The 144,179-nt window shown below is 44.6% G+C and overlaps 1 protein-coding gene across 2 annotated transcripts; it reads right to left on the reverse strand.

Annotated features, from left to right (window-relative positions):
* Positions 1 to 16,411: 16,411 nt before the first annotated feature.
* SYNGR1 (synaptogyrin 1) lies at positions 16,412 to 107,912 on the reverse strand. 2 transcript variants are annotated; one of them, XM_073549436.1, is made up of 4 exons: positions 107,454 to 107,908; positions 40,751 to 40,988; positions 30,982 to 31,127; positions 16,412 to 19,508 (listed from the first exon to the last, which is right to left on the reverse strand). In XM_073549436.1, the coding sequence occupies exons 1-4, from the start codon at positions 107,550 to 107,552 to the stop codon at positions 19,296 to 19,298; spliced, it is 696 nt and encodes a 231-aa protein (XP_073405537.1). In that variant the 5' UTR covers positions 107,553 to 107,908; the 3' UTR covers positions 16,412 to 19,295. The 2 variants fall into 2 exon arrangements, with proteins under 2 accessions (XP_073405537.1, XP_073405538.1); XM_073549437.1 differs by lacking the exon at positions 16,412 to 19,508 and adding an exon at positions 21,196 to 22,870 and having other exon boundaries at positions 107,454 to 107,912.
* Between the last annotated feature and the right edge of the window lie 36,267 nt (positions 107,913 to 144,179).

Genomic DNA, 144,179 nt, shown 5'->3' on the forward strand with positions numbered 1-144,179 from the left:
TGATGTACCTAAACAGTGGAAACCCCCCACAAGTGACCCCATTTTGGAAACTAAACCCCCTAAGGAACTTATCTAGATGTGTGGTGAGCACTTTGAACGTCCCAGTGCTTCACAGAAGTTTATAATGCCCGGGCATGAAAATGAAAAAATATTTTTTCCACAAACATGATCTTTTAGTCCCCAATTTTTTTATTTTCCCAAGGGTAACAGGAGAAATTGGACCCCAAAAGTTGTTGTCCAATTTGTTCTGAGTACGCTGACACCCCATATGTGGGAGAAAACCACTGTATGGGGACACGTCGGGGCTCGGAAGGGAAGTAGTGATGTTTTGGAATGCAGACTTTGATGGAATGGTCTGCGGGTGTCATGTCGCGTTTGGAGAGCCTCTGATGTGCCTAAACTGTTGAAACTCCCCACAAGTGACCCCATTTTGGAAACTAGACCCCCCACAGAACTTATCTAGATGTGTGATGAGCACTTTGAACCCCCAAGTGCTTCACAGAAGTTTATAACGCCCGGGCGTGAAAATAAAAAAATCATATTTTTTTCTACAAAAATGATATTTTTGCCCCCAATTTTTTATTTTCCTAAGTGCAACAGGACAAATTGGACCCCAAAAGTTGTTTTGCAATTTGTCCTGAGTAGGCTGATACCCCATATGTGGGGGTAAAACACTGTTTGGGCGCATGGCAGAGCTTGGAAGGGTTTGAAGCACCATTTGACTTTTTCAATGCAGAATTGGCTGGAATTGAGATCAGACGCCATGTTGCGTTTCGAGAGCACCTGATGTGCCCAAACAGTGGAAACCCCCCAATTCTAACTCCAACCCTAACCCCAACACACCCCTAACCCTAATCTCAGCCCTAACCCTAATGGGAAAATGGAAATAAATACATTTTTTTTTAAATTTTATTATTTTTCCCTAACTAAAGGGGTGATAACGGGGGGTTTGATTTACTATTTATAGCGGGTATTAATTTTTGGCAGCTGTCACACGCTAAAAGACGCTTTTTATTGTAAAAATAGTTTTTGCATCACCACATATTGAGAGCTATAATTTTTCCATATTTTGACCCACCGAGTCATGTGAGGTCTTATTTTTTGCGGGACAATCTGACGTTTTTATTGGTACCATTTTCGGGCACGTGACTTTTTTGATAGCTTTTTATTCCGATTTTTGGGACGCAGAAAGAACAATAACCAGCGTTTCAAGAATTTCTTTTGGGGGGGTGCGTTTACACCGTTCCGCGTGCAGTAAAATTGATAAGGCGGTTTCATTCTTCGGGTCACTGCGATTACAGAAATACCTCATTTATGTCGTTTTTTATGTTTTGGCGCTTTTGTGCAATGAAAAACAATTTTATATAAAAAATAATTACTTTTGCATCGCTTTATTCTGCGAGCTATAGCTTTTTTCTTTTTTTGCTGATGACGCTGTATGGTGGCTTGTTTTTTGCGGGACAAGATGACGTTTTCAGCAATACCATGGTTATTCATATCCGTCTTTTTGTTCGGTGGTATGATAATAAAGTATTATTTTTTGCTTTGTTTTTTATTTTTTAAGGGGTTCGCTAAAGGGGTTAACTAATGGGAAAGTTTTATAGGGCGGGTCGTTACGGCAATACCAAATATGTGTACTTTTATTGTTTTGTTTTTTTTATTTCCAAAACATGAATTTATTAGGGAATATTTTTATTTTATTTAGCGATTTTTTATAAATTATTTTTACACTTTTTTTAACTTTATAACACTGTCACAGGGGGGACATCACTGTCATGTGTGAGATCGCTGATCTGACACATCACAGATTGCTGTGACAGATCAGCGATCTGACACAGGCACTGCAGCAGGCTTCCTCATCCTCCGCTCTGCAGGCAGTGGGGAAGCCGGCTCCCTGCAGGCCCCAAAGGTCCCCACCGCCATATTAGATCCGGGGACCTGCAGGGAAGGAGGCCCCTGCAGCAGCGCTGCACATCGCGCTGCTGCGGGGGGCTCAGGGAAGCACGGAGAGAGCTTCCCTAAACCCCCGGTACACTGCGATCGTGTTTGATCGCAGTGTGCCAGGGCTTACTGTTCCGGGGGCGGTCCGTGACCGCCCCTGACACATAGCTCCGCGCGATCAGCGGTGCTCCCCCGTGAGCGCCGCTGATCACTATGACGTACTATCCCATCCATGGGCATAGGGGCCCGGGTCCCATGGACGGGATAGTACGTCAGATGTCAGGAAGGGGTTAAAGTTGATGTAACTTCAGACTTCTGAACCCTCATAGCGCACACTGTAAGGATTCTCCGGTGCCGGCATTGGGAGCGGCTGTTATGTGACCGCAAAAATGTGATTTTCAAACCTTTGGCCACATTCTGACTATTTGTGCTGTTTTGCTAATTTCACTTGTATTGAGCGAGGCCATCCACGTCTACTTAGCAGACTACATGCATGCAAATCTTATACTTGTGGTAACATGATCAGGGGTGTAACTACAATAGGTGAAAGACCAATGCTATTAAAGACTTTCAATAATAATAAATGTCAGCTCCAGTCTCTCTCCTCCTGGAGAGAGCGGCTGGACACAGTGCACATAACCTGGGCAGCCGCACTGTCTCTTTGCCTGTAGGTGGCGCCCTGCACCTGGCGTATAAGACGACCCCTGACTTCTGAGATTTTCAGGGGTTAAAAAGTAGTCATATATGCCGGAAAGGAAAATACGGTACTGTGATTGTGTGTGTTAATAAAACCGTTTATTATGAAACTAATTCGGCACCAGCCAGTGGAAATAAAAAAAGACAGACTGCAAAAAGAAGAAACTTGGAGGCTGAAAAAAGTTCGAAGAACTTAGCAGCATGGCTGGATGTTGAAAACACATTCGACAGGGAATGATATTGAAATCTCACAAAAATTAAATTCAGATACGTTGGAACAAGACAGCCTTAATAATGATAATGACTCAAAAAACCAAAAATGTATAGGCAAAGAAGATATAACAGACCCAACCAATGATACACCAAATTTTTTGGAAGATGAAGATTCTGCCTACTACAACGCCTTTCCTACTGTTATTGAAAATCAAGATAAGAAATGTAGGCTGATAGCGTCTGGTCCAATACAGCCTGACGGACCATTTCCCAAGGATATCAATCAACAAGGTCGATCTTTTCAAGTAACTATTATTTTATCAACACAAAGTCAGGGTTGAAGCTTAAAAGAAGTTGGTTATGTTACTCAACAAAATTAAATTGTGTTTACTGCTTACCATGTTGGCTATTCCCTCAGTCACAGTCGGAAGCACTTGAATACAGAAATCGTGTATTACCGTTTTCAACAACCGGAGTTCGAGACTGGAAGCATATTTCAGAACGTATTTCAGTTCATGAAGCATCCAAAAGCCATACACATGCTTGTGTAGTTTATGAGCAATGGCGGAAACGTGGTACTTTAGAAGACGTTTTTGACAAAAATGTGGAGAGTGAAAGAAGCTTTTGGCGTAAAGTTCTTGAAAGAATCCTGAATGTGACATTAACACTTGCAACATGTAATCTTGCGTTTCGTGGATCTATTGAAAAGTTAGAATATAGTAACAAAGGAAACTTTCAATAGTTGAGCTTTTGTCAAAATATGACCCAGTACGACAAGAATTGCTTCAGCGTCCGCAAGGGACTGTGAAATACCTCAGTCCTAAAATTCAGAATGAGCTTATTAATCTATTAGCCTTACAAATCAAAGATGAAATTGTAGTTATGCTTCAAAATTCCTTGTCTTTTTCATTGATCCTAGATACCATCCAGGACATAGCTAAAACTGATCAGATGAGTGAAGTTTACCGGTATGTCAAAATAGTTAATGATGAAGAGGGGAAACCTATTGAAATCAAAATATGTGAAACTTTTGTATCCTTTAGAGAGATAAAAGATCAGTCTGCGCAAGGTCTTGCAGAAGAAATAACTTCATTGAAAGAGAAAAACTTGGATTTGACCAAATGTTGGGGACAAGGCTATGATGGTGCTGCAGTCATGAGTGGGGCATACAATGGAGTGCAGCAGCGTATTAAAGAAAAAGCCCCACACGCATACTTTGTGCACTGCGCTGCTCATAACCTTAATTTAGTGTTGAAGGATGCAGTGGTAGAGAACCGAGTGGTGAGCCAGTTTTTTGAAACAATTCAAAGTGTATATTGCTTTTTTGGTAATAGTATTGTTCGCTGGCAAGATATGAAATCAGTGTACTGCATCGAAGCTCAGCCCGATTCACTGAACTCGAAATCGAAAGTAACACTGAAAACTCTTAATCCAACTCGTTGGTCTGGCAGACATCATGCAGTGTATGCACTGAAACACAGGTTTTGTGACGTGATGAAAAGTCTTACTCACATAACTTTGACTTCCAAAAAAGCAAGGAAAGAAATGAAGCACAGCAGCTAAAGAACAAACTTGAAAGTCTTGATTTTGTATTACTTTTGGTTGTGCAGTGTGAAGTCTTAGAGACTCTCAACATCGTATCGAAATCCTTACAATCTGAAACCATGGCCCTCTTGTCTGCATATGAGTTATTGGGTAATGCTTTGTTAAAGAAAACCGAAATATGTGAAAGGTTTGAAGCACTTGTTTCTGAAACGTCAGATGTGTGTAGTCGATGGGGATTAAAAAATGAATTTCACCAGAACAGAGTAAGGAAAGTGAAGAAACACTTTGATGAGTTGTGTGAAGACGAGAGATTAGCAGACCCAAAAACTTGTTTCCGAGTTACTGTGTTCTATCCAATGGTAGACACACTTTGTACTCAACTTCATCACTGCTTTGAAGGGATGAAAGCTGTTCTTGACTCTTATGAAGTAATACAGTGTAAGTGAAAGAGATATTCACAAAAAAGCTGTTGATTTTGTTAACAAGTTTGCAGATGATGTAACTCCAGCCTTTCCTTCAGTTATGTTCAGTAAAAAATTAGTTTCAAAAGCAACTGGAAAAAATGAAAAGTGTTAAGGAATTTGCTGATTTCCTAATAGTCGAGCATTCTTCACTTTTATCAAGCTATCCAGACATTTGCACAGCGTGCATCATGTATTTGACTGTTCCTGTGACTGTGTCTAAGGCTGAACGATCCTTCTCTAACCTTAAACTCATAAAAAACTACTTGAGAAGTACTATGGCTCAAGAAAGACTCCGCAGCTTAGCTTTACTTTCAATTGAGAATGATCGCGCTCAACAGATCAACTTTGACAAAGTAATTGATGAATTCGCTTCTCTGAAAGTTAGGAAACAAAAGTTTAAGTAGCTGTTTACAACTAAACAAATTGGTAATGTTTAAGTAATGTTATGTTTAAGTGAACAAAGTTTAAATATATGCTGTTTAAAACTACTTAATATTTAATAAACATATAGTTATTTGAAAATTGTGCAATATTTGGAATTATTATTCACCTTATTAATTTTCCAAACATATTCACTGAATATTTAACTTCTAAAACTTGCATCATAAACAAAATCTATTAAAGGTCTTGCGGAACGTGGTGAAGCCTGTGTGTTGTATACAACAATGCGTAGCAGGCTTCACCACGTTCCGCACAACCTCTAGTAATTGAAATGTTGAGGGGCCCCACTATGAAGTTTTGCCCCGGGGCCCCAAAGTTTATAGTTACGGCACTGTGTTTCACACTTTTTGTCCATGACTAACTTCTCTCTCAGTGACATCAAATTTTTACTTCTTTTGAAATTTCTTCTCACACAATTTTTTCTTATCTAAGGGTACCGTTACACTTAGCGATGCACCAGCGATCCCAACAACGATATGGATCGCTGGTGCATCGCTAAGTGGTCGCTAGTGAGCTGCCACACAGGCAGATCTCACCAGCGACATAGCAGCAGTTGGGGGTCGCTTACCTGTCAGACGCGGCGATACTGTCGTGCTCCCGCCCGCGTCCACGCGTCGCTCGTCGGCACCACAGGAAGTCCAGCAGGAAGCGCCCGACAAGAAATGGTCCAGGATGTTCTCGCGCGATCAGCGATAGCCAGCGGAGGAGCCGGTTGGAGGTATCACATGTAGCGATATCGCTAGCAATATCGCTGCTGCGTCACAAAACCAGTGATGTTACAGCGATATTGCTAGCGATATCGCTATGCGTAACGGGCCCTTAATGGATTATTTTACCTACAGCTCCAGGGAACAGCTACAGGTGTTGCATGCACACCTTTGTATGCTAATCTGTTCCTGGGGCTGTGGGAGAGATCTGGTCTCATCAGATCGGGGTTCGTTGATGGAGCGGGTCATGTTTTGGGCCCGCTACATCAACGACATCTTCCTGATCTGACGAGGTACACCCATTGATTTACAGTCTTTTTTTCAAAATTTGAATCAAAATGATCTTAATATACATCTTTCTTACAAGTTTAATTACAATCAAACTGATTTTCTTGATGTCATTGTTTGGAGAGGTGTTGATGGGATTTTGCTTTGTGATGTCTTCTGTAAGGATACAGCAGTGCTCCACCAATGAAGACTGAAATTCAAACTGAGGATATGAAAAATCGCTTTCTGGTTCAAGGGTATAGTAAGAGGTGCATCAAGAGAGCCTATAATAGGGACAAGAACACCGACAGGCAAGAGCTTCTTTAGTCTTCAATCAAAACCAGGTCTACCAACCAGGTAAGATTGGTGACCCAATACCACTTCCAATTGAGTAGGATGTATGATGTACTAGCCAAACACTGGCCTGTATTACTAGCTGATTCAACTCTCAAACAATATCTGCCCTCAAGACCCGCCATTACAGCCAGAAGGTCACAGAATTTGGGGGATCACCTAGTGAGTAGTTATTTTGCACCACTAAATCCCCCTCCTCTGTTTCCCACGGAGTCTGCCCCCCGTGTGTCCACGTTGAGGTTGCAGACCCTGTGGGAAATGCATAGCTTGTCCCAACATAGGAAATTCTAAGAAGTTTCTCTTCTCTGATGGTAGGGAATTTCTCATCACTCAATCTATCACATGCTCTACAACCATGGAGATATACCATGCGACCTGTCCATGTAAATTGATTTATATAGGCCTCACCACAAGTGCACTTAAAGATTGAGCACACGAGCATGTGTGGGACATTGTAGCTGCCATCAAAGATGATGTTGAGTCCTTAAAAACTATCCTCTGCCATTTTAAATTGTAACACTTTTGCAATCCCTCTGGCTTGAAGATTAAAGGGATAGATTATATCATCACAAATCTTCGCAGAGGCAATTCCAGTCGTCTTTTGGCTCAAAGGCAGTGATGCTGGACCTGGAAATTTTGTACCCTACAACCCCTTGGTCTCAATGAGACTTTGAGTTATGCTCCTTTCCTTTGATCACCTATCCCCATGTCTTTTCTATTGGGCATCTTTTCCTCCTAATTTTTTTAATACCTCTTCTGTATTCTAATTTTTATTTCTTATATTTTTAGATCACGCTTCAATTATTATACCATGTCTGTGACATCAGCGTATTTGTACCCAACCTCTTGTCTGTTATCAGCATTGGATCAACGTGTGCACAGAATTTCTCTATGTACTCTTCTTTTATTTCTATTGATGGGTTATCCATTAAGGTCTTCCTTTCACGATTGGAACATTTGTCTTGTTGTTCTTATGTTTTTATTCTAACATGTTCACAATTACTATAGTCTTGATGTATATTTTTTCACAATTGCATATTTTTATGTGTTGATTTGCATTTTACATCCCCTTAGTAGGCATTTATTTATTCTCTACATTTTCATTACTTCTTTCATTCCTCCTTTTTATTTCTCATCACTCTTACATATTTTTTTGTTTTCCTTTCTAACACACACTATCTGTTGTAGATAGAACATATGCTCTGTCTCTTTGTAGTGAATTATGTATATGTATGGATGTATGACCAGCAGTAATTAACATCTGTCCTTAGACTGCAGCTCTTCATAAAGGTCCCAATGTATGTTATCCTGAGAAAGGCAGTCTCCTGTCTCCAGTCTTTTCAGGGGGTCTTGCTGAGAACACACAAAATGGAAACATTTCACATCTTCTGCCTATTTTGAAGAGAGATGCCAATTGCAGCCTGACACTATCTATGAGAAAGATCACACAAATAGCGTTCAGAGGAAAATAATGTATTCATTGGTAAATAGATATGATCCAGTCACAAATCAAGAATTAGAAAATTAACATGAGAGGCTGGTCTAGAAATCTGATCTCCAGGGTAAATCTATAAATTAGACCTTTACACAAAGAAAGATGTTCACAGTGAGGGACAGCCAAGCTGATGTGTTCATTTAATATTTCCCCCTCCCTCAGGGACAGAATACCAGATATTTCTATAAGTTTTCTCCCTTTTATTTTATCATTGTTTTTGCACATTTGTATGTCACTTTTTATTTCCATATTTTGTATATCTTTATTGTAAGCACTGTACCTTTTCTATTAAGCTTAAAACTTTAATAAGTTTGAACCTTGTATGCTCTAAAGAATCCATATCCTTAAAGTGTGTGATCCTGGTGATTGGTAAACAGTAGTAGTAATATTTCCGGGACTCATCGCCCATGTATTCGGTGAGTGGTGGCACATGTATGAAACGGGGTGTGTGGTCTGTGTCGGGGTGTGATTTATGCTCCCACTGTAGCATAGGACAGAGGTTGAAAGCTGGACTGAGAGGAGATAGACTAACCCTTGCAGGTGCAACCCCAAGTCACGTGCTGAGAAGCGGGTACGTGACACCCTTTAACAATGCTTCATGGACTTTTTAGCATTCACTGATCCCCCTTTCTATGTGGTTCGTCATACTTACCTGCTTGTGTGCATGCATGCTGGTGGCCTGTTGCTTGGCACCGCCGATGTCGTCTTCCCTTGGCTCTGGGAAGATCTCGCGTCTGTGGCCCCGCTCATGTGACCACATGTGGGTGGCACAGCATGACGTCTATCTTCCCATCCAGTGACATCCTCGGCAATGCTGACCTCTGTGATTCGTCAGCTATGCCAATCCAAAGCAGCAGTACAGCCAATACTTACTGAAGTGTGGATAGGTGGCCAGTAACTATGTAGAAGCAATGCTCTTCCCCCAGAAGGCACTGCGCCGAAACTTGCGTTGGGGTACTAGCACCGCAACACTCAGATAACACCAGGCACATTGTCTTACTTTACCTTTGGCTCTGCTCTCTCACTCTATCTTATATGCAACCCTGCAGGACCTTATTATTGAGCTCTCTTTGAGTCCCTTAAACATAACCTTATGGTGTCCACAGGATTGCTTTTTACACTATGCACTTTTGAGCCATCTACAATTTGGTTACTTTGCCTGTTTGCTGCCCGTTTCAGTTGTGGTTCCATTTGGTTTACCACGGTCATCATCCTGTTATTTATTATGGCTTTACATGACTATTTCACTAACGCTTTTTTATTTTATTATTGGTTCTTTTGGGCTAATCCTCCGATATTATTTTCCCTGTTTGGGCACTGAACCTTTTGCACTAATCCTTTCATCCACATATATTGTCAAATGACAAATATATTCACTGTGGGTGTTCTGCCTCTATATAGGAGTGACTATATAATGGTGATAATCAGTTTTACACCAGTGCTCTGCTGACCATATGTCTATATTGTGCAGGTTCTCACCAGTGACATCTCGCCCTATGTTGCCATTCATTTTCTTTTTGCATCCAGTCCAGAGCACCATGACCTATACTTCCATCCATAACTCATCCTTATAAAATGTAACACACACACACACACACACACATCTTCACTACTGCTTTTCCAGGACCCTCCTCCCATTCTACCACCTCTACACAAACCACAACTTTTGCTGCCTTATAATAATTCCCCTGTGCCTCCTTAAATAATGCTCCCCATTGACCTCTTATAATAATGACCCTGTACCTGCTTATAATATATCACCTGTGTTTTTTATTAATAGTAATGACTCCTTGCTTCCCCAAAAATTATAAAAATCCCCCCTATTGTACCTCCTTATAATAATGGCCCTCTTCGTACATAGTTACATAGGTTGAAAAAAGACCTAGGTCCATCAAGGCCAACCTTTCTCCACCAATTGTACATTTATCACAATTTACCTATACCTCAGTGCCTGTTTACTGTTATAATGCTCCTGAGCAGGGGCGTACATAGAAATAACAGGTCCCATAATAAAAGTCCTATCACATCACAGTCAAAGAAGAGAATATCTCCCAACTTTTTTAGAAACGGAGAAGGAAATGTATTGCAGCACTTAGACAGTTATTTGGCCCCTAAGTGGCGTCACTCTCAAGGATATCCTTTCCGTGATCCAAGCAAAGTATTATTCCCCCCACAGTATGATTGCCTCACAAACCTTACACAAAGTATGATGCCCCACAGCCTCCCATACAGTATGGTATTCACCACAGCCCCCAATGTACAGTATGAGGCACTACAGACTCCCACACAGTATGATGTCCACGATAATCACACTACACAGTAAGATAGTCCCCCCACAGTATGATAGATCCCTCATACACTATGAATTTCCCTCATAGCCCAAATACTGTATGACAGTTCCCCCACAGCTACATATATAGAACTATGGTCCATATCACAGCCCCCCATATAGCATGATGGGCCCCCCCAACACCCTCACATAGTATCATGGTCCACCCCACAGCTCCTTATATATTATGATTGTACCTTCAACTGTACCCAATATAGTTCACCTCATAGCCCCCTATATAGTACTAACTGAAGTGCCCGATGCTGCCCAGGCATAGTAACTAACTATGGTTAGTTATAACAAATTATAATGATTATATCTATATATAAAGCTGAGTGTATAGCACCGCCCACTCCACATAACCACATTCACTATAATATCCCACATCATCCCATCAGCCAGAGCCACCAGAATACTACCCCTAATATCCTACATTGTCCTGTCAGCCAGAGCCACTGGACTACTACCCCTAATATCCCACATCATCCCCTCAGCCAGAGCCACCGGACTACTACCCCATATATCCTACATTGTCCTGTCAGCCAGAGCCACCGGACTACTACCCCTAATATCCCACATCATCCCATCAGCCAGAGCCACCGGACTACTACCACTAATATCCCACATCATCCCATCAGCCAGAGCCACCGGACTACTACCACTAATATCCCACATCATCCCATCAGCCAGAGCCACTGGACTACTACCTCTAATATCTCACATCATCCCGTCAGCCAGAGCTACCGGACTACTACCCATAATATCCCACATCATCCCATCAGTCAGAGCCACCAGAATACTTCCCCTAATATCCTACATTTCCTGTCAGCCAGAGCCACCGGACTACTACCACTAATATCCCACATCATCCCATCAGCCAGAGCCACTGGACTACTACCCCTAATATCCCACATCATCCCGTGAGCCAGAGCCACCGGACTACTACCCCTAATATCCCATCAGCCAGGGCCACCGGACTACTACCCCCAATATCCCACCACCCAGAGCCACCGGACTACTACCACTAATATGCCACATCATCCCGTCAAAGCCACCAGACTACTACCCCTCCTATCCCACATCATCCAGTCAGCCAGAGCCACCAGACTAGTACCACTAATATCCCACATCCCGTGAGCCAGAGCCACCGGACTACTACCCCTAATATCCCACATCATCCCGTCAGCCAGAGCCACCGGACTACTACCCCTAATATCCCACATCATCTGGTCAGCCAGAGCCACTGGACTACTATGCCTAACACATCATCCCGTCAGCCTGGGGTCAGAACCAGAGCGCTGCGTGGATTTGCCCTGACTTCCATACCGGGGATCCCTTTAAGAGAGGCCTGGGGTCAGAATCAGAGCGCTGAGGTATTTGCCTTATCTTACATACCGGAGATCCACTTCACAGTACACCATAGTATGATGGTCCCCCTAATAGCCCCCTATGTAGTATGATAGTCCCAACATTACACTATATAGTATGGTGGTCCACCCAACAGCCTTTTATACAGTGCCTTGCGAAAGTATTTGGCCCCCTGGAACTTTTCAACCTTTTCCCACATATCATGCTTCAAACATAAAGATACCAAATGTAAATTTTTGATGAAGAATCAACAAGTGGGACACAATTGTGAAGTTGACCAAAATGTATTGGTTATTTTACATTTTTGTGGAAATTCAAAAAATGAAAAGTGGGGCGTGCAATATTATTCGGCCCCTTTAACTTAATACTTTGTTGCACCAACTTTTGCTGTGATTACAGCTGCAAGTTACTTGGGGTATGTCTCTATCAGTTTTGTACATCGAGAGACTGAAATTCTTGCCCATTCTGCCTTGGCAAACAGCTCGAGCTCAGGGAGGTTTGATGGAGATCGTTTAACAGCAGTTTTCAGCTCTTTCCACAGATTCTCAATTGGATTCAGGTCTGGACTTTGACTTGACCATTCTAACAGCTGGATAGGTTTATTTGTGAACCATTCCATTGTAGATTTAGCTTTAGGATCATTGTCTTGTTGGAAGACAAATCTCCGTCCCAGTCTCAGATCTTTTGCAGACTCCAACAGGTTTTCTTCAAGAATGGTTCTGTATTTGGCTCTATCCATCTTACCATCAAATTTAACCATCTTCCCTGTCCCTGCTGAAGAAAAGCAGGCCCAAACCATGATGCTGCCACCACGTTTGACAGTGTGGATGGTGTGTTCAGGGTGATGAGCTGTGTTGTCTTTACGCAAAACATATCATTTGGCATTGTTGCCAAAAAGTTTGATTTTGGTTTCATCTGACCAGAGCACCTTCTTCCACGTGTTTGGTGTGTCTCCCAGGTGGCTTTTTGCAAACTCTAAATGACACTCTTTATGGCTATCTTTGAGAAATGGCTTTCTTCTTGCCACTCTTCCATAAAGGCCAGATTTGTGCAGTGTACGACTGATTGTTGTTCTATGGACAGACTGTCCCACCCCAGCTGTAGATCTCTGCAGTTCATCCAGTGATCAGGAGACTCTTGGCTGCATCTCTGATCAGTCTTCTCCTTGTTTAAGATGAAAGTTTAGAGGGACGGCCGGGTCTTGGTAGATATGCAGTGGTATGATACTCCTTTCATTCCAATATGATCGCTTGCACAGTGCTCCTTGGGATGTTTAAAGTTTTGGAAATCATTTTGTATCCAAATCCGGCTTTAAACTTCCCCACAACAGTATCACGGACCTGTCTGTTGTGTTCCTTGGTCTTCATGATGCTCTCTGTGCTTCAAACAGAACCCTGAGACTATCACAGAGCAGGTGCATTATTGAGACTTGATTACACACAAGTGGATTATATTTATCATCATTAGTCATTTAGGACAACATTGGATCATTCCGATATTCACAATGAACTTCTGGAGTTTGCTGCACTGAAAGTAAAGGGGCCGAATAATATTGCACGCCCCACTTTTCAGTTTTTGAATTTCCCAAAATATGTAAAATAACCAATACATTTCGATCAACTTCACAATTGTGTCCCACTTGTTGATTCTTCACCAAAAATTTACATTTGGTATCTTTATGTTTGAAGCATGATATGTGGGAAAAGGGTGAAAAGTTCCAGGGGGCCGAATACTTTCGCAAGGCATTGTGTACTATGATGGTCTAACTCACAGCATGGTATATAGTGTGATGGTACCTGACAACGCCCCCAAAAAATAAAAAAAATCCCTATACTCACCTAATCCAGTCTCCTCCTCCTCCACAGCGTGTCTCCTCTTCTATCCATTCTCGCAGTGGATGCTGGTGGCGCGATGCAGTGACATCATCGCACCTCTGATGTGCCGTGCTTGGTGGTGGCCTCAGCCAGAAAGTATGTCTGCAGCCTGCTGGGGTAAGTGATGGAGCCAGTGACTTTGTGCTTTGTCACAACTGTTAACAGTATGGGCGTCTTGAGGACACAGATTCTGTTAAAAAAGTAGCAGAAAGGGGGCTCACAGCCAGACAGGCCTTTCTGGCATTTTCCAGAATTACCAGACAGCCAATCCGGCCATGCATACTATCCACATTTTGTATCTAGGATGGGTGTGAATCAAGCTAAAGTTCCTGGGGAAAGTGAAAATAAGAAAAAGCTTAGGATACTTAGCCGGAGATATTCTTTTGGAAATACAAACACTGGGTAAAGCCCACTGGATAAAAGAAAATGGATTATTACCCGATTACCATATGAGAGGGAATGACACTGCTGTAGCCGCGCTGCTGTGTGCGACGCACTTCACTAGGGAGTGGCGATGAGCATGTCCCTCCATTTACCCTCTCTTTATACTAAGCCCGGCTGGAAATGTGATCCCATGTGTGGCGGCTGCGATGCCTGATGTCACCAAGGGGCATAAGGTGGAGGCATGTTCAAAGAGCGCTCCATGTGTGACTGCTGAGCCGCATCACGTCAGTGGTGGGTGTATTTTAAGGGCATATCTATGGGTGAACGGAGGTGTATTTGCCTGCCGTTAGGAGCCAATGGTCCTAATGCCCTGTAAAATAGTGCCCCTGTTAGGTGGCAGCAAACCCAGGAGTGTAAGTCAATGTGTGGTACCGATTTGCACTGTGGGTGCCATATGCATTGTTTTATGACAAAAAAATTGACAAGTGGCAGATTTGGAAAAAAAAGCACCGCAGGTCAGTTTACAAATCAATAAAACCTATAGACCAATAGATCAACTTAGAGCCCATACATCACTCAGCTCAATAATGATCATTTCTCACCTCTGGTTACAGCAATCGGTTTGGCTGTACACGCAACAAATCAAAATCGATTTAAAACGTTAATCATCCCCTTTAAGACATCATAGAACCCAAACCTCACAACTCAGGTATCATTTACATTGCTTATGATGGCAAAAGGAAATAATTACTACCCACAGATCTTCAGTGAGTGTAGGCCTGAGCAAATGCTCCTGTCTCATCAAGTAATCCCAGACAGACTATGTGAAATCAGGGCCATACCATCACTTCTAGGACTCCTCGTTCTTCCTTATGATGAAGATCGTTATTCATGACATGGACTGTATGATTGGGGTTGTTCACCTGCTGCAGAATTTGGAGCCAATCAGAACCTCTCTGACAGTATTACGTGATTGATAAGTATCTTGTATTTTTTTAGCATTGAGATAACTATTAATCCTGACAAAAAACCCAACTCTATTTGATGAAGTACAGCCTGAAACCTGCAAGAAGTCTCCATCACGCTTCATTGTTGCATGCAGACCTCATTATTGTAATATAACAAAGTTCAGCTCGCCGTATTTTTTTTTCACTATTTCATTGATCTGGTTCCTTCCTTTTACTGATTGCTGAAGGGTTGGAGAGAAGTACAATGAGTCTCGGCGTGAAGTAAATCAATCTGCCTTCTGTTACAGCCAAATATATCACACTTTGACTCAGTCAAAACAAACTCCTGCACCCATTTTTCTGCACATCAGTTTGAGTTGCTTGGCTTTGTTTCCATCTTGAAGGTATGGTTTTAGCCACAATTCTTCCATGAATTCTAAGCAGACTTCTCCAAACACTAGATGAATGTAGCTGGTTCCCACTTGTTGCAGATAGTTCTGAGCTGATGGCACTGCTGGACATCTTTTGACGTCAAATAGAGAAGCATGATCGGCCTTACATCTGCTGCACTAAGTTTCTTTGGCCAACCATTGCATCTACAATTCTCAATGTTTCCTAATTCTTAGTGTCCTTAAAGAACAGACGCACACAACAGATACTTATCCATCGTAGAATACCATCAGGAAGATGTCCGAGTCCAAATTTATTTTGCAGCAGGAAAATGAACATAAACATACAGCTGATGTCATAAAAGAACAATCTTTAGCATAAAGAATGAGTAGTCCTGTAAGTGATGATATGGCCCCACAGAGCCCTGATCTTAAGATCGAGTCTGTCTGGACTTACAACATATATGAACAGACATAAGCCTACAAAAGATCTGTTGTTAGCTCTCTAAGATGTTTGGAACAACCTTCCTGCAGAATTCCTTTAAAAACTGTGCAAGTACAAGTGTACCTAGAAGAATTGATCAATTAGAGCAGCTCTGAAGGCAAAAGGGTTGTCACACTAAATATTGATTTGATTTATCAACGCCTGCCTAATACTTTTGCTCCGTACTGTGTGTATATAGTTAATGGTATAGTAAAATTTTTAACATCAATTTTTTGATGTGTCAATAACTAGAACAAAACAACAAAAAGCATAATGTACCATGGGGGGCAGAGTTGCATTAATCCAATTCATTATTCCAGGTGACTGATGATCAGAGATGTTCTTGGCATTGGAAAAAAAAAAACTGGTCATTTTTTTTTTATTCAGCGATGTTGGTTGTAGAAGTCAGGAGCCGTGCATAGTATGACAAGATGTGGAGCACGTTCCACTACTAGATCAGTAGCAGAAGCCAATATACACAACTGGCCAAAAAAAAAAAGACACAAATTCATGTCTAATTCCATCCAGTCAGTTTATCATCAGTATAGAGACAACAGTAAGAAGACAATGAAGTGACTTTATTAAGATGATGGCTTCCCTTTCATACCACTATGGAACTTGGCCTTCCCATTTGGATGTTTTATCCAACACTTACAAGGATGTAGTGGTCTTTTCTCAAATGAAGCAAACATACATTTGGCAAATGACATATCCAAGCTGGCTCTGCCAACTTAAAAAACAGTTATTCTTCTCATGGATCTTGTGATCGCTCTTCGTTGCTTGCATGGGCAAATTTGGCTTTGGGTTCCTGTTCTTCTAAAAACTAGGGTTTTTTGCGGCACAACATATTTTTGCCAGATGAAAGCAAGTTCATCCCAAGAAACCTCTTCCAGTAATGAACAATGTTATGAAACATCATGGGGCAAGAACAAATCAAATAGAAAATTTACTTAGGCCTTTCTCTTTAATAAAAGGCATTCACATTTAGCTATGTAATGAATGACCCCTAAGCTAGCAACAACATTAGGATAACAGCACTTTCCACATTCTGAGGTATTGTAATTATTCCAGCCATATCAATAGGGCATTTATAGCATCATATATACACTTCTATTGCCAAATTAGAAACATTCTACATTTATCTTATGTACAAGGACGGAGACTTAAATGCTTGTTTTCACGATTCCAACATGCAAAAGGACCTGAACCTCATACTGGGCTTTTCTTTCTAGTTAATTGCATTGATTCATGGCTAAAACGCATGTAAGATTTTGCTAAAAATGTGTACTGTTCTGCTTCTACAGCCTCTATGTATAATAGTACATTCTGTATATATCAGAATCCTTGTTGCGACAACTTTTTTCCTTCACTTGAAGCTCCTAACTTACTACAATAACTCTTAGAAGACTTCAGGAGAAGAGAGAACAGTTACTGACATTACTTTCTGAACAAACTAGCTGGATGCACAGTTAATTCAAGCTGAAGTGTGCTATGTACAGTGATACATAAATATTGTAGAAGCCCAACAATCTAGAATATTTTACTGCACAAATGATTTTTTTTCTTTAGCCAAAAATACTTGCATTTAAGCGAAAACTAAGTCCCTAAGAAGTGTCCATAACTTTAAAAAAAGGTTGTACAGGATTAGAAAACATGGCTGCTTTTTCTCTAGGCCCAGTAGACCTGCCCATAACCTGTTCATGGTATTCCAGCTGAGTCTCAAAGTTAAAGTGAACCTATCAGCTGATACATTCTTGGTATGATCTCAGATGGGTATATACGACTCTGCGTTTTGGGGAAAAACATACTTTTAAAAGCCGCCAGGGAGTGAAACCGTGCTGTAGACTGGTCGAACAGGCAGGATCTCGGGAGCTTCTCCCTGCCTGTTTACTGTCAATCCAGGGTATAGGGAGGGGAAAAGCCACCTGGAGACCCCCCCCGTCCAACTAGTCTACAGTGCGACTCAGTCTCTGGCGCTTATAAAGTATGTTTTTCTACGGAACGCCGCAGCGTTTCGGAGTCAAACATTCTAGCTGAGGTCGTAAAGTCGGTGCCTGATACAGTCTACCAAACAACGGGCAGCATGCATCAGCTGACTGGTTTACATTAATGGTGTAAAGTGAAAACTACACCCAAGTTAAGGACCGGTGTAGCACTGTCTATAAAAGAAAGCAGCCTTCATTTTCTCATTGTCGAAGACCTTTCAAAAAGGAGTTTTCCTCCATCAAAACTGCGCTCATCTCACAAGTATCTTGCATCACGCGGTGCCCGATCGGTACTGGATACTTGATTATTTTTCTTTCCAAGAATAAATGGCAAATTCAGGATTACTGCTCAGTAAGAGGTTTTGAATAAATTCATTATGCATAAAAAAAAGTGTTTAATTTTAACTACCGTACTTCTACGCTCCAACTGCTTGATTTTAGAAGATTAACTGTGTTTATCTCATGTCGGTATGAGGGTTTTAGGCTTGCGGAGAAGAGGTAATTGGTTCCCTCATCATTGCCTAGATGAGCCAGATGATTTATTAGCACAGTCAAAACACAATGAGGAAAGTCTTCTGTGTGCATTTATGTGTAGAACACAACATCTAAATTTCAATACTTTAAAAAAAAAAAAAACAAAAAAAAAAAACCTTTACATTGAAAAAGTTCTTTAGAACTGCATATAATGAACAGATTTGTGTTACTGGAAGGGATTAGAACATTTTGGGAAATGGGTTTCCTTCATACAATTAGATATGTAAACTCAGGTCCTTTATGGCCCAAGACTACGTTATTTTTGTCATTCCTTTAATTATATCGTTGTCCATCACTGATGGACACAGCAGGCTAAGTCTATGAATTCCACAATACAGCATTTGCAGCCATCGGAAAATGCTGGATAATGGATGGGACAATCAGATAGTCCTTTTATAAAATAGCATAAATTTCTGAATTTTTTTAAATCCCGAAAAATCCCTTTGATATTTTCTATTTTGTAAACCTGGGAAACCTTTAGTTCCAGCTGGTGGACATCTTACTCCAGCACTGCCGAATATTACTTAAAGGAGAATTCAACAAGGATTGGAAATAAATCAATTATTCTCCATTTCAGAATAACAGACTCAAAAAAAAAAAAAAAAAAAAAAAAAGAAAAAAAAGAGGACTCAAGGAACAATATGGAGTAAACCTGGCAAACTGCAGAAAGCTTAAGATATACAGTAGAACACAAAGAAAAAGGCTAAATCTGTATTTATAAACAAACATAAAAATCAGAATCGATCCTTTCCTGGACCAGGTCATAAAAAATAACGACATACTTTTTTACATCTTTCACTAACAGAGAGGCAGCAACAAATTGCAAACTGAGGAGTTGCGCGCCTGTCGGACAATGAAAGTTCCTTGTAGGAGGTGCTTTAGTAATCCTGGGCCTGGTAGCCTTGTGTGCCTGCGTCATAGGCATCTGTGGGAGGCTGCTGGTAGCCAGCAGAAGGATCCAAGTCGTCATTGCTGGCATAGGGGGGATATGGAGGCCCCTGATCTTGGCTTGGGTCCATGTAGTCCTGAGAGAACAATGCGGAGTCAGAGCCCAGACGATAGCGTTGGTAGGCCAGCACAGCTTGTCCCGCCTTGAGTCAATGAGGAATGGAAATTAATGGGGCAAGGAGTGGTAAGGAAGCGTAAGGAAAGGGAGAAAGAGTGGAGAAGGTGGAAAGGACAAGAGAGAAACAGACACCCATCGCCAAAGTTAGTAACTGTTAAATCAGAATTACTGAACATAAAAGGAAAAATGTCCTGATTCTACAATCTGACGCGGTCCTCAAGCTACACTAGAGAACACCATACATAGAGAGAGGACAGAAGAATCCTCCTGATAAGCAGCCCCCATACACACTCAGCTTGCAGAGCATGCATGTGCTCTTAATAGGGAGAGGACAATCAGCAGAATCTCTCTCACAGGAGGCGGTGTTCCTACAATGAGCTTTTGGTGAGGTTTTTGATGCGGCAGAATTTCTGCACCTATTTAAATTAGGTCACTTGCATGAAAGCAGCATTTGTTATCCCGTGCTGTATTGTCTGTAGATACGCTGTTGCTTCCTCCCCTGCCAGGGAGCTGTGGTATGATCAGACCATGTTCCTGTATGGTCAGACACAGCCATTACACAGTACAGCACAGGCTCCACAGAAACCCACTGTACACTATGAAAGATAAAAGCTTGCTTTGCAAATGACTTGCATTTTCTATGTGCTGATATTCTCCTGCAAACATGCTCATTTCTATATTGTATAACTAAAGCAATTTAATAACTTGAGTACCCCTTTAAGAACAAGTTACCATGATGAGTATTTGGTGAGTTGTGATCTTGCATATTTTCTGCACCAATTAGCTAATTAAATTGAGTTTTTACATTGCGTTTTTGAGCGCATTTACAGAGTCAAAAACTCATCGTCTGAACTTGAGTCTGTCTACTTCAGTAACAATGATGACCTATCCTTTGACCTAGCCTATGTCTAATTGGTTGAGGTCTGACACTTGACATCCCCGCCGATCAGCTGTTATTGGTGTTGGCGGCCAGAAGTGTTCACTTGTGGAGATGGCAGTCTCCTCATAGCAGCAGCTACAAGGCACTGCACATCTGCCTCCAACTGATTTGAATAGGAGGCGGATGTGCAGTACCCTGCCTCAGCCAATACCAGAAGACGCCCCGCTCCGCAAGTCAATACGTCCAGCTGAAGGCCACTGCCGATAGCAGCTGATTGTCGGAGGTGCCGGCTGTCGGACCCTGACCAATCAGACATTGATATCTTATCCTAAGGATAGGTCATCAACGCTAAAGTAGTGGACAACCTCTTTACTCTAAGGGTGACGTTCACAAGCGGCAGAAAATCTGTTCCACGTTGGAATTTGCCCTAAGGCTTTTCACAGTGACCAATCTATACTCCACTTTTAGGTTTCGTTTAGATAAGCGGTTTATAAAGATGTGTGCGCCGTAGACCCTAAGCACCCATTATAGGTAACACGTCAGTGCACATGGCCCAACAGTCTGAGCGTGAAAAAAAAAATAAGAAATTTACAGCATGCACTATTCTGGTGTGCTTTACGGCCCAGACTAGAGCATGTACACAGCCGGCAGCTCATGCTTTTGTCTTCTATGTGGACAAGCACATGGAGATCGTCACATTCGCAGTTCACCATCGTGACTGGCCTGAATTTTAGTACAGTAATCTGACTCCAGGGTAACACAGGCTATGCATTCTACACAACATTCCTTACAGACTAAAAGTAGAAAAGGAAAACAATATAAAAATACAGAATGTGGATCTCTAACAGTAACATTTTATTAAGTTTTATCAGTGCTTGGACCAACATACTAAGTGTATCTCAAGTATCATTACAAGGTAACCAATATTCAGGTATTAGAACAACATACGATTCCAGGAAAAACTGGAGGTGGAAGGGTATGTGCACACGCTGTGGATTCCGCTGCGTTTACGCAGCGTTTTTGGCCGCTGCGGTGTACAGTACCATTCAAATGAATGGTAAAAAAAAAACGCTGTGTAGACGTTGTGGAAAAATGCGCGCGGATTTGCTGCGGTTTTGAAACCGCAGAAAGAAGTGACATGTCAATTCTTTCTGCGGAATCCGCAGCGGGTTCCTATCTCCACCATTGTGGAGATGGTGAATCCACAGGACCAAACCGCAGATAATCCGAAGGTCTTTTGACCTGCGGTTTATCTGCGGTTTTTGCAAAATCCGTGCGGATTAATCCGCAGTGGATTCCGCAGCGTCTGCACACACCCTAAGAATAGGAACAAGAAGTCTATTATGAGGGAACAGAAAACAAGGTTCATTAAGGCAATAACACATCTGACACTTCCTACGTCTTACAAAAATGGCTGATGTTTGTATGCATCTCCATTTATTAGCTGGCACAGCTACTTGGCAGCAGTATGGCATGTGAAGGTTATTCCCATCGTCACAGATGGAATCATCAGATTGTGCATGTAAATACAAACACTTTGCACTTTACTGCTAATTGAAATCTGCAGCCGTTCTTGACATATTAACACTTTCCTGTTTACTTTTTTTTGCCTAAGAGACCGACCCCTGCTGCCGTCTAGCTTGTAAGCGCTGCGCTTAAGCTGGCTGGGATTAGGATAAGCGGTAACCGTGCATCCCAGCAATTCTAGGCAGCTTCAATCAGTGCAGGCAAGTTAAGAAGGAGCTTGTTAGCACTGAGCATGTTCTGCTGGCCAGCAGTGGTGGTCGGTATCCAAGGAAACAAACTGTAAACAAAAGAAAAAATAAAAGTGCAAAGTAAACTGAATTTTGCTTGTGTATACAGGCACTATCCGACAATACCGACTCATGAAGTTGGGATGACCTTGTAAATTGTAGATAAAATGGTCTAATTCTGATGAATTTCTGTTGGTGCCATATTGGCACTTCTAAGCACTTCCCGCTAAACCACTATCGGTTACATCAATGACACGGACTGAGCGCCATTCACGCTTCCTCAGATTCATAGGAGGAAAAGGGTTTGCAGTCACAGTGCATTGTAGAGAATATAAAGCCCCCATACAATGCTACCTCCTCCATAACATGGCACTCCAGGAAAACAACAATAATGATGTATGAAAGATTGTCTATAAATGCTGTGGCTATACAAGTGACCCGACGTACGGATCTAATATCACAGGACAATGAAGATCAAAGAGCTGCATCCATCAAAGAACCCAAGGTGGTCTCCATCATGTGCTCAAGATCCGCCTATGTATAGGAAGCTCTAAAGCAGAGACACTCATAATGCCAGGCGTAAACATTTCTTATAATCGGTAGCATAGGACGGAGGGGTTAAGGCACTGAAGATTATATGGCGGTGTTAATAGGTTAAGGGAAGGGTTGGGGGTTCGGGGGGAAAAGCCGGCTGTACTCCTCTTGGAAAGTAATTTCCTTCAGATGCTGCAGCCTCAGCACTGCTAGGACGGCCTGCGGAAGGGATAAAATTACAAGATGAGATCCCCGACTACCACAACCAGCCAGCAGGACCCCCCACTAGATGCAACACAAGTTGCCCAGTGGTATAAAAGTACATGGGTTGTCCAGCAATTGTTTGGGTTTTTTTTTTTTTTTACATGAATGCAAAAATTATGGTGAGCCCCAATTACCGTACATGCAATAGGGTTTCATTAGAAATTATGCACCAGTTGCCTTCTATAGCCTGAATGAGTTAGCTGAGAATCTCTCAGTGAGCCCACTATGATGGTCTAACAGAGTATGTATCTCTTATCTGTCTTTTTTTCCCCTCGAGTGGCTCTCAGCTGAATCATCAACCTAGACAGGATCAAAGTTAAAAGAAATATTCTCATCTCCAAGATCATATCCCAATATGAAGTAGGTGTAATAATAATATTAGCAAATCACCCCCAATTAGAAATGTAGTATTGTTCTTCTGATTCGCTATGTTACATAGCCCATGTGCACGGCACTGTAGTGGCTTTCATGGTTATGACCACTCCTAGAGACCATTAGTTGTTAGTGGTCGTAACCATGGATACCTAAACTACTGCAATACCCTGCACATGGGGTAAGCGACATGACAAGTCAGAAGAACTACACTACATTTTACATTTGGGGTATTTGCCAACACGGCTGTGGAGTCGGTAAGCCAAACCTCCGACTCAGGACTCATGAATTTCCATGACACGGACTCCACCAAAATGGGCTCCGGCTCCACAGCCATGTTTGAGAATATTATTATTCCGATTGCAAATTGGGATATGATCTTGGAGATGGCAATACCCCTTTAAACGTGCAAAGAAACATAAGAACAGTAAAAATCAAATGTTGCTAAATTTTTAATGAAATCCAATAGTAAAAATACAACACGCATTTAAATATTTAGAAAGAGTCCCCAGAGATGGCCACATTTAGCATTGTACAACAATTCAAACCATTTCTGCAGAATTTGGCCAAATATGAAATTACACCATCTAGTAGTCACATCAATATGGTTTTTAAAAAGTACAAGAGAAAAAGGGATCATCATAGAATAAAGAAAAAAGGAAAAAAAAAAAAAGTTACTTACTGTTACGTGTTACAGAACCACTTAGCACCCAGAATATGTTGTGCAGTTATATGGATGTATAATAGGTTCTATGTGAGATGCATGTCCCTAATGTATCTGCATTCCCCTTTTGTCCGCCCTCCCCCCACCTTTGTAATTTCCACAGTAAACATGGCAGGCTCCGGCCACCTGCGGCTTTTGTAATGCATGTCTGGCCTGCCCTCTGTATCTGTGTGATATATTCTGTGTCCTGTGAGTAAAGTATTGTCAGACTGGAAATACATGGAGAAGCAGTGATCTTTTATATGCGTCCATGCACTCAGAGGAATTCCAGCCCGCGTCCTTCATTCAGACTCCAGCCAACGCAGAGTGGACCTCCGAAAACACGGCGTGGTACTGAAAGAGGTACCCCAGCTTGGATGACCCCGTTACACTGGTGGCAGCCAGTGGGATTTGATACCCCTTCTACAGGAGGAAAGGAATGAATGGAAAATAATTACCAGAAGTTAAAGAGGACTACATTAAAAGATCGGGTGGAAGCCCGAGGGTTGATCGCCAGCAACAAAACAAAAGCGGATTTGATAGCCATCATGGAACACGACAGTGCAGCGCCCCCCAATGTGAATGTGGAGGAGACCGAATTCCAGAGGGAGGTAAAGAACAGACTGGCGTTCTATGGCCCAAACCCTGCAGTAGAGATCATACGAGAGGTGATGGCTGATGTGTGTACTGATCTGAAGAAAAAGATGGCCGAGCGGACCAGGATAGAGCTAGCCAAGATGAAAATGGCAGAGCGGACCAAAGTGGAGCTGGCCAAGATGGAGATGGCAGAGCGGAGAGAGGAGAGTCAGCGAGCAGGGGTAGCTCTGGCCTTCGACCAGGTACCTTCAACAGTAAGCCACAAAAAGATCCAGTACAATGCCTTCTGACAGTTGGGGGGAGGCAGAGGAAGACATTGATGGCTTTCGGCAGGACTTTGAGCGGCAGTGTGCCCTTCATCAAGTAAAGCTGGAGGAACGGGTTCAGATTCTGGCCAGCAAGCTGACAGGCCGGGCAGCGGACGCCTATCGCACGGTACCTGATGAGGACTGTATGGACTATGAGCAGATCAAACAAGTAATCTTGGCCCGGTATGCGCTGACACCAGAGGCCTACCGCCAAAAGTTCCGCGGACTTATAAAACGCATAACCGATACCCACGCTGAATGGGCCTGTAAATTACGGCAGTCACTGCTACAGTGGGTACAAGGGAGCCAAGCAACCACTAAGGAGGACGTCCTCCAGCTCTTCCTGTTAGAACGATTCTTTAATGGACTAAACCCCGAGACACAGGAATGGCTTCGGGACAGGCGGCCAACGACTCTTGAGGAAGCCGCTCGTCTGGCGGATGAACATCATGATGCCAAGAGGCCGCAGTTATCCGGATCAAAGGTGGTCACTAGGGGCCCGCCCATGGACCTGGAGGGCCCCAAACCACCGAAGATTGTAGGGGGACCAGCTAGAAACCCGGCCTACCATAGTCCCCCTGGGGTGCGATGCCACACCTGTCGTCAGCTGGGCCACCTGCAAAGACAATGCCCCAATCGGACTCAGCATACCTAGTGGCCAAAGGCGGGAACAGCTACCTTCAGCCGGGCTGCTGTACACTGCTACCAAGGCAAAGCTGACCCGGCATTGGGGGCTACAATTAACCAAGGGGTAGAAGAGATGGAGGAAGTGCTGCATGAAGTAGACCCCGTGCAGGCAGCCCGGGCAGATAATCGACAACAGCATCGACAGGTCGTGTGGGTTAATGGGAAACGTATGCAGGGACTAAGAGATTCCGGAGCAACTTTGACCCTTGTGAAGCCTCATCTCGTCCGGGACCAAGAGAAGACGGACCGGACAGTGGCAGTCCGTGTAGCAGGGGGAGCTATACATCAACTACCCACTGCCAGGATTCACCTGAACTGGGGAGTCGGGGATGGCCTTGTTGAGGTCGGCTTGATGGAGGATTTGCCTGCAGACGTCTTGCTGGGAAATGACTTGGGGCCCATGTTGTCTGCATTCTCGGTCGCCCCTCTGGCTGAGACCTATCCTGTGACCACCCGGAGACAAGCTCGAGCTGCGGAGGCGGAATCACACTCAGAGGCTCAGGTAAGACATCCCAGCCCTGCACGTATTCCCATAGCCAGACACATTTCTTGGGCCACCCCAGATGAATTTAAGAGGGAGTTACTTGAGGATCCTTCATTAGAGGGATATCGTGGGAAGGCACAGGAGGGGAGAGGAGTACTGGAAGGGCAACAGTTTGTATGGAAGCAGGGACTCCTCTACCGGATCACAGAGCAGCACCACACAGGGACGAGCCCCACTATAAAACGACAGCTGGTAGTTCCCAAGAAGTATAGGCAGGAGTTACTGCGAATCTCTCATGACATACCCTTGGCCGGGCACTTCGGCGTCAGTCGCACCAGGCATCGTCTGACACAAAACTTCTTTTGGCCGGGGGTAACCTATGATGTTCGTCAGTACTGCCAGACCTGTGACAGTTGCCAGCGCATTGGTAAGAGGGGGGATCGATGCAAGGCCAAATTACGCCCCCTCCCCATTGTGGAGGAACCATTTAGCAGAGTAGCGGTCAATCTGATAGGGCCGTTAGCCAAACCCAGTCCGTCAGGGAAAAGGTATATATTGACAGTGGTAGATTATGCCACACGGTATCCAGAGGCGGTTGCGTTACCTAACATACTGGCAGAGACGGTGGCGGCCGCCCTGCTCCAGGTTTTCTCACGGGTTGGATTTCCCCTGGAGATTATCTCGGACCAGGGTACCCAGTTTACAGCAGAGGTGACCAACCAACTGTGGAAGCTGTGTGGCGTAAAGTCCATTAAAAGCGCCCCGTACCACCCGCAAACCAATGGGTTGTGTGAACGCTTTAACAGGACATTAAAACAGCTCATTGGGACTTTTACCAGGACCTACAGGGATTGGGAGAAATTCTTGCCACACCTCCTGTTTGCCTATCGGGAGGTGCCCCAAGAATCCACAGGGTTCTCCCCGTTCGAGCTGGTATACGGGAGACGGGTAAGGGGACCCCTAGACTTAGTGCTGGAACACTGGGAAGGGGAAGGCCTCATAGAAGGGGTACCTATTGTACCCTATGTGCTGGAATTCCGGGACCGCCTACAGGAGCTGACCCAGGTTGTACGCGAGAACCTGCAGGCGACCCAGCGACGCCAGCGCGTATGGTACGATCGGAGGGCCAGAGAGCGCACCTTGGAAATAGGACAGAAGGTCCTGGTGTTAGAGCCCACTAAGCAGAACAAGTTCCAAGCTGCATGGCAGGGGCCCTACCAGGTAGTGCGGAAAGTAGCCGACACAACCTATAATGTCGCCGATTGTGACGACCCCAGGGTTATCCGCATGTTCCACGTGAATATGCTGAAGCCCTACCGGGAACGCCCTGAAGAGGTAGTGGCCATCTGTGCACCTGAAGCAGAGGATTTAGCAGGACTTCCCTTGCCGGATGTCTTAGGCCTCTTTCACACTTCCGTTTTTTACAATCAGTCACAATCCGCCAGGTTTTGAAAAAAACGGATCCTCAATTTTCTTTTGAGGATCCGTTTTTTTCCCCATTGACTTGCATTAATGGCGGATTGTGACGGATTGCTGTCCGTTGCATCCGTTTTTTGTGAGGATTCGCCAAAAGTTTCTGTCCGTCACCATCCTCAAAGATTTCAAAACGGAGCTTGCAACGTTTTTTTCTGTGGCGGATCCTCCAGACACTGATTTAACCCGAAATTCTTTCTGGGTGCCGGACAAAATTCTCATTCTCTCTCTCTCTCTTTTCTCTGACTTTTTGGCGGATTTGAACTGATGCTAAAAAACTGAAGTGTGAAAGAGGCCTTAGGGGAAAGGACTCAGTCTAAAACATGGGACCAGGTACACTTGGGTGAAGACCTAGGCCCCCGGGAGAGACAGCAGGCGGAGGCGTTGTTGAGGCTGTGAGAGAGGATGTTTTCAGAGAGACAGGGGTACACTCGCCTGGCACAACACAAGGTTGAGACCCAGGATCAGACCCCCCTGCGACAAAACCCCTTCTGCGTCCCAGAGTCTGTACGAGAGGGGATGCGACAAGAGATACAAGAGATGTTGCGTTTAGGGGTCATTGAAGAGTCAGATAGTATTGGACAGGATCCACCAGGCCGGAATCACCCTGAACCCAAACAAGTGTCACGTGGGCAAAGCAGAGGTTCAGTATTTAGGGCATTGGGTGGGAAGTGGGAAACAGCGACCAGAACCAGCCAAGATTGAGGCCATAGCCAAATGGCCCATCCCACGCACTAAAACCCAGGTCATGGCGTTTTTAGGGACAGCGGGGTATTACAGGAAATTCGTTCCCAATTACAGCAGCGTAGCCAAGCCCCTCACTGATTTGACCCATACGAACCTACCCCGCCAGGTAACCTGGACCCCAGAGTGTGAGGAAGCCTTCCGCCAACTAAAGGACTCCCTCACCAATACCCCTGTATTGGCTGCACCCGATCCAACTAAACGTTTCCTGGTTCACACAGACGCTTCTATGTTTGGATTGGGGGCACTACTGAGACAAGTCGGGCCGGACGGCCAAGAACACCCGGTAGCTTACCTGAGTTGGAAACTACTGCCCCGTGAAGTAAGCTATGCGGCCATCGAGAAGGAGTGCCTGGCCGTAGTATGGGCACTCAAGAAGTTGCAACCATATTTGTATGGACGACAGTTTTCCCTTCTAACGGACCATAATCCCCTAGTCTGGCTTAATCGGGTCTCCGGAGACAACGCCAGATTGCTGCGGTGGAGTTTAGCCCTACAACCTCTGGACTTCACCATCCACTACAGACCCGGCAAACAAAACGGTAACGCCGATGGACTAAGTCGACAAACGGAACTTGTACCAACCCCATAAACATCGGTCATCCCCAAACCGATCCGTTGAGGATCAGACTGTGTATGCCGATCGCATCGCTGAAAAGGGGGAGCCATGTTACGTGTTACAGAACCACTTAGCACCCAGAATATGTTGTTCAGTTATATGGATGTATAATAGGTTCTATGTGAGATGCATGTCCCTAATGTATCAGCATTCCCCTTTTGTCCGCCCTCCCCCCACCTTTGTAATTTCCACAGTAAACATGGCAGGCTCCGGCCACCTGCGGCTTTTGTAATGCATGTCTGGCCTGCCCTCTTTATCTGTGTGATATATTCTGTGTCCTGTGAGTAAAGTGTTGTCAGACTGGAAATACATGGATAAACAGTGATCTTTTATATGCGCCCATGCACTCAGAGGAATTCCAGCCCGCGTCCTTCATTCAGACTCCAGCCAACGCAGAGTGGACCTCCGAAAACACGGGGTGGTACTGAAAGAGGTACCCCAGCTTGGATGACCCCGTTACACTTGCCTCTCCAAATCCTGCTGCTCCAGAGATGTTCATCAGGACTAAAGTGATGACATCCCGTTTGTACAGCCACCTGACTGCTGAGAACAATGAATTCCTGTAGGCTCAGGAGACTGATGGATGGATGACTTTCCACCAGAAATTATAACTGATGGACTACTAATCCCGTTTTCTGTTGGTGTCCTTCAAAGCTCTGTCCTGGGACCCCTATTGTTCTCCATCTATACCTTTTGTCTGGGACAACTCAAAGTCCCATGTCTTCCAGTACCACCTATATGTTGACGTTCTCTGCTGCCCAGAATCCTAAATCCTACCCTTGCTTCCTAAAAATTAATGTGGACAGAACCAAACTAATCTTTCCTCAATGTCACTTAACTCCCTTAACCAAAATATCCCTCACTATAAATGACATTAAGCTTTCCCCCTTAACGCAAGTTCGCTGCCTTTGAGTAATCCTTGACTTTCCCTGTCCTTCAAACCACACATCCAAGTTCTTACCACCTCTGGCTGCCTCCAACTAAAAGATATGTCCAAAATGTTTCACTTTCTCAACCCTTAATCTACTAAAATATTGGTGCCTGCCCTCATCATCTCCCATAATATCCTTCTCTGTGACCACCCAGCTAACACTTTTACACCTCTCCAGTTCCTGATTAACACTGCTGCCTGATTAATCCACCACTCCCTGTGTTACTCCTCAGCTTCTCCTCTCTACAAGTACCTCCACTGGCTCCCAATTTTCCAATGGATAAACCACTAACATTGATCTACAAGGCAGTCCATAATCTGTCTCATCCATATCTCTCCAAACTCATCTCCTGATATCTTCCCGGACAAGCTCCAGTCTTCCAAAGACTTTTTTCTCTCCTACACACTTATTCACTCCCCATCCAAATCTATTCCCAAGACTTCTCCCGAATATCATCCATCCTCTGGAATTCTGTGCCCCAACATGTCCAATTATCTACCACATTCAGAACATTCTTGACGGAACTTCAAAACCCATCTTTTTAAGAAAGCTTCCTGCCTACAATGACCCAGCTGACACCTCACCACCACCGGAGCTGCAGCAGGCCCCTGATCTACTGTCTCCTTCCCCACCATCCTGTACACTGTAAGCCCTCAAGGGCAGGGTCCTCTCCCCTTTGTACCAGTCTGTGACTGTTCGTATGACGGTATGGACGGGAAGCCATTTCACATCATGTTGAAGACCACCGAATCAGTGGAGGTTTAGAGAAGTGTGTAACACGGTATGTATTTTACAATTATCCTTCACTCTTGAAACCGTTGAAAGAGGGACTGAAACCACATGGACTTTAATAACTCTTTGTGCTACTGCACTGAATGCAAAAATCTGAGTGGTAGTATGGTAACTTAAGTGGAAAATGCCCATCGCCACTGGAATAGGCATCTGGTGCTGCTCTAAACGTATAGGAAATACAACTTTTACTGGAGAACACTCAACCTTAGTCTGAACGAGCGCCTTATGAGAGTATCAGATACTACTTGGCTAGGCTTGCACATGTGCAATGCCTTAACCAACCAGACAGGTCTTCATCTATCCCACCCCCAGAACATACAAGCAGCCAACCTCATTGTTTAATAGTACAACTCACCCAAGTAAAGATGGAGAAGAATGAGAATGCTATGGCAGCACGGGCAGCATCTGCTCCTTCATTCATCGGATTGTCCTTCGGGTTAGACACTTGCCATTGGTTAGCCAAAAAGCAGAACCCAACAAACCAAAAAAATGACCAAACACCTATAGCAAAAATGAAAAAGGAAATGCAGCAGATGAGTGATCGCAGTTCGTAACATTTGCCAATATATTTAGAAAAATGAACTTCACTACAAACATTTTATATATTATAAAATATAAATATTACAAAAAATATATATATATTCTTTGTGAATGGGGATGTGATAATACGCATCCCTCAGGTCCAGGACTGTCATAAAGCAATCTGGAAACTATATTTTGACAGCTCAGCTGATTTTATTGACTCCATCTTGAAAGTCAGAGTCCTTAGATACTTGTTCAGTTTAAGTTTATTATTGTCCGGAAGGATCAATCTGATTTCTTCACCAGAAACAACGGGGAGTAGAAACCTTCTGACTTTTCCAGAGGGGAACCTCTTGGATCTAACGGACAAACCTGTCCAACACTTTGTGTCCCAAGGCCCATTGTTCCTCTGGAGAGGACCATAGAGGAGTTACCACAAAGTTTGGGACTGGAAATGAGAGGAATTCTATACGAAGGCCTGACTTTATGAGGCTTAGTATCCAGGAACTGCTGTAAATCTTTTCCCAGGCCAGAAGGAAGAGGGATAATCTTCCCCCAACTGGGTAAGACCATCACTGGAGGGGCTTCCTATCTTGCCATCTTGAGAGGAACCCCCAAAGAGAAAACCTACCTTTTTTTCCCCCTCTTCCCATCTATCTTGCTCTCTCGGGGGCCTCCTACAGAAAAATATTTACGCCAAAAGGACTTCTTGTATTTGGGAATAGACAGGTTAGGGGATCCCTTTTTCTTATCCCTAGTTTTTTCAAGGATGTTATCTAATGGTGACCCAAAAAGAAAACTACCTGCACAGGGGATAGAGAATAATTTTGATTTTGTTTGTATGTATGTCTCCAGGCCAGCACTTAAGCCAGAGAGCTCTACGGGCAGCGTTAGAGAAAGCTGCGGATTTGGCCGCTAGTCGAACTGAGTCGGCTGCAGAATCATACAAGAAAGCTAGTTTCCCGCATTAAGGAAATGGACTCTAATATCTTATCCCTAGATACCCTGTCTCGAAGTTGTTCCTCTAATTGGTCTATCCATATAATTAAGGTCCTAGCTGTGCAGGTTGTTGCCATATAACAGGTCTAAAACTGCCCCCTGATGCTTCCCATGCGCCCTTAAGGAAGGATTCTGCCTTTTTATCTAGTGGGTCTTTCAAAACTCCCATGTCCTAGAAGGGAAAGGAGCATTTTTTGGAAGACTTCACGACCGCTACATCCAATTTCGGGGCTTTATCCCAGGATGTAGATGCCAAATCATCAAAAGGATATTTCCTTTTGAGGGACGGTACAGAGTAGTTTTTTCGATCATGTCTATTCAATTCCTTTTTAATTAGGGACTTTATATTCTCATTTAGAAGGTATGACCTACGTTTCTTTTGCCCAAGTCCAGCAAACATTACGTCATGTACAGTATTTTCTGGGCGAGGGTCCATCACACCCATCGAGCCTCTTACTGCCTTGACCAGACCCTCTATCTCCTCTAATGGGAAACAATGGCGCCCTCCCATCTCTTCCTCTGAGGATGAAGAAAAGTCTGAGGAACCAGAGTCTCTCTGTGCTTTCTTGGAACTATTGGTCTCAGATTTAGGGCACCTCCTGCTAGTTTTTTGCTTATTGACACTACACCCCGGGGAGAGGGATTTAAAGGTGTTTTCAACCTCTGTCCTGATTACAGATCTCAATCTGGAGGCGAAATTTGGAGTCTCCTCACATTGCCACTCATTCATAGAGCAGGTGCTGAATCTTTTTTTTCCAGGTGACATGTAAATCCTCTTCACACATTGGACATCTCCTGCGCTTGGCCTTAGCCAAGCATTTTCCTCCATGAATAAATTAAGAGAAAGGGGGACCCCAATTACAAAGTGAACTTTCGCAAAGATCACTCACCAACCAGACCCAGGCGCGGGTACCTGTCTAGAACGAGGAATGGGGTCCGCTGATGGGCCTTTGGAGGCTGGAGACTTGCTCTGTTGGGTAGAATAGCTGCTGTAACGTCCACTCCGCCTGGCTGAAAAATCATGCAGTCGCATCTCCTTCCTCTGTTTTCTAGGCTGCTGCTGCGGTGGCTCACTGTCCTGCGCCTCCATTCCTACAGGGGACTGCCTATGCTGCAGGAAGCATATTCATCACCCTCCTTTTTGAATGTAAGACACCCGGCATGCCCCCTGTGCTTCTTCCACTTTCTTCACAGGAATTTCCCCCGATCATGTGACCCACCGGCTGCGTCATCAGGGAACGACTGGCGCATCCCCCTCATGCGCAGACAGGACGCCCAGAAGCCAGCACCGGAGCATGGTGCGGTCTCTGCACCCCCTGCGTGTGCACCGTGAAAGACCCTTCAGCCCCAGCAGTGGTGGCTTCATGACACCGCACTAGCCATGGCATGGGAATCACCGCTGCCTGTACTGGTCTGCCCAGGCCTGGACACATCTCTTATCTTCAGGTATACCATACTGAAGGTTCCCCGTCAAGGACAGGAAACTACTTGATGCGAGGGAGAGGTACCGCCCTTTTATCCGTAGGTTTCCAGTCCTTGAAGGGCGTTAGTTCCCTCTCTCCGTGGTGCTGCCATAGGGGAAGGAGAAAAGTGATAACAACAACATTATTATGGAACAAGAGCCTATACAGCCATACCACGACTTCATTGTCAACAGTGTTGACAAGTTATCTTTAAACAAAAAAAACACAACAACAGAAACTTGGAGATGATAGTCTAGTTACTTACCGGTTAACGGTATTTTTCGGAGTCCATGACAGCACCACCTGAGAGAGGGGATCCGCCCTTCAGGAACAGGAAACATACAGAAACAAAATGGCGGCACCTTCTCCCACACATCAGTTGAATTACAGAGCATAAGAGGACCTCCAAGGTTAATGGCATGATTTATGTACAATACTATTACTACCAACTATTTACCACATGTGAACCAAATAGGAGGAAGAAGTGCACACCCAGAACTAAAGAAAGGGATGGAATCTAAGGGTGCTGTCATGGACTCCGAAAAATACAGTTAACCGGTAAGTAACTAGACTTTATTCAATCGTCCATGAGAGCACCACCTGAGAGAATTAGAGTGAGTAATAACAACTTAGGGAGAACTACAGCCTGCAGCACCATTACACCAAAGGAGAGGTCTGAGGAAGCACCCAGGTCTAACCTATAATGGTTATAAAACGTGCTCGGAGAGGACCAAGTAGCAGCCTTACATATCTGGTCAATGGGGACTTCTGATCTTTCGGCCCACGAAGTCACCATGGCTCTAGTGGAATGTGCCCTCAGTTTTCCAAGTGCCAATCTGCCTCTCGATGTGTACGCTAGTGAAATAGCCTCTCTTACCCACCTATTGTGTTTTTTGAAGCCCTAAGGCCTTTCCTGGTGCCTTGAAAGGAGACAAACAAGGCATTATCTTTTTTCCAGGAGTCAGTAAATGCTAGGTATTCCAGGAGACATCTAACATCTAGGGTGTGTAGCTTCTCTTCTTTTTGATTAACCAGGTTAGGTAGGAAGGATGAAAGGACTATTTCTTGTGTCCTATGAAAACTGGAAGATACCTTAGGTAAGTATGCCGGATCAGCCCTATGCATTACCCTGTCATCCTGGAATTGAGTGTATGGAGGGAGCCTAGATAACGCCTGGATATCGCTTACTCGATGAGCTGAAGTCAGTGCCACTAGGAAGGCTACCTTAAGGGAAAGGTTTTTAATCGAGGCACTAGGTTCAAATCCCATGGCATGAACCTATTTTTGACTACTGGTCTGGACCTACTTGCTGCTTTGATAAACGTATTGATCCAGTAATTACTGGCGATGTTGCAGCTAAAAAGGGCCCCTAAGGCTGACACTTCCACTTTAAGGATTCTGGTGGAAAGCCCCATGTCTAGACCTTTTTGCAGGAATTCTAGGATCTGGGATATGGGCACTGATTCCCCAGTTACAACTCCTGAATTCTGTAGGAATCTTTTCCAGGTCCTAATGTAAATTTTAGTTATTTCTTTCCTGCTTTTGAGCAGGATATTTATTAGGCCTGGTGAAAACCCTTTGTCTTTTAGCAGTGCCCATTCAAAGCCTACGCTGCCAGATATAGGCCAGACACCTGCGGATGGTAAACTGGACCCTGGGAAAGGAGATCCGGGACATCTGGTAGGACCCAACGGTCGGACATCAACATAGTCCTGAGGCATGAGAACCATGCTCTCCTGGGCCAGAACGGAGTGATCACTATAACCCTCACCCTGTCTTTCCTGATTTTCCTCACCACTAGGGGTAGGAGAGACAGGGGAGGGACGGTGTTTGCTAGTCTGAAGTCCCATTTTATTAGAAGAGAGTCTACAGCCAGCAGATCTTCCCTGGGATTTAGTGAGCAGAATTGTCTCACTTTTCTGTTCTCCCTGGTCGCGAAGAGATCCACGTCCGGTTGACCCCATCTCTGTACAATCAAGTTGAAGATGGAGGTTTTTAGGGACTCTTCGCCTTGTCTCAGAAGATTGCGGCTTAAGAAATCTGTGGCGGTGTTTTCTTTTCCTCTTATGTGCAAGGCCGTTAAAGAGAGAAAATGCCGCTCTGCCAACTGGAACAGGCGTTCTGCTGCCATCATCAGGGGTCTGGAACGAGCTCCACCTTGGTGGTTGATATAAGCCACTGAGACCTGATTGTCGGAAAACACTCGCACATGATGACCCTGCAGATACACGAGAAGTCTTTCAACCACCTGCTCCACCGCTGTTAATTCTTTCAGGTTAGAAAACATGTCTACCTGATGATCCCATAGGCCCTGAACTAAAATTTCACCCATATAAGCCCCCCCAGCCGGAAGGGCTTGCGTCTGTGGTGACAATACGGGTCATGTTATACTCCCAGGGCATCCCTCTGGATAGATTATCTCTGTCTAGCCACCACCTCAGGGACTCTCTAGTGTTACGGGATAGAGACAGCTGGCCTTCCAGGGAACCCCCGAGAATTTTCTGATGAAGTAGGACCTCGCCCTGTAGACTTCTTGTATGGAACTGGGCCCACCGGACTGCGGGGATACAGGAATAGAGGGTGCTCAATAGGGAAATAGCTTTCCTGAGGGACATAGTGGGATTGTTGAAGGCGTTTAGGACCTGACAACGCAGGCGTATTAATTTCTCGGACGGTAAGCGGCATTCTTGGATCTGAGAATCTAAGATCAAACCTAAAAATTGTTGTACTTTCATGGGCTGTATCCGAGATTTTTTGACATTAAGTAGCCACCGTTTCAGGGCCGACATAGCCTTTTGCAACTGCTGCTGACTATGGTCTGCTGTTTTGCCTATGATGAGAAAGTCGTCAAGGTAGGGGACCACCATAATGTCTGATTCCCGTAGATGGGCCATAACCTCAGCTATGACCTTCGTGAATACCCGAGGGGCGACTGCCAGGCCAAACCGAAGTGCGACATTGAAAACGCTGCACTGACCCTTCTAAGTGAACCGCCACTCTAAGAAAGCGTTGATAGGCCGCACAGATAGATACATGGTAATAGGCATCTTTTAAGTCTAACACCACCATGAAACAGTTTTGATATAGCAACTTTATTGCGGAATTTACAGTTTCCATTTTGAACGGGCATATGACCAGAAACCTGTTAAGAGCCCTTAAATTATAGTCCTAAAAGGCACCATCTGGCTTACGGACTAGGAACAGAGGAGTAGAAGCCTCTGCATTTTTCCGACTCTGGTACCTCTTATCGCACAGGTCGCGAACTTCAGCCTCCAGGGCAGCCTGCTCTGATGGGGAAAATCTGAGGCGGGTAACCCTGAAACAGTCCCGGGGGATACAGGAAAATTCCAACCGTAGTCCAGAAGCTATTATGCCCCGGATCCAGTTGCTATTAGAAATCAGGGACCAGACCAGGTAGAAGGCAGCCAGCCTACCTGCTACCGGAGCCACCAGTCATTGGGATGGCTTCTTCGATTCTCGAGATGAGCCTTCCTGACGTTCCCCTCCTCCAAACATAAAACCTGTACCTCTCCTCCTTCCTCCTTCTTTCATCCCATTTGCCTTGATCTCCAGACGACCTTCTACGAAATGACTATTTCCTGGAGAAAGGACGTCTGTAAGAAGGGGTTGGTAAGCTGGGAAATTTATTTTTGTCATCCCCGACTTTTTCCAAGAGATCGTCCAGGACTGGGCCGAACAAGTATACTCCCTCACACTGGATGGAGCAGAGACGAGATCTGTCCTGAATGTCCCCCGGCCAACATTTTAGCCATAGGGCTCTTCGTGCTGCATTAGATAGCCCCGCGGCTCTGGCGGCCATCCATGTCGAATCTGCTGAAGCATCGGCAAGAAAGGCTGCGGCATTCTGAATCATAGGCAGGACTCTTAAGATGGATTCCCTTGAGGCACCGCTTTCTGGCTGGAATTCGGGGTGGTCGAGCCAGACCATCATTGTGGTCGGCGCTGAAAGCACACGATCAAGTTGTGCATGCTTCAAGCCTCCTATGAAGGCTATTGAAGCATGCTAAATGTAAAAAAAAAAAAAAAAGTTTAAAAATAAAAAAAAAAATTAAAAAGAACCTAAAAGTTCAAATCACCCCCTTTCGCCCCAATCAAAATAAAACAATAAAAAAAATTCCCACATACACGTTAGGTATCGCCGCATTCAGAATCAGCAGATCTATCAATTAACAAAAAAAGCATTAACTAGATCGCTAAACGGCGTAGTGGGAAAAAAATCAAAATGCTAGAATTACGTTTTTTTGGTCGCCGCGACATTGCATTAAAATGCAATAACGGGCGATCAAAAGAACGTATCTGCACAAAAGTGGTATCATTAAAATCATCAGCCCGGCACGCAAAAAATAAGCCCCGTGTACTTTCAGCGCCGATCACCGGGTGGCGCTGAAAGCCATCTGCCTGGAACAACCATAGAGGTCTCTATAAGACCTCTGGTTGTCCAGGTAACATGACGCCGACCCCCGATCACGTGACGGGGGTCGGCGATGAGCTCATTTCCGGGCCCGGCATCCAGAAATGCTACGTAAGTGCCCGCTGTCAGCTTTGACAGCGAGATTTAACTAGTTAATAGGGGCGGGCGGACGGCGATTCCGCTCGTGCCTATTGCGGGCACGTCAGCTGTTAACAGCTGACATGTTGCGGCTTTGAGGTGGGCCTACCTCAAAGCGGGGGACCTTACCGATGACGTACTATTCCGTCATCGGTAAGGAAGGGTTTAAGACTAATCTCCTACCCGGAAGAGTGCTGAATGATGACATAACACGTTGATTGGAGACAGGCCCTTTTAAATGGTCCAGTGTAAATTGCATGGGGACAATCACTAATATGACCAATCAGTCCCTGTGAAGTATTCACAGTCAGTGGCAAATCCACTGTTCACGCTGCCAACAATCAGATCAAAGACTGATCAACATTTAAAAGAGTAGTCTGGAACTTGACTGATGACCTAAGCCTAGGATAGGTAATCAATATGAAATTGCTGCGGTTCCTGCACCCAGCACCCCATGATGAGCTGAAATTTGCAATAGTAGTGGCTGGATATACAGTGGCATGAAAAAATGTGGGCACCCCTGGTTAAAATTACTGTTATTGTGAACAGTGAAGGAAGCTGAACATGGAACGATTTCTAATTCAGAGTCAGACGTATGCAAAATACCATCTTAACAAGCCTGAAGCATTTTGGAAACAAGTCCTGTGGACCTATGAAGATAAAATAGACCTCTGTGGCCACAATAAACAAAAGATATGTGTGAAGAAAAAAGGGCACAGAATTTCAGGAAAAGAACATCTCGCCAACCATTAAGCATGGGGGTGGATCAATTATGATTTGGGGTTGTGTTGCTGCTAATGGCATGGGGAACATTTCACGGGTAAAGGAAAGAATGGATTCAAAGAAATTTCAACAAATTTTTGATGCAAACATAATACCATCTGTAAAAAAGCTGAATTTGAAAATAGGATGGCTTCTACAAATGGATAATGATCCTAAACACACATCAAAATCCACAATAGACGACCTCAAAAGGTGCAAGCTGAAGGTTCTACAACGGCCCTCATAGTCCGCTGATCTGACCATCATTGAAAATCTGTGGCTAGACGCCAAAATAGCAGTGCATGCAAGACGACCCAGGAATCTCACAGAACTGGAAGAATGCTCCAAGGAAGAATGGATGAAAATCATTCAAACAAGAAATGAAAGACTCTTGGCTGGCCACATAAAGAGTTTATAAGCTGCGATACTAGGTACTAACCATGCAGGGTGCCCAAACTTTTGCATTAGCCCCTTTCCTTCTTACAATTTTTAAAATGTAAAAGATGAAAATGTAAAAATATACACACACACTAATTTTTACCGGGGGTGCCCAAACTTTTACATGCTGCTGTAAGTGGTGCACTGGCAGAACCATACACTGCTTAGTGGCCACTGCCGATTACTCAAAAGTTATGATTGAATCGTAAAAATCAGCTGTGTGTCCACGAAGAGTTAAAATGCTCATTTTAATATCAGGTGGGAACATTTTAAATCAAACAAGTACTGAACGCAGCAATGGAAATACGTCTAACCATAGAAGGTGGCATAATAAGTCTCTCAAGGAGTTAGTGATATGTATCTGCTTAAAAGGATGAATGGCAGACCATTCGGAAAATAGTGAAAACCAAAGAAATCGCACCGAACATATGGTCAGGAAAGGAAAATTGGGACACCAGGCATCAGGATAAAATACCTTTTGTAATGAGAGTGGTAAGAGGTAGCACCACGTACAAAGAGGTGCCCGCACGAATAAAAAAAAACAAACAAAAAAAAAAACAACTTATACACAATATTAAAAGTCGAACAACAAGGTAATAGATGGACAAATGTATAAAGTCATAAATATATAGCATGGAATAGCAGTTTACAGATTCAGTGTATCCATAGCCAGCAGGGGGAGCACTGTGTCTCACAATGATACTGTGGCTGAGATAATGACTCAGTCATCAGAGCGACCATATGGGTACACCAGTATAGAGAGATAAAAGTAAGTATGTTCCATAAGTAGAAAAATAGTAATAAACACATAATGGGTACAAGTTCATATAGGAGCATAATCACTGGAGAGAGATATATAATGTGTCCAGAGGTATGGAAGGCAGGTAAGTGAGAGCAGGTAGGTACAGGACCTATTGGGATACAGCTATTCCAAAGTGGGGGTGGAAGGTTGTAAACAAGGGCTAAGTGGCTAAAAGGATTAGCTGTGTGGTTCACAGACCTGGTGCTGCGCTCACCCCGACGCGCGTTTTGGAATGAAGGACACTCTTTGTATGTGGTGCTACCTGTTACCACTCTCGTTAATAAAGGTATTCTATCCTTATGCCTTTCTTTGGTCTTCTGGGAAAATCTTAAAGAAAAATTGTACAGACATTCTCACGCAGATTTTGAAAGTAAATATAAGCCTCATTAAGTCAAGGAAATCTATATCCAATGAATGCATTTTGTACTATAAAAGTCTTGACAGGTCACCTTGAATGTTGCTATTAAGCAAAAATCAGTGACCTCTGTGATTTACACAACACTGGGATAATTTGTAGTACAATAAAAAACTGAGTGATGATAAAAATGAAGCAGCAGCAGCAGCTTACCAGACACTGCGACGTCAGAGATCACAGTCTTTTTGCGGTCTTTGACACTGCTAATCTGTGGAAAGTGGACATCTACAGCCAGGTACAGGAGACAGGTGAGAAAGGCCAGCACCCCCACTGTCACACCATAGGTGCAGGCACTTCGGTTTTGGTTGAAAATGCAGTGTTCCTCCTCCTCACTTGCCTTATTAATGTATCCTTCATTAATTATCCCCCCAAAGACCACAATAGAGAACACCTGCAAAAGACCAAAAATAGAGTGTCAGAAAAAAAGATAAAAGTATAACATATATTACAAATGAACACACACAAGCCTCATTCTCTACAAGCAGAAGAGCCACAACATCACTTTTCTCTATGTACAATGGAAATATCAACATGGTGACAGCAAAAGAAAATGCACACATTCAGGCTGGGAAACCCCACATCCACCACATTTAAAGGAATCGGTCACCAGCTTTTTGCTACCCTATCGGAGAAGAGCATAAGGCAGGGGTTCAGAGACCCTCATTCCAGCTACAGCTCTGGCAAAAGTTAAGAGACCACCACATCAAATCCCTGTCATGGGCAGCCCATTCTCCAGACCTGAACCCCATTGAAAACCTCTGGAATGTAATCAAGAGGACGATGGATAGTCACAAGCCATCAAACAAAGAACGGATTAAAGTTTTGTACCAGGAGAGGCATAAGGTCACCCAAAAGCAGTGTGAGAGACTGGTGGAAAGCATGCCAAGACGCATGAAAGCTGGGATTAACAATCAGGGATATTCCACAAAATATTGATTTCTGAACTCTTCCTGAGTTAAAACATTAGTATTGTTATTTTGAAATGATTATGAACTTGTTTTCTTACCATTATTTGAGGTCTGAAAGCACTGCTTTTTAATTTTGACCATTTCTACATTTCAGAAAAAAAAAAAAAAAATAATGTTATTGCTTGGAAATTCGGAGAAATGTTGTCGGAAATTTGTAGACTAAAAGAACAATTTACATTTTACTCAAAAATATACCGAATAAAGAGAAAAATCAGACAGAATGAACATTTGGAAGTGGTCTCTTAATTTTTTCCAGAGCTGTATGTGTCCTAGTGATGCAGTTGATAAAATCAGTTCTCTCTGCCGCAGGTCTACCAGTTCTCTGAATGCAGTGTTCTGTATAACCCTCCCCCACCACTGATTGGCAGCTTTCTGTTTACACTTTGGAGAAAGCAACCAATCAGTGGTAGCTCACGAATACGGAGGACTACCTGGCAGCTAGAGTACTAGTCCTTCAGTGATAGTATCCCCCTTACAAAAGTGATTTTACAAAAACTAAACGCAAACAGCCTAATAAGTGATATATCATTGGAATCAGGGTCTCTGCCGCTACATTATGCTGCTCTCAGAAGGGGTAACAAAAACCTGGTGAAAGATTCCCTCTAAGAGCTATTCCTATTTCAGACATTCATGTCATGTCCACAGGATATGCTATAAAAGTCCCACCAGAAGTCCACCTCTCCATCCCTGCTTTATGAGATGGGGTCCTGAGTCCCAATGATGAGACCTGCACCTGTCAGACAGTTATGGCTTATCCTCAGAGTCTAAATGTCTAAGATGGAGTAACTGACCTTTCTGGATCAAAAGATTTAGCCCCTATAAAATAATAAAAGCCTATACTCCCCTCCCCCGGTGTTGGCAGTCGCTCTCCCCAGGGCTCTCGTGCAGTCTTGTGGCACATGACGCCTGAGCCTAATCAGCGCTTGTGTCACTGTCTCCGCCTTCAGGCAAAATCGAACATGAAGACGAAGTCCGGCCTGCAGCTGATCTCTGTCTTCTTCATGTTCAGTTTGTCCGAAGGTGGAGACAGTGACGCCTGCGCTGATTGGACGCCAGAGTCACATGTCACCGAATCACAGCCTGATGAGAGCGAGTTCCGACACCGTGGGAACAGAGGCGGCATGGGAAGGGATGAACAGGCTTTATTTCATTGGGCCAAACGAGGGATAGGAGAAGTTGTCTTAGTAATGGACATCTTTAACTTGAAGTCTGATGACTGTGCATGTCCATCAGAGAAGATTAAAAGTCTGATTTTAGTTGAATTGGTCTATGAACCCAAGAAATGGGGCAACAACTGGCAGTGCGTGTATGGCACTAAGGTGTCAGGGCGTGGGAGACTGGCATTAGTGGGATGTGTATGTACAACTGTCCCCAGGACCCCTTTACAAGCGAGTATTGCTGCACGATTATAACAAGCAAACCAAGAAGCTGCGCGCTGCTTACTGCCGGCAGGATGGGGGATACTGGGGCCATCAGCAAGAATCTAGGAGAGGCAAAGGGGGAAAAAAGGTTTGATCCTGAAATAACTATGGTACAATACCTGTGACTCCTTTAGTCCCTCGTGAATCAGGACAAATCACTGATTACATTGTCATTATCTACATGGAGCCAACGTGCCAAGTTTAACAAAAGTTATCTTTCAAGAAGTAGGCATTAAATAAAGAAGATTGTAGTTGGTGACCATGTACATCACGGACCATATTCTGGGGGGCAAAATCATTTAAACTATGCAGGATTAAAACAAGTGTGTGAAAGAGAAGAATATTCAGATTGAGAGTCCTCAGTGGTTGATACCTTTTAATGGCTAACTGAAAAGATGGTAACACATTGCAAGCTTTCCAGACTACGCAGGTCTCTTCATCAGGCTAGACCAATACAACATCTCAATTGAGTCTTGCATGTAGCGGTCGGTATTCAGGGAAATAGGGTTGTTAACGGGAAGCATAAAACTGGTGACCGAGACCCTGAGCAAACATTGTAAGGCTATATTCACATGCAGCTTTTTCCTGCTGCCAAAACCTGCTCACTCGGCAGTACAATGCAAGCTTTGCTAATTTTTTGCACCTTTTTTTGGTGCGGATTACAAGTGAGATTTACCTTCAGAATAGGTTTAATAACGTTACAATAGTTTTATTCACCAAAAACGCTGCAAAAATTCAGCAAAATCTTCTTGCTGCATTTTCCCCACTCATTACGGATGTGCTGCAGATTTTTCCGCGCGGTTTTCTTGTGGTTCAAAATATGCAGCATGTCACTTCTTTTGTGCGGTTTTCCACCTGCTCCATTCTCCAAATCCGCAGAGGGAAAACCGAACAAAAACCGCAAGAAATCCGCAGGAAAAATCCAGGTCATTTGACCTGCGGATTTCTTAAATTCTGCGCGGAAAAATCCGCAGGGCTAAAAAGTAGGTGTGCACTTAGCCTAAAACTGCTGTTTTTCTCCTGTTAGTGCTCACGATCTGAGGAGTCCTCCCCACATCAAGGAGTCCTTGCTATTCATGTGCAGCTGCTTCCTCAAACCCACAGTGACAACTTTCTCCCTATACAACTGGGAAGATGGAAGGAGGCACCGGCCATAAATACAAGGATATTGCAGGAGAAAAATTGAGATTTTATTGGAAATACTTTATTTATATTTTGGCTGTGGATATAGCACCTGTGAAAAATATGGGAGATATACGGTAATTTCATGCCAATCGACTATCATATCGGGTCAGAGATTATAGTCCTCCTTCAAAATGTTATGCTGAGACAGGACACCTGTTAGCAATGTTCTCGTAAGTCCTAGCAGTATACCGGTTACATTTACGAGATCTCGGGAATGGGAAAAACACCTACTGGGGTCTTGACTCATTCCAGCACTCTAGGATGGGGAGTATTTAAAACAGCTAGTAGAATCATAGAATCGTAAAGTTGGAAGTGACCTCCTTGGCCATCTGGTCCAACCCCCTGCTCAAAGCAGGATTCGCTAAGTCATCCCAGACAGATGTCTGTCCCACCTCTGTTTGAAGACTTCCATTGAAGGAGAACTCACCACTTCTCGTGGCAGCCTGTTCCACTCATTGATCACTCTGTCAAAATGTTTTTTCTAATATCTAATCTGTGTCTCCTCCCATTCAGTTTCATCCCATTGCTTCTAGTCTTTCCTTGTGCAAATTAGAATAAAGTTGATCCTTCTACAATGTGACAGCCCTTGAGATATTTGTAGACAGCTATTAAGTCTCCTCTCAGTCTTCTCTTCTGCAAGCTAAACATTCCCAAATCCTGCAACCTTTCCTCATAAGACAAGGTTTGCAGACTGGTCACCATTCTGGTCGCTCTTTTCTGAACTTGCTCCAGTTTGTTGATGTCTTTTTTAAAATGTGGCGCCCAAACCTGGACACAGTATTCCAGATGAGGTCTGACCAAAGAGTAGAGGGAAATAATGACTTCACGTGATCTAGACTGTATGCTTCTGTTAATACATCCTAGAATTGCATTTGCCTTTTTTGCTGCTGCATCACACTGTTGACTCATATTCAGTCTGTGATCTATTAGTATACCCAAGTCTTTCACATGTGCATGTTAGAAGCCAGGTAGTGAAGCAGCGTTTAGTACCCAAGCATAACGGGGGTTCGGGCAGATCTGATGACACCAAAACCGCCTTTCTTTGACCTTCTGTTGAGACTTTATGAGCCATCATAGGTTTTGGAGTTTCAGTTACCAGACCCAAGGGGAGGAAACTAGAACTATCCTGAGGTGGAAAGGGAAAGTGACTGACCAAGGGGTTAATTGCTCACGTGGCCCACAATTCTCTTCTATGGGAAGTCATGTTGGCATGTCATTTTGGAAAAAAAATGAAATCGTTGGCACCTCTCACCTCCCATGTGGCTGCATAGTACCATGGCCTAACATGCAACTGGTAACTGACTTTTTTATCATCTTATATTTATTGTACTACCACCTGTATTTGAATATCTGACCATCGTATATGTATATCCATGATGTATTTAGCGTATTGTGTATATAGCGTTTTGTCTAGTGTGCCCATAAGGCAATAAAATATCCAACTTAACCTTGGCCTGCTCTTTTATCTCGATCCACACAATAGTGTTATCAGTTTAATGTCACATGCTACCAGGGCTGGTTTCTGGCACAATATAATCCCGTTAACAGACCAGACTTCTATCTAACAAGGAACTGGTGGCAAACCTTCCAGGCTGGCAAAGCTGTTTCACTGGTGCTAGCGAAAGGGGTCTCAGCTGGTCAGGGTTGTGAGCGAGTCCTGTGCCACGCCAGCATTGGCGTGGGCCACCCTCTTTCACTCCCTGTGCCCATGTGGAGAGGGGGTGTATATGTAAAACTGTGCAAAACCAAGGTAAACGTAAACATGGGTCTTTGAAGAAAAAGACAACCATATGAGCAGAAAAAAAACCCTTAAAGAAATAAAATAGCTTTTATTGGTGGTATACGTTAAAAATACCAGAAGGGCCCTAATAAAATATGAGCACGCGTTAGAGGGTCAGAAGTATACTATAGCTAGATTATAGTAAAGACTGAGTCGAAAATTCCAGAGCCAAGTGTTATTTGTTGAATACAATTAATTTAGAATATCAAAAAGTTCATTTCTTTCAGTTCTTCAATACAAAAAGTGAAACTCATATATATATATTCCAAGAGAATGAAATCAGCACTCCAAAATAGGAAAAAAATAGTAGTGGTTTATTAGCCCATGTGCAACGTTTTGGCTCCAATGAGCGGATGTGATGGCTTAAGTGGCATAACATTTTTCTGACATGCGTGAATTTTCACATGGGGTGAGTCATGCCTCGCCTCCAATATATCACGATTCACAGCTGTTATTGTCAATTGTCTGTTCTGTGAGTTACACTGTAACTAATGCCAGATATGGTTATGTACGAAGCCGCACACTTCATCTGATTGATTCATATTGTTGTGAATCCATTATAACTATCTTAGATTGTACAATTTACTGATTGCCCGGGGCTCTGCCGACATTGTTCGACAGACCAGAGCCCCAGCATTTCCTTGGTTCCCTGTATATGTGCGCTGAAGTGCCGGTAAAAAAAAAATGGCCGCCGGCGCGTGCGCAGATGGGATCTCGGGACCAGTTCTCGAGAGATGAGATCTGAAATCTCATCTCTCGAGAGCTGGGTCCCGAGATCCCATCTACGCACGCGCGGCGGCCATTTTTTTGCAGGCACCACCGCGCGCACACAGGGAACCCAGGGAAAATGGCCGCCGGCGCGTGCGCAGATGGGATCTCGGGACCCACTTCTCAAGAGATGAGATTTCAAATCTCATCTCTCGAGAACTGGGTCCCGAGATCCCATCTGCGCACGCGCCAGCGGCCATCTTTTTACCGGCACACAGGGAACTGAGGAAATGCCGGGGCTCTGGCCTGTCGCACAATGTTGGCAGAGCCCCGGGCATCGACGGGCACACAACGCGGCACCGGACACACCCGCAGCAGCGGCCAGCAACCGCCAGACGCCCCCGATCACAGTCTAGGTAAGGCATGTCCGCTTTGTAAGACGCACCCCTGTTTTCCCCCAAAATTTTGGGGAAAAAAAGTGCGTCTTACAAAGCGGAAAATACGGTATCTACAGTGCCTACAAGTAGTATTCAACCCCCTGCAGATTTAGCAGGTTTGATAAGATGCAAATAAGTTAGAGCCTTCAAACTTCACACAAGAGCAGGATTTATTAACAGATGCATAAATCTTACAAACCAAAAAGTTATGTTGCTCAGTTAAATTTTAATAAATTTTAAACATAAAAGTGTGGGTCAATTATTATTCAACCCCTAGGTTTAATATTTTGTGGAATAACCCTTGTTTGCAATTACAGCTAATAATCGTCTTTTATAAGACCTGATCAGGCCGGCACAGGTCTCTGGAGTTATCTTGGCCCACTCCTCCATGCAGATCTTCTCCAAGTTATCTAGGTTCTTTGGGTGTCTCATGTGGACTTTAATCTTGAGCTCCTTCCACAAGTTTTCAATTGGGTTAAGGTCAGGAGACTGACTAGGCCACTCCAACACCTTCATTTTTTCCCTCTTGAACCAGGCCTTGGTTTTCTTGGCTGTGTGCTTTGGGTCGTTGTCTTGTTGGAAGATGAAATGATGACCCATCTTAAGATACTTGATGGAGGAGCGGAGGTTCTTGGCCAAAATCTCCAGGTAGGCCGTGCTATCCATCTTCCCATGGATGCGGACCAGATGGCCAGGCCCCTTGGCTGAGAAACAGCCCCACAGCATGATGCTGCCACCACCATGCTTGACTGTAGGGATGGTATTCTTGGGGTCGTATGCAGTGCCATCCAGTCTCCAAACGTCACGTGTGTGGTTGGCATGAAAGATCTCGATCTTGGTCTCATCAGACCAGAGAACCTTGAACCAGTCTGTCTCAGAGTCCTCCAAGTGATCATGAGCAAACTGTAGATGAGCCTTGACATGACGCTTTGAAAGTAAAGGTACCTTACGGGCTCGTCTGGAACGGAGACCATTGCGGTGGAGTACGTTACTTATGGTATTGACTGAAACCAATGTCCCCACTGCCATGAGATCTTCCCGGAGCTCCTTGTTGTCCTTGGGTTAGCCTTGACTCTTCGGACAAGCCTGGCCTCGGCACGGGAGGAAACTTTCAAAGACTGTCCAGGCCGTGGAAGGCTAACAGTAGTTCCATAAGCCTTCCACTTCCGGATGATGCTCCCAACAGTGGAGACAGGTAGGCCCAACTCCTTGGAAAGGGTTTTGTACCCCTTGCCAGCCTTGTGACCCTCCACGATCTTGTCTCTGATGGCCTTGGAATGCTCCTTTGTCTTTCCCATGTTGACCATGTATGAGTGCTGTTCACAAGTTTGGGGAGGGTCTTAAATAGTCAGAAAAGGCTGGAAAAAGAGATAATTAATCCAAACATGTGAAGCTCATTGTTCTTTGTGCCTGAAATACTTCTTAATACTTTAGGGGAACCAAACAGAATTCTGGTGGTTTGAGGGGTTGAATAATAAATGACCCTCTGAATAAACTTTTCACAATTTAAAAAAAAATTAAACAAAGAAATAACATTCTTTTTTGCTGCAGTGCATTTCACACTTCAAGGCTGATCTACAGTCCAAATGTCACAATGCCAAGTTAATTCCGAATGTGTAAACCTGCTAAATCTGCAGGGGGTTGAATACTACTTGTAGGCACTGTATCTATCTATCTCTCTATCTCTCTCTCTCTCTATCTCTCTATATATATATATATATATATGCACTTTATAACTGCTTGAGAAAGGTCCACACTTGGGACGGAAACGTCGCACATGGGCTAATAAACCGCATCTATTTTTTCCTATTTTGGAGGGCTGCCTTCATTCTCTTGCATCCTAGTATGAGGTTTGGTATATAACTGGAAGAATTTTTTGCACCCCTTGTATTCTTTTGGTGCTTTTTGATTATTATATTATATATTCATTACAGAGTGATCTATTTTAAGTGTTTATTTTGGTTACTCTTGATGACTATGGATTACAACCAATGAAAACTCCAAAGTCATTAGCTCAGTAAGTTTAGAATAAACAAAAACACCTGCAAAGGCATCCTAAGCATTTAAAGGAAATCTGTCACCTATTTTTTCGACTATCAGCTGCCGGCACCGCCATCAAGGGCTTATCTACAGCATTCTGTAATGCTGTAGATAAGCCCCCAATGTAACCTGAAAGAGAAGAAAAACGAGTTATATTATACTCACCCAGGGGCAGTCTGGGTTGTTTTGGTCCGATGTGTGTCGCTGTCCGGCGCCTCCCTACTTCTAGCAATGATGTCCTCTTCTTTGCTTACCGTCGCGGCTCCTACGCAGGCGCACTGCTCTGCCCTGTTGAGGGCAGAGTACTGCAGTGCGCAGGCGCCAGAAAAGCTCAGAGAGGTCTGGCGCCTGCGCACCGTGACACCCATTGGACCAAAACCGAACCCGGACCGCCCCTGGGTGAGTAGAATATAACTCGTTTTTCTTCTCTTTCAGGTTATATCGGGGGCTTATCTACAGCATTACAGAATGCTGTAGATAAGCCCCTGCCCCTGATGGCAGTGCCGGCAGCTGATAGTCAAAAAATAGGTGACAGATTCCCTTTAAAAAGGTCCCTTAGTCTGTTTCAGTAGGCTCCACAATCATGGGGAAGACTGCTGACTTGACAGATGTCCAGAAGGCAGTCATTGACACACTCCGCAAGGAAGGTAAGCCACAAAAGGTCATTGCTAAAGAAGCTGGCTGTTCACAGAGTGCTGTATCCAAATATATTAATAGAAAGTTGAGTGGAAGGAAAAAGTGTGGTAGAAAGAGATGCACACGCAACCGGTATAAAAGCAGCCTTGAAAGGATGGTTAAGAAAAGGCCATTCAAAAATTTGGGGAGATTCCCAGGGAGTGGACTGCTGCTGGAGTCATTGCTTCAAGAGCAATCACACACAGACGTATCCAGGACATGGACTACCACCAGTATCACATTCCTTGTGTCAAGCCACTCATGACCAATAGACAACACTAGATGCGTATTACCTGGGCCAAGGAGAAAAAGAACTGGACTGATGCTCCGTGGTCCAAGGTGTTGTTTTCAGATGAAAGTAAATTTTGCATTTCATTTGGAAATCGAGGTCCCAGAGTCTGGAGGAAGAGTGGAGAGGCCACAATCCAAGCTGATTGAGGTCTAGTGTGCTTTCCACAGTCAGTGATGGTTTGGGGAGCCATGTCAGCTGCTGGTGTAGGACCACTGTGTTTTATCAAGACCAAAGTCAGCGCAGTTGTCTCCCAGGAAATTTTAGAGCACTTCATGCTTCCCTCTGCTAACAAGCTTTTTGGAGATTGAAATTTCATTCTCCAGCAGGACTTGGCACCTGTCCACACTGCCAAAAGTACCAGTACCTGGTATAAAAACAATAGTATCACTGTGCTTGATTGGCCAGCAAACTCGCCTGACCTTAACCCCATAGAGAATCTATGGGGCATTGTCAACAGGGCTGTGGAGTCGGAGTCATGGAGTTGGTATAAAATGGACTGACTCCGACAATATATAATAAATTGGGTACAGTAATTCAATGCAGAATGTGCTGAATATTTTTTCATAGGAATTTGGGAAAGTTATGAAATGTCCTATAAATGGCTGTTCTATTCCTGATCTAAGGCTACATTCACACACAGCGTTTTTGCTGCGTTTTTTGAGGATACGTTTTTCCAGCTGCAAAAGCAGATCAGCTTTTTAAAAAAACCACATCACCTGAAAGGTTTTTGAGCTCATAGATAATGTTTTCAATAGCAAAAGCAGATTAGAAATCTGCTCTATCCATTTATCCATATCTTTCTATCCATATCGTATCTGTACCAAAAAGAATGAAAGCCGGGTAGCACACAGACTAACACTACTTTTTTTTTTAAGCACCAGTCAGGTACACCTCATAGCTGCCCCAAAGGACGCCCAGGACAGGCATTGCTCGTCTTCAGTAACACATCAACATGAATTGATAGTTGGAATAAATAGACTGCATTCATCACATCTTCTTAAAGTGCAGACTTTATTTTCAAGTGTAGGGGTGTGCAGTATGAGGTTCTGCAGCAGCTGTTCTGCAGTATGAGGTTCTGTCCCCCCTAGGTTTATGCCTGGCTATGCCCATGGCGTGAATGTAGCCTGAGGATCTAGGCTTTGTCTTAGCTGAGGTGTGTGTGTGTATATATATATATATATATACACACACACACACACACACACACACACACACACACACATACATAGTACAGACCAAAAGTTTGGACACACCTTCTCATTCAAAGAATTTTCCTTATTTTCATGACTATGAAAATTGTAGATTCACTCTGAAGGCATCAAAACTAGGAATTAACACATGTGGAATTATATAATTAACAAAAAAGGGTGAAACAACTGAAAGTATGTCTTATATTCTAGGTTCTTCAAAGTAGCCACCTTTTGCTTTGATTACTGCTTGGCACACTCTTGGCATTCTCTTGATGAGCTTCAAGAGGTAGTCATATCTACATATCTAGTATTGTTGGTAAATTAACAGTATTCAACAATTTACGCTTGGCTCTGGAATTTTTCCTTTCTACCCCGGATTTACAAAACTCTGGGTATAGTCCATTTCTGACCCTCTAATGCCCGTTCATATTTTATTAGAGCTCGTGTGGTATTATTAACGCAGACCAGTGTGACAGTGGGGAGACCGTACCGTGCGACTCCCGACGAATTAATGACGTCAGTTTGGGCTGATAAGTGCGGTTCTTCACATCTCTTTTACAAATTGTCATCACTCGTTGTTCTATTTGGGTCACAACCAAACCCCTATGAATTAGGGATAACAATACTAACTTCCTTGTTCACATTTGAGTCCAGGATTGCAGTGCTGACCACTGATCCACCACAGCAGATGATTTCTATATACCTACTGTAGCTCACAGTAATGAAGAGGGGGTCGCTGTATACGGCTCACGTGCACATCTGATAATCCTCTTAGCCTTTTAGCCGCCCTCCAAGATTCTATTTTCTGCAGTCAGTGTAACATGATCTGCATTCACTGCTGCATGCCCTGCTCAATGCAGTGTTCCTGTCTACTGGTGACTTGCTTTTCCCTCATCTATGCAGAAAACAATTACCATATATGATGATTGGACAGGTCCCTGCTTTGCAAAAAAAAAAAAAGAAAAAAAAAAAAAAGAGCAACAACTTATCTGATCATTGAGAAGTCATATAATGACCCTCAACTCTGGATCAGCAGCCGTCTCATTTAGACAGACAGGACCTGCTCGGTGCTGATGAAGAGCAACAACTACGAAACAGATGTCCTGTGGATGGGAGCCTGGCTTGGCCAATATTCCTGGTGATGCTGAAGACTTACAGGGTCAGCTACTGCTTTAAAGGGAAGAAACAATTTGCTAATGCCACCTACTGAAGTTAGTTTCTCTATGAAAACGAATCATTAGCAATGACATTTCTTTTCAGTGGAAGAACAAGCAGGAATCACCTTGGATGAGGCATCGCAAGCAGCTTTATGCAGTCAGTGGGGGTTGAGCATGCAGGCAGCATTTTTAGGCAGCATCAGTCGTGTGCTGTAGCTAGCGGTTCATCAGGCCCGACGTGATCACAGGGTGCAAGATGTGTCACCAAGGTAGCCAGAAGCACGATAAAGATCCCTATGGCTGCCAACTAAGCACCCCTGGTGAAGCACTGGTCACTACTGAGCATGTACATAAAGTGCAGCACAGATTCATCTCATCTACGACTTCACAGCACTGGTCACTACTGAGCATGTGCATAAAGTGCAGCACAGATTCATCTCATCTACGACTTCACAGCACTGGTCACTACTGAGCATGTACATAAAGTGCAGCTCAGATTCATCTCCACTACAACTCCACAGCACTGGTCACTACTGAGCATGTACATAAAGGGCAGCACAGATTCATCTAAACTACGACCCCACAGCCCTGGTCACTACTGAGCATGTGCATAAAGTGCAGCACAGATTCATCTCATCTACGACTCCACAGCACTGGTCACTACTGAGCATGTGTATAAAGTGCAGCACAGATTCATCTCCACTACGACCCCACAGCCCTGGTCACTACTGAGCATGTGCATAAAGTGCAGCACAGATTCATCTCATCTACGACTCCACAGCACTGGTCACTACTGAGCATGTGCATAAAGTGCAGCACAGATTCATCTCATCTACGACTCCACAGCAATGGTCACTACTGAGCATGTGCATAAAGTGCAGCACAGATTCATCACCACTACGACTCCACAGCACTGGTCACTAGGGAGCATGTACATAAAGTGCAGCACAGATTCATCTCCACTACGACTCCACAGCACTGGTCACTACTGAGCATGTGCATAAAGTGCAGCACAGATTCATCTCCACTACGACCCCACAGCAATGGTTACTACTGAGCATGTACATAAAATGCAGCACAGATTCTTCTCATCTACGACTCCACAGCACTGGTCACTACTGAGCATGTGCATAAAGTGCAGCACAGATTCATCTCCACTACGACCCCACAGCAATGGTTACTACTGAGCATGTGCATAAAGTGCAGCACAGATTCACCTCAAATAAAGTCCCAGATCCTTAGATCATGAACAGATATTTATACAACATTTCATAACTATCCCAAATTCTTATGAAAATCTTTACAGCACATCCTGCAATGTATTACTCTACCTAATGTATTATTTAGGAGTCAGACGATTTTATACAGACTCTGTAGCCCTGAAAAAGGGTGCAATTTACTGTATATAACACTTATGTATAAGCAGAGTTTTTCAGCACATTTTTTGTGCTGAAAACGTCCCCCTTGGCTTATACACGAGTCAATTGTCCCAGAAAGCTAGTGGGGGAGGGGGAGCGACGGAGCAGCGGGAGACAGGAGGCAGCGGCTGTGGCTAAAGCCTATGCTGCTGCTAAAGAAAAATGAATATTCATTTCTCTGTAATAGCGCAGTGTTACAGCCACAGCCGCCAGCTTCCAGCACACATCCTACGTACCTTCCCGTGTGCCCTCGCTGCATCTCGTTCTTTCCGGTGTCAGTAGCATTTCCGGCTGAGCGTTCACATGACCCCACTCATTAAGGTAATGAATATGCACGCCTCTCCACTCCCATAGGCGTGGAGTGAATATTCATTACCTTAATGAGCAGGACCACATGATCGCTCTGCTGGAAGAGCTGCTGACGCCGGAATGAGATGCAACGTCTGCAAGGGCACGCAGAAGGTATGTAGGATGTTTGTTTTATGTTTTAATAGGAGCCGTGCACACAAGGGCAGCAAGGGGGGAGCCGTGCACACAAGGGCGGCAAGGGGGGAGCCGTGCACACAAGGGCAGCAAGGGGGGAGCCGTGCACACAAGGACAGCAAGGGGGGAGCCGTGCACACAAGGACAGCAAGGGGGGAGCCGTGCACACAAGGACAGCAAGGGGGGAGCCGTGCACACAAGGACAGCAAGGGGGGAGCCGTGCACACAAGGACAGCAAGGGGGGAGCCGTGCACACAAGGACAGCAATGGGGGGCCATGTCTACAAGGACAGCAATGGGAGAGCATGCATACCAGGATAGTGATAATGGGACAATGCATAACCTGCTTATACTCGAGTCAAAGTAAGTGTTCGGTTGTCGATAAGTAGTCAACAAGTGACTCACCAGCCATTACTAAACTACTACTTGCAGCATGCCAGGACAACTCTATGGACCCAAATAATTTACACTGGTGTTGTGCACACTAGTATTCATTAAAAGGTGCACATTTTACAACTAACATGCGCCTCTAACAAACAAATGTTACCCCAGCCAGTAATAGTAATTTACCAAAGTTGAGCAAATTTTGATGAAATCGTAGGTCGGACTTCACTACAACCCCTTACCAGCTTCATCCACTTTAGTGGACCTCTCCAGAACTGGCATAAAAATGGTCAAGTCTAAAAATGTTGAAGCCACTTCAAGTCGTGACATTTTAAGGTGTATTATTCCAGAATTCTGGAGAAAAGACCTTGATGAATCAAACACAATGGCTCAAAGTCAAAATGTTTATACTGTAAGATGCTATGAAACGTAGACAAATTTGGTGCAACGCGAAGTTGAAGATGAATTTGGTCACTTGGCATTGTCTAGTCAGTTTCGGGCAACTCCGCCAAATTGGGCGGATCTCGGTATGTCCTCATTTCAAATTCTTCAAAAATAGAATTAGACTTACCGGTAATTCGGTTTCTAGAAACTTTCCACGACAGCATAGGAGGTTGTCTCCACGCCCTAATGGGGGACAGGCAGCACAAAAAGGTTAAAAGATCCCTCCCACCTCCCTCTCACCAGTGACTTATAACTGATCCTCGTATCACCGGTTACCTTAAGATTCTCAGAACTTATCCAAGAATACAGGGAGGGAAAAAGTGCTGTCGTGGAAGGTTTCTAGAAACCGAGTTACCGGTAAGTCTAATTCTATTTTCTCTAGCAACCTTCCACAACAGCATAGGAGGCATAACAACCTATACTGCACTGAAGAAGGGGGGGGGGGGGGGGGGACTGTGGCCTGAAGAATTTCTCGGCTTAAGACTAAATCCCTGTTGGACACAAGGTCCAACCTATAGTGTTTATTAAATTGTATGTTACGAGGACCAAGTTGCCACCTTGCAGATCTGCTCTGAGGATGCGCCTGCCCTCTCAGCCCGAGAAGCAGAGGTGGATCGTGTTGAATGAGCCTTGATTCCCGCAGGGGGTGTGATGTTTTGCGCTAGCTATGCCTCAGAGATGGCTTTCTTGATCCACTTGGCAATGGTGTTCTTTGCCACCTTCTTTCATTTGTTTGCACTCGACGAATGGATGAACAGGTTGTGGTCGATTCTGTAGGGTTAGTATAATCCAAGTAGTGGAGGATTGTGCGCCTTACGTCCAGCGTATGAAACACCTCCTATTGAGGGTTTGCTGGGTTTTGGCAAAACGAGGGAAGTATTATATTCTGTGACCTATGAAAGTCAGACACGACCTTCGGTAGAAAGGATGGATCAAGGGAAAGCACTATGGAATCGTCTCTAATGGTGAGGTAGGGCTCTCTAATTGAAAGAGCCTGGAGTTCTCCTATACGTCTTGCTGAGGTTATTGCTACAAGGAAGGCCGCTTTACGGGAGTGGAGCTGAGAAGTGCACGATGACAGAGGCTCAAAGGGTGGTTGAGTGAGTCCCCTAAGCACCACATTCAAGTCCCATGGTGGAATGACGATTTGTTTTTTTGGATGTAGCCTTGTGGCTGATGTCATGAACCTTCTTATCAACCGGTGGCTGGCTAAGTCACAGTCAAACATGGAGCTTAAGGCCGAGACTTGTACCTTCAGGGTGCCAGGTTTTAGGCCTAACTCGAGCCCCCTCTGTAAGAAGTCTAAGATACAGGAGATGTTAGGATTTTCTGGGTCAGGCAGATTCGGCAGACACCATGATGAAAATTTTTTCTATACTTTGTTGTATATGGCATTGGTGCCCAGCATCCGCAACTTCTGAAGGGTTTCGACTACTGCCTCTGATAGACCCTTGGCCCTCAAGATCTGGGTCTCAGTAACCAGGCCGCTAACTTCATTCCCCGAAGGTTTGGATGATGTAGGGGGCCCTGCAGGAGGAGGTAGTCTTCCAGGGGTAGGAGGAGCGGCCCGTCTACCTGGAGTTCTGTAATTAAAGAATACCAGCTCCTCTTCGTCCCGGGGGTTCAGGGAAGAGTAGTTTCCTACGTGAGCATTTCTGCTTGATGCTAGTAGATCCACCTCCGGAAGGCCCCACCAGTTCACTAGGCCCTGAAAGATTCTTCCATTCAGACTCCACTCGCCAGGCTGGATACATCTTCTGCTCAGGAAGTCTGCCTGAAGATTGGAGGTCCCCTTTAGGTGGACCGCTGTTAGTGAAAGGAGGTGCCTTTCGGCCCAGGAAAATATTCGACTTGAGAGGCACTCTAGGCTGTTGGACCTTGTGCCACCCTGGTGCCTGAGGTGAGCCACTGTCACATTGTCGGAGTAGACCTTGATATGATGGCCCTGGACCAGGTGTCTTGCAGCCAGGAGAGCTTCTTCCACTGCTTTCAGCTCTCTGAAGTTTGAAGATCTCACACTCAGTTCCCGATTCCATAACCCCTGGAATGGCCGTTGGGACACTACGGCTCCCCAGCCTTTTTTGCTGGCATCTGATGTTACCGTGACCAAGGGGATCTGGGACCAGCTGACTCCTTTGCACAGATTTTTGTGGTCCATCCACCAGGCTAGTGAAGCTTTCACTTTCCCTGGGGTCTGGACTCTTCTGTTCAGGCAATTGTGGTCTCTGTTCCAATTTCCCAAGATATGTGCCTGGAGAATTCTGGAATGGGCCTGCACCCAAGGCATCAACTGGATGCAGGAAGTCATCGACCCTAGTACGGACATAGCTGACCTGAGGGTCGTGGACCTCTGTTTTCTGAAACTCGAGATCTTTGATATTATAGACCTCTGATGTTCCTCTGGAAGAAAGGACATCTGTTTTCATGAGTCTAAGAGGACTCCCAAAAATTTTATTTGTTGAGAGGGTTGGATCTGTGATTTTTTTTATATTTGGGATCCACCCCAGAGATTGGAGAATGTCCAGAGTTTGAGTTACCTGGTTTTTTAGGGTCTGGTAGGAGGTTCCTATCATCAATAGGTCGTCCAGGTAGTGTACAATGCATATACCCTGGCTTCTGATGTGGGAGACAGCTTCCGCCATGATTTTTGAAAATACTCGAGGGGCAGAGGATATCCCAAAGTGAAGTGCTTGATCTCCGGACCCTGACGGATCGCAAACCTCAGATATTTCCTGTGAGAGGGATGTATAGGAACGTGAAAATAGGCATCCTTCAGGTCTATGGTTGCCATGAAGGAAGCGGGCCCTATCAAGGGAATGGCGGTCTTTACTGACTCCATTTTGAATCTGCGGTATGCGATGTGTCAGTTGAGGTTTTTCAAGTTTATTATCCTTGCCTCTCCTGTGTGATTCTTTACTAGAAACAGCCTGGAATAATGACCTCTTCCCTGATCTCCCACAGGGACCTGAGAAATAGCGCATGATTGCAGAAGGAGCTGAATGCCGGACTTTAGTGTTGCCGAAGCCTCCCGAGATGGTAGGGAGGTGACTTTTAGATCCCGCGAAGGGGGGGGGGGGGAGGATTCGAATTCTAGGAGAAGGCCCTCCTTGATCACACTGAGGACCCAGAGGCTGTTGGAGATCAACTGCAAAAAGTTGAAAAAATTCGAAAGCCTTCCCCCCACCGGGGCCGAGTCATTGTTTTTCCTGCTGCTGCTGGGGGTCCAGGCTATTTCTGCCCCTCCCCTTAGCATAGCTCCATCTTCCTGTCTTTCCCTTCCCCCTCGGCTGGGATGACTGGTTCTGGTGGGGCCCGAAAAAAACGCTTCTTTGGGGCCCTCTGCTGAGGGAGCGCTTTCTTTTTATCTGTGGCTTTTTCAAGAATTTAATCAAGGGCTGGGCCAAAGACGTGCTCACCCCTGAAGGGGATGGAACAGAGCTTAACCTTGGACGTAACATCCCCACTCCATGTTTTCAGCCAGAGGGCTCACCTGGCAGAATTAGATTGTACTAGAGATCTAGCAGAGGTGCGGATTATCTTCATAGATGCATCCGCCAAGAAGCCCGTAGCCCTCTGTAGCATGGGAAGGGAGTCCAGGAGCTCACCCCTTGAGGTCCCCTGGGAAATATGATTTTCCAGCTCCTCAATCCACTGGAAGAGGGATCTAGAGACGCATGTGGAAGCAATTCCTGATTTTAAGGCAGAGGTTTCCCAGGCCTTTCTAGGAGGCTCTCTATTTTGCAGTCCATTGGATCACTAAGCTGGGATGCATCATCAAATGGAAGGACTGTCTTTAACTACCCTCGCTACCTGGACATCAACTTTCGTGATGTCCCATTTAAATGCATCCCCCTCCAGGGGGTATCTATGTCTGAGCTCCGATGGAGCTGAATAGCGTTTTTCTGGGTACTCCCATTCTTGGGAGATCATATCCGTTATCCTGCTATGCACCGGGAAACCTGCCTGTTTGGGTCCTTCTAAACCTCCATTCTATCTTGCGCTGACTGGGGGACTGGCTTATCCTCCAGTCCCATGGTGGCATGCACCGCACTGATTAGCTCCTCCACATATTCTGAGGAAAAGAGGTATCTTCTGGCCTCAGCAGATTTAGAGGCTCTTGGTTCCTCTCACTTTTCAGAACCTGAATCATAGGAATGTTCCAACTCAGAGTCCTCATCTTCTAATTGAAGCCTTCGCTTTTTTGAGGGTGGTGAGCCCGCCAATGGAGGAGGAGGAGGTGGAGAAAGGGCAGCTAGGGAGGTCTGAACCTGTTACGTGACCAGGCTATGGATTTCGTCAATCAATCAATGAGGGGTGCTCGGCCCTGACCACTCCATCCGTGCATGCCTGACAAAGTTTCTTCCTCCATGCTGAGGGAAGCTTTGTACTACATATGGCACATTTAGCTGGTTTGCTAGAGGTGCTGGTTTGCTAGAGGTATTGGTGCTTTTATGGGCAGACTTTTCTACCTACAAGAGAGGAGAGAAGTATTTTGAGGACCCTGTACCCAGGATAGCACCGCTAGGACACACACCAATAACGCTCACTGTGGCTGGAGCAGCGCTGGGCTCTGCAGATGCAGGGCAGGAAGAACAGTCCATGCTGACAGGGGATTTGCCTTACCCGTCTGCTTCTTCCTGCAGGTTAATAAGGGGTTAACCCCGTCCTCAGCGCCATTCATTCTTTTTCCCCTCCTCCCCCTCCTGGGGTCCGGAGCAGGCACAGCCCCACTGGCGTGCTCCACGTGCTGTCGGCTGAGCGGGGGCCGCCATGGCCGGAAGCGTGGCTCCATCAGAGAACCTATACCCGGAAGTGACCGCGCGCGTGACGTCACTTCCGCGACGCCGACAGCCGTGCATGCAGGAGGAGGAGAGACCGGAGAGCTGCGGGAGGCCTCCGGTTGGGGATCACTGGCCCACTTTACCGCCTAGGGAGCGCAGGAGGGCCAGGAAGGTCCCGAATTCTTAAGACGACAGGAGCAGCACAGAGGAAGGAAGGCAGAGCCACCGACCACCCCTGCCCAGCTATTCCATCCATGAGGTACAATGCAGCAGCCGGCCACGCAGCATACCCGTAACCTCTCCATGCCCCATGGGGGACAGGAAAGACACTGGTGAGAGGGAGGTGGGAGGGACTTTTTAACCTCTTTGTGCTTCCTGTCCCCCATTAGGGCATGGAGACAACCTCCTATGCTGCCGTGGAAGGTTGCTAGAGAAAAAGGCATAGTTTCTTACACCAGAAGTGTTACTTTCAGTCCCTGACCTTGTTTCTCTGATGATTTATAAAGGACACTGCAGTTTTGTTGTCCAAGAACTGTCACATTGTAATCTCTTAACCAGCCAAGCCTCTACTAAAGCCAATCTGATAGCTGCTAATCCTAGTAGATTAAAATATGCTTTTGACATGTATGTATACCACTGCCCCCAGATGGGCCCAGAAAAAAAGGCTGGCTTCTGTGGTAACAAGTGAAGATGTCAAAATCTCCCTGGGAACACCCAGAATTAAATCTCCTCATGAAGCCACTGATTTTCAGACAATCCTTGAAAATCAGCATTCTCCTGTTCACGTGTCCCAAATTCTTATGCCATGATCCCAGGACTTTCCACTCAAAATCTCTAGAATGACTGTCACTAAAGGTACTGTCACACTTAGCGATGTACCAGCGATCCCGACCAGCGATATGACGCGGTCAGGATCGCTGGTACATCGCTAAGTGGTCGCTAGTGAGCTGCCACACAGGCAGATCTCACCAGCAACATCGCTGGGGACGGGGATCGCTACTTACCTGTCACACTAAGATCCTGCGTCCTCCCGCCCGGCTCCACGCGTCACTCGTCTCTCCACAGGAAGCGCCGCAGGAAGCTGACGACGAGAAACAGTCCAGGACGTTCTCGCGCGATCAGCGATAACCAGCGGGGGAGCCGGTCGTAGGTAAGTATCAGACACAGCGATATCGCTAGCAATATCGCTATAACGTCACTAGTTATAGCGATATTGCTAGCGATATCTCTTAGTGTGACATGCCCTTTAGGAACATGTAAATTGGTCTAGGTCATTTCAGTGGAGTGATGGGGATGTCTGAGTGAGTGGTATGAGAGGTGGGAGGAGTGTTTTATGTGGACATGATGTTCAAAGAGTTTTGAGACAAAGGAGAGTAGAGATATGGGACACAGTGGGACATAAAGGTTGGATCTAGGGATGGCTTCTTTAGGATAATTGTAATGATTGCATGTTTGTAAGAGGTAGAGAAGACACCAGAAACTAGTGATAATAAAGTGAAGAAATTTTTTAGGACTAAAGGCCCCGTTACACATAACGATGTCCCAGCGACCCCACCAACGATCCGACATGGATGGGATCTCTGGGACATGTTAGACAGCCCCTCCTCCAGCGATCAGGACCAGCGAGCAAGCTGGTATCCAACGTAAACATCGGGTTTCTAAGAGCCGTGCGGCTCTTAGAAACCCGATGTTTACGTTGGATACTAGCGTCGCTGATCGCTGGCTCCCGCTGCCACATGCAGCGATGCACGCTGGCCAGCGGGAGACCAGCAATGAAAAAACGGCCCGGGACGATCCAGCACGATCAGAGATATCCGGCGGGGGGGTCGGTCACTGATGTCACACAGCGATATTGCTGGAGAGATCGCTGATGTGTCACAAAATCAGCAATCTCGCCAGCGATATCGTTGTGTGTAACGGGGCCTTAAGATATGCACAGTAGTAACATTGGTAAGTCGGTGAAATGAGATATGATGCAAAATTGAATTTGATAATTGTTTGAGTGTTATATTTTTCTTGTAAATAGGTGTTCTTCCACTACCACTCTGAAACCCTGGATGCCTGCCACTTGAGTACCCTTCTAGACTCTTCCATGCAAAGATATTTTCTTCTTGCAGAAAAATTAGGGAAGATTCTCAGCATTATATACTGTCATCACAAATCGAAGAATCGGCCTAAAGACGACCTTGGCATCCATAACATCCTGCATCCCAGCCATATAGAGGTCTTGGTATTCTGCCAACTCTAGATGTCTTATCCTATGAACTCAATGGCCAGGACCATATCACCAAGACTAGAACCAAGATTGTGAGCAAAGCTCCAAAACAGAGCTTTCCCCATGAATTTCCTACAAAGAAGCACCAATCAAGGAAAAACTCCCGGGTTGGTTGGAAAACTCCCAATTTAATCTGCCTAAAAGTTGGCTCCCGATTCATCAAGGCAGGTATGAAAAACACCAGTCTTGATGAGGTGGTGTGTTGGGAGTCAAACACTCCCATGCTTCTTCATGAATGTGATACATCTTAAAAGTGATGTGTGAATCTGCACAAATCTTACTCAACTCAGGGACTGGAGTAAGATTTCTGGCATAAGAAACAGCACATTTGTCATGAATAAGACGAGCTGTAGGTCATGCTCCTGTTCACCAATTTTGGCATAGTGAGGTGAAATAGTCGTAAAAAATAAAAAGTGAAACTTTTCAAAATCAATTACACTAAAATCAAGAGCAAAGAACTAATCCTAGCACTGTCGGACTGTAGGTTTTCATTCAAGGACAGGAAACTACTGAAATGTACGGAGAGGCTCCTGTAATTGAGGGTGGATCCTCTCTCTCTGGTGCTTTCATGGGAAAAGAGAAAATTATATTTAATCTATAGACAGCCATTGTAAATATATCATCTGATGCTTCTACTGTTACATTACAGACAACCAACCCGCTAGTATCAGATGTTGTGCAGAAAAAAGAATAGGCATAGAATGTCTCCATACAAGACTTGTAAAATATTCATTCACTAGTGGTAGCTGTAACTACTTATTAGGAGATGTGCTCTGTAGCTTGGGTTCTTCTCCAGGATCAGAAACTATCGTCAATTTTCTAATATCTAACCTGATTTTTTAAAGTTAAATATATATACAAAAAAATATATATACAGTTGCGTGAAAAAAAGTGTTGGTCCCCTTACTGATTTCATATTCCTTTGCAGGTTTGTCACACAAATGTTTCAGATCAAAAAAACAAATGTAAATATAAGACAAAGATAACAAGTCACAAGAGACCTAGTTACTTAGCGATAACGGGATTTCTCAGAGCCCATGACAGCACCACGGAGAGAGGGGATCCGCCCTTCAAGGATGGGAAACCTACAAATAAAAAGGGCGGTAGCTCTCTCTCGCATCAGTTGTTTACAGAGCACGAGAGGACCTCCAGGTTAACACAATAGTCAACATTACTATGACGCTTAACAGGAACACCATGTGACTACATATAAATAATGAAAAAAAAAAGGGAGCACATCCACACATGAAGGGAATGTACGGGTGCCGTCATGAGTGCTGAGAAATCCCGTTACCGGTAAGTAACTACGTCTTTCTCCTTCCCAAATGAAGGCACCACAGAGAGAATTGCAGAGAAATATCATTAGGGAGAGACCATCGCTTCCAGAACCCTTCTACCAAAAGTAAGGTCTGAAGAAGAGTGTTATGAATGGGTCACTGAGGAGGATGGCAGGACCTGGCTAAGCCACAAGAAAACCAGAGACATTGGTAACTAAACGGATTGCAGACCCCTGATCCTATCCACACAACTAGCAGTAGCCATGGAGCGTACCTACGATGCCCTAGACGCCTCGGCACAGCCGGAGAGCTAACTAAGCCTAAAGCAAGAAATCTAAACTGCCCCGGAGCAGACCCCAAAGGAATAGATAGACCCCCAACATTGTCGGTGAGACAAGATGAAACAAACGCAGGCAGAAAAATAGACTGAGCAAATGATGGGGCCCAAACTGACTAGACAGGATAGGAAAGGAAAAACACTGTCTGCAATCACGCAAAATACCCTGAAAAATCCAACACATCTGATGTACAAAAAAAACACTGAAGTCACGCGACTTCTCCCCCACTATATCAGCACTCCGGTATTAACTGGAAGCAAAGCAAAAGAGACCAATATAACAAGGGTCTGAACAAACTGACACAAGCAGTAATATATGGAGCGGTGGTCCAGCACAGCCCCCAGCAGGTGCAAGCTGAACCCACAACCAAGGAAAACCCAGAACAACAGTATCATGCAAATTGTGCAACATCAAAAATTTACAATTCTCTTGGTGGTCCGGGGCGACCCGCATTATCACCTGGGTCCAAAACTGGGGTTTATTCTCCGCTAAGGGAGTAGCATCAATACCCCCCTCAAAGGGATAGGAGTCCACAGGGGTATCATGAGAAAACCACAACATTTAGCAAAGTCCAAATCAATCAGATTCAAAGCTGCTCCTGAATCAACAAAAGCCTTAGAGGAAAATGTAGACAAGGAGCAGATCAAGGTCAGGGCATTACTGCCCTGACTGGCGTATGGGGCCCGGTGGGCAGAGGGGGCCCGCATCGGGCCCGGTCTCCTCTGCTCACCGGGCCCCTACCGGCAGGTAAACCGGGCCCTTAGCGAGGCGATGCGGGCGGCAGCTAAATGCTACTGACATGCGGGCCCGCACGTCAATAGTTAACAGCCGCCAGCCAATTGGAGGCTGCCAGCTGACGTCAGCCGCAGCGCACCTCGCCAGCGTCTGACGTCAGTGTCAGTCGCCGGCTAGAGCGCGCTGGAACGCGGACAGGTAAGAACTTTTTTTTTTTTTTTTGACAGCGGCGATCCGGGGGGCCTGGGGCAGTGGTGCTGGAGACAGATGGGCCAGGGTTGGAGACAGATGGGCCAGGGTTGGAGACAGATGGGCCAGGGTTGGAGACAGATGGGCCAGGGTTGGAGACAGATGGGCCAGGGTTGGAGACAGATGGGCCAGGGTTGGAGACAGATGGGCCAGGGTTGGAGACAGATGGGCCAGGGTTGGAGACAGATGGGCCAGGGTTGGAGACAGATGGGCCAGGGTTGGAGACAGATCGCACAGGATCATGGGGCAGGATGGATACGATGGAGATCATATGGGGAAGAATGGATACTCATGAGGGCGGGATGGGACAACATATGGCTAAAGTCAGGTATGAGACACACGGGGGCCAGGATGGGGAATATTATTACCATAGGGGCTAATTAAGGGATATTATTACTGCAGTGATGTACTTAATTTTTTGAGGATACTGTTTTAAATGGGGGGGTGGCGGTCCTGTTACTGTGCAGAGTGACACTGTCGCCTTTTTTTCTTCATGTGGTGTAATGTAGAAGTTGGGAAAAATAAGTAATGTGTTCTGCAAGTGGAGCTCTAGATAACTGTGGTATTTCCTGCAGAGACGAGCCCTGGCTGGAAGATGTGATGGCGATCTGTGCTGGGTGAAAGAAAAGCAAGGATGAAGGACTTCACTTAGAGACATCACTGGTGAGTTAGTGTGTTAACTGTACACTGATAAATATATAACACTGTACACTATATACAGAAGTCCTGTGTATAATGTCACCAGTGATCACCGTGTTACCTGTACATTATATACAGAGCTCCTGTGTATAATGTCATTGATCACTATATTACCTGTACACAGACACTGCATACTAAATACAGCTCTAAAGTGTAAAATGCCACTTATGGTGATAGTATTGTTTTTTTTTATTAATGATCAGTATTGTAGTATTCGGTCACCATGTGGTGGTAATATGTGGTCTGGGCATGGTGCGGTGGTATTTGTCCCTTGTATGTGCTATTTGGTCACTTTGTGGTGGTAATATGTGTTCTGGTCATGGTGCGGTGGTATTTGTTCCTTGTATGTGATATTATTCGGTCACTATGGTAGTAATATGTGGTCTGATCATGGTGTGGAGGTATTTGTTCCTTGTATGTGGTGGTAATATGTGGTCTGGACATGGTGTAGCAGTATTTGTTCCTTGTATGTAATATTAGTGGTCATTTTAAAAATTGAAAAATAAGAATATACCTAATGTGTATTGCATATTTTAACAAATATTTAATAGGTTACAGTAGAGTAGAGCCCGGCCAAAAAGTGTCTACCCTGTTATGGTGGCGACTTAAAAAAAAAAAAAAAAATCTTTTGTCCACATATATAGCTGGCAGCTTTTGCTTTGATCTGCTGATGGGAACTGGAAGGCTGTGTGCACACGCTGCGGATTAGGTGCGGATTTTGTAAGATCCGCAGGTCAAAATACCTGCGGTTTTACCTGCGGATTGCTCTGCGGTTTTGCCCTGCGGTTTTTCATCTCCTCAATGGAGGAGATGGCAAACCGCAGCAGAATCCGCAGAAAGAATTGACATGTCAATTCTTTCTGCGAATTGAAAACCGCGGAAGATTCCGCACCGTCTGCATTGCGGTTTTTGATTCCCATAGGGAATCATGGTACTGTACAGCGTGTGCACACAGCCTTAATGTGTGATAGGTGAGAAGTGGAGTTTTTCCAAGAGAGCGGTGGGACTGTGGACAGTTTGAGGGGTGGAGGCGGGGCTGGGTGGAGCCTGGGCGGAGTCCCCGAAAATTTTGCCAGTATGGGGCCCCGAAATTCCTAGTGGCAGCCCTGATCAAGGTAATCGCCAAAAGGAACTTAGGCTGTACACTGCCCCCGGAAAATGCGTGAGCAAAACGCTTTTCTCGTTTAGGGCAGACAGAAATAGTATGAGAGGCGTCCCCACAGAAAAAAAACACAACTTATTACGCCTTCTAAACTCCTGACGTTGCGCCCTAGACAAAACCCTATCGCATTGCATGGGTTCAGAAGTTCGTTCGAAAGGCGGCAACACCTCTCGTGTAGTTTTACGTTCAATTTGAATGGCCAATGACAGAGTCGTCAAGACCAGAGGGGACAGGAAATCCCACCATAACATCTTTTGCAGTTTCTACCAGACCCTTCCGAAAGAGTTGCTAGGGCATCATCATTCCATTTAGTAAGGACCGCCCACTTTCGGAACTTGACAATATAACTCTGCAGAATCCTGACGCATCCACATTAGCCAGAATAGGATCTCCGGGTGTCAAAGAAAAAGCCCAATCCTGGGGATCGCCGCGCAGAAGGGAAATTACAATTTTAACCTGCTGCACAGAACTCCCCCGATGAGTTAGGTTTCAAAGCAAAAAATAGTCTACAATTATTCTTTAAATTCTAAAATTTAGACCGATCCCCAGAAAACACATTAGGAGTAGGGATCTTTGGTTCAACAGCAGATGATTGAGCGAGATAGGCAGAAATTCCCCGCACTTCAGCAGCGAGCTGCTCAACACGATCGGACAATTGCTTTGTCTCCATTTAGACAAAAAAAATCCTCCTATGGCCCCAGAGAAAAAAAAAAATATACAAAAAAAAAAAAAAAAATTCTGTCACTTTTTTTAACAATTCTTTCCTTCTTTCGAGTACCCTATAGTCTACAGTAAGGCTGGTGATTCTGTTATCAATGGGTCACCGAGGAGGATGGAAGGAACAGCCTGAGCCACCAGAAAACCAGAGACGTTGGTAACTAAGCGGATTGCAGACCCCTGATCCTATTCACACAACTAGCAGTAGCCGTGGAGCGTACCTACAATGCCCTAGACGTCTCGGCACAGCTGGAGAGCTAACTAAGCCTAAAGCAAGAAAGGTGAAATCTAAACTGCCCCGGAGCAGACCCCAAAGGAATAGATAGCCCCCAAACATATATTGTCGGTGAGACAAGATGAAACACAAGCGCAGGCAGAAAAATAGACTGAGCAAATGATGGGGCCCAAACTGACTAGACAGGATAAGAAAGAAAAGACACTGTCTGCAATCACGCAAAAAACCCTGAAAAATCCAACACATCTGATGTACAAAAAAACAAAAAAAAAACCAAAAACACTGAAGTCACGTGACTTCGCCCCCACTATATCAGCACTCCGGTATTAACTGGAAGCAAAGCAAAAGAGACCAATATAACAGGGGTTTGAACAAAGTGACACAAGCAGTAATATATGGAGCGGTGGTCCAGCACAGCCCCCAGTAGGAGCAAGCTGAACCCGCACAACAAGCAGAGATAGACAAAACCAGATCAGATGCAAAGGATTAAGCAAATGAATCACTTAGCTGAACAATGCAGGAACAGGGCAGGAGACATCAGACCTCTGAATGCACAGGAAAGCAAACACCAGCAGGGATTGCAGGAAGTCTGCAGACTTAAATACTCCAATCTGTAACCTCAGATCTCCAATCGTCGTCATCATCATCAGATGGCAGATCTGTCAATCTGGTCAGCTCCACTACCTCCAGTAACCACCGGAGGGAGCAAGGGGAGCTTCGGCTCATAAGTCTGAGCCAGGGAATTCACAACAGAAGAGGCTGGGTTCAGCTGATAGTGATTGAAGAATGTAGAGGGGGGGGGGGATACCACATAGCAGCTCTACATATCTAATCTATTGAGTCACTGTCTCTTTCCATCCAGGGTGTTGCCACTGCCCTGGTCGAATGAGCTTTCAGTCTCTCTGGGGCGGCCTCTCCAGAAAAAAAAATAATAATAATGAAGGAAACCGCAGATTTCCAAAACGCGTAGGCTAAGTTTGGCCCTCGTACCTGCGACACTCATGTGGGCTACGTGTGACCACTGACGTCATGCAGGTCCTGCAATCTCCGGTCACCATCCTACCATAGGACTCGACCACAGCACCTGAACATCCACCCCTGACCGGTAGAGGCGCACAGAGCGCCAGTCACCGGCTGGGCCAGCGCTCCGCTCCTTGACTCATCTACTCCCCAGCAATACCTACAAACGGCATCTCCTCACCGCTACCACACTGGTATGCAGCCTCAAATCGGGTGAAAGATAAGGTAAACACTGCTGTCTACCCTACCATTGTGACAACACTGACCGATATGGGTGAGGATCAATTTTGAACTACTATACTGTTTGCCTCTTAAAGGCCCATGCACACTTAATTATGGTTTCGTTTTTTTCAAGAACTTGGTCCTACCGGTCATATACTTTCATTATAGTGTTGTCTTCCACACCTTTTTTGCCCGGGTTCCTTCTTAAAAAATTCTACCTATATAATACTTATGCACCTAGTATTTTAGTGAATTTATTGCCATCTACACTTTATGTCTATGTATAAATAAACTAATTTTGATATACCTTGAAGACAGATTTCATGACTCCAATTGTTCTAATTTTTTATATATTTACTAGTTGAAGAGCCCGGCGTTGCCTGGGCATAGTAACCAACTGTGGTTAGTTATAACAAATTATAATGATTATATTGCACATAAAAACCATGCATCTAATCCTATCCTGTGTGATACTGTCTGCTGAGCCGTGTATCTAATACTATTCTGTGTGATACTGTGTGCTGAGCTGTGTATCTAATCCTATCCTGTGTGATACTGACTGCTGAGCCGTGTATCTATTCCTATCCTGTGTGATACTGGACTCCCCCCTGCAGTCTGTGTCAGAGGGTGGTCTGTATTGGCACAGTAATAAATTGTGTTATTTCCAGCTTTACAGAAGGACGATAACACCATAGAAATGATAAGAATAATAGTCCTTAGTTACCACAACTGTCTACAAAGAAAACTGTTGCTGATAGCAACCAATCACAGCTCATTTTTCATCTTTTAAACAGCTTTGGGACAGCGTGGCGAGTTTTGAGTGGCGACTTTTATGTGGCGAGGTTGGTGTATGTGTGGTGAAATGTGTGCCGAGGGTGGTATATGTGTTGAAGCACGTGGTAGTTTGTGGCGCATTTTGTGTGTGTGTTCATATCCCCGTGTGTGGTGAGTATCCCATGTCAGGACCTCACCTTAGCAACTGTACGGTATATACTGTTTGTCGCCATCGCTCTCATTTTTTTAAGTCCCCCTTGTTCACATCTGGCAGCTGTCAATTTGCCTCCAACACTTTTCCTTTCACTTTTTCCCTCATTATGTAGATAGGGGCATAATTGTTTGGTGAATTGGAACGCACGGGGTTAAAATTTTGCCTCACAACATAGCCTATGACGCTCTCGGGGTCCAGACGAGTGACTGTGCAAAATTTTGTGGCTGTAGCTGCAACGGTGCGGATGCCAATCCTGGACATACATACATACATACACACACCCACATTGAGCTTTATATATTAGATGGGACGTTTCCTGTCGTGCTGGCACACTAGAGAAAGCCATTTCTGACTTAGACATTGTATAATTTGAATATTGCTCAGATTTCAATTATTCAAAACAAAACATCTCTGCAGCTCCCCCATATAACTGTATGAAAAATATGAAGATACAGTGGGGAAAAAGTATTTAGTCAGCCATCAATTGTGCAAGATCTTCCACTTAAAAAGATGAGAGAGGCCTGTAATTGACATCATAGGTAGACCACAACTATGAGAGTGAAAATGAGAAAACAAATCCAGAAAATCACCTTGTCTGATTTGGCAAGATTTATTTTCCAAGTTATGGTGGAAAATAAGTATTTGGTCACCTAAAAACATGCAAGATTTCTGGCTCTCACAGACCTATAACTTCTTTAAGAGGCTCCTCTGTCCTCCACTCATTACCTATAGTAAGGGCACCTGTTTGAGGTTGTGGACAGGTATCTTTTATACTGAGAAGTTCAAACAGTCACACTCCAAACTCCACTATGGTGAAGACCAAAGAGCTGTAGAAGGACACCAGAAACAAAATGGTAGCACTGCACCAAGCTGGGAAGACTGAATCTGCAATAGGCAAGCAGCTTTGTGTGATGAAATCAAATGTGGGAGCAATAATAAGGAAATGGAAGACATACAAGACCACTGATAATCTCCCTCAATTTGGGGCTCCACGCAAGATCTCACCCCATGGGCTCAAAATGATCACAAGAACGGTGAGCAAAAATCCCAGAACCACACAGGTGGACCTAGTGAATGACCTGCACAGAGCTGCAACCACTGCAAGGAAAGCAACCATCAGTAACACACCACGCTGCCAGGGACTCAGATCCTGCAGTGCCAGAAGAGTCCCCCTGCTTAAGCCAGTACATGTCCGGGCCCGTCTGAAGTTTTCTGGATAATCCAAATGCTCTCTAGCAGAGTATTGGGAGAATGTCATATGGTCTGATGAAACCAAAGTAGAACTGTTTGGTAGAAACAAAACTCGTCGTGTTTGGAGGATACAGAATGCTGAGTTGCATCCAAAGAACACCATACCCACTGTGAAGCATGGGGGTGGCAACATCATGTTTTGGGGCTGTTTCTCTGCAAAGGGACGAGGATGACTGATCTGTGTACGTGAAAGAATGAATGGGGCCATGTATCGTGAGATTTTGAGTGCAAACCTCCTTCCTTCAGCAAGGGTATTGAAGATTAAACGTGGATAGTTCTTTCAGCATGATAACGATCCCAAGCACACTGCCAGGGCAACGAAGGAGTGGCTTCATAAGAAGCATATGAAGCTCCTGGAGTGGCCTAGACAGTCACCAGATCTCAACCCCAGGATTTGAAAGTCTGTGTTGCTTAGTGACAGGCCCAAACATCACTGCTCTAGATTAGATCTGCATGTAGGAATGGGCCAACATACCACCAACAGTGTGCCACAACTTACAGAAAACATTTGACCTCTGTCATTGTCAAAAAGGCTATATAACAAAATATTGAGATGAACTTTTGTTAATGACCAAATACTTATTTTCCACTGTAATTTGAAAAATAAATCTTGCCTAATCAGACCAGGTGATTTTCTGGATTTGTTTTCTCTTTTTGACTCTCATAGTTGTGGTCTATGATGTCAATTACAGGCCTCATCTTTTTAAGTGGGAGAACTTGCACAATTGGTGGCTGACTAAATATTTTATTTCCCCACTGTATAAACGTGTGCCAACATTATCTGTACAGGTCCATATATTAGCCACTTATGTGAAATATATAATAAAATACACTATAGAATATTAGTGGACTGTTCCTTTAAATCGGCACATACTCTTGTCACCATGGTAACGGGATTACTAAATAACAATAGGATTGCTCGGTTTGCATTTGAAAAGAAAAGTCCTATGTCGTCAGTTTGTTACATCTCATCTGAGTGTCAAGACATACATGTTGTGAACTCATTTTCTGGTCTGCCTGATTTCTGGTGAGGGAACTGTTTGTGCTAACAGAGGAGTCGTGAGTTCACTTTCCGGGCTCTCTCTAGTGGTGGCAGGAGGCAATGAAGCTGATCTAATTAACAGAGACCTGCCACCTGATAATGAGGACGACTATTGGACATCTGGAGTCTCAGACTGGATTTAAGACAGCCGACTCCCTATTCCCATACTGGTGATTTTTTCCTGCCTCCTGAGGTCTTGGTTTCCAGCTCAGTTCCTGTCCTCTCAAGCTAAGTTTTCTCTGCTAATGTTCCCATTTGATTTGGTTTTGTCTATTCAGTTTTTGTGTGGTCAGCCAGCCCCAGTTGGGGCTGTGCTGAATTTCCACTCTTATGTCACTGTATGTGCCAGTTTGCTTTTTGTCCCTTATTAGAGTGGCCTCTTTTTGCTCTGTTCTCAGAATATGCCAGAGTGCTGATATAGTGGGTGAAGTCTAGTGACTTCAGGGGTTTTTTTGCTATCAGAAGTGTTGGACATTTTTGCAGGGTTTTTTGGCGTGATTGCAGACAGTATCATTCCTTTCCTGTCCTTTCTAGTTAGTGTGGGCCCCATCGTTTGCTCAGCCTATTTTCCTACCTGTGTTTGTGCTTTCATCTTGTTTCACTGTCAATACTTGTGTGGGGGCTCTCTATTCCTTTGGGGTCTGCTCTGGGGCAGCTTAGATTTCCCCTTTTCTCGCTTTAGGCTTATTTAGTCCTCCGCCTGTGACGAGGAGTCTTGAATCATCGTAGGTACGCTCCACGGCTGCTGTTAGTTGTGTGGATAAGATCAGGGGTCTGCAATCCACGTAGTTACCAACCTCTCTGGTTTTCTGTGACTTAGCTTGGTTTTGTTTTCCTCCTCGGTGACCCAATCATAACATATACACCTGCAATCAGCGCAATATTACAGATATAACACGTGATATCTTAACGGACGGACCCCACATCCATCACACGCACTCAACGACCACAACTGACAGGAATGGTCACATTTATCAGAAAATAAGTTATTATTTCTCCAACACATGATATGCTGAGACACCAGTGGGAGAGGCCGGCACTTGCTACATCTCCTGTTATGAATGGGTCACCGGAGGAGGAGAAAACAAAAATACAAGCTAAGTCCAGAAAACCGGAGAGGTTGGTAGCTATCGGAATGCAGACCCCTGATCCTATACACCACAACTAACAGTAGCCGTGGGGGGTTCCTACGGTGCCCTAGACCCCTCGTCACAGCCGGAGAACTACATAAGCCTAAATAAGGAAAGGGGAAATCTAAACTGTCCCAGAGCAGACCCCAAAGCAACAGACAGCCCCCAACATGTATTGTCGGTGAAAAACAGATGAAAACACAAACACAGACAGAAAGACAGGCTGAGCAAACGATGGGGCCCAACTAACTAGATAGGAAAGGACAGAAAAGATGCTGGCTGCAATCCTCAAAAAACCCTAACAAAAATGTCCCTACCGTCTGATAGGGAAAAAGGCCCTGAAGTCGCTAGACTTCAAAATCACTATATCAGCACTCAGGTATATTCTGAAAACAGAGCAAAGAGATCATCTGATCAGAGACAAAAATGGAATTCAGCCAGTCTGAACCAGGACTGGCTGAATACAAACACTAAGGAAACCAGACAAAATCTCATGGAATAATAGCAGGGCAAAACTTAGCTTTTAGTAGACAGGAACTAAGCTGGATGCAAGAGCTCAGAGCAGAAAGGAACACCAGCAGCCCTGCAGGGCGTCAGCTGCCTTATATCCACTCAGAAATTCCAGATGTCCAATCACACTCCGCCTGTTCAGATGACAGGTTCTTCCCATCCCAATCAATTTCACTACCTCTCTTCACCAGCAGAGGGAGTTCATCAGACATCAAAGGTGAAGGGGAGAATGAACTCACAACAATCTCCCATCTGGATGGGTCCAGCAACAAGATCCCGATATTTACTCCCAGCTCCACTCCTCTATGGGGAATGGCCCGGGTACACACAAAATGGCCCCTTAGTGTTGTATTGCTAGAACTCTGCACGATATCCCATCCTCCATATATACCACATAAAAAAAGGGCTACTCCCTTTGGGACATGTCATCACCTATATATGGGCTACGATAGTCCATCCATTGGGAATCGCAAAAATCTCCAGAACAAAGGCACTGATATCCTGTCAGCATGGAGCGGCAGTACCCCTCGCCCGACCACCCCTCCATTCATTATCTATGGGGCTGCTGGTGAAACCCGAGGACAGCAGTCCCCATAGAGAAAGAATGGAGTTACGGTCAAATGTGTGCACCTTGCTCACTTCTAATGGGGGTAAAAGTGCCCTGTCCTGGTGATTGCAGGAGACCCTAGAGGACAGACCCCCCCACTGATCTATGGGGGGGGTCTGGTCTGACCTGATCATGGATAAGGCAATATCTGATAATACCCCTTTAATGAAGCTCATATATAGAAGAGTAAATATCCTACACCTCCCAATTTTGCCCTTCCCCAGCAATATCCCCTAATTTATAGCCAATATTTCTAAGACCAGAGAAATATGAACCAATTACCAAACCCTCTGCTGACAGGTCCTGATGTTATATAGGATTTGAATACGTTTCGACAAGTGAAGATATCAGAGAACTCCATGGGAATCGGGTATTCTGCCAGCGTTGGACCAGGTAGTATCCATCAGTCTGATATCTGACCGTTCTCTATACTGGTGTTACATGGGTTTCTGGGGATTTTAAACAGACTGTCCATCTTTGGGGACATTTCTTTTTTACTTTAACGCATATACTTGGTGGTAAAAGTTATTTCCGTAATGGAGTTTGATTGAAAATTTTGCTCGGTTTGCCTCCATAGTCACTGTGCTGTACTGTCCATTGCTGGCTGTAGAACTAGTTAACTGAGAATCCATCAGTGAGCTCCTTCTAACAGTCTTAAAGTCTTAAGAACTCATGCAGACATCTGAGCACGCACGGCTAATGCACAGACTGATCGCGCGTAAGAGGTTTGCATGAGCCGTAAAGGGAAAGTTTTTAGATCTTTTATCGTTTTGTTTTCCTGAGATCTCATCTCCCGAGATCTTGGTGCCAAGATCTCCATCTGCGCTGGCCCCGGCGGCCATTTTCCCGGAGTCCACTACATAGGAAACCATGGAACTGTGGGGGATCTGGCCTTTCACAAAATGTCGGCAGAGCCCCCACAGCACAGGAGTCCCCCGCAGCAGTACCGCAACATCCCCTCATCCCAGCCTGCAGCATAACCCCACTCCTGCCTCCTCCAGCAGCAACCCTGGGACCCTGCTTCACCGCAGCCACCACCCCCGGTAAGCAATAAGACGCAAGGATAAGAAGCGCCACCATTTTATTAAAGAAATTAAATCCTATTTTTCACCTCAAAATTTGGGGTGCATCTTATAATCCAAAAAAATAAGGTATATAAAAGAAATTACTGCAACTTGATATATCCTATTAAGTCTCCGGTAATTTTCTGACTAACTAAAAGCTTGAATACTCAGTGGAATCTGATAGCATCTGTCACAACTCGTCAGGTGTCGCGGGACCAGAGGCTCCTTCCCAGTCCCTAACGCTAGGGGCGCCCTAGCTCGCCCTGCTCCCACAGATTACTTCTGATGGTGAAGACACAGGGGCCACGTATTTTATCTTTGTTCCTGAATCCGCCCCTCAGTCTGTACCCTTCCCCCAGCCAGGTAAGAGAGGAGTAGTAGTGTACCGTAATACAGCAACCAGACTAACAAGGTAATACGAACATAGATAACGAAAAATACCAAACATACAACAGAGGAATGCATCGGGGAGTGGAGGATGGGGTTAAACCAAAGTAGGAGAAGAAAGGGAATTATCACACTCAAAACCTAGCAACTGTCACAGGCAAACCCACTAAACACCTTCTCCAATAATAACCACCAACAATCTCCAGCCATGCAGCATAAGTATGCTCTGACAATGAGTGCCGGCCAGGGCCCAGATTATATAGGAGATGGGAATGACTAACAGTACACAGCTGAGAGTCTTAAAGCAGGAAAGCTTCCAGGAGCTGTCAGAGAAGATTAACCCCTGCACTGCTAAAAGACATTTACACCATTTAATAAGGTGACGTGCTTCTAATCAGAGCAGGAGAAATCTGACAATGAGGTCTTCTTTCTCCTCTCTGTCGTGGTAAACCCGTGACAGCACCAATGAGAACACATCCTAATAGCAGAATATTAATAGTATAAAATCTATAAAAATAACAATCTTATATAGAAATAACTACAATAGCAGTACAACTAGTAGTGTAATATTAATAAGATAATGTTATTACTAGTTTTGATCTAGGGTTCTAGGACTGATAGCTTTTTCTCGGGGTAAGGAAGGAATTTTTTCCCTGTGAAACAAATTGGCTGAAGGTGTCCAGGAGTTTTTGCCTTCTTCTAGATAAAAAAAAATAAAATGTTTTGTAAGGAGGCTATAATGGCCGTATAATCGATGGGAGGTATGTGTCGCAGAGATAGCTGCTCCCTGTGATGCAACCTGGAATATTTTGCTTTAGTGCACGTGAGTACTAAGATGTAGTTTAGTGCACCTGGGTCCGGGTTGCGGGTAGCTACGAGAGATGGGAGGGTCTGGCTACCCACATACCTCACTACTGGGTGTGGTTACAGCCTACATAATGGAGGCTGTTTGACACATGGTCTGTGGCTGGAGATGTTAAGATCTCCTTTGTCTGTGTGCAGAAAGGGAGATGTCTTCCTGTGTCTGAGGCTCCAGAGCGAGCCTGAGTGCTGGACATTACCCAGCCTGTGTGTCCACAGGCCTGAGGGAGCAGAATCCTGCTGGGACCTGTGTGAGGTCAGAGTCATGTGATCTGGCCATGTGAGTTAGTGGCTGCTGGGTGTCCTGGGAGAGCAGGAACTCTCACATAGCTCTCGGAGAAGCTAGAGGATTGTGCTATGGACACTGATGCTTTGTTTTGCCTACTCTAAAGGCAGTTTTCCTTTTTGTTGGTGCTTCCGGGTTTTATGAAGAAAATAAACCCGTATGGACTTTAAAAGAAACGTGCTTCCTGTCGCACCTGAGTACAATCCCTACAGTGCATCAGGATTTTATTAGTACCACAATTAGTATAAGTAGTAATGAAAAAGTGTCTCCAAAAGGTGCACATTTCTAAATATAATAGAGCAGTATTAATAAAAATGTTGAATATTATAACCGATTTGTGAGGCGCAGTCCCAGTTAGTAAGTTAGTGTTAAGTTAGTGTAGGGACCCATCTGAAGAGTTCACCTTGATGTTGGCAGATGGGCTCACACAAATTGGTCTCTGTGCACCAAGGACCTCAGGCCGATACCCCATATGTGGGGGTAAACCACTGTTTGGGCACATGGCAGAGTTTGGAAGGGAAGGAGCACAGTTTGACTTTTTCAACGTAGAATTGGCTGGAATTGAGATCAGACGCCATGTTGCATTTGGAGAGCACCTGATGTGCCCAAACAGTTGAATTCTCACAATTCTAACTCCAACCCTAACCCCAACACACCCCTAACCCTAGTTCTAACGCAAAAATGGAAATAAATACATTTTGTTAATTTTATTATTTTTCCCCCAACTAAGGGGGTAATAAAGTGGGGTTTAATTTACTATTTGAGGTGGGTTTTTATGTTTGGCAGCGGTTATACGTTAAAAGATTATTGTAAAAATAGTTTTAGCATCACCACATTTTGAGAGCTGCAATTTTTCCATATTTTGACCCACAGAGTCATGTGAGGTCTTATTTTTTGGTGGATGAGCTGACGTTTTTAATGGTACCATTTTCGGGAACGTGACTTTTTTGATCGCTTTTTATTCCGATTTTTGTGACACAGAATGAACAAAAACCAGCGTTTCATGAATTTCTTGGGGGGGGGGGGGGGGGGGCGTTTACACCGTTCCGCGTGTGGTAAAATTGATGAAGCATTTTTTTTATTCTTCGGGTCAGTACGACTACAGCAATACCTCATTTATGTCATTTTTTGTGTTTTGGCGCTTTTATACAATAAAAACAATTTTATATAAAAAAATATTTTTGCGTCATTTTATTCTGCAAGCTATAACTTATTTTTTCACTGATGACACTGTATGGCAGCTCGTTTTTTGCGGGACAAGATGTTTACAGCGGTACCATGATTTATTATATTCGCCTTTCTGATCGCGTTATAGCTCTTTTTGTTCGGCGGTATGATAAAGCATTGTTTTTTGGCTTGATTTTTTTTTTTAAGGGGTTCACTAAAGGGGTTAACTGGTGGGACAGTTTTATAGAGCGGGTCATTATGGACGAGGCAATACTAAATATGTGGGACATTACAATAAAGTGTCAGATCGCACAGCGATCTGACTGGCACTGCAGAGGCTCAGTGCCTGCTCTCAGCAGGCACTGAGGAAGCCGCCTCCTTGCAGGACCCCGAAGGCCCCCGTGGCCATATTGGATCCGGGGGTCTGCAGGGAGGAGACCCTATGAGCAACGCGAGCACATCGCGCTGCTCCGAGGGTCTTCGGGAAGCGCGCAGGGAGTCCCCTCCATGTGCAATTCTTCGCTGTGTCCCCGGTACACTGCGATCATGTTTAATCGCAGTGTGCAGACACATAGTGCCGGGTGTCAGCTGTGATAATCAGCTGACACCTGGTCGCTATCAGCGGCGCTCCCGGATCACGCGTGACGTACTATTCCGTTTGTGGGACTTAGGTCCCAGGTCACATGGATGGAATAGTACGTCAAATGTAGGGAAGGGGTTAAAAGAGAATCTGTCCACCCCCCCCCTTAATATTGGCATACAGGTAAGAGAAATGTTACACTAGTCCTACATGTATACCTCATATTAATGTTCTTGTTGTTGAGCTCCAGGCTCTGGGGTGTGAGGTGCCTGGAAGGAATCCCTGCCTCTTGTCTTCATTATACTACCTCCCTCCCATTCATGTTAGTTGTGGTGCCGGAATCCCGCGACAGAGGCGCTGGCTAGCAGCTACCTGGAATCTGGGGGAATTTCATTGGAACACAGCACGCTGAGCTGCCAATCCCAAGATGGCGGCTCCCATAAATTGATTCTCTCATAACATAGTTCAGGTAATGTCATTATTCTTGCATAAGTAATTTATTGTTTATTTCTACAGTCTCCTTACTGTAAGATACCATAGTATGTGTAAGGTCGGGGTCACACTTGCAAGAAACTTGCACGAGTCTCGCATCTCAATACCCGGCACTGCCGCCGGCACTCGGGACCAGAGTGCTCAGCTGCATAGAAAAACATGCAGCCGCACACTCCGGTCCTGAGATTTGGGGGCAGTGCCGGGTATTGAGATGCGAGACTCGTGCAAGTTTCTCGTAAGTGTGACCCCGGCCTAAAGGCGATAGGTCCCCTTTAAGCTCCAGAATGCAGTCTGGCAAGGCTCCAAACATCAAAGACATCCGCATCAGAACTCCTGAGCGTCACATGTCAGTGGTCACATTGGCCATGTTAATTGAATCGGAGAACACTGCATTAGTTTGGCATGTGACCTGCACAAAATGATGTTACAGCGGCCTCATATGGCTCGTGACCAACGTGGGAAATAGAAAGCTCTGTGCCTTCCCAAAACAAAAATACTGCAATGCAAGAGAAAACGTCCCAAAAATGGCATGAACAGACTGCAAAAAGGCCAGAGCCACTCACTATGGGAGGATAAAGTATAAAGAATAAAGGCTGTCTGAGCCATCGAGCTGCAGGGCTACACTACAGGATCGCTGCTGTCATGACTGGAACTGTCTGGCCTTAAAACACAATTTGCTTTTCAATTCTGACGGGACAAAGAAAATACATTTTTACCAAGAGATGGTCCTTAACAATCACTGCGGAGACACAGGGGGTCGCCGAGCACCGATTGGCTAGCCGATCGCTCGCTCTCCTTTTAACGTGGGCATAACGCTACTCAAACAGAGTGAGGGTAAAACAGTGTGACAATGCTTTATTGAACCACAAAACAGGCAAACACCACACGGAATAGTCCCAGCAGAATACCGAAGATGGTGCACATTACAGTTTCATCCTTCCGCTGACTCGCCAAGATAGTGGCAGCTGTTACTTCAGAGCTCCAAAAGGTAGTCTACCCCACCTGTGATACACACTGAGTGGAGATAACAACAAGCGTAGGAAGAGGACAGTCTATTCAGATACAAGGCCAGTTGACCGGAGGGTCACAATCTGGCTTCTGCGAACATCCCCCATGGAGCCAGGTGATCGGCGGATCCTGGCTTTCTCGAAACATATCCATGGTTCAGCGATGGTCAATGGAGCAGATCTGTATTCTTCCAACCACGGCCGAGGACCCCTTAGTTGTTTCCTGTAAAATATTAGATCCGTGTCCCTGTGATGGAGCTATGATGCATTGGCAGCAGTCCTGTTGGGTCCCCGGATGTTTGGATGTCTTGGCTGAATCTGTCAGGATCCTGTCAGCGCCGGCGTGCAGCCTCCGCTGAGCAGGGACTCACCCGCACTGGAGGGGGGCCCGGGGACAGGTACAGCCGGAAAGTACAGATACACAGGACCTGTGGACGGTCATGTGACTGCAAGGGGGCGGGGCTTAGCGTCCTGCTTTCAGAGATGGCAGGACACTATACAGAAATACTCAGTCAGGCAAAATGGAGGTCATACACAGAGATATCAGTAAAGTACCAGGGATGATACAGAACAGATAGTCAGGGCCAAGCAGAAGTCAAAACCAAACAGACATAGAAGGTACCAAACAGAATCCAAAGCGATATCCAGAGAACAGACCGAGTCGTACACAGAGAATCAAGCAACCAGAGCACAGCACAAACACACTCAGGGGACACCACACAATGCCAAGGGCGAAAGTATAACTGACAGGGATTGGAGTATCTCAGGGCAATAAAAAGCTCTGCCTGAACCAAAGAGAGGCCACAATAATTAACCCCAGGTGTGCAGGTCAAAGCCTGCACTGAGCTCAAAACATTAACCCCTGACGTGCAGGTCAAAACCTGCACTGGGATCATGACAGAATCTCTGTCTCTCCTTGCACAGAGGCATGTAACCTATTTTTATACAAGTGTCCTTCATTCAGTATTTACACAAAGGGTAAGAATGGAGAGGAGATCAAGTAGCATTACTTGATTTAATCTATTTTCATAGTATTTCTTCCTCTGTCAACAAACTATCTGGTCTAGACAATCCTTAATTAGCAAATCAGTAAACATCACTAATCAAGGATAAGAGCAGAGTATATCAAATATCAGCTTACAAGTCAATATTACAGGCTTAAGGCCCCTTTACACTTAGCGATGCACCAGAGATCCCGACCACGAAGGCGACCCGGTCAGGTGCATCGCTAAATGGTCGCTAGTGAGCTGCCAAACAGGCAGATCTCACCAGCGATGCAGCAGCGGTCGGCGGTCGCTCTTACCTGTCAGACGCGGCGAGGGTGTCAGTCTTCCGCCTGCGTCCATGGCTCACTCGTTGGCGCCAGCAGGAAGCAGACAACGAGAAATGGACCAGGCCGATCTCGCGCGATCAGCAATAGCCAACGGGGGGCCGGTTGGAGGCGAGTGTCACATGTAGCGATATCGCTAGCAATATCGCTGTTGTATCACAAAATCGGTGACGCTTTAGCGATATTGCGATCTGTAAAGCCCCCTTTACACAAGCAAAAGTATAGATATGAGTTTATCCTTTCTGGCTTGCTAAAAATAGTTGTCTGGTTAATTAAGGTACAATGCTGTGTCTTCACAATCACAAATGGATTTCCCGCTTTTCTGGGCAGGGTGATGACCCCATTACAGTAAACCCCAAGCATTGAGTTTTGGATAGGCATTGCCTCAGGCTCTGTATTTGGCATACAAGTAGAGTCCATTTTTCCCTTAAATCTGTCACCAGGTTTAAGCTTTAATCCGAGAGCAACCTAATGTAGGGGCAGAGACCTTGATTCCAGCAATGTGTCACCTACTAGGCTTCTTGCTGTCATTTTAATATCTTCACTGTTTTCTCTGCTGCCGATCTAGCAGTCATCTGAAAGCTGAGCTCTGTAAACCCTACCCACAACACTGATTGGCAGCCTTCTGCCTATGTATCCCCAATATCCTATGCCTGGGGATATTGACCGGGGTCAGGACGGGACTTTTGAAGCACATATGGGTAATTATCTTTTTTCCCCTACTATGTTTATCATGATGCACATGAGGTGGTATGGTGTTTATTGATTATGTGGCAATCATGACACTTGATATGTTAATTCACTAAATTTCACCTTATTGTCTGGCACGTTTTGGAAGGATACGAGATTTGCATAAGCGACATCTATTGTTTGTGCATGTGTCATTATTTTATCCTGTGATGCATCTTGTGGTCTTTTTGTTTGACCCATGGATTTAGTCACATGATCTGTAATGAAAATATACCCATGTAATTTATGTGACATGTAAATCATGTATTTTTTGTATAACATTTGGTAATTAATAAAAAATACTTTTTTATGGAATACTTATGGGCAACATATACTCTTTTCTCCTTGTTTGTAATGCTATATCTGAGTCGCCAATCATATGGGTAATGATTTAAGATAGTTTCCTGGCATAATTATTTGTATCTGCAAGAGTTTGTATGTTCACCCCGTGTTTGTGTGGGTTTCCTTCGGGTTCTCTGGTTTCCTCCCACACTCCAAAGACATACTGATAGGGATTCTAGATTGTGAGCCCCAACGGGGACAGTGACAATAATTTCTGTAAAGTGCTGCGGAATTAATGGCGCTATATAAATGAGTAAAATAAATACCGTATTTTTCGGATTATAAGACGCACTTTTGTTCCCCCAATATTTGGGGGAAAGTGGGGGGTGCGTCTTATAATGCGAATCTGTGTGCTACTGTGCTATAGAGTGGGAGGGCGGCTCTGGCGTGGTGTCAGGGGGCTGGGGTGGGCTGGCTGAGGGCTGGAGAGACAGTGGGAGGTCCTGTGCTCCCGATCATTAGGCTCATGTAATATTCACTGCACCTGCTGTCCATCACCTCAGTGCCGCGCCGAGTTGGTAGACAGGGGAGAGGTGCATATTTCATGTGCCTGCACTCTTCCCCCCCCCGCGCCCCTATAGTCACCTACTGATGATCGCTCCTGCTCCCAGCTCCCCCTGTGGCTTTCCAGTGTCTGCCGACATCCTCCTCCTGCAGGGCACGCAGCAGCGACTGCTCATTCAGGCAGTTCATCGCTTCAGGACCTTCCATGATGTGACCAATAGGACCTGCGGTCACATGACTCCCAGTATGCACTGCGAGTCACGTGACCACAGGTCCTATTGGTCACATCATGGAAGGTCCTGTAGCTACGCCCTCGCAGGAGGAGGATCTTAGCAGACACAGGAAAGCCATGGGAGGAGCTGGGAGCAGGAGCCATCATCAGAAGGTGAGTTAACTGTTTATTATTTTATCATGTGCTTGCCAGCAGGGGGGAAATACAGGGACGCGAGCCATGTGATAGCAGGGGGGAATATAGGGATGGGGGGGACAATGTGTGCCAGCAGGGGGGGAATATATGAACAAGGAGCCATGTGTGCCAGCAGGGGGGAATATAGGGACGGGGGGGACAATGTGTGCCAGCAAGGGGGAATATATGGACGGGGGGGGGGGGCGTGTGAATGCCAGCAGGGGGGACTATAGGGACGGGGGGCCGTGTGAATGCCAGCAGGGGGGAATATAGGGATGCGGGTGCCATGTGCGTACTAGCAGGGAGGCATAGAGGGGGGCCATGTGCGTGCCAGCAGGGGGGCCATAGCCCCCAAATTCCCATCCTGGATATGTGCCAGCACAAAGGGGCAATGTGCCAGGATGGGGGTTATATAGATACCAGGATGAGGGACATATACGGTATATGATTTGAACGTCAGACACTGACATTATAAGACACACCTCCATTTAACCTAAAAAAAATTTTTTTTCTCTTTTTCTTCACCAAATTTGGGGGTGCGTCTTATAAAGTGAAAAATACGGTAAATCACACAAAAACCAAAACACCTTATAGAGACACAGGGCAATCGACTTACCAAAAAGAAGTACAATGCATGGATTTACACACCAAGACATACGGTAACTCCAGATCAGAATCTTTCTTTCTACGTAGGTTAGTAAACTGCTTGTAACTATGGGACAGGTAAGTGGATAGAATCTGGTCATTGCAGGTTCTCTAAAGCAAAGGAGATTGAGAACAGCAGCATTTTATGATCCTATAACCAGAATAAACTGCTCCCACCCTAAACACATATATGGAAATAGGGTCCTGATAAGGGCATAGCATAATATCAGAAGAAATTATAGGGAAAATTGATGTGCAAGTGGAGAAAGACATGGCATTTACAGTATCCCAGCCCACAGAAGGACAGATGGGCTCGGCCATCCTCTGCTCCGTTAATCCAGCCTTCTCATTACCCTTTTGTCCTAATCTTTATCAGCTCCTCTGATCTTCCAGTTTTATAAGATCAGCAGTAAAGTGCTGAAGCAGACGAGTACCTGGAGAGGTAGCAGCGCTGTGCAGGCTGCCAGCAAAGTATTTCCATCACATTCCCACTTTAGATTGATGCATTCTATTTTCCGTCGTGCGATTATTCTTTCCGCTCATTTAGGCCTAGAAGAGTCACAGATTGTGCTAAGAACTTCCAAATACAAAACAGCGAGTCAGTCAGTAAGCACACATGTACGGTAGATCATTAAATGGACGGTCCAAAACTACGGTAATATTGATTTCATCTTAAATGTCTATTTTAGTATAATAGCTTTACTAAAATGGTTCAAAGTAAAAGTCCCTTCCCGCTCTGCTTTTTTTTTTTTTTTAAAAAGTAAAAAATTATCCTTTCCATTTTGATGGCGATTGGTTTGAGAACCCCCAGTGTATGCGGGGATACTCACATGGGACGTCATCAGATGGCAAAGGCTGAGGTCACTGCCCCAGCCTCTGTCCCCACCCTGAAGCGAAGAATCAGCAGGGACATCCGTTTTAGGGGATGGGCTAGTACCTGCTCCACATGCTCAATACGAGCTCACTTCTCAATGTATGATATTTTTCTCAGTGCACAGTGACAGTGCGCTTTCTTGACTATTCTAATTAGAAGTGACGAGCTGACAACAGAGCACACCGTCAGTGCACACCGCAAGGAAAAAACATGGTGGGCAGATCTTACCGCATATTTCTGACTTCCCTAACCTGGTAGCGCAACAAGCTCGCAACCTGAAAGACTGGCTATGTCATAGCCACTATATTCGTCCTACTGCAAGATTAAAACAGAGGCTTTAGGGTATTTGGCACCTATCCTTGCGGGAATTGCAAAATCTGTCAACATATGATCCCTCAAGACAGTTTTTCACTCTATCTTCCCCTTCCAGATTAAACCTAGAAGAACTTTCATCAAATGTAAGACGCGGAATCTGGTCTATGCCCTTATTTGCAATTGCCCAAAGGTTTATGTAGGACAGACGACACAAGAACTTTGAAGGAGGTTACAGCAACATCTTTCTAACATTTCAATGGCAAGGAAGGATCGCGAGAAAGGTAAAAACATCTCCTCAGTGGCAGCACATTTCTTGGATGTGCATCAGGGACGAATAATAGGTTTGAAGGTGATGGGTCTAGACGAAGTGTCAACTAACATCCGAGGGGGTAACATTGTCCAAAAACTTCTTACATGCGAATCCAAATGGATTCACAATCTTGGTAGCCTTACACCTAATGGGTTTAACGAAGAATTATTCTTTACCGGATTTTATAAACAACTTTGATTCCTTCTACACACCCAAATAAATTTGCCCCCCCTGACCTTTGCTTGCTACGGACTCTGGGGCCTCAAAATATTGTAACACATTTTTCCTGTTTTCTTAATTCTTTTGATGATATTTTTGATGACTTGTTTTTTCTCTCAGATTCTGGTTATTGAGGACCTTATGCCTTGTTCCTGGCTCCTGGCATACGAAGAGAGTTGACTTAACGGTTTTGGACAATATGTACCCATGTGCTTTGGAAGCTCGTTCTATTTGGCCAAATCATCCGGAATATTCTATACCTTGGTCATGGAACCTCCCTTTCCAATTATTCCTCTTGGAAGCCCTCCATCTGAGATTTTCTATATTGCAACCATGTCCTTGGGTTTTTCATGGATCTGCTACCATATCTGGAAACGTCCCTGCTGGCTGTTTGTCATTGGACAACATTGACCCAAGATGTATTAGGTGTTTTTCACATCAGACCAGCCGGGACACCCTTTACCCTGGCATGTGCATTTTCTTCATACAACATTCTTGGTAGCTCTCATTTTATGTCACAATACATTGAGAGCGCCCGCTTGGCCATTGGGACCATATGGACTTGCACCGTTTCCGGAAACCCTCATATATAATACATTGTTCTTTGTATTGTGATTTTCTATTGCTACTTTATTGTATTGTATCTTGTATTATTAAGTCGAGTATTGGTTCTTTACAGCTTGTCGGACGTTCCCTATTTGAATCACGGTCCCTCACTGATAATTTTCCCTGTCCCCCCCCCCCCTCCTTTTTATAGTTTGTACATTTATTACTTTCCCACATTTGGTCTTCGCTTTATTTTTTCCCCTCCCCTTTTTTTGTATACACTTTTCCTTACATATTTTTATTATCTTTCATCATTTTTATTTTTGTTTTCTAACTTGGCATCCCGTTTTTGGCCTCTCCTTTGGCAACTCAGCCAGTGGGCTCCATTAGTGGCTATATTAGTTCTGGGTTTCCTCCATTTCAGAACTGAAACAAGATTTATTCTAAAATGATTTCTTTCAAAATGATCCATTTCTGTTGATATGCAGATGAACTTGGTTCTATCTGCTTAAAAAAACATAGTTTTTTAACTAATAATATACTCTTCCTTGTCTTATTTTGTTGTGGCGAAATTATTACTGTGCAGACTTTGTTTCCAACTTTGCTAAACGCCGGTCATAGTCTTTCTTCCCTTACATGCCGATGGCTCCCAGCTGTTCCCCGTCCCTCATAATTGAACCCAGGTATTAATATTACACCCACTCACACTCTGTCTATTGCTCCTGATGAAGCCAGCTTGACTGGCGTAACGCGTCGGGCATTCCTCCTGAGCCTCTGCCTTCTCTCCCCATGCCTCTCCACTCACACTGCATGAGCGTCCTTGGTCTTTATTCATCCATGCAGGCATTTGCCTCTGACACAGGTTGTATGCGGTGTTTTGCCCCCTCCATTCTAGGGTAATCTCTCATTTCATTTCAACAGCAGAATAGCACCTGCTGCATCCATTATTTAGTCTCTGCAGTGTTTGGTTTTATGGGAATTAGGCTGCATACTTTAAGTACACTTAGATTGTGGTATATTGTGCACCACTTTAATCCTGTTATTTGTTGATCTGTACAAAATATTGTGTAGGTGGGGGTCATTGCAGGGGCTTAACCCTCATGGGTTATGGTATAAACCTGATTGCATTTTTGAAGTTTTAATTGTTTTTAATGTTTCTTGTGTGTTTGGGTGTTCCAATAAAGAATTATCTGTTATTTCTTCGGTGATCATGCCTCTTTTTCTCTACAAGGTTTAAGATCTTAGTTCGCTGCGTTTTCTTCTTAAAATGCGCACTGACAGTGCATTCTAATGCCAGCTCATCACTTTTAACTAGAGCCAGAGAAGGAGTGCACTGTCACTGTGCACGGAGAATACTCCACAGAGCTCATACTGAGCAGATGTCAGAATTGACAACCGACAAATGAGCAAGAACTAGCCCAGCCCATGAAACAGACATCAATGATGACGTTTCATTTCAGTGTAGGGACAGAGGCTGTGGTAATGACCGCAGCCTGTGCCCCTGATGACATCTTGTTCGAGTATCTTAACATGAACTCGGGATTCTCAGACGAAGAGTCATGAAAACGGAAATAGGTAAAAGAATAAAACAAAGCATCTTGAATAGTAAGGAAAAGAAAAATTGCAAATGCAAGTTGTCAAAAAAAAGTGTGCGATATCTGCAGCTGAACACAACTTGACATCTGAACAGCTACAGTACAAAAACTTTGTGGTGTCGCCCCAAAGCCAAGCGCAAACGTTACAACAGATTTTTGTTTAACAGGTTCTGCCAACAAGTATCAGGAATGTAACAGCGGCAGTCAATCCCTTGGGGCAACACTGCAAAATGTAATCAAGAGCATACAAGTCTAAGCAAAAGAAAGTGTCTTCACGACACCACTTCCCATCCAATAGTTCGGGTGAAAGTTTCTCAGGGGACTCGAAAACAGCTACAATGTTTAGAACATGAATACAGCTCTAGGTGCTACAGTCATCGGTTTCCCCAAATCGAGTGCAGGGAAATCCGTCGGAGCGTGAACAAGATGGAAGGAGAAGAGAACGTGGGAAGCTCAGCCAGCTTTGGTGGGAGGAAGAAAGGATAGGGGAATTTTATATTATTGCAGAATGGAGACCAATGCTTTATAGGCTGCCTGCAAAGAAACAGTAAATTAGGAAAAAAGACAAGCACTGTTCATAGAGCCGCCAAGAAGCAAACAAAGGGGGATACATGAAAAAAATAAATGGATGGATTGTAATTCATATAGGCCGAGTTGTGCAAACATTTTGCTACTTTTGTAGGCAGCACATATACCACTTGTGGAGCCATAGGATAAACTGAAGAAACGGGCAGGCACACCTGTTGGTATAAGTGCACATTGACCCTATGGCCACTAACAGACAAAACCTAAGATGAAAACAAATGAACTAACACCCTGCAGTAAGCAAGTCGTAACAGAAAACGTAGATAACATTAGGTACTTGTTGACTACTAAAGAGTGTAATAGCCATCCCACCATGACAAGGTGTACCCAACAAGGATGGACCCCAACTCTTGTAGTTCACCTCATTGTGTCATCAGGTCTCAAAAAAGAGGGGGCAAAGGAGGACCCATACCCGATTGTGTCACACCTGCCCCTATAAAGCTATAGGTTGTCTGTTAATGGCCACAGTGCCACTACAGATTGCAGCTATACCAACATGTGTGCTGGCCTATTTATTGGGTTTTGCTTTAGTTCCTTGTACTTTGGCCATACAGGGCTATGCATCTTTTCTGTATAGCTTTACACTTGCAGGTGTGAAACGGTCAGGTCTGGGTCCTGCTATGCCCCAGTCTAATTTGAGGTCTACTGGCATGTAGCAAGGTAGACTATAATAATGAAGGACCATCCTGACTGAGGAACGTCTTGTGGGATTGCTTTTATGCTCTCTTCAGTGGCATACGCCACTGCTATGGGGCCCATAAGCCCGGGAGGGGGGGTGGGGGGAAATGTCAGCGCCTACACCGGACCCTCCCCTCCAACTGTCAGCGCCTGTTTGCAAACGATGATGGGGGTGCAAGCATTTGCTGACGCTCCCTCCTCCATCTTCATTGTTCACACCGACAGCCGGAGGGGGGCTCCTGCCATTAGCGCAAGCAATGATGATGGAGGAGGGAACATCAGCTGAAGCTTCCTCCACCATCATTCTGCCTCGGCATCTGACGTGCCCACTGTTCTGAAATGTCAGCTGCGTCACATCACACGCTCAAGAGACCGGAGCATCGGGTGAATGAGGAGAGGTGAGCTTTGTATTTTTTTTTTAAATCAGTGACTGGTGGCCATAATGGTGTATGGCGGACCATGGGGGTCGCATTTTGTTGTATGGAGGACCGGGGGGGGGGGCTGCATTAAACTGTATGAAGGGTGCGTTATATTCTATGGAGGACCATGGGGAGTGCATTATACTATATGGAGGGTTATGGGGGGTGCTTTATACTAAGTGGAAGGTTCTGTGGGGACATATTTGGAGGGATATGTGGGGGGAATTATACAGTGTGAAGGTGTGTGTAGTCCATCATACTGTGTGGAGGTCATTATACTATTTGGAGGGCTATTGTGGGCCACTATACAGTGTGGAGGTGTGGGCCCATTATACTGCATGAAGGGCTTTGTGGTGGGGGGGGAGGGGGCTACATACTGTGTTGGGGTCACCATACTTTGCCCTGGGAGGAGGTGGGGTACAGTAGGGTCAGTATACTGTGCATGTGAAGGAATTCATTATGGGGGTATCATACTGTGGTTGGGGGAACTTTTGTTGGCATCATACATTATAGGGGCAATGATGGATAAATCTAAGACGTCAGCAGGAGGAAAACTATGTAAAGGCTGGAAATTTGTGAGACGTGTTCTTTTGTGGCCCTGACTTTTTTTTTTTTTTTTTTTGGGGGGGTTTGACTCCAATTAGAACTTCTGCTATGGGGCCCCGTGATGCCTATGTACGCCCCTGGCTCCTTTGATCAAAGTGTCAACCAAGTAGCCCATGCTATTTATATATTTGCTTTTTTATCTTCTGTTTTATTCATAGGATTAATTAGGAATTGTTTTATAATCAGGGGTCTCCAACCCTGTGGCTCATAGCCCCTCGTGTGGCTCACGGATATCTGCTTTGGCGAGTGCCACGCTAAACCCTATTGTCCTATACCGAGGGCATTATTACTTTTTAAAGGGACCACTCTGGCAAAGTTACTATTCAAGAAAGCAGTGTATGAAGGGGTATTCTTACTTTATAAGAGGGCATTATTAATTTTAAAGAAGGCACATCAGGAATTTACTTTTTAAGCAGGTATTCGTTTTTAACCTTGCACTCATTATGTTATATAGGTATGCTTGGGGCATAATTGTTTTATAAAATGGCACAAGCTCTTTTTAAAAGGGATTGGGCAATTAGTACTACATGAGGGCACTATGGGTTATTTTGACTTTATAAGGGGGCATTTGAGGTACTATTACATTAAAAGGAGGCAAACGGGGCTTCTATGATTTCTCTGAATACACTGTGCAGGTTCAATGTGACTAAAAAAGGTAAGAGGTTGGGTACCCTTGTTTTACCTAAATGCTCCTTTTTTCTACATACGCTAATATTGTAGGTGAGACATTCTACTTATCGGGGCATATGGAAGACAGCTTGATATCATTCATTGTTTTACGGTTATATACTGAATACTAAAACGGACAATTACAATCTATAGTTCTTGCGGTGGCTTTTTTTTTTTTTTTTTAACCACAAGCTGGACTAGCCAAAAATAGAGAAAGCTGGGTACAGTCCATCTGGTAGAAGTACAGCGAGTACCGCAAACATGTTCCTCGTAGCAGGGAAAGGAATCCTTATTACAAGCTTTTATTATCACTTGACAGAAAAAAAAGCAAAACGGGCACTCAACCAGAAGTTATACGTACAGAGCAAAGTAAATTTGAATATTAACACATTACGTGTAAAGAATATATACATTATACACGTCTCCTTTTGGGTACGCCATCACGGGGCGCAATGGCACCTGGTTTCCCTAATAACTTCTCAACCACCTGGTACCTTTCCACTAGGCCAACCAGGTCCTCCCCATTCCGAGGATCTCCCTGGGAAACCCAAGTCTGCATCGGTCTAGGAAGGGCATGAATAAATCTGTCCATAACCACGCGCTCAACCATCTGGACTGGGGTGGAGGACTCTGGCTGCAACCACTTCTGGAAAAGATGTAGCAAGTCAAACATTTGAAAGCAGGGTGGGGGTTGTTGCAGAAAAATGCCCAGTGGTGGACCCGTTGTGCCCTGACAAACTAACTCCCAAGCGTGCCAATATTTCTGTCTTTACTTTGGCATATTCCTCTGCGAGGTCATAAGCAGCCTTTTGGGGCTCGCTAGTTAGATAGGGCACCTCCGCCCACTATTCTGGCGGCCGTTTCTCCTGCCCTTAGCCCCTTTTGAATACACCCAAAGATGCCTCCACATCATCCCCCTAGGTCATCTTTTGCATGTCTTATCACCTTGACTTGCTGTGCTGGCAGCTCCTGTGTAGTCACCAACCAAGGACGTCCTCGTAATACCCGATGTGAGGCAAGTCCGGAGACACTGGAAGGCCTTTTTTTTAACTGACATGTCTGTATGGGGCTTTGTTTTATGCAAAATATTTTTTTAGCTTTTTTTGGAGGATGCATATAATTTACGATGTGCTTTAGATAAAAAAAAAAAAAAAAAAAAAAAAAAAAGGTATGCAAAGATCGAGAAAAAAAACAAAAGAAAGAAATAGATACCGTTCATGTTTCACACCAAAATAGCTTGCTGAATGAAGTCTCCTGATTGTTATTGTTATTAGTGTTGTGCATGTTTTTTAATAATGTTTGCAATTAAAAAGAATTTTATATAGGGAAAAAAATCGTATTTGTGTTTTTTTTTTGTGGTAGACAGTTTATTATTTGAAGTTTATATTTACTTTACATAATTTGCCCCCAAAATATCATAAAATAGCACAAAGATACCTTTTTTTCTCCTTATTCTTCATTTTTTCCTATGGAACTGGACATCCACTGAAGCCCAAGTTACAGGGAAATACTTTTTCTACAGACCGTTGGTAGAGGTTCTGGGTCTGCTAAGGACCCAGCAGCTGTAATGCTGGCAGACACATGGCAATCATGTAATCACCAGGTCCTTTAAAAAAAATAAAAAAAATTGATGTTGGATGTATATCAGTTTTGATCAAAAGCTCAATGTACGTATGATGGTTAGATAAGGAAGCCGGCGTATCTTTGGATTGTATGTGTCATCATCTGAGAGCAAAAACCACCATGAGCTGAATTATGGTCCTGGTAATCTTCCCTTCACTAGTATAGAGACTACGGGGACCGGTGATTGGACAAGCACCCAGCTACCGTACTAAGCCCAGAACATATATAGCTGGCAAAGAAATAAAAAAAAGAAAGATACCAAACGTTTAAACAAATACACAGTAAAAATTTGCCAGAAAACTTGTGTCATGTCTTTAAAGAGTTCCCCAACCTAATGGTTAACATTTTGTAATATACATGTTGTTAAAAGGTAACCACCAGAAGTTGCTATGGAATGTAGGTAAGAGGGGCTTGTGAAGTTTTGTAGCAAACAGGTCTGCAGCATCTTCCCATGATCAAAGCTGCCGATTACTGAAAAGTTCTGTAGCCGAGAACGATGATCTGCCGATTAGATTTACTTCCAAATACCTCAATAAATACAGGACATGTGCATTTTAATTTATTTATTTTATCTTTTTTTTAATTTGGCACAGATGAATTTCGTTTCCACTTTGCACCAATTTTTTTCTCGTTTCATTGAATTTGTAAAAAAAAAAAAAAATTAGATAGAGATATTATATATATATATCTCTCTCTCTCTCTATCAGTTATCTCCTGAAGAAAAAAAAAAGTCCTTGAGACTTTCAAACGCGTACAGAAAGAAACCATCACTTTCATCTTTACTGCTGGATCGTGATTTGCTCAGCAGCGCGGGTTTTTGACCACGAATCTGTGCAGTTTGAAGACCATTTTTCTTTGTCAAAAAGCAACAATTTATTGTTTAAAATTTGGAGACATATTGTCAGTAGTTTATAGACTAAAAGAACAATTTACGTTTTACTCAAAAATATACCTATAAAGATCAGACAAACTGAACATTTGGAAGTGATCTCTTAATTTTTGCCAGAGCTGCATATGCAAAAGAAAACAATGAAATGTGTGCCTTTCCCCAGTTTACAGTGAGCCCCTCACATCACTGCTCGCTTTACATATACTTCACATGCACTCCGCATGACTTATGGAGGGTTGACTAGTCAATGTATTTTTAAAGTGTAAAAATCTAACTTTTTACCATTAACATGTTTGTCTATAATTTTCTTTCTAATCTCCAGAGACAACTCTTTCCTTCCTTCCTCTGGTCCATGTTGAGTGTGATACACACCATGTCACCAAACAGCACAGTGAGTATCTGTAGCCCTCTACACAGGCCCACTCACTGATTCCAAGATTGTAGACACATGTGATGCTGATTAGTGGACTCACCGCGGTTTAACGTGTCCCTTTTGTCACATTATTTTCAGGGGTACCATCATTTCTCTCCTGGCCTATTTCATGAGATTTTTTTTTTTTTTTTTTTTTTTTTTTTTTAATTCTGTGGAAGCATGGTTGAAAAACAATGTCCGACTTTCATTTGTTCATTTTCATAGATTTATGATTTATTACTACTTTGGTCAGATCAAAGCTATTTCTGTGACCATTGCGGGTTTTTCTGTCACTAAGCCAGGGGTACCAACAATTTTGACAATGTGTGTGAGAATATACACACACAGAGCTCAAAAAAAATAAAGGGAACACTAAAATACCACATCATATCTCTGAATTAAATATTCCAGTTGCAAATATTTATTCATTGCATAGTGGAATGTGTTGAGAACAAAACAATTATCAATGTAAATCAAAATTAATATCCCATGGAGGTCTGGATTTTGAATGATACTGAAAATCAAAGTGGAAAATCAAATTACAGGCTGATCCAACTTCAGTGGAAATGCCTCACGACAAGGAAAAGATGCTCAGTATTGTGTGTGGCCTCCACATGCCTGTATGACCTCCCTACAATGCCTGGGCATGCTCCAGATGAGGTGGCGGATAGTCTCCTGAGGGATCTCCTCCCAGACCTGGACTAAAGCATCCGCCAACTCCTGGACAGTCTGTGGTTCAACATGACATTGGTGGATGAAGTGAGACATGATGTCCCAGATGTGCTCAATCAGATTCAGGTCTGGGGAACGGGCGGGCCAGTCCATAGTTTCAATACCTTCATCTTGCAGAACTGCTGACATACTGGCATTGTCCTGCATTAGGAGGAACCCAGGGCCAACCGCACCAGCATATGGTCTCACAAGAGGTCTGAGGATCTCATCTCAGTACCTAATGGCAGTCAGGCTAGCTCTGACGAGCACATGGAGGTCTGTGAGGCCCTCCAAAGAAATGCCACCCTACACCATTACTGACCCACTGCCAAACCGGTCATGCTGAAGGATGTTGCAGGCAGCAGATTGTTCTCCAAGGAGTCTCCAGAGTCTGTCACGTGCTCAGTGTGAACCTGCTTTCATCTGTGAAGAGCAAAGGGTGCCAGTGGCGAATTTGCCAATCCTTGTGTTCTGTGGCAAATGCCAAGTGTCCTGCACGGTGTTGGGCTATGAGCACAACCCCCATCTGTGGACGTCAGGCCCTCAGACCATCCTCATGGAGTCGGTTTCTAACCAATTGTGCAGACACATGCACATTTGTGGCCTGCTGGAGGTCATTTTGTAGGGCTCTGGCAGTGCTCCTCCTGTTCCTCCTTGCACCAAGGCTGAGGTAGCAGTCATGCTGCTGGGTTGTTGCCCTCTTACGGCCCCTCCACTTCTCTTGGTGTACTAGCTTGTCTCCTGGTAGCGCCTCCAGCCTCTGGAAACTACGCTGACAGACACAGGATTGGCATCCGCACCGTCGCAGCTACAGCCACAAAATTTGGCACAGTCACACGTCTGGACCCCGAGAGTGTCCTAGGCTATGTTGTGAGGCGAAATTTTAACCCCGCGCGTTCCAATTGACCAAACAATTTTGCCCCCATCTACATAATGGGGAAAAAGTGTGTGTATCAAGCCCCACCCCTCATTATGATGTCATAATGGCTGCCATGGCAACGCTGATGTCATCATAGGTTGCAAGCCTCGCCGCTCATTATGATGTCATAATGGTTGACTATGGGATGGAGGATGTATGACGGGTATATGGGAACGGGACTATGGGATGGAGGATATGTATGATGGGTATATGGGCACGGGCCTATGGGATCGTGAATATGTATGATGGGTATATGGGCACGGGCCTATGGGATGGAGGATATGTATGATGGGTATATGGGCATGGGACTATGAGATGAAGGATGTGTGATGGGTATATGGGCACTCGACTATGGGATGGCGAATATGTATGATGGGTATATGGGCATGGGACTATGGGATGGAGAATATGTATGATGGGTACTTTACTGATCCTCAGGTGGCAACGTTTCAACGGTGACCCATCTTTGTCAAAGACGAGTCACCGTTGAAACGTTGCCACCTGAGGATCAGTAAAGTATCCACTGTTTTCACATTCAATTTGAGTGCTGCCTATTTTTTTCCTTCTGTAAATTTGGCTGTTTGGACACTGCTGAATAGGTTTTGCACCTATTATTTTGGTAGTGCTGCCCTTTTTTCTTGAAAATATATATATATTTATTTATTACACATATACACTCACACAAAATGAAGCAATGGAAGTGAGAAAATACCACGAAAACTGTTCCCAACTCTCTTGACTACCAGCAAATATCTGGCCACAGTGTTTTCGTCATAAAATACATAGCAAAAAAAAAAATTCTGAAGGAAAAAAAAAAAAAAGCTAGTTATGAATCTGCCCCACCCTGTTGTGTCCAGTCACACATTTTACTTGTCACATGTCGGCTTCATTACTAATGATCACGTGGTTACAATGAAGAGTCACATGAAAATCTCATGTACCTTCCAGCCTCCATAATCTGATGGATTGTGCATTTGTATCCTCCGTATAACAGTCAGAGCTTTCGCCCAACAATACGCCTGTGTGTACAGAGACTATGGAGGAACTCTGTACTCTGGAGCCAGTCACGGACTGCGGCAAAATGGTAGCGTCAAAAGGCAGTGAGAATTTTGCAGTTTTCAAAATTAATTTTTATGCCCTTAAACCAGGGATATATGACAAGTGATTTAATAAACATTTCTCACTTGTCAACTTTACATCGGCATCATTTTTGAAACTTCAGGTGCGTTCCAGGAATTAATGCAATGTCTAAGGAAAGAAATTTTCATTTTTTTTTTTTTTCATAAAAATGTTCTTTTAGCCCTTTTTAGTTTCACAAGGGTAACAGGAGAAAATGGACCCCAAAGTTGGTTGTGCAATTTCTCCCGAGTATGCCCATATGTGGGGAAAAACCACTGGGCACACAGCAGGACTTGGAAGGGAAGGAGCGCCGCTTGACTGCCAAAATGGCTGGAATTAAGCGCCAACACCATGTCTTGCTTGGAGTGTTCCTGATGTGCCTAAACAGTGGAAAGCCCCCACAAGTGACCCCATTTTGGAAACTAGACCTCTGAATAAGTTTATCTAGATATGTGATGAATACTTTGAACTTATTACAGTGTTTTATGGGGCAGGTTGTTCTGGAAGCGTCGACGACCAACTTGTACTTTATTTTTTTAACATAATATAAAAAATATATATTATACCCATAAATTTTTGCATTTTTCAAAGTTTTTTTTAACTTTATTTTTACTTTCTTTTTCTTACTTAGTCCCTCTATGGGACCTTCACCTTTAGGGTTTGCGGACACTTGTGATGTAATCGGACAAGTGCAATCAGATTTAAAAAAAAAAAAAAAAAATCAGATTGCACTTGGACCAAAATTAAACTATGGGGCAGTTTAAATCTGCCATTATTTTCTCATGCCGATTAGGTGGTTAAACTGCTGGGAGTGGTGTGGGCACTGAGACTAGGATGTTGGCTGAAAACCTGGCAGCGATCGCACGCACACAGCTATGATCTACCCATACGCCATAGGTCGGTAAGTCATTCCCTTCCATGATGTATGGGATATGTCCAAGGTCAGGAAAGGGTTAAAGGGAACCCATCATCACGATTTAGTATGATAAAATAAAAAGGTATGGTTATAGTGGCGCTTTTATACTGATTTAATAGCACCTTCCCACCGGCTTGTTTTCCATCCATCGTCGCCCTTCTCTGGTTCTCTAGGCTTCGTTCACACGTTCAGTATTTTACTTCAGTATTTATAAGCCAAAACCATGAGTGGAAAAATCAGAGGAAAAGTATAACAGAAACCCGTCACCACTTCTGGATTTATCACCCACTCCTGGTTTTGATTTACAAATACTGAGGTAAAAAACTGACCAAATACTGACCGTGTGACCATGGCTGTAGTGAGATATGTATATGCATGGATGTATGACCAGCAGTAACTTAGCATCTGTTCTAGTCTGCAGCTCTTCACAAAGGTCATGACCCATGTTATCCTGAGAAGAAAAAAACCTAGTTTACCTGGTCTTGACCCCAGGGGGCCTTCCTGAGAACACACAAAAAACGTAAACATTTCACACCTTCTGGTGACTCTGCAGTGAGACGCCAAATCGCAGCATGACACCATTTACTATGAGAAAGAAAAGTTATACAAACAGTGTTCAGTGAAAAATGTATTCATTGGTAGAATCAACATGATCCAGTCACAAACCAGCAATTAGAATATTAACATGAGAGGCTGGTCTAGAAATCAGATCTCCAGGTTAAATCTATAAATTAGGCTTTTACCCAAGGGAAGATGTTCAGACTGAGGGACAGCCAAGCTGGTGTGAGCCATTCCATATTCATCCACCCCCCCCAGGGAGCAGAATGTCAGACTGCAAGGTTTGGATATTTCTGTAAGTTTCTCACTTTATTTTTATAACTGTTTTGCATATTTGTAGGTCACTTTATTTCCATATTTTGTATATCTTTGTATTGTAAGCACTGTACCTTTTCTATTAAACCTTGAGACTGTGCCCACGTAAGCATTTTTTCCAGCAAAAACACTTAGAAAAAATGGCTGAAGAGCATCCCATTCATTTTAATGCATTCTGCACTTTGTGCATATTGATGCGTTTTTTTTTCCACGAAAAAAACGCATCGCGGTAAAAAATGCAGCATGCTCATTAATTTTGCGGAAAAGTCTGTGTTTTTAGCTATTTTCTATGAGACTTGGGATGCGCGGAAAAAAACGCGCGTTTTCTGGGAAGGAGTCCGGTTTTCAGGCAGAAATTTTCTGCATACGTGGGCACATAGCCAAAAACTTTAAGTGTGAACCTTGTTGCTCTAAAGAATCCATAGCCTTAGAGTGTGTGCTCCTGGTGATTGGCACATAGTAGTATTTCCGGGACTCATTGTCCGTGTGTATGGGTGGGTGGTCTGTGTCAGGGTGTGATTTCTGCTCCCATTGCAGCATAGGACAGAGGTTGAATGCTGGACTGAGTGAGAGGAGATGGATTAATCCTTGCAGGTGCAACTCCAAGTCACGGGCTGAGAAGCAGATACGTGACAGTGGCCTTAATGAAATAAGAAGGGTGGTGGAGATAGAGGTTATAGTAAGGGTGTGTGCACACGCTGCGGATCCACAACGGATTTGGCCCTGCTGCAGTGTCCAGTACCATTATTCCCTATGGGAAAAGGAATCTGCAGAGCAGATGCTGCGGAACTGTCCGCACGGATTTTGCTGCGGTTTCTAAACTGCAGAAAGAATTGCATGTCAATTCTGCGGATTCCGCAGCGGTTTACCATCTCCTCCATTGTGGAGATGGTAAAACCGCAGGATAATCCGCAGATAAACCACAGGTCTTTTGACCTGCGGATTTATCTGCGGATTTTGAAAATCCGCACGGATCAATCCGCACCAGAATCCGCAGCGTGTGCACACAGCCTGAAGGTGTAGTTAAATGTTTGGCCAGACATAGAGCACCTGTGCTTGGTTTGAAAAGTCATTCTGTGCTGACAATAGGCTATGTTCCCACAATGAATATTTGAGTTTTTGATGTTGCAGATTCTGCACCTATTAGCTAAATAGGTTTTATTACATGCGTTTTTTATCGCTGCATTTTTTTTTCTCTCTTTTTGGTGTGCAACATATAAATAAAGCTGCTTTGTATTTAATACTTGTTGATATTTTGCTTTAACAAAACTATTGATACAGTTATGTTCAGATTATGTGTTTTTAGTGCATTGCTACAGTGGAAAAACTAAACAAAAAAATAAACTCATGCATGCTTTTTTTTTTTTTTTTTTTTTTTTACACTTGTGGATTTTTCGCATGCAATTCTAGGGAGAAAATCTGCACATAAAACTTTGCGAATCTGCACGAGAAACTGACGTCTCAAACATCATACATGCACACGGACCGTCAAGGGTCTCCTGAATTCGAATTTATTAATTTCAGTTAATGAAACCATCATGCTCCGGGGCGGCCTGTGGGGGTCTGACAGGGATCAGTGACCTGTCAGAAGCCATACTGATGAATAGTCAGAACACCACATGAAGACCCCCACAGTCCACCCCAGAGTATGAGAGTTCCATTAACTGAAAATACAGATTACACAACAACCACAAGACAGATTTCATCACCAGGTATCATTGTAATCAGTATAACGATGCTGATCTGACACTGTCTGTAGGTTACTGTGCACAATCCTGCTGATAGGTTCCGTTTAAACATGTTCAATGCCGAACACTGGAGGTACAGGCAGGTGCTGACTGTATAACACTGCCGCCACCTGCTCAGCTTCTGAAAATGACGACAACTTAACACCACCCCCAGGTTAGCCCCCCTTAGTGAGAATTTGGGAAAAAAATGATTACATTCGTTAGATCCGGTTTGATCAACCAAAACCAATGTTAGATCACCCTACAAAATGAGATATTTACGATCTTTTCCAGGGGGGGCCAACCTGTAGATAGCCCCCCCAACTTTGAAATTTGTCGTTTTTTGGATGGATTCTGATAGATATTCGTTAGATCCGGATTGATCAGCAAAAATTAACGTTAGATCTCCTTTCGTTCCCGAGATATTGGGGGTGTCAGGTGGGGGGGGGGTTAGCCCCCCCTAATTTGAAATTTGCCGTTTTTTGGATGGATTCTGATAGATATTCGATAGATCCGGTTTGATCAGCAAAAAATACCCCCGAGATATTGGGGTATCTATTAGAATCCATCCAAAAAACGGCAAATTTCAAGTTAGGGGAGCTAACCCGTACCTAACCCCCCCACCTGACACCCCCAATATCTCGGTAACGAAAGGCGATCTAACGTTAATTTTTGCTGATCAAACCGGATCTAACGAATATCTATCAGAATCCATCCAAAAAAACGGCAAATTTCAAAGTTTTTTTTTTTGGGGGGGGGGGGCCCTAGCTACGGGTTAGCCCCCCCTGGAAAAGATTGTAAATATCTCATTTTGTAGAGGTGATCTAACGTTAGTTTTGGTTGATCAAACCGGATCTAACAAAGATCTAACGAATGCAATAATTTTTTACCCAAATTCTCACTAAGGGGGGCTAACCCGGGGGTGGTCAACTTAACCCACAAAACTGTATCAGGAACTTCCTGCATTCCCAGAAGATTCTATTTTCCTGAGAAAAATAGAATGTCCAAAGCCACCGAACATGGTGCCCATACTGTGTCACAATGTGTACCCATCAGTCCATGCTACAGGTCTGCACGAGCTCCAGGCGCTGATCTTTGGAGCAATGCTCCTATTGAGGTACTGCATCACATATGGCAAAGTAAGCGTATTTTTTATATACATATAATGCCACCGACACAGAAAAAGGTACATGAACACAAATGCTTCTCCCATCCATCAACTGTTGTGATGCGAGCCCTGACCCTAGTATCCTGAAATGCCTATAAAATATACCTAAATTATCAGTATACAATGACAAACACAATCAAAGAATAAAATGTCTCACTAGTGTAATGACAGCATTCACAGAACAACCAGAAAATAGAGAGGATCCCCAACATGACCAGGATCAGTCACAGGCAAACTCCAGGCCATGATGCCGCACGGGGTGGAGCGCACTCCGCTTCTGGCTCCTGCAGACAACGCACAGCAGGAACACATGATTTATGATAGGCCGTCTCCAGATATAGTCAGCGTCACGTGTTCACACTGTAGTTTTCTCCACGGCATCAATTTAAGAACAGCCCACCAATCAAGGCTGGAAACATTATGGACACACATGACATACAAGTGCACACAACGGGGGACATTTATCACTGTGTCTGCCCCAAAATGTTAGTGCACATTGCAACATTTCACTGCTGCCAATGCCCAAGCCATACATTATCAATGTTTTATTCCATTACAAAAAATGTTTAATCATTGCAAATAAAAAAAAAAAAAAAAACACTTTTAAAGGGCTGTCCAAGACTAAACTGCTGATGACTTCCGGCTCCTGCAGACATCCCTGGATTTTGGTCCAGTCTTGGACAGCAATGCACAGACCGGCCACGGCTCTCTCGACCCGAGCATGACCGCTTCATACAATTCTACATATACTACCGTGTAAGTGAATGATAAAGGTGTTCCCTGATGAAAGCAGGTTCTCACCTGTGTACAGCATAGGCAATAACTTGCCGATTGAAGAGGTGTAACTGCTGTGACCTGCACCGATCGGCAGATTGGGGGACTTTCATCCCCGTTAGCGGCAGTGCACATGCTCGCCCGCTGCTCCTACCATTCCATACGGCGCTGCAGAGAGACACACTTAGAGCAGCCCCATAGACAACATATTGCGCAGCGTTTCGGAATCTGATCTGCAGCTCCATGTTGTAATCAGTGATAAATGTTCCCTGTCAGGGTTAAAAATTCCCTGTTCTGCCAACAGGTGTGGGATCCACCAGTGTCACTACACCCATCAGGGAGTTATCCCCTATCCTGTGTACTGGCGATAACGCCGCCGGAGGACCCCTTTATAAGGCTACATTACCACAAGAGGCGATGGGCTGCCTGATCGATGTATTCGAGAGAACACAGATCCATTGAGTACGTCCTATTCTAGTCTTCAGAACGGGAACAGAGTAGGACCTCACCCTTGGGTCGAGATTTTCACAGACGTGTGAAAATATCCTAACACAGATCTGAGAAGAGATGCATGGGGCTGCTGGATTGTGTCCTGTACACAGCTTATATCAAGCTGCAAGAGGATTTCAGCTGGAGGGTGCCGGCCCCCAAACAGTCACCTGGAACAAAGACATTTACGCCGGGGTCAGACTTGCGAGAAACTCACACGTCAATACCTGGCACTGCCGCCGGCACTCGGGTCGGAGCGTTCAGCTGTATAGAAATACATGTAGCTGAGCGCTCCGATCCAAGTGCCGGTTGCAGTGCCGGGTATTGACGTGCGAGTTTCTCGCAAGTCTGACCTCGGCCTTATGGACCGACCATTTTTAACCTGCAGAAATGGTCAGGCTGGGTTCACACGTAGCAGAACTCTTGCGGAAATTACCGCGAGAATGCCGGAATTCCATTCCGCAGGAAAATCGCATTTTAAATTCCCGTGATTTTCCCGCGGAAAAACTAACATTCTGCAAGCGTAATTAGCTTGCAGAATGCTAGCGTTTTCCAAGCGATCTGGAGCATCGCTTGGAGAACTGATTGACAGGTTGGTCACACTGGTCAAACAGTGTTTGACGAGTGTGACCAACTTTTTACTATTGAGGCCGCCTATGCGGCCTCAATAGTAAAAGATAGAATGTAAAAAATAAAAAAAAATATCGTTATTCTCACCTTCCGACATCCCGCGCAGCCTTCCCGCCTCTCTCCACGCTCCCGTTCCCAGTAATCCTTTGCGACAATTACCGCGATGACGTCTGTTGTCGCAGGATCGCGACGTCTCGCGGTCATTTGCGATGACGTTGCGCGAATGACCGCTAGACTTCGCAATCCCGTGAGAACGGACGTCATTGCTCACAAAGGCTTACTGGGAACGAGAGCGTGGAGAGAGGCGGGAAGGCTGCGCGGGACGTCGGAAGGTAAGAATAACAACATTTTTTATTTTAAATTCTATTTTTTACAGGGATATGGTACCCAGAGCCCGGAGGACAGTCTCCTCTCCTCCGGACCGTGGGTACCATCCACAAATGTTCTGCTTACTTTTCGCATGGTGTGCACAGCCACATGCGGGAAGTAAGCAGAACAAAGCGTTCCTATGGGTGCGGGACCACCGCGATTCCGCGAAATTAATGAGCATGCTGCGTTTACCGAGAAGCGATTCCGCCGCGGTAAAAACTGCAGCATTAGCACAGCATTGCGGAATCCCATAGGAATGCATGGGATGCTCATTTTTCGCGGTTAAAACCACCGTGGAAACGTGAAAAAAACGCCACGTGTGAAGTCAGCCTCACAATTTGAAAATAAATCCTACACCTGACACGTTCGGTGCCGCCTTCTTCCAATACGAGTGCCATCTGTGGTGTTCATGTTTCTCATACGGGGGAGTCTTTGGGTCATCCACGTGTCTGATTTTTTGCTGACCGGGTGGCTTGTAGAAAATTGCGGAGACATGTCAGATATCGATCTGAGTTGTAAGGCTATGTGTACACGTAGTTTTAGGTGCTGCGGATTTTTCCGCGCGAATTTGGAAAAATCCACAGGTAAATCCACAGGTCAAAAGACTTGCGGTTTCACACCTCTAAAATGGAAGAAGGTGTGAAACCGCTGGGGATTCTGCACAAAGAACTGACATGCTGCGGATCTGAACCCGCAGAAAATCCACGGCATGTGCACAGCGTTTTTCAGTTTACCATTGAAAACAATGGTACTGTAAAACGCACCTAAATCTGCTGCGGATCAGCAGCGTGTGCACATAGCCTAAGGCTGTGTTCGCACACTGTTTTTTTAGCTTTTTTTTTTAGCAATTTTCCCATTAAAATCGCTATAAAAAAGCTTCTCATTCATTTCTATGCATTTTGCACTTTTTGTGCATATTGATGCGTTTTTACCTATAAAAAACGCTTCGCGGTAAAAAACCGCAGCATGCTCATTAATTTCGCGGATTTTTCCGTGTTTCTGGCTATTTCTATGCATTTTGAAAACACGCAGAAAAAAAACGCGCGGTTTCTGGGAAGGGAGTCTGGTTTTTAAGCAGAAATTTTCTCCTACGTGTGCTCATAGCCTTAGTGTATGGGGTCTGTGAAAAAAAAATCAGATCGCACTCAGATGACATCATGGACTGTTAGGCTATGTGCACACGTAGCAGAAAGTTTCTGCTGGAAAACCTGACTCCCTTCCCAGAAACCGCGCGTTTTTTTCTGTGCGTTTTCCACGTGGTTCCAGACCCATAGAAATAGCCAGAAATGCGGAAAGATCTGCGAAATTAATGAGCATGCTGCGCTTTTTACTGCAAAGCGTTTTTTTCGCTGTAAAAAACACATCAGTATGCACAAAAAGTGCAAAATGCATAGAAATGAATGGGAAGCTTATTTTTAGCGGTTTTATTGGCAAATCCACTAAAAAAATGCTGTGTGCACACAGCCTTAGGAAGAAGAAAACTTTTTTTTCCCCCTTCAGGTACGAGAAAAACTGAGTACTCGGGCCACACATCAAGATAACCGGTCGGAAAGAGAGAACAGACATCTGAATGAGGCCTAGGCTGTGTTCACACACTGCATTTTTTTGCTGAAAGAAGCAGGTCTGCCGGCACTTTTACAGTCATATGTAAAAGTTTGGGCACCCCTATTAATGTTAACCTTTTTTCTTTATAACAATTTTGGTTTTTGCAACAGGTTTTTCAGTTTCATATATCTAATAACTGATGGACTCAGTTATATTTCTGGATTCAAATGAGGTTTATTGTACTAACAGAAAATGTGCAATCTGCATTTAAACAAAATTTGACCGGTGCAAAAGTATGGGCACCCTTATCATTTTCTTGATTTGAACACTCCTAACTACTTTTTACTGACTTCCTGAAGCACTAAATTGGTTTTGTAACCTCATTGAGCTTTGAACTTCATAGCCAGGTGTATCAAATCATGAGAAAAGGTATTTAAGGTGGCCACTTGCAAGTAGTTCTCCTATTTGATTCTCCTATGAAGAGTGGCATCATGGGCTCCTCAAAACAACTCTCAAATGATCTGAAAACAAAGATTATTCAACATAGCTTTTCAGGGGAAGGATACAAAAAGTTGTCTCAGAGATTTAACCTGTCAGTTTCCACTGTGAGGAACATAGTAAGGAAATGGAAGAACACAGGTACAGTTCTTGTTAAGCCCAGAAGTGGCAGGCCAAGAAAAATATCAGAAAGGCAGAGAAGAAGAATGGTGAGAACAGTCAAGGACAATCCACAGACCACCTCCAAAGACCTGCAGCATCATCTTGCTGCAGATGGTGTCACTGTGCATCGGTCAACAATACAGCGCACTTTGCACAAGGAGAAGCTGTATGGGAGAGTGATGCGAAAGAAGACGTTTCTGCAAGCACGCCACAAACAGTCGCCTGAGGTATGCAAAAGCACATTAGGACAAGCCAGTTACATTTTGGAAGAAGGTCCTGTGGACTGATGAAACAAAGATTGAGTTGTTTGGTCATACAAAAAGGCGTTATGCATGCGCTGTATTGTTGACCGATGCACAGTGACACCATCTGCAGCAAGATGATGCTGCAGGTCTTTGGAGGTGGTCTGTGGATTGTCCTTGACTGTTCTCACCATTCTTCTTCTCTGCCTTTCTGATATTTTTCTTGGCCTGCCACTTCTGGGCTTAACAAGAACTGTACCTGTGTTCTTCCATTTCCTTACTATGTTCCTCACAGTGGAAACTGACAGGTTAAATCTCTGAGACAACTTTTTGTATCCTTCCCCTGAAAAGCTATGTTGAATAATCTTTGTTTTCAGATCATTTGAGAGTTGTTTTGAGGAGCCCATGATGCCACTCTTCATAGGAGAATCAAATAGGAGAACTACTTGCAAGTGGCCACTTTAAATACCTTTTCTCATGATTTGATACACCTGGCTATGAAGTTCAAAGCTCAATGAGGTTACAAAACCAATTTAGTGCTTCAGGAAGTCAGTAAAAAGTAGTTAGGAGTGTTCAAATCATGAAAACGATAAGGGTGCCCATACTTTTGCACCGGTCAAATTTTGTTTAAATGCAGATTGCACATTTTCTGTTAGCACAATAAACCTCATTTGAATCCAGAAATATAACTGAGTCCATCAGTTATTAGATATATGAAACTGAAATAGCTGTTGCAAAAACCAAAATTGTTATAAAGAAAAAAGGTTAACATTAATAGGGGTGCCCAAACTTTTACATATGACTGTATTGTCCTTTTCATTATTTTTGCTGTGTTATGGCGACAGAGCCTGCAGCCTGAGGATGGCCGGGAGGTACCCGTATACTTTGGTTTTTGGGGTTTCTCTTTTCCGTCACTTTGCGGATTTTCCCAAGTGGCGGCACGCTCTTCTCTCTCTAGCTATGGCGGTTTTATAGCGAGATTGCGAGGTTTTCTCTCTTCGTTTATGTTTAACCCTTCATGGCAGTACATTTTTTTAAATTACAAGTTGGGTAATTCTGCCAGGAATATTGTCAGTACAAATCACATAATGGAAAGTTATAAGTACAAAAAAATAAAATTAAAAAAAATTAAATGCCTTCATTTTATTTGGGGGGCATGGAGTCAATATTTGAGGCAAGTTTCTGAGCGATGACCCAGCTTGGTGTGGCCCAGGAGCGGCCACGTAATGTCACCGCGACCTTCTACATGAGGCCACCAGATCACCGCTGGATCCCAGTGAGGGGCGGCGATCACTGGTCGTTATTACAGGGCAGGGTGCTGACAGCGGCCGCAGACACACACAGGTCCGACTTACCCAGGACACCATCCTGAGGACAGTGTGAGGCTGCCTGATGAACGTCTGGGGGTCAAAGGCTCCTCCAGCCTTACCAGCTCCATAAGCGCCTCCCTCCATGCTGACGACCTCCAAAATGTATCTGCAGGAGCAATGTGGGGGTCCGCACCGGTGACGGCTGAGGCTGATCAGATAATGGCTTCACAGCTCAAGGGCAGGATCCCTGCAGGTGAGCACAGCTCATCCAGTGCAGAGGCTGCACCAGGTTACGTGCCCGGGTGATGGCGATCCGGCCACAATCACGGCTGCTGGGCGCAGACCGGGGAGGAAGCCGCTGACTGCACAGGAGATGGGATGGAAGCAGCTGATGTGATGAGAGAATGCAGCCAAACCCTCGATCACAGCCAGTGCGACAGCTACAGGCTGCTCTGAGTGCAGCAGCGTCCGACGCCTGCGCACTGCGCTCTCCTTCACAGCTGCCTCCTCGATGGCATCAGACACGTGATCCCTCGCGCAGCCATCTTGGATTCGGGCCGCTACTTATCTCCATGGCGACAGCAAGCAGGAGGGGTGCAAGGAGGGCGACTTGGCAAATGGTGGCCCTCGGTAGTGGTGATAGAGGGGGCTTCACCTGGTTCTTGTTGTTATAATGACCAAGTGAAAGTGTATGTAGGAATGTCCCAAATACCCAACTATCAGGGTAATAAGTGAAAAAGTAATGAGTGGCATCTTTATACCCATAATTGCACCTATTGTGTAAACGTGGCATAATGGGTAAATCTGGGGAGACTTCTATGGACAGTGGTGTTTTAAAAGGGGGAATTTAGAAGTTATTCCCTGGCCTACCCATAGTAAAGGGGAACCCTCCCTGGTGTTCTGACCGCTCAGACCACCACCGATCCCAAGAAGATGGTCAACGGTGATCACCTCTGCTCCATTCATTCTTACGGGAGCGCTGTGCTGGCAATCTCCAGAATGAATGGAGCATGACTGACCACCGATAGCTACATTCACATGAGGCTCCTCAGACGCCCAGGGATCAGTGGAGGTAACCGCCATTGGGAATCTGTGCCTTATCTCATGGATGGGCTCATACTGTGTATAGCAGGCTATATGGTGGGTCATACTGTGTATAGGGAGCAATGTGGGGGCTAATACTGTGTATAGGGAGCAATGTGAGGGCTCATACTGTATATAGAGAGCACCTTGGGGGCTCATACTGTGTATAGGAGGCTATATAGGGGCTCATACTGTATATAGGAGGCTAAATAGGGGCTCATACTGTATATAGAGAGCACCTTGGGGGCTCATACTGTATATAGGAGGCTAAATAGGGGCTCATACTGTATATAGGAGGCTATATAGGGGCTCACACTGGGTATAGGGAGCAATGTGAGGGCTCATACTGTATATAGAGAGCACCTTGGGGGCTCATACTGTATATAGGAGGCTAAATAGGGGCTCATACTGTATATAGGAGGCTATATAGGGGCTCACACTGTGTATAGGGAGCAATGTGAGGGCTCATACTGTATATAGGGAGCAATGTGCGGGCTCATACTGTATATAGAGAGCACCTTGGGGGCTAATACTGTATATAGGAGGCTAAATAGGGGCTCACACTGTGTATAGGGAGCAATGTGAGGGCTCATACTGTATATAGGGAGCAATGTGCGGGCTCATACTGTATATAGAGAGCACCTTGGGGGCTAATACTGTATATAGGAGGCTAAATAGGGGCTCACACTGGGTATAGGGAGCAATGTGAGGGCTCATACTGTATATAGGGAGCAATGTGCGGGCTCATACTGTATATAGAGAGCACCTTGGGGGCTCATACTGTATATAGGAGGCTATATAGGGGCTCACACTGTATATAGGGAGCAATGTGAGGGCTCATACTGTATATAGAGAGCACCTTGGGGGCTCATACTGTATATAGGAGGCTAAATAGGGGCTCATACTGTATATAGGAGGCTATATAGGGGCTCACACTGTGTATAGGGAGCAATGTGAGGGCTCATACTGTATATAGGGAGCAATGTGCGGGCTCATACTGTATATAGAGAGCACCTTGGGGGCTAATACTGTATATAGGAGGCTAAATAGGGGCTCACACTGGGTATAGGGAGCAATGTGAGGGCTCATACTGTATATAGGGAGCAATGTGCGGGCTCATACTGTATATAGAGAGCACCTTGGGGGCTCATACTGTATATAGGAGGCTATATAGGGGCTCACACTGTATATAGGGAGCAATGTGAGGGCTCATACTGTATATAGAGAGCACCTTGGGGGCTCATACTGTATATAGGAGGCTATATAGGGGCACACACTGTGTACAGGGAGCAATGTGAGGGCTCATACTGTATATAGGGAGCAATGTGCGGGCTCATACTGTATATAGAGAGCACCTTGGGGGCTCATACTGTATATAGGAGGCTATATAGGGGCTCACACTGTGTATAGGGAGCAATGTGGGGGCTAATACTGTGTATAGGGAGCAATGTGAGGGCTCATACTGTATATAGAGAGCACCTTGGGGGCTCATACTGTATATAGGAGGCTAAATAGGGGCTCATACTGTATATAGGAGGCTATATAGGGGCTCACACTGTATATAGGGAGCAATGTGAGGGCTCATACTGTATATAGAGAGCACCTTGGGGGCTCATAATGTATATAGGAGGCTAAATAGGGGCTCATACTCTATATAGGAGGCTATATAGGGGCTCACACTGTGTACAGGGAGCAATGTGAGGGCTCATACTGTATATAGGGAGCAATGTGCGGGCTCATACTGTATATAGAGAGCACCTTGGGGGCTCATACTGTATATAGGAGGCTATATAGGGGCTCACACTGTGTATAGGGAGCAATGTGAGGGCTCATACTGTATATAGAGAGCACCTTGGGGGCTCATACTGTATATAGGGAGCAATGTGCGGGCTCATACTGTATATAGAGAGCACCTTGGGGGCTCATACTGTATATAGGGAGCAATGTGCGGGCTCATACTGTATATAGAGAGCACCTTGGGGGCTCATACTGTGTATAGGAGGCTATATAGTGGCTCATACTATATAGGGAGCAATGTGAGGGCTCACACTGTATATAGGAGGCTATGTGCAGGCTCATAATGTATATAGAAGGCTATATGGGGCTCATACTATATATATGGGGTTTATAGTGTTTACAAGAGGCTATATGGGGGCTCATACTGTATATAGGAGACTGTGAAGGCTCATAATGTATATACAGGGCTATATGAGGCTCATATAAATAAGAGGCTATGTGCAGGCTTATAATGGATATAGGAGGCTTTATGGTGGCTCATATTGTATATAAGGAGCTATGTGTGGGCTCACACTGTTAGGGCTGGCGGAACGCACCAAATAATAAAGAGATGGTAAGAGGTGCGTTCGCAGCCCGGGGTCCACCGTGCAGAGATGACAACTGCTGCTCAGTAATGGCGGACAATAGCTGGCGGTATAACTAGTACACACTGGTTAACTTCACCCGGTTAATGGGAAGCGGACCCTGTTGTTTCACAGGACAACGATACTGCTGAGTGAGCGCTAGTGTTGTGGTCACAGGACCCTGCCCCAAGGACACGGGGTTAGAGTCCCTCTAGACCCACTAGCATTCGGCGCCGCTACTGCGGTGCAAGAACATACACAAATTAAAGATAAAGCACACTAGGTGCAGACAGCATCGCACTAGCGGACGCCACTAACCAGCCTAATTTTATGGCTGGAAAGCGCAATGTTAGCACACGGCGCCGCACTGGCGGTTGCTGCATGACACAGTATAGTAGTGCCTTGTGCTGGATAGCACAGTTAGATGCTAAGTGTGGTGCAGAGGACTGGATGCACGTGGCACATAGGCAATGCCAACTGTAGGCACTGACTTATCTCCAATATCCTATACACAACCAGAGGGAGGAGTCTTAATGAGTCAGTCACCAGAACACATACATCCATCTTCATACACACACAACTACAAAATACAGTCTATACTAGCGCATGGCCATGCGAGCCTTTTATAGCAGCGTCCTTCCGGGACCTTCCTGATGGTCCAATCCGAGCTGGAGAAGGACCTGAGCATGTGACCTCCGATCTCCAATTTGGAGAGATCGTCCCACGGGCATGCTCAGTAGACCGAAAGGAGGACTTAGTCCCTAGAGTAGCTCGCTGCTGACCAGTATGCGTTGCTATAGCTGGACCAGAGGTAGCAACAGCAACCAAAGCCACAGTGCTAGTCTGAGCAGAGTGCCGGGATCGATGAGTCTGCTGAGCAGGCTCCTCTGCGGCCGACAGAGGAATGGGAGATCGCCGAAGGCAAGGCTTGGGATTCCTGCTGTGCAGCGACAGGAACCCGATGCCTAACACATACTGTATATAGGAGGCTATATAGGGACTCATACTCTATATAGGGAGCTATGTTCAGGCTCATACTATATCTAGGAGGCTATGTGCAGGCTCAGTATATGGGGGCTCACACTGTATATAGAGAGCTATGCGTGGGCTCATACTGTATACAGGAGGCTATATGGTGACTAATACTATATCTAAGGAGCTAGCTGGAGGCTATATAGGGGCTCATATTGTATATAGTGACCTATGTGGGGGTTCATAATGTTTATAGAAGGCTATGTGCAGGCTCATAATATATAGGGGCTCATACTGTATATAGGGAGTTATGTGAGTGTTCATACTGTATGTGGGGGGGGCTCATACTGTGTATAGGAGGCTATGTGTGCTCTCATACTGTATATAGAGGGCTATGTGTGGTCTCGTATGTATATAGGGAGGCTGTGTATGGACTCATATTGTATGTAAGGGGCTGTGTGTGGATTCATACTGTATGTACGGGGCTGTGTGGGTGCTCATATTGTATACTAGATCGGGAGGCCCATGAAAAAAGGGCTCATTTTGGGGCTCAAAAGACTTTTCAGTGGTTACAACAAAAGACTGACCGCAGTGCAAGAAGCTTGCTGTGCGTGCCGCCTATGCAAGCTAACTAAACCACCCGTACAACGGATCCCAGTACAGACCATAGTAACATCAGCACCCCTCGAACTCTTGATGATTGACTGTTTGACCATTGGCCCCGCGCACCAGGGGTATGAACATTGTCTCATCATTGTGGACCATTTCACCAAATTCGCCGTGGTAAACCCTACTCGAGATCAAACAGCGCAGTCGGCTGCTTACACGATTTGCAAAAACTTTATCCAAGTGTACGGCTGCCCCCAACAGATACATTCAGATCAGGGTGCATGCTTCCTGGGAAAAGTCATGGAAGAACTACACCGTCTATATGGTATCGATAAATCACGGACCACTACGTACCACCCACAAGGGAATGGAACCTGCAAACGATTTAATTGGACACTAATCCAAATGTTACGCACCCTGGAGAGTGACCGAAACGCCTGCTGGCCTGAGTACATCCCTGAACTGGTGTGGGTTTATAACAACCGGGTACACCGAGTCACCGGTTACACCCCTTACTCGCTGCTATTTGGCCGGGAAGGCAAGGGGATCACGGAGGTGGAATTAAATCCGGAAGAGCAACAACCATGGACAGGGGTCTCCTCGTGGTGGGTCCGGAACCACTGGCATCAGCTACAAACCCTGCACTGAATCGTCCACACAAAACTCCAGGACCTGGAACATCCAGGGGGGACTCTGCCTCAATCCACCGACCTCCAGGCTGGGGTTCGGGTACTCGTACGAGATCAGCGCCCTCAAAACAAGCTGGAACCCCGCTGGGAAGAGACTCCACATCGAGGGTTGCACCGAGTAAGCCCCGATGGGCCGTTGTACGAAATACAACCCGAAAAAGATGGATCTTCCTACCCGTACCGTGCACTGTAATATGTTACGGTCCTGTACTTCCACCAACCCCACACGACCCGAGGCCACTCCTCAGGCCTCAGAACCTCTGTCAGCAGTATGGGATGAGGATGACGAGGAAGACCTCCCAGCAGTACAAGCAGACACTTCGAGAAATAATATTCCAGTGGACCCAATCGACCCACAAGGCCCGACCGACCCGCCACCTTCCACCACCCCAGGGGACTCCACCACAGTCGAATCACGGCGCTCTGAGCGGTCAACAGCTGGCAGACCCCCCGAAGGCTACAAACAGGACCAGTTCGTATGGCAGAGGAAACTTTCAACTCGAGAAGCCGGCCCAGGCCTCCCCAAGCCCTCGCCCGAGGACTGGCGAGCATACAGGATGGGGGAGTGTAGGAGGAGGAGTCCCTGCTGTGTGTCCGGGCTGGAACCAAGGGAGCTATCACCAGGGTTACTAGGGGGACTGTTTCCGGGGGACATAATTAGGGGACGGAACACAGACTTCTAGAAAGGTTGGGTGAGGAGCTAATATAAAAGGGGCTGAGGACGCCAGCAGAGGGCAGTCCACAGAGCAGGAGAGAAGAAGCTAGAGGGCGCCAGAGAGCCAGAGCAAGGAGAGAAGAGCAGCGACGGGAGAGACTGAAAGGAGACTCACCGCCGACAGAAGGCAGACGGCACTCAGCCGTCCAACGGAGAGGCACCAACTGCCTGCCTGCGCTCCCAGCGGCCACCACCGCCCGACTCCACCCAGCGGGTGCGGCCTGTCCGCTGCCGCCCGCGGCCGCTCCACCCCAGCCCCCGGTTGCGGTCTATCAGCTGCCGCTCGCGGCCCCCGCAGCTTGGCTGCGGCTGCGGCCTGTTTACCTGTTAGGCGTCGGATTTCTGCGTTTACTCTGCAGGGATCCAGACCCTCACATTCTGCAGTCTCCTGCTGTTTATCTACTGCAGAGGAGATTGCCTTGCAGCAAATCTCTCCTGAGGCTAAGTCCTTCTGCCCTCCTACTGATAGTGATGTGTCGGTCGCGAACGATCCGACACAAAGAGCCGGCTCCCTGCTGCGAATGATAGGAGCCGGCACCCCAGTGAGAGCCACTAAAATCCTTGACTGGCTCTCACTGGGTGTAAAATCCCGGCGTTTGGCAGGCGTAACTCTGCCCACCCGAACAAAACTCCGCCCACTCAGCAATGTAATGGGGGGTCTTAGAAAGTGAGCGGGGCTTATGCGGCAGGTGGGCGGAGTTATGGACGCCTGAGCACGTAAGCAATAGGGAGCCGGCTCTTTTTGGTGAGCGGAGCCGTGAGAGCCAGATCACCAAAAAGAGCCGGACTGCCCATCACTACCTACTGAGCATGCTCATGGGATGATCTCCCATTGGAGATCGGAGTCATGTGCTCAGGTTCTGCTCCAGATCTCATTGGTCCATCTCAGAGATCTGGAGGCTTGCAGAAGGTCCCGCCTGCTATAAAAGGCGCGCATGACTGTTCTGCCATGCGCTAGTATAGACTTACTTGCTGCTGTGTGTATGAGGACGGATGTATGATTCTGGCGAATGACTCATTATAAAACCCCCTTCCCTCTGATATTACGTATGTGGTCAGGGACTGAGTTAGAATCAGTGCCAGCGCTCCTCTGCGGCGACATCCACAGCTGCTAGCGTCTGACATTGCGCTTGCGTCATAGCTTTGTCGTTTAGCGGCAGTGTCCACGCCGCACTGCAGTAGCAGCTCTCCTTAGCGTCTGCAGCTGCGACGCTGCACACACGGTAGGTCTAGACGGACGTAGTGCCGCCGTCTTGGGCTACTCCTGTGACCTGATACCGTGTGTGTATTCATACTGAGTACTGTAACCTCAACAGACTCAGTCTGTGTATTTGTGTTTATTTGGCATCTTTGTGACTTAACAGAGATTGCTCTGCGCACCTGGGTGACGTTAACCCTGTGCACATTATCACCATATTGCTCCTGCCACCATTTAGCAGCGGTTATACCACCTACTGCACGGTGGACCCCGAGCGGCGAACGCACTTTATTATTATTTTTATTTAGTGCGTTCCGCCGTTCCTAACATTACCACCACCTGCAACTGCTGCCCGTCCCCAGCTGGCGGCTGCTGCCTACACCGTCCCACCTCCCTGAGGAACTCTTCAGGGGGGGCCTGATGTGCCCCCACTTCGCCGGGGCGTAGGAACGCCCGAAGTCTCCGCCAAATCCTCGTCAGCTGGGCCCAGCGGCTGATACGACGGAGCATCATCGAACATCGCTCTGCCGGATGTCAGAGAGGATAAGTGACACGTTATAGTTAACATTCTGGACCCGTAATCGGCCATACCGCGGCCCTATAGTGACCGGTCTTTGCCGGGTTAGTCGTGTTTGTGTCACCAGTGTATTCTTGTTTTGATCCCTGCGAGGATAACTGTTGTTAGCTTGTTTGGTTGCTCGAGATAGCCCCTATAGGCATCTATATTTATATAAAAGTTACATCTTAAAGTTAATCCCGTCTCCCGTCTCATCACTGCATCCCGCATACCTGCGATTACTACAGAATAATGGGATCAGTAGTCCCATAAGCTGACACCAGTGAGCAGAGGTAAACTTTACACCTCCAATAACAGCTGAGTGCTCATGCTGTCTTTTGACAGCATGGGAACTGCAGCTCTCTAACTGGCAGAGAGGATTTCACCGCTGATCAGAAGCGGTGTTTGCCATGCTGTCATGCACATGACAGCGCAGCACACACTGGATGTTCGGGCCCCCCATTCAAATGAATGGAATCCGTGTTCGGGTCCGGGTACTGTTCTGGTACTCGAACTTGAACTTTTTGTAACTGTTCGACTGAACCCAGCAGACCCAAACATCCAGTTGTCCGCCCATCTCTAATACCCAGTTTTGATCTGGATACTGCCCCACATTACCATTGTATCTGTACCATAGTAATACTGACGTGTATTGGACATTTTGGTTGCACAACTAAGAATCGCCTGGGTTTTCTACTAGCATACATATCGATTTTTACTCAATAATATATTCCATGAGCTCTTTTTTATTAACCACTAACAGAAGAGCCCGGCGCTGCCCGGGCATAGTAACTAACTACGGTTAATTATAATAAATTATAATGATTATATATATATATATATATAAAGCTGAGTGTATAGCCCCACCCACTCTGCGTAGCCATGTTCACTATAATATCCCACATCATCCCGTCAGCCAGAGCTACCGGACTACTACCCCTAATATCCCACATCGCCCTGTCAGCCAGAGCCACCGGACTACTACCCCTAATATCCCACATCGTCCCGTCAGCCAGAGCCACCGGACTACTACCCCTAATATCCCACATCATCCCGTCAGCCTGGGGTCAAAACCAGAGCGCTGAGTGTAATTGCCCTAACTTCCATACCAATGATCCCTTTAATAGAAGCCTGGGGTGAGAATCAGAGCGCTGAGGGATTTACCCTAACTTCCATACCGGAGATCCCTTTAAGAGAGCCTGGGGTCAGTATCAGAGCATTTGAAGGCAATTGCCTTGACTTCCATACTGGGGATCCCTTTAAGAGAGCTTGGGGTCAGAACCAGAATGCTGAGTGAAATTGCCCTAACTTCCATAGCAATGATCCCTTTAACCCCAAAAGCCCCAAGGGTGGTTTGCACGTTCATGACCGGGCCAATTTTTACAATTCTGACCACTGTCCATTTATGAGGTAATAACTCTGAAACGCTTCCATGGATCCCGGTGATTCTGACATTGTTTTCTCGTGACATATTGTACTTCATGTTAGTGGTAAAATTTCATTCAAATAACTTGCGTTTATTTGTGAAAAAAACGGAAATTTGGAGAAAATGTTGAAAATTTCGCAATTTTCCAACTTTGAATTTTTATGCCCTTAAATCACAGATATACGGCACACAAAATACTTTACATCAGCACAATTTTGGAACCAAATTTTTTTTGTTAGGAAGTTATAAGGGTTAAAAATTGACCAGCGATTTCTCATTTTTGCAACACCATTTTATTTTTACGGACCACATCACATTTGAAGTCACTTTGAGGAGTCTATATGATAGAAAATACCCAAAAGTGACACCATTCTAAAAACTGCACCCCTTAAGGTGCTCAAAACCACATTCAAGAAGTTTATTAACCCTTTAGGTGCGTCACAGGAATTTTTTGAATATTTAAAAAAATGAACGTTTAACTTTTTTTCACAAAAAAAATACTTCAGGTTCAATTTTTTTTATTTTACCAAGGGTAACAGGAGAAATTGGACTGCAAAATTTATTGTGCAATTTGTCCTGAGTACGCTGATACCTGATATGTGGGGGGGAACCACTGTTTCGGCGCATGGCTGAGCTCAGAAGGAAAGGAGCGCCGTTTGACTTTTTCAATGCAAAATTGGCTGGAATTCAGATCGGACGCCATGTCACGTTTGGAGAGCCCCTGATGTACCTAAACAGTGGAAACCCCCCACAAGTGACCCCATTTTGGAAACTAGACCCCCCAAGGAACTTATCTAGATATGTGGTGAGAACTTTGAACCCACAAGGGCTTCACAGAGGTTTATAACGTACAGCGGTACAATTAAAAAATCATATTTTTTCCAAAAAAATGATCTTTTCACCCCCCAATTTTTATTTTCCAAGGTAACAGGACCCTAAAAGTTATTGTGCAATTTGTCCTGAGTACGCTGATACTCCATATGTGGGGGTAGACCACTAATTGGACGCATGGCAGAGCTCGGAAGGGAAGCACCGCCATTTGACGTTTTTGGCTGGAATTGAGATCGGACACCATGTCGCGTTTGGAGAGCCCCTGATGTACCAAAACAGTGGAAACCCCCCACAAATGACACCATTTTGGAAAGTAGACCCCCCCAAGGAACTTATCTAGATGTGTGGTGAGCAATTTGACCCCTCCAGTGCTTCACAGAAGTTTATAATGCCCGGGCGTGAAAATAAAAAAATCGTATTTTTTCCACAAACATGATCTTTTAGTCACCAATTTTTTTATTTTCCCAAGGGTACCAGGAGAAATTGGACCCCAAAAGTTGTGGTCCATTTTGTCCTGAGTACACTGATACCCCATATGTGGGAGAAAACTACTGTATGGGCACACGTCGGGGCTCGGAAAGGAAGTAGTGACGTTTTGGAATGCAGACTTTGATGGAATGGTCTGGGTGTGTCATGTTGATTTTGGAGAGCCCCTGATGTACCTAAACAGTGGAAACCCCCCACAAGTGACCCCATTTTGGAAACTAGATCCCATAAGGAACTTATCTAGTTGTGTGGTGAGCACTTTGAACCCCCCGTGCTTCACAGAAGTTTATAACGACCGGGCGTGAAAATAAAAAAATCGTATTTTTTTCCACAAACATGATCTTTTAGTCACCATTTTTTTTTATTTTCCCAAGGGTAGCAGGAGAAATTGGACCACAAAAGTTGTTGTCCAATTTGTCCTGAGTACGCTGATACCCCATATGTGGGAGAAAACTACTGTATGGGCACATGTCGGGTCTCGGAAGGGAAGTAGTGACGTTTTGGAATGCAGACTTTGATGGAATGGTCTGCGGGTGTCATGTGCGTTTGGAGAGTCCCTGATGTACCTAAACCATTGAAACTCCCCACAAGTGACCCCATTTTGGAAACTAGACCCCTCACAGAACTTATCTAGATGTGTGGTGAGCACTTTGAACCCCCAAGGGCTTCACAGAAGTTTATAATGCCCGGGCGTGAAAATAGAAAAATCATTTTTTTCCACAAAAATATTTTTGCCCCCAGTTTTTTATTTTCCTAAGGGTAACAGGAGAAATTGGACCCCAAAAGTTGTTTTGCAATTTGTCCTGAGTAGGCTGATATCCCATATGTGGGGGTAAATCACTGTTTGGGCGCATGGCAGAGCTTGGAAGGGAAGGAGCACCATTTGACTTTTTCAACTCAGAATTGGCTGGAATTGAGATCAGACGCCATGTTTCATTTGGAGAGCACCTGATGTGCCCAAACAGTGGAAACCCCCCAATTCTAACTCCAACCCTAACCCCAACACACCCCTAACCCTAATCTCAGCCATAACCCTAGCCCTAACCCTAGCCAAAACCCTAACCCTAGCCCTGGCCCTAACCCTAACCCTAATGGGAAAATGGAAATAAATACATTTTCTTTTAATTTTATTATTTTTCCCTAACTAAGGGGGTGATAACGGGAGGTTCGTTTATGGCGGGTTTTTATGTTTGGCAGCTGTCACACGCTAAAAGACGCTTTTTATTGTAAAAATAGTTTTTGCATCACCACATGTTGAGAGCTATAATTTTTCCGTATTTTGACCCACCGAGTCATGTGAGGTCTTATTTTTTGCAGGACGAGTTGACATTTTTATTGCTACCATTTTCGGGCACGTGACATTTTTTGATCGCTTTTTATTCCGATTTTTGGGACGCAGAATGAACAAAAACCAGCGTTTCATGAATTTCTTTTGGGGGGGTGCGTTTACACCGTTCCGCGTGCAATAAAATTGATAAAGCGGTTTTATTCTTCTGGTCGGTACGGTTACAGCGATACCTCATTTAGGTCTTTTTTTGTGTTTTGTCGGTTTTATGCAATGAAAACTATTTTATATAAAAAATAATTATTTTTGCATAGCTTTATTCTGCGAGCTATAACTTTTTTATTTTTTCGCTGATGATGCTGTGTGGCGGCTCGTTTTTTGCGGCACACGATGACGTTTTCAGCGGTTCCATGGATATTTATATGCGTCTTTTTGATCATGCGTTATTGCACTTTTTGTTCGGCGGTATGATAATAAATCATTATTTTTTGCTTCGTTTTTTATTTTTATTTTTTAAGGAGATTGCTAAAAGGGTTAACTAATGGGACAGTTTTATAGGGCAGGTCTTTACGGACGCGGCGATACCAAATATGTGAACTTTTATTGTTTGTTTTTCTTTTATTTCCAAAAAATGAATTTATTGAGGGAATTTTTTTTTTTTCTTATTTATTTAGCGATTTTTTTTTAAATTATTTTAACACTTTTCTTTTTTTTTTTTTACTTTATTACATTGTCCCAGGTGGGACATCACTGTCCTGTGACAGATTGCTGATCTGTCACATCACAGATCACTTTGACAGATCAGCAATCTGTCACAGGCGGTGCAGAAGGCTTCCTCATGCCTGTGCTTTGCAGGCACTGAGGAAGTCAGCTCCCTGCAGGCCCCCGAAGGTCTCGTCGCCATCTTGGATTCGGGGGCCTGCAGGGAAGGAGCCCCCCGCAGCAGCGCTGCACATTGCGCTGCCGTGGGGGCTCAGGGAAGCACGGAGGGAGCCCCCTCCCTGCCGATGCTTCCCTTTAACCCCAGGTACACCGCGATCGTGTTTGATCGCGGTGTGCAAAGGGTTAATGTGTCGGGGCCGCGATCAGTGGCGCTCACCACGTGGGCGCCGCTGATCACTATAACGTACTATCCCGTCCCTGGGAATTAAGTCCCAGGGCACATGGACGGGTTAGTACGTCATATGGGATTAAGGGGTTAATAGAAGCCTGGGGTCAGAATCAGAGCGCTGAGGGATTTGCCCTAACTTCCATACCGGAGATCCCTTTAAGAGAGGCCTGGAGTCAGTACCAAAGCGCTGGATGGATTTGCCCTGACTTCCATACCAATGATCCCTTTAATAGAGGCCTGGGGTCAGTATCAAAGCGCTGAGTAGAATTGCCCTAACTTCCATACCAATGATCCCTTTAATAGAAGCCTGGGGTGAGTATCAGAGTGCTGAGGGATTTACCCTAACTTCCATACCGGAGGTCCCTTTAAGAGGGTCCTGGGGTCAGAACCAGAGCACTGAGTGGATTTGCCCTGACTTCCATATCCATGATCTCTTTAATAGAAGCCTGGGGTTAGAATCAGAGCACTGAGGGATTTACCCTAACTTCCATACCGGAGATCCCTTTAAGAGAGGCCTGGGGTCAGTACCAAAGCGCAGAGTGGATTTGCCCTCACTTCCATACTGAGGATCCCTTTAAGAGAGGCCTGGGGTCAGAACCAGAGCACTGAGTGGAATTGCCCTGACTTGCATACCAATGATCCCTTTAATAAAATCCTGGGGTCAGATTCAGAGCGCTGAGGGATTTGCCCTAACTTCCATACAGGAGATCCCTTTAAGAGAGACTGGGGTCAGTACCAGAGCATTTGAAGGCAATTGCCCTGACTTCCATACTGGGGATCCCTTTAATAGAAGCCTGGGGTCAGAATCAGAGAGCTGAGGGATTTGCCCTACCTTCCATACCGGAGATCCCTTTGGGAGGCCTGGAGTCAGTACCAAAGCGCTGGATGGATTTGCCCTGACTTCCATACCAATGATCTCTTTAATAGAGGCCTGGGGTCAGTATCAGAGCGCTGAGGGATTTGCCCTGACTTCCATACCAATGATCCCTTTAAGAGGGAAGATGTGCCTATAGGATGGAGCAGAGGCGTATCTAGGCTTTCTGGCACCCGGGGCAAGAGTTCGGTTCGGCGCCCCCCCCGCCCAAGTACATATGCGACTTGCACACTTAGCCATGTACCCACGAGCTGCTCTCCCTAATGCTCTCAATGTTCAGTAAAAAACTGAGAGAAGCAGGAACAGAAGCTCGTTGTCACAGGACCATACCTATGAAAATCGCATATGAGTGAAGTGTCCATGTGATGACTACCGGAACCTGCAGAGCTGAGTCCTGACATTGCAACTTCTGAATTCTCACAACGAATGCACTGCACACTTTTAGGATTCTCCCTTGCCGATGTACAATCATGTCAGCACAAGTATGTGATTTGTATACTTCTGGCCACACTCCGACTAGACGTGCCCGTCCTCGCTCTGTTCATTTTCATTGAGTGAGGCCACACATGTCTAGTCAGCATGTGACCGTATGTATGTAAATTACCGGCACAAGAAAATCCTAACAGCATTCAGTGAGCACTGTGAGAATTCAGAAGTCTGCAGTCACATAGAATGACTGCAGACTCAGCACAGTCCTGGACAACCCCTTTAATGTTCCTAACAAATAAAAACATGAGAGTTAGTCAGTGTCACAAATAACATTTACATCCAGGTACCTTATAGATGATGTCGTCTCTGCAGTCGTTCTCCTTTTCTTCTTCTTGTCCAGACCCCATGATGAGTTTTCTCATCACCAGCCATCTCTGCAGACTTCCATCTTCTCAGGTCTTCTGCAGCAAATCTCCACACGATCCCCTTAAAGATAGAAGTGTCATTACAATGCCCCTAAATACAAATATCTGCAATATACTGTCGCCTCACACTATTCCCCTCCCTCCTCATACTGTCTCCTCTAACATCCTTCCTGTTCACCATACTGTCTCATCATATATTTACCCCCTCACTCTCTATACTGTCTGCTCACACATACCCCTGACTCCCCATACTGTCTGCACACATCCTATCACCCTCACTCCCCATACTGTGTCCACTTACATTAACCTGTTCGCTCCCCATACTGTCTGCACCCATCATACTGTGTCAACACCAATCCCCCATACTGTTTCATCATACATACAGTACTCTTCATTTTGTGTCCTCACATCTCCCCACACATTAAATCCCCCCATCCCCACTCCAAATCCCCCATCCCCACCACACATTAAGTACCCCCATCACCACTCCAAATCCCCACACACACATTAAATAACCCCCCATCCACACTCCAAATCCCTCACACACATTAAATAACCCCCCATCCCCACTCCAAATCCCCCCACACACATTAAATCCCCCATCCCCACTCCAAATCCCCCCACACATTAACCCAATCCCCACTCATTAACCCCCATCACCACTTCAAATCCCCCCACACATTAAATAACCCCCATCCCCACTCCAAATACCCCCACACATTAACCCCATCCCCACTCATTAGCCCTCATCACCACTCATTAACCCCCACACACATTAACCCCCATCCCCACTCATTAATGCCCCCCACACATTAACCCCCATCCCCATTCATTAGCCCCCCCACACATTAACCCTTATCCCCACTCATTAACCCCCATCCCCACTCATTAACCCCCCACTCAATAACGCCCCCACACATTAACCCCCATCACCATTCATTAACCCCCCCACTCATTAACCCCCATCCCCACTCATTAACGCCCCCACACATTAACTCCCATCCCCATTCATTAACCCCCACACACATTAACCCTTATTCCCACTCATTAACGCCCCCACACATTAACCCCCATCCCCACACATTAACCCCCATGCCCTCTACAAATCCTCACACACAACCCACATCCCCTCTACAAATCCCCCCCATCTCCACTCATTAACTCCCCCTCATCTCCCATCTTCGGTGGTTGTTCAGCTCCACAGTGGAGCACACTTACCACCAGGGTTCTCTCTGGGCGTCGGGGAGTGACGTCAGCAGCGTGATCACATGACCTGATCACGCTGCTGCCATCGCTCTGACCCGGCGGTCAGAGCTTCAATTGTACTGGCGGTCAGAGCTTCAATTGTACTGGCGTCTGTATAGACGCCAGTACAATTGTTCCCTGGGAGCCGGCACGCGCTCCTTCTCTGCACAGAGAATCGCCGACTCCCAGGCCGGGGGGGGGGGCGGAAGAACGCAGCCGCCAGGGAGGACACTGCGGACCGCTGCATTAGGCGGCCCGACTGCGCCCCCCCTGCTGGCTGCGCCCGGGGCAAATGCCCCGGCTGCCCCCCCTAGATACGCCGCTGGGATGGAGGATGTGTGATGTGTATATGGGCACGAAAGGAGTGATTCATTTCTGTCATGTGGTCTCTGCTCCTTTTTGGGGGACAGACAATGGCTGGGAGCTTGTATTTCAGGGAATGCTAGATTTCTCCCTCGTCAGTGCAAAGTATGAGAACTGATTTGGCTTACCCCTTAGACCTCAGTCCAGAGCCTCTCACCTAGCCAAATCAGTTCTCATACTTTGCACTGACGAGGGCCAATAGCCCGAAACACTGTGTCTGCAAATTGAGATTCTGATTTGGCTTTTATCCTAAGTCATATTACAAGACTCGTTAAAGGGTTGATTGTGACTTGTAGGATCGCTACTACCAACAGGTGGCGCTATAGAGTTCAAGTCCTCTTTCTTCTGAAGAGGCAATTTGCATATTAATTTTCCCAGAGGAGCATTGCCCAGTGAATAAGCCTCCTTACCTTGACAAGCCAGAGCTGGTAAGTCACTCTCCAAAAGGATTTCAAAAGAATGGGGAGACAAAAAAGCGCAATAGGGTCTTATCCACATTACAAAGGAAGGAATATAAGAAGAAACTTGCTCACCTGGTTAGGATGAGATAAGCGCATATAGTCTGGCGGCTGCTGCAGATCCACAAGACCTCAAGGATGAGAAAAAATCATGTGTTCAATGGGAATTTGCAGTTAAAACTCCACGCTGCTGCAGGGATAAATTCCAGGAGAGAGATGTCCTAGATTCACAGTGGCTTTATTCAACGCATTTCAGGGGTCTCATGCCCCCTTCATCAGGAAATACCACACAGATGTACAGGCATCACAAGTATATACAGTTGTAAGAGGACGCTGAGTTTCAAAAAAATGAGCGCCAAGAGATCATATGACACAATGTCAAAGTTCAATGACATCACAGGGTTAACTAATCCAATAGGTTATATTACAGAGATGTGTAAAATGAAAAAAAAAAATTTAATTTCAACAATTATTAATATCATTAATAATATCTTCAATTCTTGGTACCAAATCTAGATTGCAACTTTCAAAAAAGAGAAAAAAAGAGAAGAACCCGATCTCCGCTCGAACGGACAAGAACCAATAGTAAAAGGGTCATGCAAGTTCAAAAACAGATGCCTTACAGCTGACCACAATAATTTGATTTATCTTGAATCAACCAAGCGCTTGAATCCTAGACAGGCTAGGTGGACCTTGTTTTTCACGCGTTTTAATTTTGTGGTCTCCTTTCTTCCGGGCACTATGAATGTTAAGGCGAACGCCCTTTCTAGGAATTTCTTTGCGGATTCTCTTGATGTGACCGAGCCTACTACCATTCTAAATGAGGGTGTAGTTCTCTCCTGAATTGAGACGTGCCCTGGAGGAGTTTCAGGAGGACAAACCTGAATGATGCTCTATGGGAAAATTGTATGTCCCTGACCAGTGGAGGAGAAATGTCTGAAATTCATTGCTCCGCATTAGCTGGTCATCCAGGTATTTTGGTACCAGAGAGTTGGTGAGTCGCTCCTTTTGGTGGCCTGCCTTATCTTGTGATGTCAGGAATTTTGTGCAGTCCTGTGGGACTTGTTCTCGGTTCATAACAGAATCACCAGCCAAAACTGTAGACTCTAGGGTACTCTAAAGAAGGAAAGAATTGTAAAAAAAAAAAAAAAAAAAAGGTGTCCGAATTTTTTTATATATTTTTTCCTCTTTTTCTCTGCGGCCGTAGGAGGATTTTTCTTTAATGGAGACTAAGCAATTGTCCGATCGTGTTGAGCAGCTCGCTGCTGAAATGTGGGGAATTTCTGCCTATCTCGCTCAATCATCTGCTGTAGAACCAAAGATCCCTACTCCTGATGTGTTTTCTGGGGATCGGTCTAAATTTTTGAATTTTAAGAATAATTGTAAACTATTTTTTGCTTTGAAACCTAACTCATCGGGGAGCTCAGTGCAGCATGTTAATATTGTCATCTGCTTGCTGCGTGGCGATCCCCAGGACTGGGCTTTTTCTCTGACACCTGGAGATCCTATTCTGGCTAATGTGGATGCATTTTTCCAAGCCCTGGGGTTGTTGTATGATGAACCTAATGCTATTGATCAAGCTGAGAAAACCTTATTGGCATTGAACCAGGGTCAGGATGTTGCAGAGTTATATTGTCAAAAATTCCGAAAGTGGGCGGTTCTTACTAAATGGACTGATGATGCCTAGCAGCTCTCTTTCGGAAAGGTCTGGCAGAAACCGTAAAAGATGTTATGGTGGGATTTCCTGTCCCCTCTGGTCTTAACAACTCTATGTCATTAGCCATTCAAATTGTTCGACGTTTACGTGAACGTAAAACTACGCGAGAGGCGTTGCTGCCTTTCGAACAAACTTCTGAACCCATGCAATGTGATAGGGTTTTGTCTAGGGCGCAACGTCAAGAGTTTAGAAGGCGTAATAAGTTGTGCTTCTTTTGTGGGGACGCCTCTTATACTATTTCTGTCTGCCCTAAACGAGAAAAACATTTGTGGTGGCCAGTGTACAGCCTAAGTTCCTGTTGGCGGTTACCTTGATCTGCTCCTTGTCTACATTTTCTGCTAAGGCTTTTGTTGATTCAGGAGCAGCTTTTAATCTGATGGATTTTGACTTCGCCAAACGTTGTGGTTTTCCCATGGTGCCCCTACGGACCCCTATTCCTTTGAGGGGTATTGATACTACCCCTTTGGCGGAGAATAAACCTCAGTTTTGGACCCAGGTGAATTTGATTTATCTTGAATCAGCCAAGCGCTTGAATCCTAGACAGGCTAGGTGGGTCGTGTTTTTCACACATTTTAATTTTGTGGTCTCCTTTCTTCCGGTCACTATGAATGTTAAGGAGTTCGCCCTTTCTAGGAGTTTCTTTGCGAATTCTCTTGATGTGACCGAGCCTATTACCATTCTAAATGAGGGTGTAGTTCTTTCCGCCATCTCAACCGATTTGAGACTTGCCCTGGAGGAATTTCAGGAGGACAAACCTGAACGATGCCCTATGGGAAAATTGTTTGTCCCTGACCAGTGGAGGAGAAGCGTAATGTCTGAAATTCATTGCGCCGCTTTAGCTGGTCATCCAGGTATTTTTGGTACCAGAGATTTGGTGAGTTGGTCTTTTTGGTGGCCTGCCTTATCTCGTGATGTCAGGAATTTTGTGCAGTCCTGTGGGACTTGTTCTCGGTCCAAGCCCTGTTTTCGTTCTAGTGGTTTGTTGATGCCCCTGCCGGTGCCCAGGAGGCCATGGACCCATATCTCAATGGATTTTATTTCTGATCTCCCTGTCTCTCAGAGAATGACTGTTATCTGGGTGATCTGTGATAGATTTTCTAAGATGGTCCATCTTGTATCACTCCCAAAGTTGCCATCTTCTTCTGAGTTGGTGCCCTTGTTTTTACAACAGGTGGTTCGTTTGCACGGGATTCCTGAGAACATTGTGTCGGACAGAGGAGTCCAGTTTGTTTCCAGATTTTGGAGAGCTTTTTGTTCCAAACTGGGAATTCAGTTATCTTTCTCCTCTTCATTTCATCCTCAGACCAATGGGCAGACTGAGAGAACAAATCAGACTTTGGAGTCCTATTTGAGATGTTTTATATCTGCTGATCAGGATGACTGGGTCTCATTTTTGCCCTTGCCCGAATTCGCGCTAAATAGAGCTAGTTCTGCCACTTTCATGTCGCCCTTTTTCTGTAACTTTGGGTTTCATCCTCGATTTTCTTCAGGGCAAGTGGAATCTTCGAATGCCCAAGTGTGGTCACTGTGGTAGAGAGAATGCAGCAGATTTGGGACCAAGTGGTGGATAAGTTGTCCCTCTCTCAGGAAAAAGCCCAACGGATTTCCAACCGGCATAGGACCATTGGTCCCCGGTTTAAAGTGGGTGATATGGTTTGGTTGTCGTCAAATAATATTCCCATGAAGGTTGCGTCTCCAAAATTCAAGCCAAGATTCATTGGACCTTATAAGATTTTGGAGATTCTGAATCCTGTTTCTTTTCGATTGGCTCTTCCAGTTACGTTTAAGATCCATAACGTGTTTCATAAATCTCTGCTGAAGAGGTTTGTGGAGCCAGTAGTTCCTATGGCGGCACCTCCTGACCCTGTATTGGTTAAAGGCAATGTGGAATATGAGGTAGACAAAATATTGGATTCTCATTTGGCTAGATGGAGACTCCAGTACTTGGTCAAATGGAAGGGTTATGGCCAGGAGGATAATTCTTGGGTCTCTGCTTCTGACATTCATGCCAATAGATTGGTTTGTGCTTTTCACCGGGCCCATCCTGATCGGCCTGGTGGCGTGGATGAGGGTTCGGTGACCCCTCCTCAAGGGTGGGAGTACTGTTGTGAATTTGCTTTCTGGCCTACCTCTGGTTGCTGGTGAAGGTAGTGGAGATGGTTGTATTGACAGAGGGGTCGCGAATTCTCTTTCCGGGCTCCCTCTGGTAGTTACAGGAGATAATGGAGCTGATCTAATTAACAGAGGCCTGCCACCTGATAATGGGGAGGACGATTGGACATTGGGAGTTTCTGACTGGATTTAATACAGCCGACTCCCTCTATCCCTGCTGGTGATTTTTCCTGCCTCCTGAGGTCTTAGTTTCCAGCTCAGTCCCTACATGCTCAAGCTAAGTGTTCTTTTGCTATTGTTCACATTTGATTTGGTTTTGTCTATTTCAGTTTTGTGTGGCCAGCCAGCCAGGCTGGGGCTGTGCTGAATTTCCATCCGTATGTTACTGTTTGTACCAGTTTGTTTTTGTCCCTTATTCGATTGGCCTCTCTTAGCTCTGTTTTCAGAATATACCAGAGTGCTGATATAGTGGGCGAAGTCTAGTGACTTCAGTATTTTTTCTATCAGACGTGTTGGGCATTTTTTGCAGGGTTTTTTTGCGTGATTGCAGACAGTGTCTTTCCTTTCCTGTCCTGTCTAGTTAGCTTGGGCCCCATCGTTTGCTCAGCCTATTTTCCTACCTGCATTTGTGTTTTCATCTTGTCTGACCGACAATATATGATGTTTGGGGGCTATCTATTCCTTTGGGATCTGCTCTTGGGCAGTTTAGATTTCCCCTTTCTTGCTTTAGGCTTATTTAGTTCTCCAGCTGTGTCGAGGTGTCTAGAATCATCGTAGGTACACTCCACGGCTACTGCTAGTTGTGTGGATAGGATCAGGGGTCTGCAATCTGCTTAGTTACCAACCTCTCTGGTTTTCTGTGGCTTAGCTTGGTCTTGCTTTCCTCCTCGGTGACCCAATCATAACAGCTGAGCAAGCGATGGGGCCCAAACTAACTAGTCAGGACAGGAAAGGAAAGACACTGTCTGCAATCATGCAAAAAACCCTGCAAAAAATGCCCAACACGTCTGATAGAAAACACACTGAAGTCACTAGAATTCGCCCACTATATCAGCACTCTGGTATATTCTGAAAACAGAGCAAAGAGAGGCCAATCTAATAAGGGACAAAAACAAACTGGCACAAACAGTAACATAAGGATCGAAATTCAGCACAGCCCCAGCAGGGGCTGGCTGACCACACGAAACAGAAATAGACAAAACCAAATCAAATGTGAACAATAGCAAAAGAACACTTAGCTTGAGCATGCAGGGACTGAGCTGGAAACTAAGACCTCAGGAGGCAGGAAAAATCACCAGCAGGGATAGAGGGAGTCAGCTGTCTTAAATCCAATCAGAAACTCCAGATGTCCAATCGTCCTCCTCATTATCAGGTGGCAGACCTCTGTTAATCAGACCAGCTCCATTACCTCCTGTAACCACCAGATGGAGCCCGGAAAGAGAACTCGCGACCCCTCTATCAATATAACCAGCTCCACTACCTTCACTAGTAACAATAGGTAGGCCAGAAAGTGAATTCACAACAGATCCCCCCATGTGGGACTGAAGATGGCAATATCGTCCAGGTACGCTGCCACGTACGATTCAAGTCCCTGGAGCAGCGTATTGACCATCCGCTGAAATGTGGCAGGTGCATTCTTCATGCCGAATGGCATCACAGTGGACTTGTACAGTATAAACGGGGTGATAAAGGCAGAGCGCTCCCGGGCCTCGGGGTCAGTGGGATCTGCCAATATCCCCGGCTCAGATCCATATTCAGGTACTTAGCCCCAGCCAACTGATCAAGCAGGTCATCGCTGCGTGGCATTGGGAATGTATCGGTAATCGTGACAGTGTTGAACCACCAGTAGTCCACGCAAAAGTGGGTTGTTTGGTCCTTTTTGGGGACAAGGACTATGGGCGACGCCCACGCGCTGTTGGATGCCTGGATCACCCCCAGCTTCAGCATCTCGTCAGTCAAAAGCACATCTGCTGCTGCACCTTGAAAGAGACCCGATAGGCTGACCGCCGGATCAGGGGGTGATCCCCAGTGTCCACGTAATGGACAGCCAACTCGGTCTGCTGAACAGCTCCCGGAAGGGGCGTAGAGTATCCGCCAGCTGGGAACGTTGGTCCTCGGAGAGCTGGTGGCCAACCTCTACATCCTCAATGGATCCACCCGCCTTGGCTTGGGTGAGCAGATCCAGGAGGGTTTCGGCCTCTCCTTCTTCAGGAAGGTTGCACACAGGGAGGGCGCAGGCCTCCCGCTCATGATGGGCCTTAATCGTTCACATGGAAAGCCTTCCTCCTTCAATGGGTGCGGTCTAGGGTGACAAGGTACGTGACGTCATTGAGTCGCTGGTGCATGAGGTATGGGCCCTCCCAGGCTGCCTGAAGCTTGTTCTGTAGTACGGGGACCAGTACCCACACTTTCTGACCCACCTGGTAGGTCCTTTCACAAGCGTTCTGTCGTACCAGCGCTTCTGGTCAGCCTGAGCATGGGCCATGTTGTCCTGCACCAGCCACGATAAGGCCGACATTTTGTCCCGGAAGCGTACGACGTACTCAATGACCAACACTCCAGGGCTGGCCAAGTCTCCTTCGCGTGCCTCTTTCACCAGAGCAAGGGGCCCTCGTACACGCCGCCCATACAGGAGCTCAAAGGGGGCAAACCCCGTTGAGTCCTGTTGAGCCTAGCGGTAGGCAAATAGTAGGTGTGGGAGGTACCGCACCCAGTCGCTCCCGTGGGAGTCAACCAACATCCTAAGCATCTGCTTGAGAGTGCCATTGAACCGCTTGCACAAACCATTAGTCTGCAGATGGTACAAGCTGTCCACCACACGTTTTTCTTCTGTATTTGCTTACAAAGGGACTCCTTCAGATGCTACATGAACTGGGTCCCTCAGTCGGGGAGCATTTCCTGGGGAAATCCCACTCTGGAGAAAATCTACAGTAAAGCGGTGGCCACCTTGTTGGCCTGAGTGGACGACAAGGCTACTGCTTCTGGGTACCGGGTGGCATAATCCACTACCGTTAGTATGTAGCGTTTCCCAGAGCGGCTAGGAATGGACAGCGGTCCGATGAGATCCACAGCCACCCTACGGAAAGGCTCGTCAGTGATGGGCAACGACACCAGTGGGGCTTTGAGGCGCCGCCTCGCCTTCCCAACTCTCTCTGACAGGTGTCACACGAACGGCAGTAGGCAGCCACATCGGCCCCCATTTTAGGCCAGTAGAAATTCTGGGCTAGCCTGGCCTTGGTCGTAGCGATCCCTAAGTGATCCCTGCTGCAGGTATCTGCTACTGTTTCTTTTTGCTGACCTTAGCCTTTTCTGAATTCTTACCTTCCTTACGATTCTGACTCTGTTCTTCTGGTACTACCAGCATCCTCCTGACCATGTCACTGACTAGTGATTCTGCCCTGATGCAGTCCATTGAACTTACTCTAACAGCCACTCTATGGATGAATCACAGAGGTCCTGCGTAAGTCCAGATCCCTGTAAATTGTTTAAAAGGTTGAAGGCCATGGTTCCTCTGGTACCTGCTAAGCAAAGTGGCTGTCACGACTCTGTTGTCAGGTGTCCCGGGACCAGGGGCTCCTTCCCTATCACTACCTCTAGGAGGTACCCTAGCTTGCCGTATTCCCTGGATTACTTCTAATGGTGAAGATGCTGGGGCCACGTACCTTGCCTTAGCTCCTGAATCCACCATCAGTCTAGAATATAATTTAACCCCTATCCCTTTGGTTATGTACCCCCCTGTGCAGTCCTCTTCCACATCTGTGTCCTATTTGTAGGGGAACTTGTGCTCACACTTATCATAGGTGGGCACATTGCACAGTAATGTTTTTCTTCCCCCATTTGTGATAATCACCGGACACATATTTGCTCTATTACTTTAGAATAATAAACAGTGGGATAAATATTTACCTGCCCCATAATAATCTCCATAATATTGAAAATTTGGTGTAATAATTCTAAAGCCATCTTCAGATATGCCCAAAATGTTCCAAATGTTGTCTTGACTTTTTCTTCTCTCCTCACCTTCGCTCCCTGATGTTGGCACTCCGGGCTCTGTTTCCATAGCAGCTAATCAGAACTCAATTTGTGGGTCAGTGCAACCGCGCACGCTTACAGGCATCACTATGCAGACAGCAAGCAGCACAGCAACCAGAGATTGAGAGTAGAAATCATTCCTCATTATGTCTTGTAATGTGCAAACACTCACGGGTCGCTGAACAGACCCATATCCAAGGAGCACAGCCGACATCTGTATTACTGTTAATCTGTACAATGGGAGAAAAGAGAACATTCAACCGAACATTTACAGGTAGAATATTATCGTTTGTCATAGGTGACAAGGTGATATAAATGTGACCAACTCTTGCAGCCGTCGGCCAGCACATACTGTGCTGACTAGCACATACTCTGCTGGATATGTGCAATGAGTCTTAAAGCTAATCTGCCATCAAAACACACTGCCTTAAAAAATCATAGCGGCAGCTGTGGTGTCCGCTGCATTTTTGTAACTAGTGAGGTTCTGCGCATGATGCCATAACTCCCATATAACCAAAACGGCGCTCAGTTTCTACAGTGTGCTTGCCTTTGGAATACATTTTTGGAAGATTAAGCAGGAGGAAACCGTGTAAAAAGTGGCATGGTTTAGGAGGGATAATGTCCACATGGGTGTTTGCCCCAGGCATTAGCATGATCCAGAACAGCAGGACCAGACCCAAGTGACCCTTCACTGAGTAGGCAGAAAGCGTCACTTCTGCTAGGAGCACGTGGGAGCAATGAGTGCCCAACAAGCACTAGCTTTATTTAGAATAAGGCAGTCCAGTTGCAGCATACTGTGTTACCGAAGTAAAGTGCAATAGTAGAGAACTGACTGTCATTATCTACTGTGCTCTGCATAGGCAGCAATCAAGATGCAGAGTGCAGCAACATGTCAAATTCAATTTGACTGCTGTTCTCTGTTGCATAGGCAGCAACAGAAATACTGTATGGCAGTCTCTGCAGCTCCAATTAAATAAAAACTAAGGCCCCGATTCATCAAGACCTGTCTTGTTGAGGGGGCATGTTAGAGTAAGCCGCTTCTGAATCATTAAAAAGTTTTAAATGAATCCGACATGTCAAGGAAGTGGCGTGCACCTCGCCACAATTCTTACTCCAGTCAGAAATTAGATGAGCCGGGGCATCAAACCTTCTTCCCACTTCTGTCACCTGGAGTGAAAATGCCAAAAGTTGCAGAGTTGTGCAACTCTGTATTGCGCAAAATTTTAGCGATTGGGTGTGTCAGTCTTGGTTTGCAACTTCAGATTCACTAATAGAACTTTTATGGATCAAAACGTGCGCTGCCAGACCATCAATCCTCACAGGTGGTATATTTTAATATATTTATTTCCCAACGCGTTTCGAGGTCATAAAACCTCTTCCTCAGGGGATGACATGTACAGGCAGGTAAAGACATTGCCGGTTTTATACATACATGGTTCAAATATTGGCGCCAAGAGTCACATGTTGGGGAAGGGATAAAGGTCAGAGATCATCAGTATAAATGTTTAAAAACTGTTAGTGTTTTGGATTTTGAGCAGCAGAGGGTCCGTTACTCTGTCCAAGGATGGAATATTTTCAGAATAGACTCTCGTCCAGGGAAAGACTAATACTACAGACAATTGGGAATATCGGCTTTTCCACTGGAGAAGAGGAAACTGTCAACCCTTTCAGTGAAGACGAAACAAAGACACTCCGGAAGATTTTTTATAACTTTAAAGAAGCTATTAAGGAGGAACTCCATTATGGTTTGGATGCACGTTTTTTATCGATCTATTTAGAAGAGAACATATGCCCTCGGGGACTGAGGTTAGTGTTCGACTCACCTTTTATGAACGATTTGAGCTTTACGCAAGATTGGGACAATAACCTCAACAATTGTATGCATAAAATGATTTTATTACTATATAAAAAAAGATCTAAATTGGCTGAACTGGCAGCTCTTAAGGTTATGAGTCTATCAAAAGACCTTATCCCTTTCCATAAACATCCAGAATATAAGAAGATTAACTCTAACGTTATAACGCATGTCATGCAAGTGGAGCATGAAACTATTCTAAAGAAATCTAAAAAATTACAGAGAGACAGAGAGGACTATAGAAATAAGACGAAAACCGTTGAAAAGAAATGTATTACCGAGTGTTTGGAAGTAACAACTAATATGACAGAACAAGATAAAATAAATGATAAAATCACTTTAGGACAATCCCCTATACCTTTGGTTTTACCCTCCAAAGGTCTACCAACTGGAAATAAGGAAAATATCTTTTCTAAACCCCCTGTCATAAAAAGCACTGCAACCACTGCACCACTTATTGAAGCCATTAAACATTTAGAAAGTATTAAAAAACAAATAAAACAGTTTAATGATAATGACACTAGGAAGAATTTAATAGATACAACTAATCCTACCATTATCAATGATAAAATTATCACACCCACTCCTGCAGCTCTCACTTCACCTGCACTTATTGAATTTCCTGAGTCCACTCCTAATTCACTATTGGACCTTTCCATACACGAGGATATAGATTTAAATATATCCAAACACAATTCCGCCCCTAATTGTATTGTTTCCAATACTTCCAATGGGAATACGATCCTAATTGATAATTCAGACACTAACAATACTGCTACGGTTCCTTTTTTACCGCAGACAGTAAAAAACTCTCAGGTAAAAAACTTCTTTTCACCAAGAACTGGAAAAAGAAAGGGCTCTATAGAGGATGCAGAGGGGGCCGAAAAGAAGAAAGGCAAAATAAATGGAAAATAAAGGATAAAAATAATTGTTCCTCTGAGGGTAGTAATATCTTTAATTTATCCTCTCATATCCTCACTATTGATGAAATTAGAGTCCTCTCAAAAGGATTGAATTTCTGCCCCACTTACAAAACAAACGATTTTGATCTTTTTTTAGACCTCCAATTGTTTATTAGAAAACTTACATTAAAAAGACATTTTGCAATTAAAGAAATGAATAACACTACTTGTAATGGTACAAATGAAGATACACAAATTAATAGTGAAGTAGATTATGATTCCTTTCATCTAAATGTCCCAATCAAATCTAAATTTTATCCATTGGAAGACAGAGGCCACTATCTAAAAGTCTTCAGCGATGTTGTACAAAGGAAATTCAAAGAGATTTTTTCCACTAAAGCTACTTATGGTTATAAATGTAATCTAACTAAAAATGAAAAAACCGCTCTGAAAACATTGAAATCTAATACCGAAATAATAATTCGATCTGCTGACAAGGGTGGAGGGGTCGTAATCCAGAATAGAGATGAATATTGCAATGAAGCTCTTAATATTTTATCAGATGATAAATATTATATTAAAGTCCCTTTTGATACCCTAATCAGGTCCAGAGTTGCCTATGACAATCTAATCTTAGAAGGAAAGAATAATAATATATTTGATAAAAATGAATTGAAATTCCTTCATGTAACGGACCCAAGGACCCCCTTTTTTTATCACTTGCCAAAAATTCATAAAAGTTTGGTTAATCCTCCAGGGAGACCTATTATCTCTGGCATTAATTCACTAACCAGTAATTTATCTCATTACATCGACAGAATAATGGTTTCTCATGTCCCTATATTAAAAAGTTTTATTAAAGATTCTACACAACTAATCCAATTTTTACAACATATTGATTGGAAGCCACAGTATATACTGGTAACCATGGATGTTTCTTCGTTGTATTCAAACATCCCACACAATTTGGGTTTAGCTTGTTTTAATAAAGTCCTATTGAAAGATGTTAGACTGAGCAAAGGACAAAAAAGCTTTTTATTAAAGGGTATGGATTTTATATTGAATAATAATTATTTTACTTTCAATGGAATTTTATATCACCAGCAACTCGGGACCGCGATGGGCTCAAAAGTAGCACCCACTTATGCTAATATTTTCATGGGGGTATTTGAAGAATTTTATATTTTTAAATCTAGATGGCACAATAACTGTATTTTTTACAAAAGATATATAGATGATTTGTTCTTCATATGGGACAATACTGGTAATAATATTGGTGATTTTATTCGAGACATTAATAACAATATTTGGGGTTTAAGTTTATCAGCAATCTATGACAAAGAAAATATTAATTTTTTAGATCTGACTATCTACATTGAGAATAATAGAATTCTAACGAAAACGTTTTTTAAAAATGTGGATACAAACAGCTATATCCCTTTTAGTAGTGGTCATTTTGGGAAATGGCTGAGGAACATCCCTACTAATCAATATAGAAGAATAAGGAAAAACTGCACAGACACGAAAGTTTTTAAGGACCAGGCAGAAATATTAAAAAATAGATTTATCGAAAAAAATTACCCTGTTAATTTACTTACCAATGCCTTCAACAAATGCATTAATCTATCTCAAGATAGCCTTATTAATGGCATTAAAACGGTTAAACCCAAAAGCAACAAATTTATGACTAATTTTATCACGCAATTCTGCTCTGAGCACACAGAAATTAGGAAAATTCTGAGGAGTAACTGGCACATTTTACTGAATGACCCCGTACTGCAGAAATTCCTCCCAAATAAACCTGGCGTGACTTTTAGAAGAGCCCCCACCATTAAGAGCACAGTGGCTCCTAGCCGGTTAAAAAATGTTAAAAGTAGCAGCAAATTTTTATCTGTCTTTAATACCCCTCTTTATGGTATTTTCAAATGCGGCAAGAGGAACTGTCTATGTTGTACTTGTATCGCACATAAAGAAAAGAATTTTAAATCAACTAGTACAAATGAAGTTTTCCCCATTAAGGAGTTTCTTTCCTGCACCACTGACTTTGTGATTTATTTGATTGAGTGCGAATGCGGTAAGCAGTATGTGGGGAGGACAACCCAACCACTGCATTTGAGAATTAACTCTCACAGACATAATATTAAAAAAGGGTTTTTAAAACATGGTCTTTCTAGGCATTGTACAGTTGAGCATAATAAAAATCCAAATGGTTTGAAAATTAGCCCCATTGAACACATTCCAAATAGTATTACTGATAGAATGGGGTCACTGAACAGAAAGGAGGTTTTTTGGATTTATAGGCTGAATACTTTAAGACCTAATGGTCTTAACGAAATCACTGAAGTCTTCCTATAAAAATAATTTTACTGCTCATCCCCTTGTCTGAATAATTTTATTAAATAGATATTGAGTTTAATGAAGTTTATTCTTACATATTTTTTAGTGCAAATATTTTTTAAGATTGCGTTTTTATGCTTCAACTTTTGGCCACCGCTCTCTGAACTTGTCATGCCTCTTTTACTAATCCTGGTTTTATTCTCTGTTGTTTCATTGCGTGTAAATTACTGTTTGCATATTAATATAATTTTATTGCACTTGTTCTATTTGTTTTACACTCTCAGGGTGCGGGACTCTGCTGTTCCTGCTTCTTTTCCCTTCTTCTCCTGGACCCGATCTTTCGCCTTCTGATCTCCCGTGCTTATTTCCCTCCCTGAATCTGCTTCCTCTTCTGTGTGCTTCTGCCCTCAGGACCGTCTATAGAAGTGCTCTGCTCTCCAGCGATTCCAATTAGTTTACCAGACATCCATCCTGGTTTTAATTCCTCACCTTTTGTATTTTTACCAACCTTTAATTTTATATTTGGTCAGACTCATTTTCATTCATATATTTTTTATTTTTTTATTCATATATTTTTATTCATCCAATTTTAACTGCATTTTATGTACTAATAAAGATTTTAACACATTCACTTCCAACAATATTCACTTTTATTATTTAATATATTTTTTTTTTAATCATTTCTTCCTCTCTCAGCAACTTTTCCTCTGCTCACTTGGAGTAGCGGATCACACAGTGGCTAACACCTTTTTTTTCGTTCCTTTTCCACGGGTTCGTGCAGCGCTTCCTTCTTTTTTTCTTTTTTTCTTTTTTCCTTTATTTCTTCTTTATTTTTCTTCACTTCCTTCCTCTTCTCTATTTTTTATCTGTGAACACACCAAATGTATTAATTCTTTTGAATGTACTAAGTTTTTAAACATTTATACTGATGATCTCTGACCTTTATCCCTTCCCCAACATGTGACTCTTGGCGCCAATATTTGAACCATGTATGTATAAAACCGGCAATGTCTTTACCTGCCTGTACATGTCATCCCCTGAGGAAGAGGTTTTATGACCTCGAAACGCGTTGGGAAATAAATATATTAAAATATACCACCTGTGAGGATTGATGGTCTGGCAGCGCACGTTTTGATCCATAAAAGTTCTATTAGTGAATCTGAAGATTTATGGCCACAGCGTGGTCATTTGGATGTGCAGCAAGCTGACCGCATTTCTTTATGCCTGTTACTCTCCTGTATACGGTGAGTATATACTACTATTTGATATCTTGATTTTCTCAGATAAGACCCTATTGCGCTTTTTTTCCTTGCAGTTCTAATTATTGGTTTGCAACTTGGCAGAGCAGGTGGCTCTGCAAATCTTCAGCCTGTGTGAGGCAACATGGAGCAAAGCGGAGCCAAAAGGCCTGTCACACATTAGCGTAGACAGTGGTGCAGTCGCCCACAGCAAATGGTCCCAATTACGGACTATCTTGTTTCCCGGCTGCGATCCCGAGGATACCTTTTGTTTTCTATTTTGTAAGTACGCTGAACATTAAAGAGACGTTGTTTTTGAACTTTTGTGTGGTCACTGCCTGTCTGTCACACTGCACCAACCCCCTAAACTACACAGGACACACAGGTAGGCAGTGACACAATGCTCAGTCTGGGGAATAAACTCAAGGCACACTGAGTAGAGCAGCCAATTATTGCCATGTTTTGCAGCTCAATCTACACAATCAGATTACAGGGAAGTAGGAAATGGAAAATTAGAAATATGGGTAAGAAGTGGTTTTGTCAAAAGAGAAGTCAACATCCTATTGGAATTTATGCACAAAAAAAAGATTTGTAAACTCAGGGGCTCCACTGATTAACTCCTTTCTGACATTTGTTGCAATAATACATCCCTGTGCCCTGGGTGTCTATCTGACAAGGGACAGATTATTACGTCATCACGATCACCGCCGGGTGTCAGATGAAGCCCTCTGCCTTTAGATCGGAGACCCCGCAGCGTGACCTGGGGTCCCAATCGTTACTATGGTGACCAGATAGTCATAATGAGCAGGTTTGTCTGTCAGTGCAATGCTGACAATTTCTACAGCATGGGGATGTTGCTGCATCCCCATGCTATACAAGCAATCAGCATGCAAAAAATGATAGTCCCATGGAACAAAGTAAAAAAGATAAAAAGAAGTAAAACTTTTTTTTTAAATAATTGTAAAAACATTAAAAAGTATATAATAATAATCTAAAGATATTGTATCTATAAATAAATGTTTGTATGAAAAAAATAGACAATAAAAGTACATATATTTGGTATCGCTGACCTATAAAACTGTCACACTAGATAACCCCTTTAGTGAACACCATAAAAAATAAATAAAAAAACAAGGCAAAAATACAATGTTTTATCATCATACCACCGAACAAGTGGAAAATGCAACTAAAAAGACGGATATAAATAAACATGGTACCGCTGAAAACGTCATCGTGTCCCGCAGAAAACAAGCGTCACCAGTGAAAAAATAAGTTATAGCTCTCAGTGTAAAGCGATGCAAAAATAATTATATTTTCTATAAAATAGTTTTTATTGTATAACAGCGGCAAAACATAAAAAAAAAGATACAAATGAGGTATCTCTGTAATCGTACTGACCCGAAGAATAAAACTGCTTTATCAATTTTACCACAGGGAACGGCATACCCCCCCCACACACACACACAAAAAATAATCCTGAATTGCTGATTTTTGCTCATTCTGCCTCCCAAAAATCGTAACAGTGATAAAAAAATGTCATGTGCCCAAAAATGGTACCAATAAAAACGTCAACTCGTCCCACAGAAAAAAAGCCCTCACATGACTCTGTGGGCCAAAATATGGAAAAATTATAGCTCTCAAAATATGGTGATGCAAAAACTACTTTTTCCAATAAAAAGTGTCTTTTAGTGTGTGACAGCTGCCAAACATAAAAATCCAATATAAATCTGGTATCGCTGTAATCGCACCGACCCAAAGAATAAAGTCCCCTAATCACTTATACCGCATGAGGAAAAATAAATAAAACCAATTCTTCACCTGCTGTTGATTTTTTCTTTTGCTCTCAAAGATTGCAGTAAGGCAAGTTATCCTGCGCTCTGCGATGAGTGCTTGCACCGGGGTTTCCATGTAAATCTCTGAAATACGTGATTCAGACGGAACCTCAAGTGGAAGATTCCTTGTAATGAGGCAGATGGACGCTGTCTGACCCGTGATCTGGCGGTGTCCATCTATTTAAGATTGCATAAAAGTGCCGTCAGCCACAGTTTTGTGCACGTTTGAAAAGCACAGCGCTGAACAGAGGCCAGACGAAGTCCAGAGTAACTCTGCTGCCTCACTATAGTGAATGGATCCCTCAGGGGTTTCAGCTGAATCATATCATTCAAGTTTTAGATGGAAACCACAAAGTAAGTGGTCAGAGTTGAGTGCCGGATAAATGTGATCCCAAACGTTATGTAAAATGGTCCCAATAAAAGCTTCAACTCAATCCACAAAGAAGCAAGCTTCCACTCAGGTCCATCATATGATAACCGAAATATAGGAGGCTTTCATGTTACTGGTAATACAAAGGCTCCGGAAAAGCTAAATGGCTCCTCACCTGCCAAAAGAAATTCAGATTCAGCAAATTCTCCGCTTCCAAATCCAAATACCCCCTCCCTTCTGAGCTCAGTGTACCAAAACACATAGCTCCCAACCGTCCCGATTCTCGCGGGACAGTCCCGTTTTTGAGCCCTCCCACCCGCGTCCCGTCCGGGACTCTATTTTTCCCGCACTGCACTGAGCCGCCACACCCCCCCATGCACCAACCCCATCCTCGCCCTCCCAGAGAGACCCACCGCAGCCTGAAATTACATCCTAGGCTGTTCTGTGGCTGTGCGCACAGGACCTGTGATGAGGTCACAGGAGGGGAGGTGTCAGGGGTCACATGATCAGGGGCCTCCATGTCTGCACTCTGCAGGACTACTGTGCTGGTTCTCATGGTGCTGGATGAAGTGAAGTTTATGTGTTTATGGGTTTATGTTTATGGGTTTTACAGGGTGGATGTAGCAGAGCCGTGTGTACGAGGTATACAGAGCGGACCCGCTTGTGTATGAGGTGTACGGAGTGGAGCCGTGTGTGTACAAGTTGTACAGAGCAGAGCCACGTGTGTATGAGGTGTACAGAGCAGAGCCATGCGTGTACGAGGTGTACGTAGCGGAGCCGTGTGTGTACGAGGTGTACAGAGCGGAACCATGTGTTTATGAGGTGTACGGAGCCGCGCATGTACGAGGTGAACGGAGCCGCATGTGTACGAGGTATACGGAGCGGAGCCGTGCGTGTTCGAGGTATACGGAGCGGAGCCGTGCGTGTATGAGGTGTACGGAGTGGAGCAGCACGTGTATGAGGTGTACGGAGCCACGTGTGTATGAGGTGTATGGAGTGGAGCCATGTGTGTATGAGGTGTGCGGAGCAGACTCGTGTGTGTACTTGGTGTACGGAGCGGAGCTGTGTGTATGGGGTGTGTGGAGCGGAGCCGTGTGTGTACGGAGTGGAGACATGTGTATGGGATGTACAGAGTGGAGCCAAGTGTGTATGAGACATACAAAGAGGGCTTTTCCCGCAGACTCAGGAGTACACGGCGGAGCCCTGAGGAGCACTTTAAAACTCGCACATGACGTTCCACCAGAAGTTTCTTTCCCTCTCTTTGTCTTTCTTTCTCTCTGTTCTTTCTTTCTCTCTCTAATCTTTCTTTTTTCTTTCTCTCTCTTTTCTTTCTCTCTCTGTTCTTTCTTTCCCCTCTTTCTTTCTTTCTTTCTTTCTTTTTCTTTCCCTTCTCTTTCTTTCTCTCTGTTCTTTCTCTTTCTTTCTTTTTTACTTCTTTCTTTCTCTCTCTCTGTTCTTTCTATGTCTCTGTTCTTTCTTTCCCCTCATTCTTTCTCTCTATCTCTCTATTCTCTCTTTCCCCTCTTTTTTCATTTTTTCTCTTTCTTCTCTCTCTGTTCTTTCTTTCCCCTCTTTCTTTCTCTCTATTTTTCTCTCTATTGATCTGTTCTTTCTTTCCCCTCTTTCTTTCTCTGTTCTTTCTATGTCTCTGTTCTTTCTTTCCCCTCATTCTTTCTCTCTATCTCTCTATTCTCTCTTTCCCCTCTTTTTTCTTTTTTTCTCTTTCTTCTCTCTCTGTTCTTTCTTTCCCCTCTTTCTTTCTCTCTATTTTTCTCTCTATTGATCTGTTCTTTCTTTCCCCTCTTTCTTTCTCTCTGTTCTTTCTTTCTTCTTTTTTCTCTTTCTTTCTCTCTCTCTCTCTCTATTCTTTCTTTCCCCTTTCTCTTTCTGTTCTTTCTTTCTTTCCCCTTTCTTTCTTTCTTTCTTTCTTTCTTTCTTTCTCCCTCTGTTCTTTTTTCTGTCCCCTCTTTCTTTCTCTGTGCTTTCTTTCCCGTCTTTCTTTCTCTCTCTGTTCTTTCTTTCTATCTGTTGTCTCTCTCTCTGTTCTTTCTTTCACCTCTTTCTTTCTCTCTCTCTGTCCTTTTTTTCTGTCCCCTCTTTCGTTCTCTCTCTGTTCTTTCTATCTTTCTTTTTCTCTGTTTTTTCTTTCCCCTCTTTCTTTCTCCCTGTTCTTTCTTTCCCTCTCTCTGTTCTTTCTTTCTCTTTCTTTCTTTCTTTCTCTCTGTTCTTTCTTTCTCTAATCTTTATTTTTTCATTCTCTCTGTTCTTTTTTCCTCTCTGTTATTTCTTTCCTCCCTTTCTTTCCCCTCTTTATTTCTCTCTGTTCTTTCTCTTTCTTTACTTCTTTCTCTCTCTCTTCTTTCTCTCCCCTCTTTCTTTCTCTCTCTGTTCTTTCTTCCCCTCTTTCTTTCTCTCTGTCCTTTTTTCTGTCCCCTCTTTCGTTCTCTCTCTGTTCTTTCTATCTCTTTCTTTTTCTCTGTTTTTTCTTTCCCCTCTTTCTTTCTCCCTGTTCTTTCTTTCTCTCTCTCTGTTCTTTCTTTCCCTTTCTTTCTTTCTTTCTCTCTGTTCTTTCTTTCTCTAATCTTTATTTTTTCATTCTCTCTGTTCTTTTTTCCTCTCTCTGTTATTTTCTGTTATCTCCCTTTCTTTCCCCTCTTTATTTCTCTCTGTTCTTTCTCTTTCTTTACTTCTTTCTTTCTCTCTCTTCTTTCTATCCCCTCTTTCTTTCTCTCTCTGTTTTTTCTTTCTCTCTCTCTTCTTTTTTTTCTTTCCCCTCTTTCTTTCTTTCTTTCTTTCTTTCCCCTCTTTCTTTCTCTCTCTCTGTTCTTCCTTTCTCTTTCTCTCTGTTCTTTCTTTTTACTTGCTCTCTCTATGTTCTTTCTTTCCCCTCGCTCTCTCTTTCCCCTCTTTCTTTCTCTATCTGTTCTTTCTTTCTCTGTTCTTTTTTTCTGTCCCCTTTTTCTTTCTGTGTTCTTTCTTTCTTTTTTTCAGTTCTTTCTTTCCCCTCTTTCTTTCTTTCTCTCTGTTCTTTCTTTCTTTCTTTCCCCCTTTTCTCTCTCTGTTCTTTCTTTCCCTCTCCTTTCTTTCTTTCTTTCCCCTCTTTATTTCTCTCTCTGTTCTTTCTTCTTTCTCTCTCTGTCCTTTCTTCTCTCTGTTCTTTCTTTCTCTCTCACTCTCCTTTCTTTCTTTCTCTGTTTTCTTTTTTCTTTCTCTCTGTGTTCTTTCTTTTTTTCTGTTCTTTCTTTCCCCTCTTTCTTTCTC

Source organism: Dendrobates tinctorius, unplaced genomic scaffold, assembly GCF_039654945.1.
Source record: "Dendrobates tinctorius isolate UK_male_01 unplaced genomic scaffold, ASM3965494v1 ptg000159l, whole genome shotgun sequence".
Lineage (NCBI taxonomy): Eukaryota > Metazoa > Chordata > Amphibia > Anura > Dendrobatidae > Dendrobates > Dendrobates tinctorius.

What these genes read in the sequence shown, in the direction of transcription:
- SYNGR1 (XM_073549436.1), bottom strand. Translation starts at nt 107,552, where the DNA reads ATGGAGGGAGGCGCTTATGGAGCTGGTAAGGCTGGAGGAGCCTTTGAC. An exon ending in TCCTCAGGATGGTGTCCTGG is followed by an intron (nt 40,989 to 107,453) that starts GTAAGTCGGACC and finishes GGTCTTTTGCAG; the next exon opens with GTGTTCTCTATTGTGGTCTT. An exon ending in TCTTCTCCATCTTTACTTGG is followed by an intron (nt 19,509 to 30,981) that starts GTGAGTTGTACT and finishes CATTGACTCAAG; the next exon opens with GCGGGACAAGCTGTGCTGGC.